Here is a 144,179-nt window from a genome sequence, read left to right as displayed (position 1 = left end):
TGTGGATGAAATTGGTTGGCTGGCTGCTAGATGATGAAATTGGCTGCTAGACTGTAAGCTCCATCATGTTCACTGCTATATTTCAAGTTTGAGGCACAAAGCTGATGCTGAATGAATTTTGATAGAATGAAAGAAAAAAATACAGACAACTCTTCTTGTTTGAGTCAATTGTATGTTTACACATGCATGCATGAATGCATGGGTATGTAACTCCGTGGTTTTATTACGAAAACATCCTCTCATAAAAAATGGTGTATGCTTTGTAGCAGTTTCAGTTGTATCTTAAGTGTATTTCATGGTGTTAAGTTTTTTCTGCATCATGACATGAATGATGTAAATTGTAGTAAGATTATTGACATTGTGAGGGTTGCGATGGGAGAGGGTGTGACCCTGTATCGTGACCATTTATGCTGTTCTATTGTGTTTCAGCTTCCTTGAACTTGTTTCAGGTATTTTCAGGAAACTCTCTGCTTCTCTGTTAGTTAACTGGTTGATTCTTTAGGTTCAGTTGTCACTCCTAACCACCTGAGCTCAGGTGCTGTTGGCTAATATCTTAACGTTGGGATCTGAGCGATTTGTTAGAGTGACAGAATTTACTCCCCAGGGTGACTGCGGCCATAAAATTAAAAGATGCTTACTCCTTGGAAGAAAAGTTATGACCAACCTAGATAGTATGTTGAAAAGCAGAGACATTACTTTGCCAACAAAGGTCCGTCTAGTCAAGGCTATGGTTTTTCCAGTGGTCATGTATGGATGTGAGAGTTGAACTGTGAAGAAAGCTGAGCGCCGAAGAATTGATGCTTTTTGAGTTGTGGTGTTGGAGATGACTCTTGAGAGTCCCTTGGGACTGCAAGGAGATCCAACCGTCCATTCTGAAGGAGATCAGCCCTGGGATTTGTTTGGAAGGAATGATGCTAAAGCTGAAACTCCAGTACTTTGGCCACCTCATGTGAAGAGTTCACTTATTGGAAAAGATCTGATGCTGCGGGGGCTTGGGGGCAGGAGGAGAAGGGTACGACAGGATGAGATATTTGGATGTCATCACTGACTCGATGGACGTGAGTCTGAGTGAACTCTGGGAGTTGGTGATGGACAGGGAGGCCTGGCGTGCTGCGATTCGTGGGGTCGCAAACAGTCAGACACGACTGAACTGAACTGAACTCAAGGTGGACACAGATCTTTCTCTAACATGCTGTTCTATTGATGACAAGTACATCTTTGTAAAATCTTTAAGATAATGCTTAGTGTGTAGGAATTGTCATCATCACAATGTGTGTTTTTTAAAAGTCAGTGTGTTTTCATGTTCATTGCAGTACTATTTATAATAGCCAGGACATGGAAGCAACCTAGATGTCCATCAGCAGATGAATGGATGAGAAAGCTGTGGTACATTTACACAGTGGATTATTACTCATCCATTAAAAGAATACATTTGAATCAGTTCTAATGAGGTGGATCAAACTGGAGCCTATTATACAGAGTGAAGTAAGCCAGAAAGAAAAACACCAAAACAGTATACTAACATATATATATGGAATTTAGAAAGAAGGTAATGCTAACCCTGTATGTGAGACAGCAAAAGAGACACAGATGTATTGAACAGTCATCTGGACTCTGTGGGAGAGAGTGAGGACAGGATGATATGGGAGAATGGCATTGAAATGTAAAATATCATATGTGAGACAGATCACCAGTCCAGGTTTATGCATGATACAGGGTGCTCGGGGGTGGTGCACTGGGATGACCCAGAGGGATGGGATGGGGAGGAAGGGGGGAGGGGGGTTCAGGATGGGGAACACATGTACGCTCATGGCGGATTCAAGTCAATGTATCGCAAAATGAATGCAATATTGTAAAGTAAAATTAATTAATTAAAAAATAAAGTCACTGTTGACTTTGTCATCTCTGAGGACACCAATCTTGCTGTAAGTCATCTAGATAGTGAATGTCACTCAGTGTTGTCCAACTCTTTGCGACCTCACGGACGGTAGTCTAGCATGCTCCACCATCCATGGGATTTTCCAGGCAAGAATACTAGAGTGGGCTGCCATTCCTTCTCCAGTGGACTTTCCCAACTCAGGGATCAAACCGGTCCTGCATTGAAGACAGACGCTTTACCATCTGATCCACCAGGGAAGCCAAAGTAAAATTAATTAACTAATTAAAAAATAAAGTCACTGTTGACTTTGTCATGTCTGAAGACACCAGTCTTGCTGTAACTCATCTAGATAGTGAATGCCACTCAGTGTTTTGAATGTTAACACTTCTGCATAGACAGCCCATGATTGGTTTTAATTTCTGTATTTCTCATGTATTGTTCACATACATGACAAATTCATGTTGATTGCAGGATATCATAATCTTAGGAAAAAGAAGAGTTTATAAATTAGATTGCAGACCAACAGTTTGCTTCAAGCAGCTTTTAAAGTATCTGTCAGAGTATTACTTCATCTGAATTGAGCTTTACCCCTCTCACCTCTTCTCATTTTGTGTGAAACTAAGAATCTTCCTCAGGGCCCATTGGTGAAATGTGTTTTCATTTCAGGCACAGTTGAGCTTCAAGGATGTGTTCCTAGATTTCACTCCTGAGGAGTGGGAATGCCTGGACCCTGCCCAGAGGACCTTGTACCAGGATGTGATGGAGGAGACCCTCAGGAACCTGCTGTCTGTGGGTGAGGATCACTTCCCTCTGAAGTGGGGATCTGCCCTGGGGTACCTCTGCATGTTCCCTCTTTACCTTTTGAGATCTCCTTTTTTCTTGACTAAGCTCCAAACCTTTCTGACTCACACATTTAAAGCTTCCTGTTGCCTGTGCATTCAGAAGGAGGCAGAGAGTAAGTTCATTTGAGAAGTATTTTTCTGTCATTCCATAATGTACTCACTCCTTGGCTGACAAAAGAGTTGCATTTTACAACTGGCACTGCAGGAGACAAGGGTTCGATCCTTGGTCTGGGAAGATCCTACATGTCACAGAGCAGCTATACCTGTGTGCCTCAACTACGAGCTAGCACTCTAGAGCCTGGAAGCTGCAACTGCTGAGCCCACATGGGACAACTACGAAGCCCGTGCACCCAGGAGAAGCCGCAGCAGGTGAGGAGCACGAGCACTGTGATTGGAGCGTAGCCCCTACTTGCTGAACTTGGAGAAAAGACCAAGCAGCAATGAACACTCACCCGAGCCAAAAGAAATGAATAAACCAATGTATGAAAAATAACTGGTACATTTATAAAAAAAGAGAGAGAGGTTGGATTCTGGAAGAAGCCACAGTATATGGCATTACTTCTGAGTAGGAAGTTCTGTTTCTGATCTGAACGTTATCTCCATTCTTGTGGCACAAGGAAGAAGACCCTTGGATTGTGGGAATGAGGTACTAATAGCAAACATCCAGATGAGTGGGAAAGTATCCACAGTGTGATCACAGGGCAACTGTCAGAAGGACAGAGAGGAAGCCACACCGTTCATGGGGTTTGGGAAACTCTAAGTGGGAGAGTTCTGTGAGAAAACAGATGTTTAATGTTTGTGAACTCTCACAGGATATTTTTCTTTTCCCTAACTTACAGCTCTGTTCTTTGACTTGTGAAATGTACAGGACCCTTGAGTGATGCTGTAGCACCCGCAGAGATGAAGGCAAGATATATATATTTTTTTGACCTGTACTGGGTCGTTTTTGCTGTGTGGACTTTTGTCTATTTGAGATGTGTGAGGGCTACTCTCTAGTTGCGCGGAGCATGGTTACTCATTGTGGTGGCTTCTTTTGTTGTGAAGCACAGGCCCTAGGCACAAGGGCTTGAGTCGTTTTACCACACAAGCTCAGTATCTGTGGCTCATCAACTTAGTCTCCGTGACATCTGAGATCTTCCCAGAACAAGAATCAAACCCATGTCTCCTCCATTACTAAGCAAATTCTTACCATGGAGCCACCAGGGTGTTAGGGAAATTAAATAAATAGTCTTGTTTAGGCTTCAAGACAAAGCAGTGCATTCCTCTGACCTTGCTTCTAACCTGCATGGAAATTGCCCTGAGTGTGAACGTCCTGACTGTCTCCTGTGAGTGCAAGTCTTGCAGCACCACAGATAAGATAGAGGACAAATCTTGAGATTGTTCAGCCTTTGCAGGGGCCCTTGCCAACCAACCCCAGGCTTAGCACCATCCAAGTTGGCTCCTAGATCCTTCTCTCTGCCTGCTGCTGCTAAGTCACTTCAGTTGTGTCCGACTCTGTGTGAACCCACAGACGGCAGCCCACCAGGCTTCCCCGTCCCTGGGACTCTCCAGGCAAGAACAATGTAGTGGGTTGCCATTGCCTTCTCCAATTCTCTCTGCCTACCATGAGGTAAGTAAAGGTAACTTAAAAGTGCAAAAAGAACTGTGTGATTTGTGAGGATGATTATCCATATTACAATGTCACTTTATATTTGGCTGATCAAGTCTTCAGTTTTTAAGTCGACTCTTTAGCCAACCCACAGCTCCAATAGTGTCCCCATACTGCCCTTTCTCTCTCCATTCTTTGTCCTGTTGTGGCTTTACACCCCTCCCAACCCAACCCCTCTGTCTCCCTCTCCATCAGCTGGTCCCCTTCTAACTGCCCCTGTCTCTGAGGGGCAGGGCAAGCCCAGGTTCCAAGATTTTTATCAGTCCTTCTGTCCCTGTTATCACAGTCAATTTGAGCACTGTTCAATCTGTATTGTAGCTATAAAGCTGTGACTATAGAAAGGAAAGATAAGTTGTTTGATACAGGATAGCCATGATGTTGTTTAGACTCTGGAGAAAACTGGTTAAGATGTTTTTTTTTTTTCCTTTGAAAGTGCAAAACCGGTTGTTTTTACATGTGGAATTAAACAGAGCAAGTTTGTTAAAAAAGCGTGCCAAAAAAAAGCTAAAAGTTAATCTTTGCCAGAGCTTCCCAGATGACTCTAGTGGTAAAGAACCTGCCAGCCCCTGGGGGAGACACAGGAGATGTTTATTTGATCCCTGGGTAGGGAAGATCCCCTGGAGGAGTGAATGGAACCCACTCCAGTATTCTTGCCTGGAGAGTCCCATCATGGACAGAGGAGGTTGGTGGGCTAGAGTCCACGGGGTTGCAGGGGGTTGGACAGGACTGAAGCAACCCTGCATAGCATGCAACCTATGCCATGTCCTTGAAGTACGTAACCCATTTTTTCAGGGATTTCAGTCTTGGGCTAATTAGAATTTTAAACCACGGAGCGGGGGGTGGGAAGAAGAAGGTGAAAGAGACATTTTAAATCTCAGGCTGGAAAGTATGAGAGCTCTCATGTCTGTCGATCTGCATTTATGTTTGTCTCAGTGTGTGTCTTTGTGTTTGGATAATATTGCTGAGGTTAATTTGTAAATGAGCTCTAATTGAATTTCAGGTTCACGTGAATTGGGAAATATTCAATATTAAATATCTTGTATTAATGTTTGTTTGCTAATCTGATTAAGACACGTCTTGAGTCTTCAACATTGTCCAATACTTTTATTGTACCTAGGTTTAATGTTAAGCAAGTTTGTCAACAGTTAAAGTAACTTGAGTGAAGAAAGTTTTAAGGAAAGAATGCAAATGGAATTGGAGCTTTTAGATAAACTCTGTTAAGAATGATTATAGTTTAGAAATGTCTATCTAAAATAGCCTCTCCAGGTTTGAATAACCTGAACTCCTGCTGCTGCTGCTAAGTCACTTCAGTTGTGTCTGAATCTGTGCGACCCCACAGATGGCAGCCCACCAGGCTCCCCCGTCCCTGGGATTCTCCAGGCAAGAATACTGGAGCGGGTGCCATTTCCTTCTCTAATGCCTGAAAGTGAAAAGTCAAAGTGAAGTCGCTCAGTTGTGTCCGAATCGTAGCCACCTCATGGACTGCAGCCTACCAGACTCCTCCATCCATGGGATTTTCCAGGCAAGAGTACTGGAGTCAGGTGCCATTGCCTTCTCCAACCTGCACTCCTAGGGTTGTGCTAAACTAAGTAATGAAAGTTCATTGAATATCTAGGTCATTTCCAAATGAAATAAGATTCTGAAACACAGATTACTGAAAACTCATTTCCTCTTACAGACAAACTAAAGAGATTTTGGACTATTAATGAATACGTTTGGTGCCACCCTGAGACATTCTCTATAAGAAAGCAAATATTCTTAGACATTATCACTGGTATTTATGTTCACCAGTCTACAAAATGCTAATATATCTGATAGCTCATAGTTGCTTAAGGAAAGTAAGACGTGTGTTTTTAGTAAGAAAGGTATGAGAAATGTGGGCCGATCATTTTGCTTTGTCCCCCCTGGTTAATTTGTCTCAGGACCCTCCCCTTGGGTACACAGGCACACCCTGGATCTTGAAGTAAAGGCTTTTCAGAAAAGCAATACTCATTATGGCCTGGACTGACCTCTGACTTTTAACTCCAAGGCGCCTTTCTGCACTTCTGTATTGTCTCCTGTATCAGACAGGGTGTTTTCCTTTCTATGTCCTTGCTATGATTATTCCCTTGAATTAAGAGACAAACTGGCTGTTTACCCTGTTTTTGTTGACTGTAAATTCCTCAACCAGAGAGGAACTATCTCTTATCTCAGGGCATGCAAAGAGGAGGGTAGCTGATTGTAGATGTCCAACCTGCAGTCCATCCAACTGCTACCTGAAAATTACATTTTATTAAGGAAAATGAAAAGTACTTCAGACTTACAGATAGATGGCTGTTTCTAAATGAACAAAGTGATTTAAAAAAAAAAAAAAGAAGTTTCATGGAAAGTGGACTCCAAGAAAAGAGATCCCAAAAGGCAAGGTCTTTATATGTTCTGCAACAATCTGTCATTTGACTCCTGTCAATTTTGTTGCTTGAATTTGGGTAGCACGTGATGAGGTATTTCAAAGGTATCTACTTCTCCTTGTCCCCCTCTTGTGGTAATTTGTCCTGTAAGGTGGCACTAAAAAAAAAAAAAAAAACAACAGCAAGAAAAAATAAAATTCATTTGTTTTTGTCTTTGTTGCTTCAGGTCTTTGTTGCTTCACGGGATTTTGTCAACTTGCAGTGAGCAAGGGCTACCTTGTAGTTACAGTGCATGAACTTGTCATGTTACAGTTGCATGAACACTTTTTGGAAAAGTGCTTTTTTTTTTATTTTTTAGATTACTTTAGGGAATTCCCTGAGAGTCCAGTGGATAGGATTCAGTAGTTTCACTGCAGCTAGCCTGGATTTAATCCATGGTCAGGGAACCAAGTTCTCAGAAGCCACGTGGTCCAGCAAAAAACAAAACAAAAGAAAACAAAAAAACCAACTATATATATATAGAGAGAGAGAGAGAGAGAGAGTTTACAGAATTTTTTATTTTTCAAGGCAGTGTTTTTTGAACAGTTACTAACTGCCATTTAGTATTTACATTATTCATTAGAATGCTTCTTTTGCATTGTTTACCCTTCCAATGTATTGCCTATTTGACGCTTGTTTACTCAGTTGCTCAGTCCTGTCTGACTCTTTGTGATCTCATGGACTGTAGGCTACCAAGCTTTCCTATCCATGGAATTTTTATCAAGGCAAGAATAGTGCACTTGATTGGGATTTCCTGTTCCAGGGGATCTTTCCGACCCAGGGATTGTATCCTCCTGTGCCATGTCTTCTGCATTGGCAGGCAACTTGTTTACCACTGAGTCACCTCTCTAGTCCTGTATGTTCTTTACCATTTAAATATGTATAAATATGCATAAAGTGTCTACAATATACCATTAGTTTCTCCTCAATTATGAGACAGCAGTGTGTCTAGTACAAAGTATGATGAGTTTTGAGGTCATGGTGGGAAAATATGTTTTCTTTGAGAACTGACATGAGTTTGCATAAAATGAATGTTTTCTAATTGTGTTTGAAACTACACTACCCTAAAATTAATTTGAATTACATGTGATCATGCTCTTTTACAGAGTTCTATTCCTTTAGTGTTCCATAGTTTTAAGATAATCTTTGCGAAGATTCGTAATTCTGTTCGGATGGATATGACTTTGGTATAAAAGTCATGTGTTTGACAAGAAATAATTTATTTATGAATTGAAGCTAATAGAATATCTGTGGTTCTTTATGTCTTGTAGATATGTCTCATATAGAGATGATCAAGAAATTGCAGGCAAAAGCAGACAGTAGTAAAGGGGAAATTTTTGAAAGAGTGATGTTTGGAAGAGCTGAAAGCCTTGAAAGCAAAGATTTTCACCTCAGGAAGATCCAGGAAAATATAGATGTCTTTGATTGTCTGTGGACAGATGATGAAAGAAATGACAAAGGATTGTCTACATCCCATAACAAAACCTTACTGATGGAAGAGATCATCATAGTAGAAGTGATGCAGAAAATGGAACTTTTGAAAGGCACGGATCAAGCTTTCAGGATGAATTGCAGATGATGCAATCTGAAGGGATAATTTTTGAATGTAGTCAAGTTGTGACAAATGTCAGCGCCTCAGGTTTATCATCTCAGAGAACTTGTAATGTCTGCAAAGGCTTTTCTCATAAAGATGAGAATGCTGTTATGCATCCTTCAGAACTGTTACCAGACCGTGAAACACAGAATAAAAGACCTTACAGATGTAATGAGTGTGACATAACCTTTCTTCAGGACTCAGAACTCATTAGACATCGAAGAATCCATACAGGAGGAAAACCATATAAATGTGATGTGTGTGGCAAGGCTTTTAATCAAACTAGAAAACTTGCAGTTCATTGGAGAATTCATACTGGAGAGAAACCACATAAATGTGATGTGTGTGGCAAGGCCTTTAAGCAAGCTGCAAAATTTGTAATTCATTGGAGATATCATATGAGAGAGAAACGATATAAATGTGATGTGTGTGGCAAGGCCTTTACTCAAGCTACAGGCCTTGCAGTTCATCAGAGACTTCATACTGGAAAGAAACCGTATAAATGTGATATATGTAGCAAGGCTTTCAGAGTAAGCTCAAACCGTGCTGTTCATCGGAGAGTTCATACTGGAGAGAAACTGTATAAATGTGATGTGTGTGGCCAGGCCTTTAGTCAAGCTACAGGCCTTACAGTTCATCAGAGGATTCATACTGGAGAGAAACCATATAAATGTGATGTATGTGGCAAAGCCTTTAATCACACTACAAGACTTGAACTTCATCAGAGAATTCATACTGGAGAGAAGCCATACAAATGCAAGGTATGTGGCAAGGTGTTTAGTCATACTGCAAACCTCAGTGTTCATCGGAGACTTCATACTGGAGAGAAACCATATATATGTGATGTATGTGGCCGATGCTTTACTCAGAACGCACAACTTGAAGTTCATCAGAGAACTCATACGGGAGAGAAGCCATACAAATGCAACATATGTTACAGGGCGTTTAGTCATACTGCAAGCCTCAGTGTTCATCGGAGACTTCATACTGGAGAGAAACCATATAAATGTGAAATATGTGGCATGGCCTTAAATGAAGCTGCAAAGCTAGCAGTTCATCAGAGATTCCATTCGGGAGAGAAACCATATAAATGCAATATATGTGGCAGAGCCTTTAGTCAAACTGCAAACCTTGCAGTTCATCGGAGAATTCATACTGGAAGGAAACAATATAAATGTGATGTATGTGGCAAGGCCTTTAATCAGACTGCGAAACTTGGACTTCATCGGAGAATTCATACTGGAGAGAAACCGTATAAATGTGATGTGTGTGGCAAGGCATTTAGTTGTACTGGAAACCTTGCTCTTCATTGGAGAGTTCATACTGGAGAGAAAGCATATAAATGTGATGAGTGTGGCAAGGCCTTTAGTCAAGCTACAGGCCTTGCAGTTCATCAGAGACTTCATACTGGAGAGAAACCATATAAATGTGATATATGTGGCAAGGCTTTCAGAGTAAGCTCAAACCTTGCTGTTCATCGGAGAGTTCATACTGGAGAGAAACCATATAAATGTGATGTGTGTGGCAATGCCTTTAGTCAAGCTACAGGCCTTGCAGTTCATCAGAGAATTCATACTGGAGAGAAACCATATAAATGTGATGTATGTGGCAGCGCCTTTAATCACACTACAAGACTTCAACTTCATCAGAGAATTCATACTGGAGAGAAGCCATACAAATGCAATGTATGTGGCAAGGCATTTAGTCGTACTGCCAACCTTACTGTTCATCAGAGACTTCATACTGGAGAGAAACCATATAAGTGTGATATATGTGGCAAGGCTTTCAGAGTAAGTTCAAACCTTGCTGTTCATCAGAGTGTTCATACTGGAGAGAAACTATAAATGTGATGTGTGTGGCAAGGCGTTTAGTCATACTGGAAACCTTGCTGTTCATCGGAGAGTTCATACTGGAGAGAAACCATACAAATGTGATGTGTGTGGCAAGGCGTTTAGTCATACTGGAAACGTTGCTGTTCATCAGAGAGTTCATACTGGAGAATAACCATGTAATTATGGTATATGTGCCAAGGCTTTCACTGTAAGTTCAAGCCTTGCTGTTCATCAGAGAGTTCTTACTGGAGAGAAACGATATAAATGAGATATATGTGACAGGGCTTTCAGTGTGAATACAAACCTTGCAGTTCATCAGAGAATTCATACTGGAGAGAACCTTACAAATATAAAAATTGTGACAAACCATTTAGGCACAGTTATCCATAACTCATCAGGCAGTTCAGACAAGAGAGAAACCATATAAATTTGATGTACATGGCTGGTGCGTTACTTGAAATGATGAACTTAGAAACCATCGGAGAATTCATAAGAGAGAGAAACATTAGATATGTGACAGTTGTGAGAAACATTAGTGTAAAGGTCGTGAGTGTGACAAGGCCTTTAGTCATGTGTCCAGGCCTTATAATTCATCAGAGAATTCATAGTGTATTAAAAACATAGAACAACAACAACAACCACAACAAAAAAAAAATACAAATGAAATGAATGTGTCAGAGTTTCTAGTGCATGTACAGGATTAACTGCCCATTAGGCAGTTCATACATAAGAGAATCCACATAAATGTTATTTATGTGGCAAACCCTTCAGTCACAAGAAATGACATTGCAGATCATCTGTGAATCCGTTCTGCAGGGAAAGCTTACACATGTAGAGAAAGCAGTAAAATATATCAAGTTTTTGACCCTCAGAAAATTCAAACTGTAGGAAAACTACACACATGTGTTAGGTGTGGGAAAGCTTTGATTATCTGTTCATCCTAACTCACCATCCGTTAATTTTTTTTCTTTTTTTACAAGATTGTGATGGTTTTTGGTGTACATCAACATGAATATGCCATAGGCGTACATATGTGCCCACCCACCTGAACCCACCTCTCTCCCCACCATATCCCTCCAGACTGTCGGAGAGCACTCGCTGGTACATCAAACTTTCACGGGCTCTTTTTCATATGGTAATATATATGTTTCAGTGCTAATCTCTTAAATCCTGCCATCCTATTTCTTTTTATTTTTTTTTCCAATAGGTTTTCCTTAGCGTTTGTTTTTCTATCCACATGTTATGACCCAGTTTTAATGTTTAGTTTACATTTCTTTCCTGCTTTACACTAATAAATACATAAGTCAGTGGGTTATTTTGAGACTTTTGTAACATTAAAATGCACATAGACGATGACAGGGTACATAGTAGGGGCCCTGTAAATGTAAAGAAAGACAGTTCCTTTAGGACTTGAGTTCAGTCAGATAATACACATAGAAACGTTTACAAATAGTGCCTAGTTGATAATTTTGGTGAAAAAAATTCTAGTGTCTTCTTAAGACTTTATGTTTTACAATGAGCTTTGTTGTCCACAACTGACAGATCTTTCAGAAACAGACAAAAAAGAAATGAGAGAAAATATATTACAATTTTTCAACAAGAAGTAAATTGCCTAATTACTGTCAAGTGATCATATAGTAATTTGACATTCCATTACATTAAAGTATTCGCTTAAGTATTATATATTTTGATGTAAACAACTTTTTCTCATATAAGTATTTGAAGCTTTGTCATCCTAAGCATTGAACAGAAAGTTTTATATAGAAGTATGTATTTCTCATTAAAAGTTTTTTTCTCTCTTTAATAATCTTTAAAATTCATTTTTGGCTATGCTAAGTCTTCATTTGCTGGCTTCTTTCTCTTTTTACAGCAATCAGGCTATGAATTCTCCACATAAACGTGGCTGGGTTATGGTTGGAGACTGGCATTTTGAGGCTTCTTTTGGTCAGTCCAGAGGACTCAATGTCTCTTTGTTCTTTGGGCTGTACTGAGCCTTTTTTTTTTTTTTTTACTGTACATGGGATTTCTCTAGTTGCAGCAAGCAGAAGTGACTTTCTAGTTACTTGTGTACACGCTTCTCATTACTGGGGTTACTGTTGTTGCAGAGCACAGGCTTTAGAGCACAGGCTCAGTACTTTTGTTGCAAGGGGCTTAGTTGCTCCGAGGCATGTGGTAACCTCTCAGGCCAGGGATCAAACCCAGGTCCTATGCATTGGCAGGTAGATTATTTACCACTGAACCACGAGGAAAGTTCTTCTCATTGTCTTTTAACTGTGCACTATATAAAGGACAGAAATGGTATGGACCTAACAGAAGCAGAAGATATTAAGAAGAGGTGGCAAGAATACATGGAAGAACTGTACAAAAAATATCCTCAAGACCAAGATAATCACCATGGTGTGATTACTAAACTAGAGCCAGACATCTTGGAATGTGAAGTCACGTGGGCCTTAGAAAGCATCACTATGAACAAAGCTAGTGGAGGTGATGGAATTCCAATTGAGCTGTTTCAAATCCTGAAAGATGATGCTGTGAAAGTGTTGCACTCAATATGCCAGCAAATTTGGAAAATTCAGCAGTGGCCACAGGACTGGAAAAGGTCAGTTTTCATTCCAATCCCTAAGAAAGGCAATGCCAAAGAATGCTCAAATTACCACACAATTGAACTCATCTCACACACTAGGAAAGTAATGCTCAAAATTCTCCAAGCCAGGCTTCAGCAATATGTGAACCATGAACACCCTGATGTTCAAGTTGGTTTTAGAAAAGGCAGAGGAACCAGAGATCAAATTGCCAACATCTGCTGGATCATGAAAAAACCAAGAGAGTTCCAGGAAAACATCTATTTCTGCTTTATTGACTGTGCCAAAGCCTTAGACTGTGTGGATAACAGTAAAGTGTGGAAAATTCTGAAAGAGATGGGAATACCAGACCACCTGACCTGCCTCTTGAAAAATCTGTATGCAGGTCAGGAAGCAACAGTTAGAACTGGACATGGAACAACAGACTGGTTCCAAATAGGAAAAGGAGTACGTCAAGGCTGTATATTGTCACCCTGCTTATTTATCTTCTATGCAGAATACATCATGAGAAACGCTGGACTGGAAGAAACACAAAGTGGAATCAAGATTGCCGGGAGAAATATAAATAACCTCAGATATGCAGATGACACCACTCTTATGGCAGAAAGTGAAGAGGAGCTAAAAAGCTTCTTGATGAAAGTGAAAGAGGAGAGCGAAAAAGTTGGCCTAATGCTCAGCATTCAGAAAATGAAGATCATGGCATCCGGTCCCATCACTGCATGGAAAATAAATGGGGAAACAGTGGAAACGGTGTCAGACTTTATTTTTCTGGGATCCAAAATCACTGCAGATGGTGACTGCAGCCATGAAATTAAAAGACCCTTACTCCTTGGAAGAAAAGTTATGACCAACGTAGATAGCATATTCAAAAGCAGAGACGTTACTTTGCCGATTAAGATCCGTCTAATCAAGGCTATGTTTTTTCCTGTGGTCATGTATGGATGTGAGAGTTGGACTGTGAAGAAGGCTGAGTGCCGAAGAATTGATGGTTTTGAACTGTGGTGTTGGAGAAGACTCTTGAGAGTCCCTTGGACTGCAAGGAGATCCAACCAGTTCATTCTGAAGGAGATCAACCCTGGGATTTCTTTGGAAGGAATGATGCTAAAGCTGAAACTCCAGTACTTTGGCCACCTCATGCGAAGAGTGGAGTCATTAGAAAAGACTCTGATGCTGGGAGGGATTGGGGGCAGGAGGAGAAGGGGATGACAGAGGATGAGATGGCTGGATGGCGGCGTTGACCGGATGGACGTGAGTCTGAGTGAACTCCGGGAGTTGGTGATGGACATGGAGGCTTGGCATGCTGCGATTCATGGGGTTGCACAGAGTCGGACACCGCTGAGCAACTGAACTGAACTGATCTGATGCACCTGGTTTACATGAAGTGAAAATAGAAAAATAAACATGTAAACTATTAGGAAATAAGCTTCAGGAGCTAAGGTTAAAAGTGGTATCTCTTTTTGACCTTGGAGAATTTGTAAGCAATTTGTTTTTGATTATTTATTTATTATTGGCTGAAGAGTTGTGGCTCAGGGTCTTAGTGGCTCCACAGCATGTGGGAATTTCCTTGACCAGGCATTGACCCCTCATCTCCTGCATTGGCAGGCCGATTCCTTATCCCTGAGTCACCAGGGAAGTCCCGAAATCATTGAGAATGCACACTACATGGTGGCATTTTTTTTTTTTGTCTGTTTGATAAACTCGAAATTTCATAGATTCAATCCCAACTTTTTGTTCTTGTTACTTTGAAGTCACTGAAAGCACAAGAATGAACGAAACCCAAAGTTTGGTTTGGATACTGGGACAGATGATATGTTATGAGCATGTTTGTTAACTGATGCAGCTTTCTAGTTGGAGCACTATAGACTTCCAATCTGATGGGACTTTCTCAGCCTGCCCAGACAGGCAGCATAGGAAGTGGTTGGTTTTAAAGTCTAGAGGTATCAGTAGTCAAACATCGGAGAAACCACAGTGAGACTGTTTAACAAAACACTGAATGTTAACTTATGCTATGAATTTGTTATATTCCTTTTCCTGCTATACAGATATGTTCCATTATTCTATCTGGTTGTTGAAGATGGTAGTACATTACTATCAATCTGTTTTATTAAACAGAAAAATTACTATTTACTGTTGCCTAAGACATTTTTACACTAGCCTAATGAACAGTAATGTTTAGAAATATTTAATATTAATAAATACTAAATAGAAGTCTAGTTTTCAAAATCATATTAAAATGTTGATGTAACATTATAGAATTAAATATGCTCCATAGTTCATTGTCAGCTCTAGTAGAATTTCCTTTTTCTTGAGTTTTTTTTTTTTTTTTAATACTTTGATGGTTTTTGCCATTCCTCAACATGAATCGGCCATAGGCATTCATGTGTCCCCTCCCTCCTTCCCCACCCTATCCCTCCAAGTTGCCAGTGAGCAGTGGCTCTGGATGCCCAGTCATATATCAAACTCCCACTGGCTATCTACTTTATATGGTAGGCCTGGTGCGATTCATGGGGTTGCAAGGAGGCGGACACGACTGAGCAACTGAACTGAACTGAACTGAACTGAATATATATGTTTCAATGCAATTCTCTCAAATCCTGCTGCCCTATTTTGTTTTTTCAAGTTTTTCCTTAGCATTATTTTCTCTGTCCACATGTTGTGACCGAGATTTAAAGTTTAATTTATATTTTTTTTCTGCCTTACACTAACAAATACATAAATCGGCGGGTTATTTTGACACTTTTGTAATGTGAAAATGCACATAAGACAATGACAGGGAACATAGTAGCTTCCCTATAAACATGAAGAAAGTTCCTTTAGGACTTGAATTCAGTCAATTAATACACACAGAAATATTTATAAATAGTGCAAAGTTGGTGATAATTTTGGTGAAAATAAATTGATATGTCTTCTCAAGATGTTTTGTAGTCTGCTTTGTTGTCCTTATCTGACAGAGCTTTTGGAAACAGCACAGCAAAGAGAGAACAAAAATTAAAACTGCCTGATTACTGTCAAATGATCATCTAGTAATTGTTGACATTCCCTTACATTGAGGAAGTATTCACTTATGTATTATATATTATGATGTAAACAAGTTTTTCTCAAAAGTGTTTGAAGCTATGTCATCATAAGCATGGAACACAAACAGTTTCTATAAAGAAGAATGCAGTTCTCATTACAGGAAATTTTTTCTCTCCTGTTTAATAACTAAATTTTATTTTTGGCTGTTCTGGGTCTTCACTGTGCTCCTGGGTTTTGTCTCCTTGTGGCGAGCAGGGGCTATACATTCTGTACATAAAATACATAAACGTGGCTGGTTGGTTGGAGACTGGCATTCTGAATCTCCTATTTTGGTCAGTCCAGATCACTCAGTGTCATTTTTCTTTTGGCTGTGCTGAGCCTTTTTTTGCCGCACGTGGGCTTTCTCTGGGTGCAGCAAGCAGGAACTACTCTAATTGCTGTGCTGGCTTCTCACTGCTGTAGCTCCTCTTGTTGCAGAGCACACGCTTTGGAGCACAGGCTCAGTACTTGTGTTGCTCGGGCTTAGTTGCTCCAAGGCACGTGGTATCCTCCCAGACCAGGGATCAAACCTGTGTCCCATGCATTGGCAGGTGGATTCTTTATCACTGGACCACCAGGGAAGTGGCAGTGAGTGGCTTTCAACTGAGCAAATCCCAGTAACTTTCAACCAGGATCCTCCTGTGTCTTTTAACTGTTAATACCCTGCCAAATAAAATTTGGGGTCATCACCCCATAACTGGTAGATCTGAAAACCAGGAGAGACTCCTCTAAACTTACCTGGACTTCCTGAGGCGCAGTATGGGCCCAAGAGGCTGTTCCTGATTTACCAAGGCTACTATGTCAGAAGCTCAGAATGGTACCTGTTTTGCTCCAGCCTGCATTCCCCTCAGGGTGCATTGTCCTTGGGCTGCTGCAGTGACAAATAAGCTTGATCTCTGAAGAAGTGGGATGTCAAGATATTTTCCTACTTAGAGGTGTTAACTGAGCTGTTACTAAGAGTGTGTTTCACATTCCAGCTTGTCATCCCTACACAAAGCCAGTTCTTGTTTACTTAAACTGTTTAAATTAATTCTAATTGCAGGAGTATTTCTGGGTCCAGCCACCACCGCACATCAACCCCCACTCACCCCTACCCACTCCCAGCCCGGCCACCACACCGTGTTTCAGTTCCCATACTGAACTGCTTCAGCCTCATCAGCAGGAATCCTGTTAAGAGGAAACCTTTCTTTCCAACGGAATTATCCCATAGAATTTTAAGTTTTTACTTTAAAACTGTTACAGTTATGAGCAATCAATGATGCAACACAAGACGGGAAAGACCCTCATGTACTTCTAAACCCTGAGAAGACCTGGGAACCAAAAGTAAGAACACAGCAGGTGTACTCTCGTCCCGCTTAGCCCCCGTCGGCCCCGCTCGGCCTCGCTCGGCCCTACTCGGCCCCCCTCGGTCCCGCTCGGCCCAGCTCGACCCCGCTCGGCCCCACTCGTCCCCTCTCGACCCCGCTCGGCCTCCCTCGGCCCCTTTCGGCTCCGCCCTTCACACGCCCAGGCGCGGGAGAGTGCCCTACGCCCCGCCCCTCGCTGTGGCGTTCTTCTGATACCAATGGCTGAGGAGTCTCCAGTCTCTGCCTTGACGCAAGCGATTCTACAGCCAATTCCCGAAGCGGAGACTTGGTAGGTGCGGCCGACCATTGGAAACGGGAGGTACTTGTTTTGTTTGTTTTTGTTGTTGTTGTTAAGCTGCGCCTGTGGGGTCCCCTCTCCTCCCTATCGGTGATCTCCAGTCACTTCGCACCTCGCTATTCCCCGACGCCTTCCTCCAGCCCAAATAAATTCAGTCGTTGTGAGAGGCGCAGGTTCTGATTTCCTTTCGAAGTAAAATCCTGAGGTAACACATACAGTGCACGAAATACGTAGTATTTTATAAGGAAAAAGTTATTTTAATTATGATGTGGCACTTGATAATTTTATAAGGATCAAATCCCGTGTTCGGGAACTAGTTTAGAATTTCAGCTTTGGGACTGTGCTGGAGCTGAAGTTCTTTCTCGAGTGGTAGGGAAGAGTATTACTGTGCTCTTTTGATTTATATGAGCATGGTAGTAAATTGACTAAAAGACTTCATTTTAGGAGATTAGTTTCAGTGATGCTGGCTACTTGTATGAGCATTAGAATCAAAGAGAAATATAAAATGGTCGCAGTGCTCAGTCAGATCTCTTTGAGATCCCCAGGGACTGTAGCCCGCCAAGCTCCTGCGTCCCTGGGATTTCCCAGGCAAGAATAGTGAAGTGGGTCTTTGTTACGTCGCTCAGTCCTGTTGGACTCTTGGCAACGCTATGCCAGCAGGCAGGGTTCGCTGCCCTTCACCGTCTCCGAAACTTGCTCAAACTCCTGTCTATCCAGTCGGTGATGACATCCAACCATCTCATCCTCTTTTCTGCCTGCCTTCCATCTTTCCCAGCATCAGGGTCTTTTCCAGTGAGTTGGCTCTTCGCATCAGTTAACCAAAGAATTCGAGCTTCAGCTCAGTCCTTCCCGTGAATATTCAGGGTTGATTTCCTTTAGGATTTGTTATGGAAAAATGAGAATCCAATGTCTCAAAGCACACCTCGGAGGACACTCAAGACAGCGGAGTACAGTTTATTACCCTAGCAGGTCCAAGGGGAATCGGTTCTGAACAAGGACCCTGACATTTTCGAGAGACTCGGTTTTATACCCTCACTAAGTGACTGTTTACATGTTCGGAACTTTTTTTGATGTATGTGATTCAGTTTTACGACATGTAGGTGTAGGGAGAACTAACAATTAAGGTTAAAGGGGAACAGTAATTATACTTCATGGGGGATATCTTCATTGTTAATCTAACCTGGGCAGCCTGACCTTAACTCCAGTCTTTGCTATCTGTGGGGAGGGAGGTCTCCAAGGAGACCTGGTTTTACTTTAAAGATAGTTTCCTCATTCTTGGGCAAAGTCGAGGCCCAGTTCACCTGCTGTCTTAAGATGGCTGACAGGCCTCAAGATGGAGTTCCTCCTGCCCTCCTCAAAGCAGCCCCAACAGACTGATGGTCTTAAGGGACTCGTCTTGCTGTACAAGAATCATCTCCAGCACCACAATCCAAAAGAATGAATTCGTCTATGTTCAGCCTTCTTTATGGACCAGCATTCAAAAAGCAAAACTTTGATTCTAATTTTTATATCATAGGCTCTTCAGATAAAACATTCAGTTGCTTAAGCACTGCATAAGAACATGATAAAATTTTTATTTTCCACTGTTCCCCTTATATAATTGTTGAAATGGAGACGATCTGCAATGTATATATAATATTTAAATTGTGAATAATGTTCATAACGCCATTTATCATGTTTTAAAAATAGTCCAGAAAAATGTCTCCTTTCCTATTTACACCTCTCATACAGAGGGTTACCATATGCAGCTGTTCTTGGCTAGATACCACATCCAAAGACTCAGTGGCAGTATGTTCGGGGCTTCCCTGGTGCCTCAGACGGTAAAGCGTCTGCCCGCAAGGCGGAGGACCCGGCTTCGATTCCTGGGTCGGGAAGATCCTCTGGAGAAGGAAATGGCAATCCACTCCAGCACTCTTGCCTGGAAAATCCCATGGATGGAGGAGCCTGATAGGCTACAGTCCATGGGGTCGAAAAGAGTGGGACACGACTGAGCGACTTCATTTTCACTTTAGGTGACAGGTTAAAGCAAAATCAAACAAAAAAACCCATGAATTTAATTCGAAACTGTATATGATATTAAATATTTGCTGCTGCTGCTGCTAAGTCGCTTCAGTCTTGTCCAACTCTGTGTAACCCCATAGACGGCAGCCCACCAGGCTCCACCATCCCTGGGATTCTCACTGGAGTGGGTTGCCATTGCTAGGAACTTGATATTTGGAGAGAAGAAAATACAGTCGACCCTTTGGAAAATATTTGGGAAAAAAATTCCATGATATTCCAGAAAGCACAGCTTGAATTTGCCACTCATCTCAACTATTTCCATCGCACTTAACGTTATATATGGGCTTCCCTGGTGGCTCAGATAGTAAAGAATGTGCCTGCATTGCAGGGGACATTGTTTGATCTGTAGGTGAGGAAGATCCCCTGGAGAAGGAAATAGCCACCCACTCCGGTATTCTTGCTTCCCTTGTGGCTCAGACGCTAAAGCGTCTGCCTGCAATGCGGGAGACCCGGGTTCCATCCCTGGGTCGGGAAATTCCCCTGGAGAAGGAAATGGCAACCCATTCCAGTATTCTTGCCTGTAATTCCCCATGGACGGAGGAGCCCGGTAGGCTACAGTCCGTGGGGTCGCAAAGAGTCGGACATGACTACTTCCAGGATTCTTACCTGGAGAATTCCCGGGACAGAGGAGCCTGGCAGACAGAGTCGTCCGACTCAATGGAGTCGCAAAGAGCCGGTCACGACTGAACAACTAACATTACATTATTTTGAGTATAGGGACCTTTGTTGTCAATGTGATGCTGTTGCTTTTTAACTTCCCTTCCAGGAAGCAGAAGTCTTTTAATTTCCTGCAGTCAGCTTCCTCCGAGATTACACTGTTGAATTGTTCCGCCCTGCCCCCCGCGCCCCGTGCCCCCGCCCCTCTCACTTTCCCAAGGTGCAGGGCCGACCGGCTTCCTTCCGTGACTCGCACCCTGAGAGCTTGTCTCCCTTTAGGCCGCTTCCTCAGGCCGTAGCGCAGTTTCACTGCCGGCTCGCGCAGCTTTCCACATCCGGAAGCGGAGAGCCGGCGGTGCAGCTGTCTCAGCAGCGCGGCGTGAGTTTCTCCCTTTCTTAGTCACACATGCCACTCTCATTCGGCTTCCTTCGGTACCCCGGGTCTGAGTGTCTCTGCTGACTCTAAATCCCCGCGCCCGAGCTACCAACCCCAGCAAATTCAGACGTCCCCGTGAGCGGCGAAGGTGTGTCTCCCTTTTGGTTTAAACCGCACTGCAGCAGGTTCCTGCTTTTGGAACTCGGAAACGCTGCTTTTCGCACCTGCTTCCGTCTTAAAACCATTTACTGTCCCCTCTGCACTTCCTGCACCGCATAAAATTCTCTTCCATGAGGTGGGCATTTACGCTCCGCGGTCCTCAGCCTCTCCGTCTCGGCCCCTGGAGGCCACGTCCTCGCCCAGGTCCTGGGATTCTGCGGAGCGCACCCGATTGTTAGACCCACTCCCTCCCAGCGCCCATATCTCCTCGGCCTTGTCTTCATAATGACCTTTCCCCTGACCCTGTGTTGGGGTGGGTGACCTGGGCCAGCCACTTGACCTTCGTGGTTCTTCCATCCCAAGTTTGGCCCTTGAAGGAGGAGGGCTTCTTATTCAGCCTCCATTCCCGTAAATAGTGGGGGTGGGGTGGGGTGGGGTGGGGTGTGGTGTGGTGTCATGAGAAGCAAAGACATCGACTTCGAGAGAAATAGAAAACTGAAAAGCCCGAGGAAGAATCGATGACAAGAGAATTGGTGAGGAACTTGCGAAGAGACGGCAACATGAAAGAGAGGAAGGCTTGAAGGTTGCGGGTAGGCAAGGAGAGAAGTTTAGAGAAAGGCAGGCTCTCCGGAGAGTTAAAGGCGAGCAAAATAGGAAGGTGGTGTTCAGTCCGAGTCTTGGCGACCCCTGTATCTCTCAGAGTTTCCTGAAATTCATGTTCATTGAGTCCAGGGATGCTATCTAACTATCTGATCCTCTGCCGACCTCTTCCATAGCCTTCAAGTAGAGGGGCTGTAAATCAGGGGTCCCAAAGAGGGCCACAGTGGAGAGGCGGTTCACAGAGAGAGCCCGCAAAGGAGATACAAGAGTTGGAACCTTGGCTTACAGAACAATATCCTGCTGGGAGAGAAAGGGGACTCCTAGTGATTGGGCTTCCGTCCTGGCTCAACTAGTAAAGAATTCGCTGGCAATGCGGGAGACCTGGGTTCGATCCCTGGGTTGGGAAGATCCCCTGGAGAAGGGAACAGCTACCCACTCCAGTATTCTGACCTGGAGAATTCCATGGACTACAGCAATGGGGTCGCAAAGAGTCAGACAGGACTGAGGGACTTTCACTCACATCCAGTAATTGGAGGAGCTGAGAAAGCAAGCAAGGTGAAAGGAAGCATAGCCACTTGGGGGTGCCAGAGAGTTGGGAGGAAGGGAGGGCGGAGATGGAGGAAGAAAGGCAGAAATTCATGGAGATTTAGGATCATCAAGGAGGTTGGATTAGAAGCATTTTGCAGGGAACAGATGGCAGAGAGAGGCTGGATGGAAGTCAGGGAAGAAGTAAAGAGTAGACAGGCACAGCTGGAGAGCAGAGGGGAAGAGAAAGGGAGAGGGAGAAAGAAGTTAGGGAAGCAGATGAACTAAATGAATTGGAAACAAGTAGTGTGCAGATGGGGGAGAGGACTAGATCCAGGAGAGTGCTGAATTGGTTGGATAAGGATTATGAAGTCGTGATGCATTGATTTTTTACTTACCTCATAGCTCAGTCGGTCAAGAATCTGCCTGCAATGCAAGAGACCAGAATTAATTTCAGGGTGGGGAAGATCCTCTGGAGAAGGAAATGGCAACCCACTCCAGTATTGTTGCCTGGAGAATCCCATGGACAGAAGAGCCTGGCTGGCTACAGTCCATGGGATCGCAAGAGTCTGACACGACTTAGTGACAAAACCACCACATTGATTTTTGGCTTTAGGATCTAATAAATTTAAAACTTGTTTCTTTACATTATACAGATGAGAATTGCAAAACTTCTGTCTGTAAGGCTTGTGCATTTTATAATTATTTGTATTAAAAGATAACATCCATGTGCAGAACTGACTGACTCTCTTACTACATGGTGCCTTTTCCAGTAACATTAAATATGTTCTTTGTGATCATTTTCCTTTTTTGCTTTCTCCTTTCTTTACATTTCATCTTTTTGTAGCTTGGGATAGATCATTCAATACCGAAGTAAAGAATTATTCGCTTCTGAAATAAGATTTGTTGCCCTCCTGTAGTTAATTCAAGTCATTGTTTTCTAAGTATGCTGTGTTCTCAAAAGTTTTTTTTTTTTCACCTGACACCATAATTCTTCACTGGAAAAATTTTTAACAAGCTGATTCACATTAGGCTTGTTTCATGTTTATTTGAGTCCCATTTGCTGTTTCTTCTTGATGTTATATTTTTGAAGCATTTTTCTGGTAACTAGTAAACAGATGTAGACTGTTTTCATGAGTACTTAGGAAGAATGTCAGTGATCTTTCATATTAAGAGTCACGACCTAATTTAAGCAGTTCATCTGATACTCCATTTTCCTCTCTTTTATGTGATCGGGTAACTAGTGAGCAATGAGGTGATCTGATGATGTTTCCCTCGGGTCCAGAATCTGAGCACCAGTGACCGCTGAAATAATTGGCCAAATTGGGTGTGTGACTGTGTGTGGCAATTCTTCTTGGAAGGAGAGCCCAGTTGTTACTAGAATTTGAAATGGGTCCCAGTTTTGCAAAATGAAAAAGGACAACAGTAGGATGGAGGCGGGAACATATGCTTAGAGTGAGATAGATAATCAGCAGATGTCTTCTATGAATAAGGGTCAATCTGCAGGGAGGCCTTCCACCTCCACTGGCTTCCCCGTGTCCTCAGGGCAGCATCCTGACTCCTCAGGTGGCTCCACAGCCCTTGGTCACCCTCAGGTCGCTGCCAGTGTCTCCAGCCTCATCCTGGGAGCTGACCCCGTTCTCATGGTCAGTCTGTCCTGGTCACATTCACATGGTCCTTGTTCATAGGCACCAAAACCTTCTCTGTCTGGGATCTTAGTTTCTATGCCTGCCTTTTGTCGTTAATCACCGTGGCCCTTGCTCTTTCTGTTCCTTCAGGTCTAGGCCAGCGAGGTCTCCCCTTCTCCTTCTCATATTTTCTGTCACATTAACCAGGTTTCCTGCCTCTATATTAATCACCTTCATCAGAAATGCCCTTGTCCTTTGACTGTTTGGAGTCTTTGCTTTTTTTCCTCCATTGAAGGATGCACCGTGTTCCTCTTCCTCCCTGGGTGCTCACAGCATCTCACTCTGGGGGTGAGGACTGGGAATGTGGGTTGGGCTGAAGAATTCTCAGGGGAGACAGAAGGGGCAAGGTAGGTGATGATGGTTCCTGTATCTGTTCTGGACATTTCAACTCTAATTGATCCTTACCCCATGTGGACACTTAATCACTGAAAAGCAAAAAGATACAGGGAGTCCTAATGAGCCCGATAGATCTAGTGTCTTGAGGTGTCCCCATGTTTTAGTCTGCTGTGTCACTGCTCACTGCAGCCCCCAGGTCGTCTAAGCTCTGTCCACCGAGGGACTGGTTGCCATCTTAGACAGCAGCTCTGCCTTCCAGCAGTTTATTAGCTCAGATCAGGGGTTGCTGAGTTTACTGTGGTTAGAGTGGCCAGAAGATTTGGAATCCAAGGGGTTATGAGAGAGTCCCCACCTCCTTAAAGATCAGGGACATCTTCCAGTTAGCTGTCACTGGGGAGAACAGGGGTCAGTGAGACTAGGGTCTCTCTATCTTTGTTAATTGTTTACTGAGCTCAATCCAACCAAATCTCAAGGGCCTGTAAAATTTTCTGATGTCCCAAGTTGCTGGCAGGTTTTCCCAGGAGGGCCGGCTCCTTGGTCTCTGTACTGAGTGCCGAGTGTCCTTGGATTTGCAGCTTGTGCGCACCACTGTTGCGATGCTCATGCCCTTGGTCTCTGCTGTTTATCCCTCTTGTTCAACCATGATGAAGGGGTAGAAAACTGGGGGAAAGTGAAGGGGAGCTTGTCAGAGTCTCCAGGAGGGCTGTGACAGCAAGAGTAGGGCTCTGGATGAACCCAGTGAATGGGGATGTGTGTGAATATGTGTGTGAGAGAGAGAAAGAGAGAGACATTCATACTTGTGGGATCACGGGGTGTGTGGAACTGTTGACAAAGGTGGGCTCAGTTCTACCTGGAGGACCTGGATATGGGCTCATGGCCAATTATGGGCTGCGTGGAATGGTGGGTGTGCCATAGTGTCTTAGCTCAGTTTCCCTGGGACACAGATGCTGTGACTGAGGGTTGCATGACTGGGTTTCGTTGGGAAACACATGATCACACCTGTGGACGAAGGAAGGAAGTGGGTTGAGGACTGTTACCCTGCAGTGTGTTAGAATCAAGGCCTAAGCTTAGTCCACAGGGAGGTCTGGGTGCAGGAGGATGGGCACAGTGGTCCCAGAGACAGGGGACGGGATCCAGGAGTGCCCCACAGCACCCGCTCCACACAGTGGATTTTCTGGTGTCTTTAGGGAGGGCAAGAATCAGACCCATAGAATAACGGTCGTTAAAATTCGGGAGATCACTTTGAGGATTACCGATAATTTTTCTGTTAGTTTGAGTTACTAATGAAGAAGATTTCAGATGGAAGGTGAAAAAAGAGAAGCTGGCTTGTTCCTTGAAAGATGTTGAAGTGGCACTGGGGCGTGTGCATCAGCCTACACATCTGTCTTGTATTATTAGATTTTGGTGATGACAGTTTGGGGCTGCTGGGGTCACTGTGACTGATACGATGTCTTGAGTCTGGTTGGTGTTTGGGTGTCTTCATGTGTATTATTCCATCATTAAAACAGGAGTTGTTAAAGCTTGGAACCTTCTGGGGATTGCATAGCAGGATGGGTAGATTATTAGTAGGTCTCTGGGGAGTGTGTTGGCCCAGATGCAGGTTTGGATGTTTCTTTCAGCCTCAAAGGTAATGGTTGGGCCTCAGCTTTGATGGCAGAAGTTTCACATGATGCAGTGAAGGCTTGTTCTTAGAATCTGAGGATTATCAGCTCCACAGCAACCTGTAGTACAGGGGCTTATTCTGGAGATGATGCAGCTGCTACTTGTTGCTGCCAGCGCAGTGGATTCCTCTACTGTTCTCTCATCGTCTTTATAGAAATCGGGCGTCTGCCATGTCCATGCACAGTATAGTTAATGGTTGTAAACGGTTGAAGGCAATGCAAATGGTACATGGAAAACAGTACAGAGTTACCGAAAGATTTAAAATAGAACATGCATAGGATCGCACAGTCTCACTTCTAATTATGTAGCTAAGAAAAGGAAAATTTTAAAAACTGTTGATGTATTTGGCTTCACCTGCGTCCTGCAGGATCTTTGGTTTCGGTGCACTGACTTTCTAGTGTGGTGCTCGGGCTTAGTCGCTCCGCCGCCTGTGGGATCTTAGTTCCCCCACCAGTGATTGAACCCACATTGCCCACAGAGCTAGGCAGGTTCTTCACCACTGGGCCACCAGGGAAGTCCTGTGCAAAAATCAGTATTTTGAAGGAGTAACCTGCACTCCCGTAACCCATACTGTATGATTCACAACAGCCATGTGTTGTAGAAAGAACCTGAATGTCTGTTCTCGGCCGAGTGGATGATGAAACTGATGTGTGTATGAGACAGGCTGGGTCCTGGGACCTTTCACTGCAGTTCTTGCACCTAGACGAACCTCTTCTCGGGTATCAGGCCCCAAAGAAAGTATAATTGAATAAAGAAACTATACCCACATTCATGAGTGGACAGCAATTCTGAACAATAAGTAACAGGACCAAAAACCAAGCTTGATTTCTGAGGCTCCAGAAGCAAAAGCAGGTCACTTCCTGTGATTGCTGCTCACAGCACCTCCGGGGAGCCTGAGGCGGGGCAGATCACCTCAGCTTCCTTCCAGCCGTAACCAAAGGGATCAGCTCAGCCCCCTTTTTGGGAGGAGCAGGGGCACACACTTTTTTTTCTGTCTCTCCTTACTGCAGCAAGAGTTCCAATAAAGCCTTTCTTAAAATTCCCCTCTGGTCTCATAACTCTTTCTGTTGATTACAGAGCCCCAGGATCCAGGTTGAAAACATGTAAGTGTAAGTGTTAGTCACTCAGTCATGTCACACTCTTTGTGACCCCAGGGACTGTACCCTGCCAGGCTCCTCTGTCCATGGAATTCTCTAGGCAAGAATACTGGAGTGGGTTGCCACTCCCTTCTCCAGGGGATCCTTCCAGCCAAGGGATCAAATCTGTCTCTTACGCCTTGCTGGCAGATTCTTTACCTTCTGAGCTCCCAGGGAAGTCCTCACTGGTTACCCAGGCACATATACACACATATTTGTAACGAAATACTCAGTTCAGTTCAGTTGCTCAGCCATGTCTTGCCTCTTGGCCAGCTCATGGACTGTAGCACTCCAGGCTTCCCTATCAATCACCATCTCTCAGAACTTACTCAAATTTATGTCCACTGCATCAGTGATGCCATCCAACCATCTCATCCTCTGTCATCCCCTTCTCCCACTTCAGTCTTTCCCAGCATCAGGGTTTTTGTCAGTGACTCGGTTCTTTGCATCAGATGGCCAAAGTATTGGAGTTTCAGCTTCGGCATCAATAATTCTAATGAATAGTCAGGAATGATTTCCTTTAGGATTGACTGGTTGGATTTCCTTGCTGTCCAAGGGACTCTCAAGAGTCTTCTCCAACAGCAGAGTGCAAAACCATCAGTTCTTTGGCACTCAGCTTTCTTTATACTCCAACTCTCACATCCATAGATGACTACTGGAAAAACCGTAGCTTTGAGTAGATGGACCTTTGTTAGTAAAGTAATGTCTCTGGTTTTTAATATGCTGTCTAGGTTGGTCATACACATAGCTTTTCTTCCAAGGAGCAAGTGTCTTTTAATTTCATTGATGCAGTCATCATATGCAGTGATCTTGGAGCCCCCCAAAATAAAGTCTGACGCTTTTCCCACTGTTTCCCCAGCTATTTGCCATGAAGTGATGGGATTGGATGCCATGATGTTAGTTTTCTGAATGTTGAGTTTTAAACCAACTTTTTCACTCTCTCACTTTCATCAAGATGCTCTTTAGTTCTTCTTCTCTTTCTGCCATAAGGGTGGTGTCATCTGCATATCTTAGGTTATTGATATTTCTCCCTGCAATCTTGATTCCATCTTGTGCTTCATCCACCCCAGCATTGCGCATGATGGGCTCTGCATGTACGTTAAGTAAGCAGGGTAATAGTATACAGCCTTGATGAACTCCTTTCCCAGTTTGGAACCAGTCTGTTATTCCATGTCAAATTCTAACTGTTGCCTCTTGACCTGCAGACAGATTTCTCAGGAGGCAGGTCAGGTGGTCTGGTATTCCCATCTCTTTTAAGATTTTTCCACAGTTTGTTGTGATCCACATAGTCAAAGGGTTTGGCATATTCAGTGAAGCAGAAGTAGATGTTTTGTGGAACTCTCTTACTTTTTCGATGATGCAGTGGATGTTGGCAATTTGATCTCTGGTTCCTCTGCCTTTTCTAAATCCAGCTTGAGCATCTGGAAGTTCACAGTTCACATACTGTTGAAGCCTGGCTTGGAGAACTTTTAGCATTACTTTGCTAACATTTGAACTGAGTGCAATTGTGCAGTAATTTGAACATTCTTTGGCATTGCCTTCTTTTGAGATTGGAATGAAAACTGACCTTTCCCAGTCCTGTGGCCACTGCTAAGTTTTGCAGGTTTGCTGTCGAATTGATTGCAGCACTTCCACAGCATCATCTTTTAGGATTTGAAATAGCTCATGTGGAATTCCATCACCTCTACTAGCTTTGTTCATAGTAATGCTCCTTAGCCTGACTTAATGTTGCATTCCAGGATGTCTTGCTCTGGGTAAGTGATCACACCATCTTGGTTATCTGGGTCATAAAGATCTTTTTTGTAGAGTTCTCCTGTGTATTCTTGCCACGTCTTCTTAATATCTTCTGCTTCTGTTAGGTCCGTACCGTTTCTGTCCTTTATTGTGCCCATCTTTGCATAAAATGTTCCCTTGGTATCTCTGATTTTCTTGAAGAGAGGTCTTGCTTTGCCATTCTATTGTTTTCCTCTATTTCTTTGCATTGATCGCTGAGGAAGGGTTTCTTATCCTTTCCCGTGTAGATGGAGATTTTTGTCACTTAGGACAGCTTGGGTGAGTGTAGAGAATATTATGCTAACTGAATTAGGACAGACAGGGTAAGACTGATATTCTCTGTGCTCGCTTATCTGTAGAATGTAAAAATGTGAAACTCACTAGTACCCAACACTGGGATGGTGGTAATCTGGGGCTGGGAGGTGGGGAGGTTGGGGAGATGTTGGTTGAAAGGTACAGACTTTGAGTTGTAAAATGAGTGCGTCCTGGGGATGTGTGTGCAGCACGCTTACTGTTGTTATCCTGTTCTGTTACTGCATGCTGGGAATTTGTCAGGAGAGTACGTTGTCAGTGTTTTCACCACACACAGAACATGGGCATTTGGAGCTGATGGATGTGTTGGTTCGTGGATTGTGATAAATATTCCACAGTGTACGCATGTCACATGATCACATGGTGTATGATATATGTACACAGAACCCTTCTCGTTAGACTCAGTAAAGCTGGAAGGTAGCCTGGGCTTAATCCTTCACTAGTGCTCAACCCAGGCTTCACATGAGATCATGAGGCATTTTGCCTGGGCGTGTCTTGTACCCCTCCCCCACAGACACGCTCCTCAGGATCTCGTGTGGGGCCCCAAGAATGTGTACAGGCCACGGATGATTCAGATCTGGATCCTGCATTGAGCACCAGGGCTCTTAGCCTCCACTTCGGAGACTGAGACAGGGCCCTGGGGGAGGGGAGGGCACTCTGCTGTGAGTGGGGCTGGACCAGGGCCTGCTGTGTGACCGGCAGGGCATTGTGGGGTGAGCGGAGGTGTCCCCTGCTGCTGTGTGCATGAGGCCTCACCAGGAGGGGGTGTGATCCGAGGGAAAGTGTGGGAAAGTCCCGTGTTGGTCTCTCTGCGGGAGTTGACCGTCCTGAGTCCCTCCTAAGACAGTGGCCGCAGGGGACTGTCTGTTCCTCATGGTGAGGGCTTCCCTGTGTGTGTGGTTGGGGCTCAGGAAGGGGGTGTGTTGACCCTAAGCATTAGACAGCATCTTTTCTACTTTCATGATAGAACTGTGAAGACTCATGGATGAAGGAGCCCAGAAGAGGAAAGAACAGGAGTCAGGCATGGCTCTTTCTCCGGTAAGGTCATATTCTCAGTGGATTCTCACACTGCCTTCCTGAAGTGCCCTTCTCTGGACTTGCTAATTGTTTCTGACTCTGAAGTATCCTGTCTGACTCCAGTACATGCACACTCACCCCGGGGCCTTCCCTCAGGGCCTGGCATCTCCACTTAGATCCTGTCTCCCCATGAACCGGTGACCTGGCCCCTGTGAGGAGGTTCCCTTGGGCACCGTCCAGGGTAGGGCTTCTCACCCATGGGTTGGAGATGGGGTCTCATGCTGTTGGGCAGCATGGGTTGCTTCAGGCCCATGTGGATGTGGTGTCTGCTCTCTGTCAATCAGGGTAAAGAAGCTGTAGGTGGACCTCACGTATTAACATGTACAGTACATAGTAAAATCTGCCAAAGAGGCCACTGAGGGGAAATAAGTTCTGACTTTTTATAGTATATTTAAAACCAAATGAGCACCTCCTTGAAAACTTAAGTGTTTGGGAATGGAATGGAACATTCAGAAATAGATATTAGGGCTAGGGAGTGTTTTGTTACACCATCTAATTTAAACTGTGAAATCAGGCTTACTAATTTTTTTTTCTTCATTTTTTGACCACATGATGCAGCTTCCAAGGTCTTAGTTTGCTGAGTAGGGATCGAACGTGAAACCCTACAGTGGAAGTGAGAGGTCTTAACTACTGGACCATGAGGGAATCCTCCAACTTCACTAATCTTGATTGAGTATTTTCTTAGTGGAATAAAATAATAAAGTTTGGAGTTTGTTAATCAGTACATACCTAAAATTAATGATAAAAATCACATTATTATTTTAGAAATTTATTTATTTCCTGTACTGTATCTTCATTGCTTCAGTGTCTTTTCCCTAGTTCTGGCGAGTGGTGGCCACTCTCTGGTTGCAGTGCACATGCTTCTCATTGCAGTCGCTTCTCTTGTCTTGCAGCCCAGGCTCTAGAGTGCGCCAGCTTTAGTAGTTTCACCTCCTGGGCTGTACAGCTCTGGCTCTGGAATTGAGACTCATCATCTTAGTTGTCTCTCAGCATGTGGGATCTCAGACCAGGCAAAAACCCACATCCCTTGCATTGTCCAGTGGATTCTTTACCACATACCGTAGGGAGGGCCACATATTTTAAAATACAGGTATTTTATAAAGATTGGAAGAAATCTTCTGTATGTTATTTTCTGCTTGTATTACTTTTTATTGTTTTTGAACTAGAATAAGATAATGTTGCTGAATTCCCTGGTGGTACAGTGGCTAACAATATGCCTGCCAATGTAGGGTGCGTGGGTTCCATCCCACGTCCGGGAAGATGCCTCAGAGCAGCTAAGCCCATGGGCCACAATGACTGAACCTGTACCCTAGAGCCCGGAAGCCATTACTACGGAAGCGTGCACTCTCTAGAGCCTGTGCTCCAAAACAAGAGAAGCCACTGCAATCTGAAGCCTGTGTACTGCAGCTGTAACTCGAGAAAGCCAACTCACAGCAATGACCACCCAACATAAGCAAAATAAGCTTTGAAAAAGAAATAGAATGTTGACAGAGTTACTAAATGAAGAAGTAAAATAAAGAAAAGAATGGGAACCCACTCCAGTATTCTTGCCTGGAGAATTCCATGGATAGAGGAGCTGGTGGGCTGCTGTCAGCGGGGTTGCAGAGTCTGGCATGAGTAAGCAGGTAAACAACCACTTCCACACACAGCAGATTGAGCTCTGAAAAACAAATCTTAAGTGTCTAGCTTTCCTCCTGCAGATTCTTCAGTGACTTCAGTAGCTTTTGAAATAAATTCCAAAATCCATAGATCTTACATAGATTAGCCTCTGCCTGGCATCACCCCAAGTACATTCCCCGTGTTCCAGTCACACTGGCTGACTTTCTGTTCAGTAAATATCTTCCTGCCTCAGAGCTGACACTCAGGCTGTTCTTTCTACTTGCAACACTCTTCTGTTTCCCACCTTGCCAATCCTAAGTGTTTCTTCCTCACAGAGACCTTGTCTGATTTTTCAGTGTAGCTTAGACTTTCTGTTTAATCTTGTTTTAGCACCAGGCCTGTATCAGAAGACTTGTTTCAGTAGTAACGTTAAAATTGTGGATGAAATCGGCTGGCTGGCTGCTAGATGATGAAATTGGCTGCTAGACTGTAAGCTCCATCATGTTCACTGCTATATTTCAAGTTTGAGGCACAAAGCTGATGCTGAATGAATTTTGATAGAATGAAAGAAAAAAATGAAGACAACTCTTCTTATTTCAACCAATTGTGTGTTTACACATGCATGCATGAATGCATGGATATGTAACTCTGTGGTTTTATTACAGAAACATCCTCTCATAAATAATGGTGTATGCTTTGTAGCAGTTTCAGTTGTATCTTAAGTGTATTTCATGGTGTTAAGTTTTTTCTGCATCATGACATGAATGATGTAAATTGTAGTAAGATTATTGACATTGTGAGGGTTGCGATGGGAGAGGGTGTGACCCTGTATCGTGACCATTTATGCTATTCTATTGTATTTCAGCTTCCTTAAACTTGTTTCAGGTATTTTCAGGAAACTCTCTGCTTCTCTGTTAGTTAACTGGTTGATTCTTTAGGTTCAGTTGTCACTCCTAACCACCTGAGCTCAGGTGCTTTTGGCTCATTTCTTAACGGTTGGATCTGAGTGATTTGTTAGAGTGACAGAATTTACTCCCCAGGGTGACTGCAGCCATGAAATTAAAAGACGCTTACTCCTTGGAAGAAAAGTTATGACCAACCTAGATAGCATGTTGAAAAGCAGAGACATTACTTTGCCAACAAAGGTCCGTCTAGTCAAGGCTGTGGTTTTTCCAGTGGTCATGTATGGATGTGAGAGTTGAACTGTGAAGAAAGCTGAGTGCCGAAGAATTGATGCTTTTTGAGTTGTGGTGTTGGAGATGACTCTTGAGAGTCCCTTGGGACTGCAAGGAGATCCAACCAGTCCATTCTAAAGGAGATCAGCTCTGGGATTTGTTTGGAAGGAATGATTCTAAAGCTGAAAGTCCAGTATTTTGTCCACCTCATGTGAAGAGTTGACTCATTAGAAAAGACTCTGAAGCTGGGAAGGATTGGGGGCAGGAGGAGAAGGGGACAACAGAGGATGAGATGGCTGGATGGCATCACTGACTCGATGGATGTGAGTCTGAGTGAACTCTGGGAGTTGGTGATGGACAGGGAGGCCTGGCATGCTACGATTCATGGGGTCGCAAAGAGTCGGACACGACTGAACTGAACTGAACTGAAGGTGGACACAGATCTTTCTCTAACATGCTGTTCTATTGATGACAAGTTCATCTGTGTAAAGTCTTTAAGATAATGCTTAGTGCGTAGGAATTGCTGAAACACCTGTCATCAGTGTGATGATGTCATCATCATTACAATGTGTGTTCTTTAAAAGTCAGTGTGTTTTCATGTTCATTGCAGCACTATTTATAATAGCCAGGACATGGAAGCAACCTAGATATCCATCAGCAGATGAATGGATGAGAAAGCTGTGGTACATTAACACAATGGATTATTACTCATCCATTAAAAAGAATACTTTTGAATCAGTTCTAATGAGGTGGATCAAACTGGAGCCTATTATACAGAGTGAAGGAAGCCAGAAAGAAAAACACCAAAACAGTATACTAACATATATAAATGGAATTTAGAAAGAAGGTGACGCTAACCATGTATGTGAGACAGCAAAAGAGACACAGATGTATTGAACAGTCTTCTGGACTCTGTGGGAGAGAGTGAGGACAGGATGATATGGGAGAATGGCATTGAAATGTAAAATATCATATGTTGAGACAGATCACCAGTCCAGGTTTGATCCATGATACAGGGTGCTTGGGGGTGGTGCACTGGGATGACCCAGAGGGATGGGATTGGGAGGGAGGGGGGTTCAGAATGCCCTCATGGCGGATTCAAGTCAGTGTATGGCAAAACCAATACAATATTGTAAATTAAAATTAATTAAAAAATAAATAAAATCACTGTGGACTTTGTCATCTCTGAAGACACCAGCCTTGCTGTAAGTCATGTAGATAGTGAATGCCACTCAGTCGTGTCCGACTCTTTGCGACCCCACGGACTGTAGCCTAGCATGCTCTACCGTCCATGGGATTTTCCAGGCAAGAATACTGGAGTGGGCTGCCATTTCCTTCTCCAATGGACTTTCCCAACCCAGGGATCAAACCTGGGTCTCCTGCATTGAAGACAGACGCTTTACTATCTGATCCACCAGGGAAGCCAAAGTAAAATTAATTAATTAATTAAAAAATAAACAAAGTCACTGTGGACTTTGTCATGTCTGAAGACACCAGTCTTGCTGTAACTCATCTAGATAGTGAAAGCCACTCAGTGTGTTGAATGTAACACTTCTGCATAGACAACCCAGTATTGGTTTTAATTTCTGTATTTCTCATGTATTGTCCACATACATGACAAATTCATGTTGATTGCAGGATATCGTAATCTTAGGAAAAAGAGGAGATTATAAATTAGATTGCAGACCAACAGTTTGCTTCAAGCAGCTTTTAAAGTATCTGTCAGAGTATTACTTCATCTGAATTGAGCTTTACCCCTCTCACCTCTTCTCATTTTGTGTGAAACTAAGAATCTTCCTCAGGGCCCATTGGTGAAATGTGTTTTCATTTCAGGCACAGTTGAGCTTCAAGGATGTGTTCCTAGATTTCACTCCTGAGGAGTGGGACTGCCTGGACCCTGCCCAGAGGACCTTGTACCAGGATGTGATGGTGGAGACCCTCAGCAACCTGCTGTCTGTGGGTGAGGATCACTTCCCTCTGAAGTGGGGATCTGCCCTGGGGTACCTCTGCATGTTCCCTCTTTACCTTTTGAGAGCTCCTGTTTTTCTTGACCTTTCTGACTCACACATGTAAAGCTTGCTGATTAGCATCAGGAGTTTAAACTTGACTTTCCTTCAGGTGACCTGCCCACTGTGTGTGATGCACAAGGAGTTTCTCCGCAGCTTGAGTGTTTATAAAGCTGATTTCAAACTTTGAAATATCTAGTTGCCTGTTTTCTAGCCCTGTGTTCTTGGTTCAGTAGTTCTTAGGTAGGAACTAGATACCTGCTGTTCCCTGTGCATTCAGAAGGCGGCAGAGAGTAAATTCATTTGAGAAGTACTTTTCTGTCCGTTTGTAATGTCCTCACTCCTTGGCTGACAAAAGAGCTGCATTCTACACCTGCCAATGCAGGAGAGACGGGTTGGATCCTTGGTCTGGGAAGATCCCACATGTCACAGAGCAGCTATGCCTGTGTGCCTCAACTACGAGCCAGCACTCTAGAGCCTGGAAGCTGCAACTGCTGAGCCCACATGGGACAACTACGGAAGCCCGTGCCCCCAGGAGAAGCCACAGCAAGTGGATCACGAGCACTGTAACTGGAGCGTAGCCCCTACTTGCTGAACTTGGAGAAAAGACCAAGCAGCAAGGAACACTCACCCGAGCCAAAAGAAATGAATAAACCAATGTATGAAAAATCACAGATACATTTATTTAAAAAAGAGAGAGAGAAGAAGCCACAGTATATGGCATTACTTCCGAATAGGAAGTTCTGTTTCTGATCTGAACATTATCTCCATTCTTGTGGCACAAGGAAGAAGACCCCTGGATTGTGGAGAATGAGGTGCTAATAGCAAACATCCAGATGAGTGGGAAAGTATCCACAGTGTGATCCCAGGGCAGCTGTTACAAGCACAGGGAGGAAACCACACCATTCATGGTGTTTGGGAAACTCTCTAAGTGGGAGAGTTCTGTGAGAAAAGAGATGTTTAATGTTTGTGAACTCTCACAGGAGATTTTTCTTCTCCCTAACTTACAGCTCTGTTCTTTGACCTCTGAAATGTACAGCACCCTCGAGTGGTGCTATAGCACCGACAGAAATGAAGGCAAGATATATATATTTTTTTGACCTGTACTGGGTCTTTTTTGCTATGTGGTCTTTTGTCTGTTTGAGGCGAGACAGGGCTACTCTCTAGAGCGGAAAGCTGGTTTCTCACTGTGGTGGGTTCTTTTGTTGTGAAGCCCAGGCCCTAGGCACACAGGCTTGAGTAGTTTTACCACACAAGCTCAGTATCTGTGGCTCATCAACTTAGTCTCCGTGACATCTGAAATCTTCCCAGAACAAGAATCAAACCCATGTCTCCTCCATTACTAAGCAAATTCTTACCATGGAGCCACCAGGGTGTTCGGGAAATTAAATAAATAGTCTTATTTAGGCTTCAGGACAAAGCAATGCATTCCTCTGACCTTGCTTCTAACCTGCGTGGAAACTGCCTTGAGTGTGAATGTCCTGACTGTCTCCTGTGAGTACAAGTCTTGCAGCACCATAGATAAGATAGAGGACAAATCTTGAGATTGTTCAGTCTTTGCAGGGGCCCTTGCCAAACAAGCCCCAGGCTTAGCACCATCCAAGTTGGCTCCTGGATCCTTCTCTCTGCCTGCTGCTGCTAAGTCACTTCAGTCGTGTCCGACTCTGTGCGAACCCATAGACGGCAGCCCACCAGGCTCCCCCATCCCTGGGATTCTCCAGGCAGGAACTGTGGAGTGGGTTGCCATTGCCTTCTCCAATTCTCTCTGCCTACCGTGAGGTAAATAAAGGTAACTTAGAACTGCAAAAAGAACTGTGTGATTTGTAAGGATGATTATCCATATTACAATGTCATATTATATTTCGCTGATCAAATCTTCACTTTTTAAGTTGACTCTCTTTAGCCAGCTCCAATAGTGTCCCCATACTGCCCTTTCTCCATTCTTTGTCCTGTTGTGGCCTTACACCCCTCCCAACCCCTCTGTCTCCCTCTCCATCAGCTGGTCCCCTTCTAACGGCCCCAGTCTCTGAGCAGGGAGGGGGAGCTCAGGTTCTCCCACTCTAGCAAGTTTGTTAACCCCTTTAGATACTTCTGATCAAAGACCCCCATCATCCTGGAGAGACGTTCCAAGATTTTTATCAGTCCTTCTGTCCCTGTTATCACAGTCAATTTGAGTACTGTTCAATCTGTATTGTAGCCATAAAGCTGTGACTATAGAAAGGAAAGATAAGTTGTTTGATACAGGATAGCCATGATGTTGTTTAGACTCTGGAGAAAACTGGTTAAGATGATTTTTTTTTTCTTTTGAAAGTGCAAAACCAGTTCTTTTTACATGTGGAATTAAAAACAGCAAGCTTGTTAAAAACACCTTCCGAAAAAAAAGCTGAAAGTTAACCTTTGCCAGAGCTTCCCAGATGACTCTAGTGGTAAAGAACCTGCCAGCCCCTGGGGGAGACACAGGAGACGTGGATTTCATCCCTGGGTAGCGAAGATCCCCTGAGTAGTGAATGGCAGCCCACTCCAGTATTCTTGCCTGGAGAGTCCCATCATGGACAGAGGAGCCTGGTGGGCTAGAGTCCATGGGGTTGCAGGGGTTTGGACAGGACTGATGCGAACTTGCATAGCATGCAACCTATGCCATGTCCTTGAAGTACGTAACCCATTTTTCCAGAGATTTCAGTCTTGGGCAAATTAGAATTTTAAACCACGGGGCAGGGGGTGGGAAGAAAAAGGTGAAAGAGATTTTAAATCTCAAGTAGGAAAGTATGAGAGCTCTCATGTCTGTCGATCTGCATTTATGTTTGTCTCAACGTGTGTCTTTGTGTTTGAATAATATTGCTGAGGTTAATTTGTAAATGAGCTCTAATTCAATTGTTTTTTTTTTTTTAAAGTAAGCACTTTCAAATCAAACAATTACAACAGAAATTAACCTAAATGAATTTCAGGTTCACATGAATTGGGAAATATTCAATATTAAATATCTAGTATTAACGTTTGTTTGCTAATCTAATAAAGATATGTCTTGTGTCTTCAACATTGTCTAATACTTTCATTGTACCTAGGTTTAATGTTAAGCAAGTTTGTCAACAGTTAAAGTAACTTGAGTGAGGAAATTTTTAAGGAAAGAATGCAAATGCAATTGGAGCTTTTAAATAAACTCTGTTAAGAATGATTATACTAAAAAAAAAAAAGAACGATTATACAAAAAAAAAAAAGAATGATTATACTTTAGAAATGTCTGTCTAAAATAGTCTCTCCAGGTTTGAATAACCTGAACTCCTGCTGCTGCTGCTAAGTCACTTCAGTCGTGTCCAACTCTGTGTGATCCCACAGACGGCAGCCCACCAGGCTCCCCCGTCCCTGGGATTCTCCTGGCAAGAATACTGGAGTGGGTACCATTTCCTTCTCCAGTGCATGAAAGTGAAAAGTCAAAGTGAAGTCACTCAGTTGTGTCCAAGTCCTAGCGACCTCATGGACTGCAGCCTACCAGACTCCTCCGTCCATGGGATTTTCCAGGCAAGAGTACTGGAGTGGGGTGCCATTGCCTTCTTCAACCTGAACTCCTAGGGTTGTGCTAAACTAAGTAATGAAAGTTCATTGAATAGGTCATTTCCAAATAAAATAAGATTCTGAAACACAGATTATTGAAAACTCATTTCCTCTTACAGACAAACTAAAGAGATTTTGGACTATTAATGAATATGTTTGGTGCCACCCTGAGACATTCTCTATAAGAAAGCAAATATTCTTAGACATTATCACTGGTATTTATGTTCACCAGTCTACAAAATGCTAAAATATCTGATAGCTCATGGTTGCTTAAGGAAAGTAAGACGTGTGTTTTTAGTAAGAAAGGTATGAGAAATGTGGGCCAATCATTTTGCTTTGTCCCCCCTGGTTAATTTGTCTCAGGACCCTCCCCTTGGGTACACAGGCATACCCTGGATCTTGACGTAAAGGCTTCTCAGAGGAGCAGAACCCATTATGGCTTGGACTGACCTCTGACTTTTAACTCCAAGGCGCCTTTCTGCACTTCTGTATTGTCTCCTGTATCAGACAGGGTGTTTTCCTTTCTATGTCCTTGCTATGATTATTCCCTTGAATTAAGAGACAAACCAGCTGTTTACCTGTTTTTGTTGGCTGTAAGTTCCTCAACCTGAGCCCACCTGTCTCTTATCTCAGGGCATGCAAAGAGGAGGGTAGCTGATTGTAGATGTCCAACCTGCAGTCCATCCAACTGCTACCTCAAAATTACATTTTATTAAGGAAAATGGAAAGTAGTTCTGACTTACAGATGGCTGTTTCTAAATGAACAAAGTGATTTTGCTTTTTTTTTAAAAAGAGAAGTTTCATGGAAAGTGGACTCCAAGAAAAGAGATCCCAAAAGGCAAGGTCTTTATATGTTCTGCAACAATCTGTCATTTGACTCCTGTCAATTTTGTTGCTTGACTTTGAGTAGCATGTGATGATGTATTTCAAAGGTATTTACTTCCCCTTGTCCCCCTCCTGTGGTAATTAGTGCTGTTAGGTGGCACTAAAAAAAAATAAATAAATAAATAAAATAAAATTTATTTGTTTTTGGCTTTGTTGCTTCAGGTCTTTGTTGTTGCTTCACGGGATTTTCTTAACTTGCAGTGAGCAAGGGCTACCCTGTAGTTACAGTGCATGAACTTGTCATTCTAGTGGGTTCTCTTGTTGCAATGCGTGGTCTCTGTGTTTGCTCAGTAGTTGTGACTCCCCAGCTCTACAGTGCAGAATCATCATGTGTGGCCTACAGGCTTAGTTGTTGTCAGGCATGTGGGAGTTTCCCGGATCAGGGATCAAACCTGTGTGCCCTGCACTAGCAGGCGGATTCATTACCTCTGAGCCACAAGGGAAACCCCAAAGCTTGTTCCTTCTCATATATCTTGGAGCCAATGAACTGGGTGAGTTTAGGTTACTGTGTAGATAGGGAGTTGATGTACTGAATGATTATTGTGTAAGTAGAGAATTTTTCACTTACAATATAATTGACATGAACCACTTGTTAATGTCATAAGATGCCTATATGTCTATCTACTGATAGATTTCTAAGAGGTCTTTGGAAAAGTGTTCATTTTTTTATTTTTAAAATTATTTTAGGGAATTCCCTGAGAGTCCAGTGGATAGGATTCAGTAGTTTCACTGCAGCTAGCCTGGATTTAATCCATGGTCAGGGAACCAACTTCTCAGAAGCAAAAAAAAAAAAAAAAATATATATATATATATATATATATTTATATATTGTTTACAGAATTCTTTATTTTCTCAATGCATTATTTGTTGAACAGTTACTAACTGCCATTTAGTTTTTACATTATTCATTAGAATGCTTCTTTTGCATTGTTTACCCTTCCAACGTATTGCCTATTTGATGCTTGTTTGCGCAGTTGCTCAGTCCTGACTCTTTGTGATCTCATGGACTGTAGGTTACCAAGCTTTCCTATCCATGGAATTTTTTTAAGGCAAGAATAGTGCACTTGGTTGGGATTTCCTGTTCCGGGGATCTTTCTGACCCAGGGATTGTATCCCCCTGTGCCGTGTCTTCTGCATTGGCAGGCAACTTGTTTACCACTGAGTCACCTCTCTAGTCCTGTATGTTCTTTACCATTTAAATATATATAAATATGCATAAAGTGTGTACAATATACCATTAGTTTCTCCTCAATTATGAGACAGCAGTGTGTTTAGTACAAAGTATGATGAGTTTTGAGGTCATGATGGGAAAATATGTTTTCTTTGAGAACTGACATGAGTTTGCATAAAATGAATGTTTTTTGATTGTGTTTGAAACTACACTACCCTAAAATTAATTGAATTACATATGATCATTCTCTTTTAAAGAGTTCTATTCCTTTAGTGTTCTATAGTTTGAAGATCATCTTTGCGAAGGTTCATAATTCTGTTCAGGATGAATATGACTTTTGGTATAAAAGTCATGTGTTTGACAAGAAATTATTTATGAATTGTAACTAATAGAATGTCTGTGGTTCTCTGTGTCTTGTAGATATGTCTCATATAGATATGATGAAGAAATTACAGGCAAAAGCAGACAGTGGGAAAGGGGAAATTTTTGAAAGAGTGATGTTTGGAAGAGCTGAAAGCCTTGAAAGCAAAGATTTTCACCTCAGGAAGATCCAGGAAAATATGGATGACTTTGATTGTCTGTGGACAGATGATGAAAGAAATGACAAAGGATTGTCTACATCCCATAACAAAAACCTCGCAGATGGAACAGATCATCATAGTAGAAGTGATGCAGAAAATGGAACTTTTGAAAGGCACGGGTCAAGCTTTCAGGATGAATTGCAGATGATGCAATCTGAAGGGATAATTTTTGAATGTAGTCAAGTTGTGACAAATGTCAGCGACTCAGGTTTATCATCTCAGAGAACTCGTAATGTCTGCAAAGGCTTTTCTCATAAAGATGAGAATGCTGTTATGCATCCTTCAGAACTGTTACCAGACCATGAAACACAAAATAAAAGACCTTACAGATGTAATGAGTGTGACATAACCTTTCTTCAGGACTCAGAACTCATTAGACATCAAAGAATCCATACAGGAGGAAAACCATATAAATGTGATGTGTGTGGCAAGGCTTTTAATCAAACTAGAAAACTTGCAGTTCATTGGAGAATTCATTCTGGAGAGAAACCACATAAATGTGATGTGTGTGGCAAGGCCTTTAAGCAAGCTGCAAAATTTGTAATTCATTGGAGATATCATATGAGAGAGAAACCATATAAATGTGATGTATGTGGCAAGGCCTTTAGTCAAACCGCAAACCTTGCAGTTCATCAGAGAATTCATACTGGAGAGAAGCCATACAAATGCAATGTATGTGGCAAGACATTTAGTCATACTGCAAACCTTACTGTTCATCGGAGACTTCATGCTGGAGAGAAACCATATAAATGTGATGTATGTGGCCGATGCTTTACTCAAAACTCACAACTTGCAGTTCATCAGAGAACTCATACGGGAGAGAAGCCATACAAATGCAACGTATGTGACAGGGCGTTCAGTCATACTGCAAACCTCAGTGTTCATCGGAGAATTCATACTGGAGTGAAACCATATAAATGTGAAATATGTGGCATGGCCTTTAATGAAGCTGCAAAGCTTACAGTTCATCAGAGATTCCATTCAGGAGAGAAACCATATAAATGCGATATATGTGGCAGAGCCTTTAGTCAAACTGCAAATCTTTCAGTTCATCGGCTAATTCATTCTGGAGAGAAACCATATAAATGTGATGTATGTGGCAAGGCCTTTAATCAGACTGCAAAACTTGGACGTCATCAGAGAATTCATACTGGAGAGAAACCATATAAATGTGATGTGTGTGGCAAGGCATTTAGTCATGCTGGAACCCTTGCTGTTCATCGGAGAGTTCATACTGGAGAGAAACCATATAAATGTGATGTATGTGGCAAGGCTTTTAATCAGAATGCAAAACTTGGCCTTCATTGGAAAATTCATACTGGAGAGAAATCTTATAAATGTGATGTGTGTGGCAAGGCGTTTAGTCGTACTGGAAACCTTGCTGTTCATCGGAGAGTTCATACTGGAGAGAAACCATATAAATGCGATACATGTGGCAAGGCTTTCAGAGTAAGCTCAAACCTTGCTGTTCATCGGAGAGTTCATACTGGAGAGAAACCATATAAATGTGATGTGTGTGGCAAGGCCTTTAGTCAAGCTGCAGGCCTTGCAGTTCATCAGAGAATTCATACTGGAGACAAACCATATAAATGTGATGTATGTGGCAAGGCCTTTAATCACACTACAAGACTTGAACTTCATCAGAGAATTCATACTGGAGAGAAGCCATACAAATGCAATGTATGTGACAAGGTATTTAGTCATACTGCCAACCTTACTGTTCATCGGAGAGTTCATACTGGAGAGAAACCATATAAATGCGATACATGTGGCAAGGCTTTCAGAGTAAGTTCAAACCTTACTGTTCATCGGATTGTTCATACTGGAGAGAAACCATATAAATGTGATGTGTGTGGCAAGGCGTTTAGTCATACTGGAAACCTTGCTGTTCATCGGAGAGTTCATACTGGAGAGAAACCATACAAATGTGATGTGTGTGGCAAGGCATTTAGTCGTAATGGAAACCTTGCTGTTCATCGGAGAGTTCATACTAGAGAGTAACCATGTAATTATGGTATATGTGCCAAGGCTTTCACTGTAAGTTCAAGCCTTGCTGTTCATCAGATAGTTCATACTGGAGAGAAACCATATAAATGTGATGTATGTGGCAAGGCTTTCAGAGTAAGCTCAAACTTTGCTGTTCATCAGAGAGTTCATACTGGAGAGAAACCATATAAACGTGATGTGTGTGGCAACGCCTTTAATCACACTACAAGACTTGAACTTCATCAGAGAATTCATACTGGAGAGAAGCCATACAAATGCAATGTATGTGACAAGGTATTTTGTCATACTGCCAACCTTACTGTTCATCGGAGACTTCATACTGGAGAGAAACCATATAAATGTGATACATGTGGCAAGGTTTTCAGAGTAAATTCAAACCTTGTTGTTCATCGGATTGTTCATACTGGAGAGAAACCATATAAATGTGATGTGTGTGGCAAGGCGTTTAGTCATACTGGAAACCTTGCTGTTCATCGGAGAGTTCATACTGGAGAGAAACCATACAAATGTGATGTGTGTGGCAAGGCATTTAGTCGTAATGGAACCCTTGCTGTTCATCGGAGAGTTCATACTAGAGAGTAACCATGTAATTATGGTATACGTGCCAAGGCTTTCACTGTAAGTTCAAGCCTTGCTGTTCATCAGAGAGTTCATACTGGAGAGAAACCATATAAATGAGGTATATGTGGCAGGGCTTTCAGTGTGAATGCAAACCTTGCAGTTCACCAGAGAATTCATACTGGAGAGAACCTTACAAATATAAAAATTGTGACAAACCATTTAGGCAGAGTCATCCATAACTCATCATCAGGCAGTTCAGACAGGAGAGAAACCATATAAATATGAAGTATATGACTGGTGCGTTACTTGAAATGATGAACTTAGAAACCGTTGGAGAATTCATACTAGAGAGAAGCATTAGAAATCTGACAGTTGTGAGAAACATTTTAGTATAAATGTCGTGAGTGTGACAAAGCCTTTAGGTCAAGTGGCCAGGCCTTATAATTCATCAGAGAATTCATAGTGTATAGAAAACATACAAGTGAAATGAATGTGTCAGAGTTTCTAGTGCATGTTCAGCGTTAACTGCCCATTAGGCATTCATACATAAGAGAAACCACGTAAATGTTATTTATGTGGCAAACACTTCAGTCACAAGAAATGACATTGCAGATCATCTGAGAATCCATTCTGCAGGGAAAGCTTACACATGTAGAGAAAGCAGTAAAATATATCAAGTTTTTGACCCTCAGAAAATTCAAACTGTAGGAAAACTACACACATGTGTTAGGTGTGGGAAAGCTTTGATTATCTGTTCATCCTAACTCACCATCCGTTAATTTTTTTTCTTTTTTTACAAGATTGTGATGGTTTTTGGTGTACATCAACATGAATAGGCCATAGGCATACATATGTGCCCACCCGCCTGAACCCACCTCTCTCCTGACCGTATCCCTCCAGATTGTCCGAGAGCGCTCGGACATCAAACTCCCACTGGCTCTTTTGCATATGGTAATATATATGTTTCAGTGCTAATCTCTTAAGTTCTGCCATCCTATTTCTTGTTTTTTTTTTTTAATAGGTTTTCCTTAGCGTTGCTTTTCTATCCACATGTTATGACCCAGTTTTAATGTTTAGTTTACATTTCTTTCCTGCTTTACACTAATAAATACATAAGTCAGTGGGTTATTTTGAGACTTTTGTAACATTAAAATGCACGTAGACGATGATAGGGTACATAGTAGGTGCCCTGTAAATGTAAAGAAAGACAGTTCCTTTAGGACTTGAGTTCAGTCAGATAATACACATAGAAACATTTACAAATAGTGCCAAGTTGATAATTTTGGTGAAAAAAATTCTAGTCTCTTCTTAAGACTGTATATTTTACAGTGTGCTTTGTTGTCCAAAACTGACATATCTTTCAGAAACAGAAAACAAAGAAATGAGAGAAAATATATTACAATTTTTCAACAAGAAGTAAGTTGCCTAATTACCATCAAGTGATCATATAGTAATTTGACATTCCATTACATTAAAGTATTCGCTTAAGTATTATATATTCTGATGTAAACAACTTTTTCTCATAGAAGTATTTGAAGCTTTGTCATCCTAAGCATGGAACAGAAAGTTTTATAAAGAAGTATGTATTTCTCATTAAAAGTTTTTTTCTCTCTTTAATAATCTTTAAAATTCATTTTTGGCTATGCTAAGTCTTCATTTGCTGGCTTCATTCTCTTTTTACAGCAATCAGACGATGAATTCTCCACATAAACTTGGCTGGGGTATGGTTGGAGACTGGCATTTTGAGGCTTCTTTTGGTCAGTCCAGAAGACTCAATGTCTCTTTGGTTTTTTGGCTGTACTGAGCCTTTTTTTTTTTTTACTGTACATGGGATTTCTCTAGTTGCAGCAAGCAGAAGTGACTTTCTAGTTACTTGTGTACAGGCTTCTTATTACTGGAGTTACTGTTGTTGCAGAGAACAGGCTTTAGAGCACAGGCTCAGTACTTGTGTCGCACGGGCTTAGTTGCTCCGAGGCATGTGGCATCCTCTCAGACCAGGGATCATACCTGGGTCCTATGCATTGGCAGGTAGATTATTTACCACTGGACCACCAGGAAAGTGCTACTCATTGTCTTTTAACTGGGCACTATGTATGTTAATACACTCCCAAGCAAAATTGGGGTCATCAACCAATAACTGGGAAATCTGAAACCAGGAGAGACTCCACCAAACTTCTCTAGACTTGCTGAAGACGTGGATGTATCCAAAAGACCCGTCCTGAAATGCCAAGGCCAGAATGTCCAAAGCATAGTATGGTGCCTGCTTTTCTCAATCCTGCATTCCCTCAGGGTGCACTTCCGCTGGGCCACTGCAGTGACTAATAAGTTTGATCTTCGAATAACTGGAATGTCAAGACATTTTTCTCCTTGGAAGTGTTATATGAAGTAGCCCTTTTTAAGAGTTGTGTGTTTCACATTCTATCTTGTCAGTTCAGTTAGTTCTGTTGCTCAGTCGCGTACGCCTCCTTACGACCCAGTGAATCCCAGCACCCCAGGCCTCCCTGTCCATCACCAACTCCCGGAGTTCACTTAAACACATGTCCATTGACTCAGTGATGCCATCTATCCATCTCATCCTCTGTTGTCCCCTCGTCCTCCTGCCCCCAGTGTCTCCCAGCATCAGGGTTTATTCCAATAAGTCAACTCTTTGCATGAGGTGGCCAAAGTACTGGAGTTTCAGTTTTAGCATTAGTCTTTCCAATGAACACCCAGGACTGATCTCCTTTAGAATGGACTGGTTGGATATCCTTGCAGTCCAAGGGACTCAAGAGTCTTCTCTAACACCACAGTTCAAAAGCATCAATTCTTCAGTGCTTAGCTTTCTTCACAGCCCAACTCTCACACCCATACGTGACCAGTGGAAAAATCATAGCCTTGACTAGACGGACCTTTGTTGGCAAAGTAATGTCTGTGCTTTTGAATACGGTACCTAGATCGGTCATAATTTTCCCTCAATGGAGTAAGCATCTTTTAATTTCATGGCTGCAGTCACCATCTGCAGTGATTTTGGATCCCAGAAAAGTAAAGTCAGCCACTGTTTCCACTGTTTCCCCATCTATTTCCCATGAAGTGATGGGACCAGATGCCATGATCTTTGTTTTCTGAATGTTGAGCTTTAAGCCAACTTTTTCAATCTCCTTTTTCACTTTGATCAAGAGGCTGTTTAGTTCCTCTTCACTTTCTGCCATAAGGGTGGTGTCATCTGCATATCTGAGGTTATTGATATTTCTCTTGCCAATATTTATTCCAGCTTGTGCTTTTTCCAGCCCAGCATTTCTCATAATGTACTCTGCATATAAGTTAAATAAGCAAGATGAGAATATACAGCCTTGATGTACTCCTTTTCGTATTTGGAACCAGTCTGTTGTTCCATGTCCAGTTCTAACTGTTACTTCCTGACCTGCATACAGATTTCTCAAGAGGCAGGTCAGGTGGTCTGGTATTCCCATCACTTTCAGAATTTTCCACAGTTTCTTGTGATCCACACAGTCAAAGGCTTTGGCATAGTCAATAAAGTAGAAATAGATGTTTTCCTGGAACTCTCTTGCTTTTTGGATGATCCAGCAGATGTTGGAAGTTTGATCTCTGGTTCCTCTGGCTTTTCTAAAACCAGCTTGAACATCTGGAAGTTCACGTATGCTGAAGCCTGGCTTGGAGAATTTTGAGCATTACTTTACTAGCATGTGAGTTGAATGCAGTTGTGCAGTAGTTTGAGCATTCTTTGGCATTGCCTTTCTTTGGATTTGGAATGAAAACTGACGTTTTCCAGTCCTGTGGCCACTGCTGAGTTTTCCAAACTTGCTGACATATTGAGTGCAGCACGTTCACGGCATCATCTTTCAGGATTTGAAACAGCTCAACTGGAATTCCATCACCTCCACTAGCTTTCTTCGTAGTGATGCTTTCTAAGGCCCGCTTGACTTACATTCCAGGATGTCTGGCTCTAGGTGAGTGATCACACCACGGTGATTATATTGGTCGTGAAGATCTTTTTTGTACAGTTCTTGTGTGTATTCTTGCCACCTCTTCTTAATATCTTCTGCTTCTGTTAGGTCCAGCCCATTTCTGTCCTTTATGGAGCCCATCTTTGCATGAAATGATCCCTTGGTATCTCTAATTTTCTTGAAGGGATCTCTAGTCTTTCCCGTTCTGTTGTTTTCCTCTGTTTGTTTGCATTGATCGCTGAGGAAGGCTTTCTTATCTCTCCTTGCTATTCTTTGGAACTCTGCATTCAGATGCTTATATCTTTCCTTTTCTCCTTTGCTTTTCGCCTCTCTTCTTTTCACAGCTATTTGTAAGGCCTCCTCAGACAGCCATTTTGGGTTTTTGCATTTCTTTTCTGTGAGGATGGTCTTGATCCCTGTCTCCTGTACAATGTCGTGAACCTCCGTCCATAGTTCATCAGGCTCTCTATCTATGAGATCTAGTCCCTTAAATCTATTTCTCACTTCTACTGTATAATCATAAGGGATTTGATTTAGGTCATACCTGAATGGTCTAGTGGTTTTCCCTACTTTCTTCAATTTCAGTCTGAATTTGGCAATAAGAGGTTCATGATCTGAGCCATAGTCAGCTCCCGGTCTTATTTTTGTTGACTGTATAGAGCTTCTCCATCTTTGGCTGCAAAGAATATAATCAATCTGATTTTGATGTTGACCATCTTGTGATGTCTATGTATAGACTTCTCTTGTGTTGTTGGAAGAGGGTGTTTGCTATGACCAGTGCATTGTCTTGGCAAAACTCTATTAGCCTTTGCCCTGCTTCATTTCATTTTCCAAGGCCAAATTTGCCTGTTACTCCAGGTTTTTCTTGACTTCCTACTTTTGCATTCCAGTCCCCTATAATGAAAAGTACATCTTTTTGGGGTGTTGATTCTAAAAGGTCTTGTAGGTCTTCATAAAACCATTCAGCTTCTTCAGCATTACTGGTTGGAGTATAGGCTGGATTACTGTCATATGCTCAAAATTCTCCAAGCCAGGCTTCAGCAATATGTGAACCGTGAACTTCCAGATGTTCAAGCTGGTTTTAGAAAAGGCAGAGGAACCAGAGATCAAACTGCCAATATCCGCTGGATCATCCAAAAAAGCAAGAGAGTTCCAGAAAAACATCTATTTCTGCTTTATTGACTATGCCAAAGCCTTTGACTGTGTGGATCACAATAAACTCTGGAAAATTCCAAGAGAGATGGGAATACCAGACCACTTGACCTACCTCTTGAGAAACCTATATACAGGTCAGGAAGCAACAGTTAGAACGACATGGAACAACAGACTGGTTCCAAATAGGAAAAGGAGTACGTCAAGGCTGTATATTGTCACCCTGCTTATTTAACTTCTATGCAGAGTACATCATGAGAAACGCTGGACTGGAAGAAACACAAGCTGGAATCAAATTGCCAGGAGAAATATCAAAAACCTCAGATATGCAGATGACACCACCCTTATGGCAGAAAGTGAAGAGAAACTAAAAAGCCTCTTGATGAAAGTGAAAGAGGAAAGTGAAAAAGTTGGCTTAAAGCTCAACATTCAGAAAATGAAGATCATGGCATGCGGTCCCATCACTTCATGGAAAATAGATGCGGAAATAGTGGAAACAGTATCAGACTTTATTTTTCTGGGATCCAAAATCACTGCAGGTGGTGACTGCAGCCATGAAATTAAAAGACGCTTACTCTTTGGAAGGAAAGTTAACGACCAACCTAGTTAGCATATTGAAAAGCAGAGATACTACTTTGCCAACTAAGGTCCATCTCGTCAAGGGTATGGTTTTTCCAGTAGTCATGGATCTATTTGAGATTAGGACTGTGAAGAAGACTGAGCGCCTAAGAATTGATGCTTTTGAAATGTGGTGTTGGAGAAGAGTCTTGAGAGTCACTTGGATTGCAAGGAGATCCAACCAGTCCATTCTGAAGGAGATCTGCCCTGGGGTTTCTTTGGAAGGAATGATGCTAAAGCTGAAACTCCAGTACTTTGGCCGCCTCATGTGAAGAGTTGAGTCATTGGAAAAGACTGTGATGCTGGGAGGGATTGGGGGCAGGAGGGGAAGGGGACGACAGAGGATGAGATGGTTGGATGGCATCACGGACTTGATGGACCTGAGTCTGAGTGAACTCCGGGAGTCAGTGATGGACAGGGAGGCCTGGCATGCTGCGATTCGTGGGGTCGCAAAGAGTCGGACACGACTGAGCGACTGAACTGAACTGAACTGATGCACCTGATTTACATGAAGTGAAAATAGAAAAATAAACATGTAAACTATTAGGAAATAAACTTCAGGAACTAAGGTTAAAAGTGGTATCTCTTTTTGACCTTGGAGAATTCGTAAGCAATTTGTTTTTGATTATTTATATATTATTGGCTGAAGAGTTGTGGCTCAGGGGCTAATGGCTCCACAGCAATTGGGGATTTCCTGGACCAGGCATTGACCCCTGGTCTCCTGCATTGGCAGGCCGATTCCTTATCCCTGAGTCGCCAGGGAAGTCCGGAAATCATTGAGAATGCACACTACATGGTGGCATTTTTTTTTTGTCTGTTTGATAAACTCGAAATTTCATAGATTCCATCCCAACTTTTTTGTTCTTGTTACTTTGAAGTCACTGAACGCACAAGATGGAACCAAACCCAAAGTTTGGTTTGGATACTGGGACAGATGATATGTTATGAGCATGTTTGTTAACTGATGCAGCTTTCTAGTAGGAGCACTATAGACTTCCCATCTGATGGGACTTTCTCAGCCTGCCCAGACAGGCAGCATAGGAAGCGGTTGTTTTTAAAGTCTAGAGGTATCAGTAGTCAAACATCGGAGAAACCACAGTGAGACTGTTTAACAAAACACTGAATGTTTACTCCTGCTATGAATTTGTTATATTCCTTTTCCTGCTGTACAGATATGTTCCATTATTCTATCTGGCTGTTGAAGATGGTAGTAAGTTACTATTTATCTGTTTTACTAAACAGAAAAGTTACTATTTACTATCTATTACCTAAGATATTTTTATACTAGCCTAACAGTAATGTTTAGAAATATTTGATATTAATAAATACTAAATAGAAGTCTAGTTTTCCAAAGCATATTAAAATGTTGATGTAACATTATAGAATTAATAAATATGCTCCATAGTTCATTGTCAGCTCTAGTAGAATTTCCTTTTTCTTGAGTTTTTTTTTTTTTTTTAATACTGTGATGGGTTTTGCCATTCCTCAGCATGAATAGGCCATAGGCATTCATGTGTCTCCTCCCTCCTTCCCCACCCTATCCCTCCAAGTTGTCACTGTGCAGTGGCTCTGGATGCTCAGTCATACATCAAACTCCCACTGGCTATCTATTTTACATATGGTAGGCCTGGTGTGCTGCGATTCATGGGGTTGCAAGGAGGCGGACACGACTGAGCAACTGAACTGAACTGAATATATATGTTTCAATGCGATTCTCTCAGATCATGCTGCCCTATTTCTTTTTTCAAGTTTTTCCTTAGCATTATTTTCTCTGTCCACATGTTGTGACCGAGATTTAAAGTTTAATTTACATTTTTTTTCTGCCTTACACTAACTGATACATAAGTCGGTGGGTTATTTTGACACTCTTGCAATGTGGAAATGCACATAAGACAATGACAGGGAACATAGTTGCTGCCCTATAAACATGAAGAAAGTTCTTTTAGGACTTGAGTTCAGTCAATTAATACACACAGAAATATTTATAAATAGTGCACAGTTGGTGATAATTTTGGTGAAAATAAATTGGAATGTCTTCTCAAGATGTTTTGTAGTCTGCTTTGTTGTCCATATCTGACAGAGCTTTTGGAAACAGCAAAGCAAAGAGAGAAGAAAAATTAAAACTGCCTGATTACCGTCAAATGATCATCTAGTAATTGTTGACATTCCCTTACATTGAGGAAGTATTCACTTATGTATTATATATTGTGATGTAAACAAGTTTTTCTCAAAAGTATTTGAAGCTATGTCATCATAAGCATGGAACACAAACAGTTTCTATAAAGAAGGATGCAGTTCTCATTATAGGAAATTTTTTCTTTCTTGTTTAATAACTTTAAATTTTATTTTTGGCTGTTCTGGGTCTTCACTGTGCTCCTGGCTTTTCTCTCCTTGCGGCAAGCAGGGGCTATACATTCTGTACATAAAATACATAAACGTGGCTGGTTGGTTGGAGACTGGCATTCTGAATCTCCTATTTTGGTCAGTCCAGATCCCTCAGTGTCTTTTTTCTTTTGGCTGTGCTGAGCCTTTTTTGCCGCACGTGGGCTTTCTCTGGGTGCAGCAAGCAGGAACTACTCTAATTGCTGTGCTGGCTTCTCACTGCTGTAGCTCCTCTTGTTGCAGAGCACACGCTTTGGAGCACAGGCTCAGTACTTGTGTTGCTCGGGCTCTGTTGCTCCAAGGCATGTGGTATCCTCCCAGACCAGGGATCAAACCTGTGTCCCATGCATTGGCAGGTGGATTCTGTATCACTGGACCACCAGGGAAGTGTCAGTGAGTGGCTTTCAACTGAGCAAATCCCAGTAACTTTCAACCAGGATCCTCCTGTGTCTTTTAACTGTTAATACCCTGCCAAATAAAATTTGGGGTCATCACCCCATAACTGGGAGATCTGAAAACCAGGAGAGACTCCCCTAAACTTACCTGGACTTCCTGAGGAGGACGATGGGCCCAAGAGGCTGTTCCTGATTTACCAAGGCTACTATGTCGGAAGCTCAGAATGGTACCTGTTTTGCTCCAGCCTGCATTCCCCTCGGTGCATTGTCGTTGGGCTGCTGCAGTGAGTAATAAGCTTGATCTCTGAAGAAGTGGAATGTCAAGGTATTTTTCTCCTTCTAGGTGTTACTATGAGGTGTTACTAAGAGCTGTGTGTTTCACATTCCAGCTTGTCATCCCTGCACAAAGCCAGTTCTTATTTACTTAAACTACTTAAATTAATTCTAATTGCAGGAATATTTCTGGGTCCAGCCACCACCGCACATCAACCCCCACCCACCCCTACCCACCCCCAGCCCGGCCACCACACCAGGTTTCAGTTCCCATACTGAACTGCTTCAGCCTCATCAGCAGGAATCCTGTTAAGAGGAAACCTTTCTTTCCAACGCAATTATCCCACAGAATTTTAAGTTTTTACTTAAAACTGTTAAAGTTATGAGCAATCAATGATGCAACACAAGACGGGAAAAACCTTCATATACTTGTAAACCCTGACAAGTTTGTTCCTGATCGGCCCCCCTCTGCTCCCCTCGGCCCTGCCTGGCCCTGCTCGCCTCCGCCCCTCACATGCCCAGGCGCAGGCATGTGTCCCATCCTGCGCCCCTCACTCACCCAGGGGCAGGAGTGTGCCTTACGCCCCGCCCCTCGCTGTGGCATTCTTCTGATACCAATGGCTGAGGAGTCTCCAGTCTCTGCTTCGTCGCAAGCGATTCTACAGCCAATTCCGCAAATGGAGACTTGGTGGGTGCGGCCGACCACTGGAAACCTGAGGTCCTTTTTTGTTTGTTCATTTTTGTTGTTAAGCTGCGCCTGTGGCATCCCCTCTCCTCCCTATCCGTGGTCTCCTGTCACTTTGCACCTCGCTATTCCTTGACCCCTTCTTCCAGCCCAAGTAAATTAAGTCGTTGCTGTGAGAGGCCCAGGTTCTGATTTCCTTTGGATGTAAAATATTGAGGTAACACATACAGTGCACGAAATACATAGTATTTTATAAGGAAAAAGTCATTTTAATTATGATGTGGCACTTGATAATTTTATGAGGATCAAATCCCGTGTTCGGGAACTAGTTTAGAATTTCAGCTTAGGGACTGGTGCTGGAGCTGAAGTTCTTTCTCGAGTGGTAGGGAAGAGTATTACTGTGCTCTTTTGATTTATATGAGCATGGTAGTAAATTGACTGCAAAGACTCTTCATTTTAGGAGATTAGTTTCAGTGATGCTGGCTACTTGTATGAGCATTAGAATCAAAGAGAAATATAAAATGGTCGCAGTGCTCAGTCAGATCTCTTTGAGATCCCCAGGGACTGTAGCCTGCCAGGCTCCTGCGTCCATGGGATTTCCCAGGCAAGAATTCTGGAGTGGGTTGTCGTTAAGTCGCTCAGTCCTGTTGGACTCTTGGCAACGCTATGCCTGCAGGCAGGGTTCCCTGCCCTTCACCATCTCCAGAACTTGCTCAAACTCCTGTCCATCTAGTCCGTGCTGACATCCAACCATCTCATCCTCTTTTCTGCCTGCCTTCCATCTTTCCCAGCATCAGGGTCTTTTCCAGTGAGTTGGCTCTTCACAACAGGTAGTCAAAGTATTCAAGCTTCAGCATCAGTCCTTCCAGTGAATATTCAAGGTTGATTTCCTGTAGGATTTGTTATGGAAAAATGAGAATCCAATGTCTCAAAGCACACCTCGGAGGACACTCAAGACAGCGGAGTACAGCAGGTCCAAGGGGAATCGGTTCCGAACAAGGACCCTGACATTTTCGAGAGACTCGGTTTCATACCCTCACTAAGTGACTGTTTACATGTTCGGAACTTTTTTTGATGTATATGATTTAGTTTTACGACATGTAGCTGTAGGGAGAACTAACAATTAAGGTTAAAGGGGAACAGTAATTATAATTCATGGGGGATATCTTCATTGTTAATCTAACCTGAGCAGCCTGACCTTAACTCCAATCTTTGCTATCTGTGGGGAGGGAGGTCTCCAAGGAGACCTGGTTTTACTTTAAAGATAGTTTCCTCATTCTTGGGCAAAGTCGAGGCCCAGTTCACCTGCTGTCTTAAGATGGCTGACAGGCCTCAAGATGGAGTTCCTCCTGCCCTCCTCAAAGCAGCCCCAACAGACTGATGGTCTAAAGGGACTCGTCTTGCTGTACAGGAATCTGCTCCAGCACCACAATCCAAAGGAATGAATTCGTCTATGTTCAGCCTTCTTTATGGACCAGCATTCAAAAAGCAAAACTTTGATTCTAATTTTTATATCATAGGCTCTTCAGATAAAACATTCAGTTGCTTAAGCACTGCATAAGAACATGATAAAATTTTTATTTTCTACTGTTCCCCTTACATAATTGTTGAGATGATCTGCAATGTATACATAATATTTAAATCATGAGTAGTGTGATAATGCCATTTATCATGTTTTAAAGATAATCCACAAAAATGTCTCCTTACCTATTTACACCTCTCATACAGAGGGTTACCATATGCAGGTGTTTTTGGTTAGATGCCACATCCAGAGTCAATGGCAGTATGTTACGTGACAGGTTAAAGCAAAATCAGAAAACCCGTGAATTTAATTTGAAAATGTATATGATATTACATATTTTAGGAATTTGATATTTGGAGAGAAGAAAATACAGTCGACCCTTTGTATCTGCATATCCGTGAATTCAATTGAAGCATAGAAAATATTTGGGAAAAAAAATTCCATGATATTCCAAAAAACACAACTTGAATTTGCCACTCATCTCAACTATTTCCATAGCACTTACATTATATCTGGACTTCCCTGGTGGCTCAGATAGTAAAGAATGTGCCCACGTTAGAGGAGACATGGTTTGATCTGTGGGTGAGGAAGATCCCCTGGAGAAGGAAATAGCCACCCACTCCAGTATTCTTTCTTCCCTTGTGGCTCAGACGGTAAAGCGTCTGCCTACAATGTGGGAGACGCGGGTTCAATTCCTGGGTCGGGAAGTTCCCCTGGAGAAGGAAATGGCAACCCACTCCAGTAATCTTGCCTGGAAATTCCCATGGACGGAGGAGCTACAGTCCGTGGGGTCGCAAAGAGTCAGACACGACTGAGCGATTTCACTTCCAGTATTCTTGCCTGGAGAATTCCCGGGACAGAGGAGCCTGGCGGACAGAGGAGTCCAACTCCATGGGGTCCCAAAGAGCCGGTCACGACTGAGCAACTAACATTACATTATTTTGAGTATAAAGACCTTTGTTGTCTGCCGGGAGCCACCATGGGAGATCCCACCCATGACAAGGTCATGTGCAAGAGAACTGTTAAGCAAGGCTTTAGAACTCAACAGGCTCCCTAGGCTTTCTTGAGCATCTACACCAAAATTAGAATCTGTCTGTTTTACTATTTCATGACTTTCACCAACTCCTCTGACATTAACAGGAGGCTATTCCTGACCACCTTTCTCTGGAGAAAATTAACTTAGGGCTATAGCTAATAAGTCTCTTGGACATGAGAGGAATATTTCAAATCAAAACCCCTCTGTTAGCATTCTAGCTTGCTTGGCAGGTATATCCAGACTCTTGCAGCTACACATGTGGTTATTTACAGCCTCCCAACTGTGAGAGGCATGGGAAGCCTAAAACATAGAGCCTTTTAAAGAATTATTATAGTAGTGCTGGTATAGGATTTCATTATTGGGTCAATGCTTGTTGCTAAGTTCCCATATCTCTTATCCACTGTGCACCTGGGAGTGCATTAGTTAACATAGTTGGAAAGTAAGAAAAACAAGTGTAGCCTTGAAATTAACCACATCAGACTTTTGAGCTAATTGGTTTTCTTGTAACTCACTGCACCTTTGCTCCGTGAGAAATGTAACTTGTTTAATACTTTCTGAGGCTGACATAGATTAGAAATATAAGAAAAAACACTTTGAGGGAAAATAAGTTTTCCGGTTGAACAGCCTTTATCCAGAGGGTCATAAAATGTTCACAGGCCTCCAAGGCCAGAAGATAATGTACACAACATTGTCTATGGGAAAGATTTGCAGGAAAAAATCCTGGTTTTGATAAAGACAAAACAGATGTAATGTTTGGGCTGACTCTGTATGACTTTGCATCTTTCATTTCCCTCTATGTACAAGTAAAGGTATAAAAGACCCTTTTGAAAATAAAAACAGTGGGCCTCGTTTACTGAAGCAGCTTGGTCTCCTCGTGTCAATCATTTTCCCTCCCTTCCTCCCTCCCTCCCTCTTTTTCAGGCTGATCGCTTGGAGCATAGAGGCTCCCTGCCTTCACTTATCTGCCGGGGTTTCTAAGACCTGAAGGGGAAGATGTTCTGCGTCTTCACTCCCTCGGGAGACTGGAAGGCACCTGTGGCCTCCGTGAACAGGGCAAGCTTCTTGTCTCGAAGTTTTATTGGCTTTCTATGTAAACCAAGGAATATCAGCCTCTTTCTTTCCTCTATTTTCTTATCCACAATATTCTTTCCTTATCTCTTTCTAAATCATCCGTCAACGCCGTTTTTCCTTCAGGTTCCCCTGGATCCTGCGGGGGCTGGACCCCGGCAGTTGTCAATGTGATGCCTTGCTTTTTAACTTCCCTTCCAGGAAGCAGAGGCCTTTTAATCTCCTGCAGTCAGCTTCCTCAGAGATTACACTATTGCATTGTTCTGCCCTGCCCGCCGCGTCCCGAGGCCCCGCCGGCCTCACCTTCCCATGGCGCATTGCAGACTGAGCTTCCTTCCTTGATCCGCACCCTGACAGCTTGTCTCCCAGGCCGCCCCTGCCGTTTCCCTGCCGGCCCGCGCAGCTTCCTACATCCGCAAGCGGAGAGCCGGCGGTGCAGCTGTCTCAGCAGCGCCGCGTGAGTTTCTCTCTTTCTTAGTCACACATGCCACTCTCATTCGGCTTCCTTCGGTACCCCGGGTCTGAGGGTCTCTGCTGACTCTGAATACCCGCGCCCGCCCCACCAACCCCAGCAAATTCAGACGCCTCCGTGAGCGGCGAAGGGGCACCTCCCTTTTGGTTTAAAGTCTGCATTGAAGCTGGCTCCTGCTTTTGGAGCTCGGAAACGCTGCGTTTTGCACCTCCTTCGGTCTTAAAACCATTTACTGTCCCCTCTGCACTTCCTGCAGCGCATAAAATTCTCTTCTACGAGGTGGGCATTTATGCTCCGCGGTCCTCAGCCTCTCCGTCTCGGCCCCTGGAGACCACGTCCTCTCCCAAGTCCTAGGCTTCTGGGGAGTGCGCCCTGCTCCTGAGACCCACTCCCTCCCAGCGCCCATATCTTCTGGCGCCTTGTCTTCATAATGACCCTGTGTCGAGGTGGGTGACCTGGGCCAGCCACTTGACCCCCTGGTTCTTCCATCCCAATTTCCACCAGCTGGAATTTGGCTCTTGCAGGAGGAGGCCTTCTTATTCAGCTGCCATTCCCATAAATGGAGGGGGGTGTGGGGGGGTGGGGAGGGGGCTGTCATGAGAGGCAAAGACGTCGATTTCGAGAGAAACAGAAAACTGAAAAAAGCCTGAGGAAGAACCGATGACAATGAAGAGGACTGGTGAGGAACTTGCGAAGAGAGAGCAACATGAAAGAGGAAGTTTTGAAGATTGCGGATGGGCAAGGACAGAAGTTTAGAGAAAAGCAGGATCTCCGGGGAGTTAAAGGTGAGCAAAATAGGAAGGTGTTGTTCAGTCCAAGTCTTTGTGACCCCTGTATCTCTCAGAGTTTGCTCAAATTCACGTTCATTGAGTCCAGGGATGCTATCTAACCATCTGATCCTCTGCCGACCCCTTCTATAGCCTTCAAGTTCAGTTCAGTCGCTCAGTCGTGTCTGACTCTGCGACCTCATGAATCGCGGCACGCCAGGCCTCCCTGTCTATCACCATAGCCTTCAAGTAGAGGGGTGTGTATCAGGGGCCCAAAGAGGACAACAGTGGAGAGGTGTTCACACAGAGAGCTCGCAAAGGGGATACAAGAGTTGGAACCTTGGCTTACAGAACAATATCCTTGCTAGGAGAGAAAGGGGACTCCTAGTGATCGGGCTTCCCTCGTGGCTCAGCTAGTAAAGAATCCGCTGGCAATGCGGGAGACCTGGGTTCGATCCCTGGGTTGGGAAGATCCCCTGGAGAAGGGAACAGCTACCCACTCCAGTATTCTGACCTGGAGAATTCCACGGACTTACAGCCATGGGTTCGCAAGAGTCATCAGGACTGAGGGACTCACTCATATCCAGTAATTGGAAGAGCTGAGAAAGCAAGCATGGTGAAAGGAAGCATAGCCACTTGGGGGTGCCAGAGAGTTGGGGGAAAGGGAGGGCAGAGAGGAGGAAAAAGGCAGAAATTCATGAAGATTTAGGATCATCAAGGAGGTTGGGTTAGAAGCATTTTGCCGGGAACAGATGGCAGCAAGAGGCCAAACGGGAGTCAGGGAAGAGGTAGAGAGGAGGACAAGCAGAGCAGGAGAGCAGAGGGGAAGAGAAAGGGAGACGGAGAAAGAAGTAGGGAATCTCTGGAGGAAATAGAGGAGTTAAGACAGGTATATAATTTACAATTTATGCAAGTTAGAGAAGTTAAGTTCTTATTGAATTGTAAATTTGTATAGCTACAACAAAAGGAAGGGGAACACAGGCTTGTAGAAACTATGATTGATTATAGCAAAAGAAATAATTGCTATGGCTACGACTGGTCCCTGTGAAATGTCTGGTCCAAGTCCCAAGTTCCTTGGTGCTTGCAGCAAGTTTCTAGATGTCACATTGTTCAGGCCCAATCTGTTTATCAAGGACTATTGGAGGAAGAGAGTGAGTCATTCCAAGCCCGCCAAGAGAGTCAAGCCATCCAAGAAGTCCTCTGTCATGGTAATGCTCCATTGTAGTATTAGTAACTGTCCTGGCTATACTTGTGCAGCATAATTAGACACAGTGCTGTTAACATCATCTGAGCAGTTAGATAACCACATACCATGGGGTACCCAACCGTCAATTGTATGATAAGCCGCAAATATTAATTTTCCTTATTTGGCCTGACATTTGTCCCAATGAACAGGAATATATTTTAAGTTCTTATTAGTTAACCCTTTGCATAGTGTTTGTTTTTTCCCTAATTCTTTCCGTAAGTTTCAGTAGTATAAACATGGTTCACAGGCAAAGAAAGGGCAGTAAATATCATCGAAGCAGTGTCCGAAAGCCTTCTTTTGGAGGCAGGACGAAAGCCGAAGTTTGTCCATTAACGTTTATGCATAATTCTGCTGGGCCCATACACAAAGGAAGGACTTCATAACCTAGAGAGATATTAGTTTCCCTTCTTCTTCAGGGTGTGATGCTGCTGCTACTGCTAAGTCGCTTCAGTCGTGTCCGACTCTGTGTGACCCCATAGATGGCAGCCCACCAGGCTCCCCCGTCCCTGGGATTCTCCAGGCAAGAACACTGGAGTGGGTTGCCATTTCCTTCTCCAATGCATGAAAGTGAAAAGTGAAAGTGAAGTCGCTCAGTCGTGTCCCACTCTTAGCGACCCCATGGACTGCAGCCTACCAGGCTCCTCCGTCCATGGGATTTTCCAGGCCAGAGTACTGGAGTGGGGTGCCATTGCCTTCTCCCTTTAATTCTCCGTCGAGAAGGCATATGTATGGAGTCATTAGTTAATACGATTGGTCCTCTCTCCGTCCATTCTATGACCTGAAGTAAAGGCGGGTTGGGTATGAAAGCCCATTAAGTGTGAGTAATTGGTTCAGCTTGAGCTGGGGAGGGGCAAGCAAGCAGAGCAAGCATAGCAATAAGAAGGTTTTCAGGACTCCAAGGTATTCTCTGTTGAGAAATCAGATTTTCAGCTTTATTAATAAGGGTTTTTATTTGTCCCCAAGAGGGGAGATAAAAAGGTTGATGCCACCGAGGGTGGTGTTTTCTGGAGATCTTTAGAGCCGCCATGGCCTGTATTGGAATTTCTTCCTCCCAGCACTTTTGTTCTTTAGTCTCTGTTTCAATGGCTGGGGGACCCCTTGGGTCGGATCTTCCGAAGAGGAAGCTGTGTGTGAGTTTGTTGGATCCATCTGGTGAAATACAAGCATACCCCTTTCCCTGTAAGATTAATTCCCCAGATTTCCATTGTTTATTCAACCCGTCCTGGTACCAACTGGGCAGAGAAAGAAAAGAGTCCTTCAATTCCTTGAAATGTTTTTCTGCTCTTGTCAAGATATCTCCTTGAGGTAAGTTTAAAAAATGTAAAACAAATAAAGTTATATTGACAGTAGCTATAGAAAGAAAGGAAAGCGATAATGATGAAAACATTCCTAGGAAATATTTCAGTCTAAAAAAAATGATCTAGAGATCTGTTTGGGGACTGATATTTGACTGTGGTTTTGAATTAATGTGTTGATTTCTTCCTCATTCCGTACATACATTTTTTCTGATATAAAAAGAAATGGGATCTGACTGTTTTAAGTGGTTTGTGTTATTTGCGGCAAAGGATTAGGAGCAAACAGTCAAACATTTTTTCCTAAGTGAAATTATTGAAAAGCTGATGGAGAACAACTTGATAAATGAAACGCTGCTCACATCCAAATACCTGACCTTTTCCCGGAAAAGAAACGTAGCCTGGCAGCTGTTGAATCTCTCTGTTCAGTGTGTTAAGGAAGATGATTATAGTTTCAAGACAGACCTGAAAAGAAGGTGAATAGTTTGCATTTTTGATACTCTTAAGAACAAATAACTTATTTCCCAAATGGTGTCTTTTTTATTTTGTTTTTGTTTTGTATTGTGAAACAGGCATTGAAGTTGATCTTATTTTGTTTTAAGAATCTTACAGACTGGAAATAGAAATAAAGCTATATTAACAATAGTTATAGGCTTAAAGAATATATTGCATTAGAATCTAGTAAAGTCTGCTCTGGATAAGGAAGATAAAAGTGTTCCCGTGTAGATCCCCTTATTTAATTTTGTATTTGTAGTTTTAGTGTATAATGTTTTAGTTTAATTATGTCTTGTGTTTGTGGATTATAAGGAATGTTTGTAATCTGTTTAATAGAGAATGAATTTAAAAATTGTTTGAATTGTTTAGAAATATAGGCAGGGCCATTGTCTGTCTTTATCGAATTAGGTGTTATTGCAAAGTAAGGTATTAGGTGGGCTATAACATGTCATGTAGTTTCATTCCAGAGAGGTGTGGCCCCTATAAAAGAATTTGTATCGCTTCAGACATATAAGAAGGAGGAGGAAGAAAGTTCAGGGCAATGAGTTATATCTGTCATAAAATTTTTTTTATTTATCATAAACCCTTTTTATATTTTTATATTTATCATTTTATTTGCCATCTCTCATATCTTTTTATTAAAAGCATATATTTTATTTTTCTTTAGCAATATGAAGTGTATTGTATGTTAGCATTTTATAGATTGGTGAATATATTTATTATATTATATTATATCATTATATATTTATTTATATATATATAAAGTTATATTTTTGCTGACAAATTTAGTTTACCTCAAACCTAGGCATAATAAAAGTATTATACAATGTTGATGACTTAAGACGTGTCTTAATTAGATTAGCGAGCAATTATATTTAAATTTTATTTATATTTAAATAAACATTATTTTTAATATTGTATATTTTTCAGTTCACTTGAAGTTGAATTAAATAGAGGTCATTAACTTCATATTATCCAAAAACAAAGACATGTATTGAGACATAGATAATTTTAGATAGATAGGCATAGTTTTCTGCTTGAAATTTAAAATATCTTTGTGTCGTATTATTATTATTTTTGAGTTTCACCAGTTTGTTTACGGCTGGAGTCCTAGATAGAGTGGTCTGTGTATCCCAAGGACATGATAAGAATTAAGTTTAGGGTGTTTTTCAGGCCTGTTTTGGTTTCCCAGGCAGAACTGGAGCTCCAAAAAAGTATTTTAACAAGTTAACCTTTTCCTAACTGCATGTGTAAGAAGAACCGGTTTTGCAATTTCAAAAGAGTTTATTTTAATCAGTATTCTCTAGAATCTAAAGAATATCCTGGCCATTCAGTGTCAAAAATATAATTTCTCCTTTTTGTAGTTACAATATATTCACGATATATGCATGAAAGAAATGCTGTCACATTGGATGTAAAGCCTTGACTACAAAATTTTGACAAATAGTAGGACTGCTAAGCATACCTTGAGGTAACATACTCTACTGAAATCTTTTATGAGGCCCAGTGTGATTAGGAATAGGGCGAGACAAAGTGAATCTCTCTTGGTCTAAAGGGTGTAAAGGTATATTTAAAAAGCAATTTGTAAATCAATAATAATAATAATATGCCAATTTTGAGGAATAGTAGTAGGTGATGGGAGAAGGCAATGGCAACCCACTCCAGTACTCTTGCCTCGAAAATCCCACGGACGGAGGAGCCTGGTAGGCTGCAGTCCATGGGGTCGCTAAGAGTGGGACACAACTGAGTGACTTCACTTTCACGCATTGGAGAAGGAAATGGCAACCCACTCCAGTGTTCTTGCCTGGAGAATCCCAGGGATGGTGGGCTGCCGTCTATGGGGTCACACAGAGTCGGACACAACTGAAGCGACTTAGCAGCAGCAGCAGTAGGTGATGGAATTCCTGGTTGTAATGCACCCATAGGTTTCATAGATGCATTAACTTTTCTAAGGTCTGTTAAAAGGCACCATTTGTTAAATTTCTTTTTTATAACAAAAATAGGAAAGTTCCAAGGAGAGCAAGATGCCTCAATATGTTTCAATTCAAATTGTGTGTCTATAAGTTCTTTAGCAGCCTGTAATTTTTCTTTTGTAAGGGGCCATTGCTCTGTCCAACTAGGCTTGTCATTCTTCCAAGTTATTTTAATAATTGTTTTGTTTGTTAAATGAGCAGTGGCCCCTAGGAAAAATGTGGAATGTATATCTGAGTTTGCCATTGCATAAGTAAGTCCCTTCCTATTAGATTAAGGGGTGCATCTATCATATAAGCTCTTAATGTTGCAGGCTGGCCTTCTGGTCCCTCGCATGGGTGTATCTGAACACTTTGATAGACTTCTTGTGCCTTAGTTTGAGAAATTCCCACAATTTGGCAAGAGACTTTTTGTATAGGCCAGGATTTTATTTGGGCCATAAGTGTTTGGAAATAATAGTAATATCAGATCCAGTGTCGAGGAGACCAGAAAATCTTGTACCATTAATTTTGATATTTATATTTGGTTGGGCACATACAGATACCAATGATGTCCATAAGGATTGGTTTTGTTCTGTACTGCCGAATCTGCTTGTCCATACATTATTAGAGGAGTTAATAGAAATGTAAGGCAAAAGAAGTAATTGAGCAATTTTGTTTTCCTTTTTGAATTGCCATAGAATCTGAGATGACATCATCATTTGAATCTCTCCTTTATAATCTGAATCAATTACTCCAGGGTGAACAGTAATTCCTTTAGAAGTCAAACTAGATTGGCCAAGCAAGAGACCGAAGGTTTGTGGGGGCAGGGGTCCAAAAAGTCCAGTAGGTACTCTAGAAGAGGCTGCTTGAGGGTAAAGGAAAAAATCATTTAGGGCTGGTATGTTGATGGCAGCACTGCCGGATGTTGAGGGTTTGAGGGAAAAGATAGAATTTGCACCTGGTTTTTGTTGTAGGGGACCTGGGTGGGGGGGTCCCCTGTTTGGAGTTTCCTGGAATAGATTTTTCATCAATATCAAATTTAGATTTACAGTCTTTGGCCCAGTGCATTCTTCTACAGCAGAGAGGGCAAATTCTTGGAGGTTTCTTATTAGCCTTCTTAGGGCAGTCCCTTTCTAAATGGTTTTTATCTCCACATGTAAAGGATCCTTCATTTCCCTTTCTAAAGGCAGCAGCCATTGTCTCAACTAGCATTTGCATCTTTTGAGTTTCTGATCCTAGATTGCCACAAGCCTTCAAATAGTCAATAATAGTCCCAACTCACGGATTGGAGTGATAGCTCTTTGACATTCCTGATTTGCATTCTCATAAGCAAGTAATTTTTCTAGCTGTTTTTTGGTTTCTTCTCCGATTACAGTACGGGAAATAGCAGTTTCTAATCTAGCTAAAAAACCAGCATAACTTTCATTAGGCCCTTGTAATATTTTAGTGTAACTACCTATAGGCTCTCCTTGAGGAGTAATTCAATCCCAAGCTTCAAGGGCCACTTTTTTTTAATTCTTCATGCAACAAAAGAGGGGATTGTATTTGAACTTCTATGGTATCAAATTGTCTGGAGCCAGTTAACATTTTGTAAGTAATTTGGTTTGGGGGAGTGCCAGCTCGAGCATTCTTGTTAGCATGATCTCTGGCTATATCATGAAACCACATGTCCATTGAAGATATTCTCCTGGTTTAAGGAGAGCTCTTATTAAAGTTCGCCAATCATAGGGGAAAAAGTTTCCATTAGAAGATGCCACAACATTTAGAAGCTCTCTCAGTTCAGTCGCTCAGTCATGTCCGACTCTTTGTGACCCCATGAATCATAGCATGCCAGGCCTCCCTGTCCATCACCAACTCCTGGAGTTCACTCAGACTCACGTCTATCGAGTCGGTGATGCCATCCAGCCATCTCATCCTCTGTCGTCCCCTTTCTCCTCCTGCCCCCAATCCCTCCCAGCATCAGAGTCTTTTCCAATGAGTCAACTCTTCGCATGAGGTGGCCAAAGTACTAAAGTTTCAGCTTTAGCATCATTCCTTCCAAAGAAATCCCAGGGCTGATCTCCTTCAGAATGGGCTGGTTGGATCTCCTTGCAGGCCAAGTGACTCTCAAGAGTCTTCTTCAACACCACAGTTCAAAAGCATCAATTCTTTGGCGTTCAGCTTTCTTCACAGTCCAACTCTCACATCCATACATGACCACAGGAAAAACCATACCCTTGACTAGATGGACCTTTGTTGGCAAAGTAATGTCTCTGCTTTTCAATGTACTATCTAAGTTGGTCATAACTTTCCTTACAAGGAGTAAGCGTCTTTTAATTTCATGGCTGCAGTCACCATCTGCAGTGATTTTGGAGCCCAGAAAAATAAAGTGTGACAATGTTTTCAATGTTTTCACTGTTTCCCCATCTATTTCCCGGAAGCCATGATCTTCGTTTTCGGAATGTTGAGCTTTGAGCCAACTTTTTCACTCTCCTCTTTCACTTTCATCAAGAGGCTTTTTAGCTCCTCTTCACTTTCTGCCATATGGGTGGTGTCATCTGCATATCTGAGGTTATTGATAGTTCTCCCGGCAATCTTGATTCCACCTTGTGTTTCTTCCAGTCCAGCGTTTCTCATGATGTACTCTGCATAGAAGTTAAATAAGCAGGGTGACAATATACAGCCTTGACGTACTCCTTTTCCTATTTGGAACCAGTCTGTTGTTCCATGTCCAATTCTAACTGTGGCTTCCTGACCTGCATACAGATTTCTCAAGAGGCAGGTTAGGTGGTCTGGTATTCCCATCTCTTTCAGAATTTTCCACAGTTTATTGTGATCCACACAGTCAAAGGCATAGTCAATAAAGCAGAAATAGATGTTTTTCTGGAACTCTCTTGCTTTTTCCATGATCCAGAGGATGTTGGCAATTTGATCTCTGGTTCCTCTGCCTTTTCTAAAACCAGCTTGAAAGTCAGGGAGTTCACGGTTCACGTATTGCTGAAGCCTGGCTTGGAGAATTTTGAGCATGACTTTACTAGCATGTGAGATGAGTGCAATTGTGCAGTACTTTGAGCATTCTTTGGTATTGCCTTTCTTTGGAACTGGAATGAAAACTGACCTTTTCCAGTCCTGTGGCCACTGCTGAGTTTTCCAAATTTGCTGACATATTGAGTGCAGCACTTTCAGAGCATCATCTTTCAGGATTTGAAACAGCTCAACTGGAATTCCATCACCTCCACTAGCTTTGTTCATAGCGATGCTTTCTAAGGCGCACTTGACTCTATATTCCAAGATGTCTGGTTCTAGGTTAGTGATCACATCATCATGAGTATCTGGGTTGTGAAGTTCTTTTTTGTACAGTTCTTCTGTGTATTCTTGCCACCTCTTCTTAATATCTTCAGCTTCTGTTAGGTCCAAACCATTTCTGTCCTTTATCAAGCCCATCTTTGCATGAAATATTCCCTTGGTATCTCTAATTTTCTTGAAGAGATCTCTAGTCTTTCCCAATCTGTTGTTTTCCTCTATTTCTTTGCATTGATCGCTGAAGAAGGCTTTCTTATCTCTTCTTGCTATTCTTTGGAACTCTGCATTTAGATGCCTATATCTTTCCTTAGTCTTTCCCATTCTGTTGTTTTCCTCTATTTCTTTGCATTGATCGCTGAGGAAAGCTTTCTTATCTGTTTGCCGGGGGCCAGTGTGAGGAATCCCACCTGTGACAAGGTCATGAGGAAGGAAGTCTGACAAAACGCAAGGATGTGATCAGGCTTCAGGGGTTCCTCCTGGAATTTCCTGAGCATCCACCCCGCAAGACCAGAGTCTGCCTGCTTTACTGTGTTATGCTTTCCACCTACTCTTCTGTCATTTTCAGGGGACTGTCGCCCCACCACCCTTTTCTGGAAAAAAATAGAGCTTTTAGATAATAAATCTCCTGGGCATAATACGAGTGTTTAGATCCAAAAACCCCTCTGATAGCTTTCTAGCCTGCCCGCAGGACTCGTAGAGCTGCGCATGTGATTGTTTGAGGCCTCCTGACCACAGAAGGCACAGGAAGCTTAAAACATCTTAGGAATGTAGGGGCTTCCGAGGAGTCAAAATCATTAGAATAGGACTGATTAAAGGTTTCATTTGTTGAGCCAATACTTGCTGCCAAATTTTCATATCTTTTACTTGTTGATATAGTTGGTATATAGAAAAAACAAGTAGCAACATTAGATCTTTGAGTTAAGTACCTTCTTTGTTATAACCCACTGCACCTTTGTTCTATAGAGATGTAACTTCAGTGCTTTAAGGAGATGCAGATTAAAGAAAAACACTTCAGGGGAAACGAGATTAACATTCATAAGGAAGAGAGCCAAAAAGTGTTAGCAAGCCTTTTGGCCAGAAGATAATGTAAATCACCTGAGACCTTTTGTGTACAAAAAGATATACAGAAAGGGTCAGGACTGCTGCCCCTGCATGACTCTGTATCTTCCATTATGTAAAATTTAGGGTATATAGTAGTTTTGATGTTAGCAACACTAGACTTTGAGTTAATATATCACTGCACTCCTCTTGTGTCCTTGCTATGTAAGAATGTAACTTTATTTAGTGTTTTCTGAGGGTGGCACCAGACTTTGGGAAGAACAACACAAATAAATCTTCTGGTTGACAAATGCTTATCAGAAAAAAGGTTGTAAAATGTTAATTGGCCCTTTTGGCCGGAAGATGATGTGAATCACCTAAGACTTGTATGAAGAGAGAAAAGCCTGGTTTTGATAAGAGGCTGGGCTGCTAACGCTGCATAACTTTGTATTACCCATTGATCTCTATGTATAATCAAAAGTATAAAAGGCCTTTCTAGACAATAGAGGCCGGGCAAGTCATTGGAAGGACTGGTTTCCCCCGTATCTCCTCTTTACTCTAATTTCAGGCTGAATTCCCATCTGGGGCGTGGAGGCTCGCCATGTATACTTACTTGTCCCAGCTTCTAAGATCCATAAGAGAGAGAGCCCAAGGCGAGGCACTCTCCGATATTCATACGGACGCTGGTGGCCTAACGTAGATGGTGCAAGCTCCTGTCTGGAACTTTATTGGCTTTCCACGTAAACCAAGTTATTCAGCCTCTTTTCTCCACTAAAATTTCCTACTACACTATTTCTTCCTAATCTAATCTTATATTAATAAATAAATAAGTTTTGTCTTCGCCAGCGCTGTCCCCACTTCGAATTCCCTGGATCCACCAGGGCTGGACCCTGGCATCTGTTCTTGGCTATTCTTTGGAACTCTGCATTCAGATGCTTATAACTTTCCTTTTCTCCTTTGCTTTTCGCTTCTCTTCTTTTCACAGCTATTTGTAAGGCCTCCTCAGACAGCCATTTTGCTTTTTTGCATTTCTTTTCCATGGGGATGACCTTGATCCCTGACTCCTGTACAATGTCACAAACCTCATTCCATAGTTCATCAGGCACTCTATCTGTGAGATCTAGTCCCTTAAATCTATTTCTCACTTCCACTGTATAATCATAAGGGATTTGATTTAGGTCATGCCTGTAAGGACAGTGCACATTGAGGTCCTCTCTTGGACAGGACCTGAATCGATATCTTGTTGGTGCCTTGGAAACAATTTCCAAGAGGGATGGCTGAGTAACACAATTACACAGGTCAGTTCTTGTGTCTGATCTGAACTTTCCTTTTCACACTCCTGGAGTTCGTTGTAGCTTTTTGTCCTCTGTTCTGCCCAAGTGGGCCCTGGCGGTTCAGAGCATGTATGAATCTGTAAGTCTCGGTTTCAGTCCTGCTTTTGCTCATTTACTTTCATGTTCCATGGAGTTGTGTACAGGAACCCTGTGAATCCACTACCTTTATTTGGTTGCATAGAATGTTGCCTGTTTTACAGAAAAAGTCAGAAGTTACTGGTTTTTTATTTTTATTTTTTGCTGTCCCATGTGGCAGGTGGTATGTTAGTTCCCCATTCCTGGATGGAATCCATGCCCCCTGCAGGGTATGTGTGTAGTCCTAACGACTGCACCACCAGGGAATTTGCCTCAAAGATTACTTTTGCTTAAAGAATATATTTACTTCCTGTCTTGCTTATTGTGACATCTCTTTGTCTCCTTTACATCTTGTATGTTTTTATTTTACTTTTCATTTTTATGAGAGTTGTCTCTGACTCTGGTTAATAGGTTTTCAAATAATATTGGTTTTCTTCATACCAATACATTACATTTTTTAAATGTTTCTTATTTTTGGTTGCACTGGATCTTTGTTGCTTCAGGGGCTTTTCGTTACTTGTGGCAGGCAAGGGCTACTCTCTACGTGCAGTGCACGGACTTCTCATTCTAATGCCTTCTCTTGTTACCGTGTGTGGGCTCTATGCCTGTGCACAGTAGTTGTGACTCCCGAACATGGAACACAGAGTTGTGGCCTACAGGCTTAGTTGCTCCAAGGTATGTGGGAACTTCCCGGATGAGGGATGGAACCCTTGTGCCTTGTGTTAATTACCAGGTGGATTCTTTACCTCTGAGCCAGAAGGGAGGCCCCAAAGCTTGTTCCTTGACATGTATCTTGGAACCAATGAACTGAATAAGTTAAAGTTACTGTATACATAGGGAATTGCAGTACTGAATGACTGTTCTTTAAGGAGACAATGTTTCATTTATTAATATTTTTAATTTAAAGATGGTCTTTATGTATTACACAGTGTAACTGACGTGAACCACTTGTCAGTGTCATAAAATGCCTATACGTCCAACTACTGATCGATTTATAAGAGGTATTTAGATATGTTTTCTTTCTTTTTTTTTCCCATTATTTTAGGGAATTTCCTGAACAGTTGTCAACTGCTATTTATGTTTTCCATTATTCGTTATAGTGCTTCTTTGGGATTATTTACCATTGCAGTGTATTGCCTATTAATGAATGCTTGTTCAGTTGATCGTCCAATCTGATTCTTTGTGACCTCATGGACAGTAGCCTGCTAAGCTCCTTATACATGGAATTCTTTTCAGGCAAGAATAGTTCAGCGGGTGCCATTTCTTCCTCCAGGGGATCTCCCCCACCTAGGGACTGAAGCTCCCTATCCTATGTCTCCTGCATTTGCAGGCTAATTCTTTACTACCAAATCACCTACGTAGCCCTGTCTGTTCTTTACCGTTTACTTATGTATAAGTATGCATAAAGTGTGTACAGTATGCCGTATTTTCTCCTCAATTATGAGACAGCAGTGTGTTTACTACCAAGTAGAATGAGTTTAGAAGTCATGGTGCAAAAATACCCTTTTCTTTGAGAACTGACATGAGTTTGGAAAAAATTAATATGTTCTGACTGTATCTTTGAAGCTAGGCTACCCTAAAATTAATTTGGATTACATGTGATTGCTCTTTGATTTTTAAAGCGTTCTATTTGTTTAGCGTTTCAAATATTTTTAAGATCATCATTGGGAAGATGTGTAATTCTGTTCAGCATGGATATGCCTTTTGGTATAATACCATGTATTCAGCATGAAACAATTTATTTATGAATTGTGATTGATAGAATGCATTTGGTTTTTATATTTTGTAGATGTGCCTCAAATATGTATGATCAAGAAATTACAGGCAAAAAGAAACAGTGGTAAAGAGGAAATTTTTCAAAGAGTGGTGTTTGGAAGAGGTGAAAGCCATGAAATCGAAGATTTTTTCCTCAGAAAGATACAGGAAAATATGTATGATTTTGAGTATCTGTGGACAGATGATGAAAGAAATGACAGAGGAACCTCTATATCCATAACAACAATCTCACTGGTAGAAGAGCTCATGATAGTAGAAGTGATGCAGGAAATAAGCCTGTTGAAAGGCATGGATCAAGCTTTCAGGATCAGTTGCAGATACTTGAATCTGAAGGGACAGTTTCTGAATGTAGTCAGGTTGTGGCAAATATCAACAGTAGTGCCTCAGCTTTACCACCTCAGAGAACTTGTAGTGTCTGTAAAGACAATTCTCATAAACAAGAGAGTGCTGTTATACATCTCTCAGAACTGGTACCAGATTAGGAAGCACACAAGAAAAAAACTTACAGTTGTAATGAGTGTAACATAAGTTTTCTTCAGGACTCAGAACTCACTAGACATCAAAGAATCCATACAGGAAGAAAAGCATATAAATGTAACATATGTTGTAAGGCGTTTAATGATAAATTGACCCTTATAGTTCATCAGAGAAATCATACTGGAGAAAAGCCATATAAATGTGATGTGTGTGGAAAGGCCTTTAGTCGAAAAGCAAGGCATACAGTTCATCAGACCCTTCATAGTGGAGAGAAACCATATACATCTGAAGAATGTGGCCGTAGCTATACTCAAAAGTCAATATTTTTAATTCACAGGAGAATTCATACCATATAAATGTGATGTATGTGGCTATACTCGAAAGTCAATATTTGTAATTCATTGGAGATTTCATACTGGAGAAAATCCATATAAATGTGATCTATGTGACAAGGCATTTAGTCTAAATTCACAGCTTATAGTTCATCAGAGAGTTCATACTGGAGAGAAACCATGTAAATGTGATGTATATGGACAGGCCGTTAGCCGAAATTCAATCCTAGTAATTCATCACAGAATTCATACTGGAGAGAAACCTTACAAGTATAATAATTAGGACAAACATTTTAGTGCACAGTCATTGTTAAATTGCCATCAGGCAGTTCATACAGGAGGAAAAGTGTAGAAAGGTAATTTATGTGGCAAAGTCTTCAGTTGCAGGTCTTTGCAGTTCATTGGAAGCATATTGGAGAGAAACCATATAAATAATGATCTATCTGGCAAGGCCTTCAGTCAAACGGGAAACCTTGCATTTCATCAGAGGATTCATACTGGAGAGAAACTGAAAATGTGCTGTGTGTGGCTGATGCTTTACTGGAAACCCACAGCTTGGAATTCATCAGAGAATTCATACTGGAGAGAAACCATATAAATGTGATCTCAGTGGCAAGGCCTTTAAATGCAAACCTTGCAGTTCATTGGAGAATTCATACTGGAGGGAAATCTTACAAATGTAACCATTCTGACAAAAGTTTTACTGCACAGCTAGCCTCACCATCATGCACTTCATACAGGAGAGGCAGCATAGAGATGTGATGTATGTGGGCAGTGCTTGAAATGACCATCTAAGAAATCAGATAATTCATAGTAGAGAAAAATGTTACAAATCCAATAATTATGAGAAACATTTTAGTGCAGATGTAATGAGTGTAGCAAAGCTTTTAGTCAGAGTTCAGGCCTTATAATTAATCAAAGAATTCATACTGTATAGAAACCATACACTGGAGAAGGAAATGGCAACCTACTCCAGTGTTCTTGCCTGGAGAATCCCAGGGATGGGGGAGCCTGTTGGGCTGCTGTCGATGGGGTCACACAGAGTCGGACATGACTGAAGCGACTTAGCAGCAGCAGCAGCAGAAACCATACAAATGAAAGAAATAGGGTAAAGCTTCTAGTGCATGTTCAGCCTCAGCTGACTGTTGGGCAGGTCATGCATGAGGGAAACCACATAAATGGAATTTTCAAGGCAAGAGTACTGGAGTGGGTTGCCATTTCCTTCTCCAGGGCATTTCCCAACCCAGCGATCGAAGCGAGGTCTCTCGCATTGTAGACAGACAATTTACCGTCTGAGCCACCAGGGAAGTCCTCTAAAATAAGTATAAAACTGCCAAAGTATAAATTATTTAGTGACTCCTCAGTTTAAGACACCACCTAAAGGTCGTGCCATATTCTGTACACTGGTAAGGTTCTCTCTAGTATGGATCATCTGATGACTAGTGCAAAGTGAGCCCCAAGTAAAGGTTTTACACACTCATGTCACTTGTAAGCTTTCTCTCCAGAGTGACTTTACTGAATCCTGACTTAGGATTGTTGTCTAAAAGCCCTGATAGACTCATTACATTGATATAGTTTCTATCCAGTGTGAATATTCTCAAAAAGCCTAAGGTGTAAACACACCTGACAAAAGCCTGGACACACTGACTGCATTCAGATGGTCTCTCCAGTCCGTCACCTGATGTCTCTTGAGGCCTCAATGCCACCTGAAGGATTTGCCACACTCTTACATTTGTGTCTCTGCATTACGAATTCTCTGCTAATGGGAAAGGTGAGATCTGTTATTGAAGCCCTGGCCACACACATTATATTTACATGATTTCCTCCAATCTTAAGATTGGAGGGATGGACTGTGCTCCAAATGTATGGATTCTCAGTATGAATTCTCAGTATGAATTTTCTCATGTTTTGTAAATACTGAATGCCTTCCAAAAGACACCACATGCCTATGTGGGTAAGATTTCCATTCGGAATTAATTACGTGATGGTTAGTCACGTCTGAACACAGAACCAAAGCTTTGCCCCACCTACCACATTCGTGAGGTTTCCTCTAGTTTGACTTTTCTGAGGGTCAAAAGGCTTCTTGAGAATATTCACAATGGATAGAAACTATATCAGTGTAATGAGTGTGTCAGGGCTTTTAGACAACAATCCTAAGTCAGAATTCAGTAAAGAAGTCATTCTGGAGAGAAAGCTTACAAGTGACATGAGTGTGTAAAACCTTTACTTGGGGCTCACATTGCACTAGTCATCAGATGATCCATACTAGAGAGAACCTTACCAGTGTACAGAATATGGCAGGACCTTTAGGTAGTGGCTTAAACTCAGGATTCAGTAAATAATTTATACTTTGGCAGTTTTATACCTTATTTTATGCTTTATGGAAGTTTTATAGTTATTGCTCACTCTTTAGGTGTGTAAGAATATATATCCTGGAGTTAAACCACACAAATGTAATATTTGTGGGAAGTATTTTACCAAACATCCAAATTCAGGAACATTCTGGAGCAATGCTCAAATGCAATGGGAGTGGGAAAAATTTCACCTTGAGTTGAAGTGTTAGACAAGATTCCATAGTGAAGAGGAGTCTTGGAAATGGATGGGCAAGGGCTTTCTGGAGGGTTCAGAGTACACTGCTGCTGCTGCTGCTGCTAAGTCGCTTCATTCGTGTCTGACTCTGTGCAACCCCGTAGATGACAACCCACCAGGCCTCCCTGTCCCTGGGATTCTCCAGGCAAGAACACTGGAGTGGGTTGCCATTTCCTTCTCTAATGCATGAAAGTGAAAAGTGAAAGTGAAGTCGCTCAGTCGTGTCCGACTCTTAGCAACCCCATGGACTGCAGCCCCCCAGGCTCCTCCGTCCATGGATTTTCCAGGCAAGAGTACTGGAGTGGGGTGTAGACTTCAGAATATGTGTCTTTCCGAGAAACCACACAAAAGTAGTGTGCACACTGGAGCTTTAACTCAAAGATCTAAACTGTGGAACGTGAGAGGATATGTATGGAAAGCAAACTTGGACAGGTAATGAATATTGTGTAGTTTGTTCCATGAAATATTCACACCATGGGCATAATGAAGTGATTCATGTGTGTCAGAAACGGTACACTATACTGAATTTGGAAACATGTTTAAGAAAACAATATTTCCTCAAGATTCCTCCCCCCAAAAAACTCATATTGGAGGGAATCCTTACAATTGTAATGAATTTGGCCGTCTTTTATGACAGTTCTTACAGCAGATCACAGAACAGAGAATTCATTGAGGAATAAATAAATCTTCAGAAAGACAAATGTTGACACTTGCAGCCTATATCCTCCATGTGGGGACCTCTGACCTTCCTGCGTGTTACCCTCTCAGTATGATAATTTCCAGGCCCATTCACTTTGCTGTTTAATTTTGTTTTCCCAACAATGTTGTGCTTTTCTTGGATAATTCCGTTTAGTTTGTGTTTACTACTTCATATGTGCTAAATCCTCAGTACATCTACTCTTGGAATTCCGTTAAGACCTTCCCCCAGGTGTCTGGGCGAAACCATTTTAAGGTAAGACCACATCTATCCACATCCGAGTTTTTTGTCTGCATGTGGAACGTGGACAATTCACATGCAGCTTTTTTCTCAGAGCACAGAAAACAACTGACTGCTTTTTCACTTTATTAATGAAGAAAGGCTTATTCTCACCGGCTATTTCTTCACCAGAGTACAGTTGGTCAAAGAGGAGATGAGGGGATAATTTAGTTACATCAGTATGAGAGTTCATTACTGTCTAATCATACACATAATATCCAGGATGCTGTGCAAAGACTTTTTTTCTGTGATCACTAGAGAAATGGCAAAATGGAAAATATTTTTCCTAGTATTGAGGCTGCAGGGCAGAGCTCTGTGGGGCTCCCAGGCACAGAGGCATTTTGAGTTCCCATTTCTTAAAGACAGACCTGCAGCCTCCATAAATTTGTATGAGTTCCAAAGGGCAGAACAGTTACTAATCAAAGAAGGATGCTCACGACGGGACAATTATGTCCAACTCTTTTGTAACCCAATGGACACAAAATAGGTTGCCATTTCTTCTTCCAGGGGATCTTCCCGAGCCAGGAATCGAACATGCAACCGCTGCACTGATTAGGAGACCAGAACACCTAAGACCCTGCACACAACTTAATCTTGTCACCAACCCCATCCTTTTACAACTTTGCAGAGGAAACAAGAATACAAGACTGTTACTGCCTTGATCCTTAGCATATATCCCTGCTGCTGCTGCTGCTAAGTCTCTTCAGTCATGCCTGACTCTATGCGACCCCATAGACAGCAGCCCACCAGGCTCCCCTGTCCCTGGGATTCTCCAGGCAAGAACACTGGAGTGGGTTGCCATTTCCTTCCCCAAGGCATGAAAGTGAAAAGTGAAAGTGAAGCTGCTCAGTCGTGCCAACTCTTTGCGACCCCATGGACTACAGCCTACCAGGCTCCTCCGTCCATGGGATTTTCCAGGCAAGAGTACTGGAGTGGGGTGCCATTACCTTCTCCAGCTATATCCCTAGCGGATGATAGAACAGCTCCTTACTCACCAGGGAGGGGGCCTAAAGTGTTCCCTTTTAGCCTCGCACATATATAAAGCCACTGTTTATCCTCCATAACTGTCTCTGTGTTTGTATTTCAAATATTTTGGTTTGGCATTTCTTCACAGAGAGCCAAGATTTTGGCATCAATATAACCTCTGGGTTCTGGTTCAACTCAGACCTCTGACTTGTTCATTCAGAGGAACATCTTTCAACACGTACTGATGTCTCTAAGATGTGAAAGGACCAGACACATTACAGCCCAAAGGAATACGCAAGGCCCCTCACCGACGTTCAAATGTACATACACTAAGGTTTTCAGGCCTTGTTGTTTTTATTATTGGGTTAATATTCCTAAGGTTCCATTTTTAACTATTACATATGTATTTATCTTCTTTGACTTTTCTTGGTATTATAGCTTACGAACGATGACAGAGTTGAAGCTTACTTCAGATCCTGTAATTATGGAAAAGACCAAAGATTAAAGAATTCTCCCACATCACTTCCAGGAAAAGGATTACTGCCAAGAGCTACCCTTCCCCATTATCACTGATTTAAGACCCCACTAGGCCCCCTGTTTCCCTGGGAAAAAACCAGACACACACTCCACAAATTCCCGGTCTATGCCCTATCAGTGATGTGTTGTTGTTTAGCTGCTCGGTCATTGCAACGTCATGGGCTGCAGCATGCCGGGCTTCCCTGTCTTTCACAATCTCCTGGAGTTTGCTCAAACTCATGTACATTGAGTTGGTGGTGCCATCTAATGGTCTCATCCTCTATCATTCCATTCTCCTCCTGCCTTCAATCTTTCCCAGCCTCGAGGTCTTTTCCAACGAGTCCGAAATTTGCATCATGTGGCCAAACTATTGGAGCCTCAGCTTCAGCATCAGTCCTTCCAATGAATATTCACGGTTGGTCTCCTTTCGGATTCACTGGTTTGATCTCCTTGCTCTCCAAGGGACTCTCAAGGCTGAGCTCCAGCACCACAATCCAAAAGCATCGATTTCTCTATGCTCACCCTTCTTTATGGACCAACACTCACATCCCTTTTTTAATCACATCCTTAGCTGACTACTGGAAAAACCATAGTTTGTCTATAGGGACCTTTGTTGGCAACGTGATTCCTTTGCTTTTTAATACACCATCTAGTTCTATCATAACGTTGCTTCTGTCACGCGAGTGTATGTTCCTCGATTCTTTGTCTCGTCACAACAAAGATTTGGAGTGATGGACATTAAAGCCCCCTCGGCGTGTCACAGCTCTCAGGTCTTGGATAGACCGTGTTATAGCTCTCAGGTCTCGAATGAACCATGTTATAGTTCTTAGACAAATCAGTGTTACAGCTCAGTGTTACAGCTCTATTTTATTTAGAAAATAGCAGGAAAATCCATCTTCGAGGCATGAGGGCACGTCTATCTAAAGACACGAGGAGAAGAGCGCCCCAGTGCGCGGGACAGAGAGAGAGAGAGCTAGCTTTGGCTCTTCTATTTATATGTTTATCTCTCCCTGGGCCTGTCCTATGTAAATAGGGCCAGTCAGGAGTGTTGTTTGTTTTACCTGAGGTCCTCACTCCGGTCCTCAGACCTTCTTTTGTTTCCTTTTCGCGGGCTTTTCCCTTCCTTGTCTGTAGCCACCGCCATTTTGGACTCCTTTTCCCTGTTCTACCTACCTAACACTTCACGCACTAAGCACGGCTGAGGGGAGCTACCCCACGTCCGAGGTCAGGGGTGGCCGGGAGAAACCACCTCCCGCCCTAGGCCAGGGGCGATGACACTGAGGAGCCACCCCGAGCCCGAGGCCAGGGCCAGTGGCCAGGAGGAGCAACCTGAGGAGCGATGGCTGCACAGGAGCAGGAGGGCCTAGAGGAGCTATCCCATGTTGAAGGTCAGGAACAGCAGCGATAAGGAGATACCCCTCGTCCAAGGTAGGGAGCAGCGGCTGTGCTTTGCTGGAGCAGCCGGGAAGAGATATCCCATGCCCAAGGTAAGAGCAACCCAAGGATGAAGGTAGGTGTTGCAAGAGGGCATCAGAGGGCAGACACACTGAAACTGTACTCACAGAAAACTAGTCAATCTAATCACACTAGGACCACAGCCTTGTCTAACTCAGTGAAACCAAGCCATGCCTTCGGGGCAGCCCAAGAAGGGAGGGTCATGGTGGAGAGGTCTGACAGAATGTGGTCCACTGGAGAAGGGAATGGCAAGCCACTTCAGTATTCTTGCCTTGAGAACCCCATGAACAATATGAAAAGGCAAAATGATAGGATACCAAAAGAGGAACTCCCCAGGTCGGTAGGTGCCCAATATGCTACTGGAGATCAGTGGAGAAATAACTTCAGAAAGAATGAAGGGATGGAGCCAAAGCAAAAACAATACCCAGTTGTGGATGTGACTGGTGATGGAAGCAAGATCCGATGCTGTAAAGAGCAATATTGCATAGGAACCTGGAATGTCAGGTCCATGAATCAAGGCAAATTGGATGTGGTCAAACAAGAGATGGCAAGGGTGAACGTTGACATTCTAGGAATCAGCAAACTAAAATGGACTGGAATGGGTGAATTTAACTCAGATGACCATTATATCTACTACTGTGGGCAGAAATCCCTCAGAAGAAATGGAGTAGCCATCATGGTCAACAAAAGAGTCCGAAATGCAGTACTTGGATGCAATCTCAAAAACGACAGAATGATGTCTGTTCGTCTCCAAGGCAAACCATTCAATATCACAGTTATCCAAGTCTATGCCCCAACCAGTAACGCTGAAGAAGCTGAAGTTGAACGGTTTTATGAAGACCTACAAGACCTTTTAGAACTAACACCCAAAAAAGATGTCCTTTTCATTATAGGGGACTGGAATGCAAAAGGAGGAAGTCAAGAAACACCTAGAGTAACAGGCAAGTTTGGCCTTGGAATGCGGAATGAAGCAAGGCAAAGACTAATAGAGTTTTGCCAAGAAAATGCACTGGTCATAGCAAACACCCTCTTCCAACAACACAAGAGAAGACTCTACATATGGACATGACCAGATGGTCAACACCGAAATCAGACTGATTATATTCTTTGCAGCCAAAGATGGAGAAGCTGTATACAGTCAACAAAAACAAGACCAGGAGCTGACTGTGGCTGAGATCATGAACTCCTTATTACCAAATTCAGACTGAAATTGAAGAAAGTAGGGAAAACTGCTAGACCATTCAGATATGACTTAAATCAAATCCCTTATGATTATACAGTGGAAGTGAGAAATAGATTTAAGGGCCTAGATCTGATAGACAGAGTGCCTGATGAACTATGGACTGAGGTTTGTGACATTGTACAGGAGACAGGGATCAAGACCATCCCCATGGAAAAGAAATGCAGAAAGCAAAATGGCTGTCTGGAGAGGCCTTACAAATAGCTGTGAAAAGAAGAGAGGTGAAAAGCAAAGGAGAAAAGGAAAGATATAAGCATCTGAGTGCAGAGTTCCAAAGAATAGCAAGAAGAGATAAGAAAGCCTTCCTCAGCGATCAATGCAAAGAAATAGAGGAAAAGAACAGAATGGGAAAGACTAGAGATCTCTTCAAGAAAATTAGAGATACCAAGGGAACATTTCATGCAAAAATGGGGTCGATATAAGACAGAAATGGGCTGGACCTAACAGAAGCAGAAGATATTAAGAAGAGGTGGCAAGAATACACAGAAGAACTGTACAAAAAAGATCTTCACGACCCAGATAATCATGATGATGTGATCACTTATCTAGAGCCAGACATCTTGGGATGTAAAGTCAAGTGGGCCTTAGAAAGCATCACTATTAACAAAGCTAGTGGAGGTGATGGAATTCCAGCTGAGCTGTTTCAAATCCTGAAAGATGATGCCGTGAAAGTGCTGCACTCAATATACCAGCAAATTTGGAAAACTCAGCAGTGGCCACAGGACTGGAAAAGGTCAGTTTTCATTCCAAATCCAAAGAAAGGCAATGGCAAAGAATGCTCAAACTACTGCACAATTGCACTCATCTCACATGCTAGTAAAGTCATGCTCAAAATTCTCCAAGGCAGGCTTCAGCAATACGTGAACCGTGAAATTCCTGATGTTCAAGCTGGTTTTAGAAAAGGCAGAGGAACCAGAGATCAAATTGCTAACATCCTCTGGATCATGGAAAAAGCAAGAGAGTTCCAGAAACACATCTATTTCTGCTTTATTGACTATGCCAAAGCCTTTGACTGTGTGGATCACAATAAACTGTGGAAAATTCTGAAAGAGATGGGAATACCAGACCACCTAACCTGCCTCTTGAGAAATCTGTATTCAGGTCAGGAAGCAACAGTTAGAACGAGATGGAACAACCGACTGGTTCCAAATAGGAAAAGGAGTACGTCAAGGCTGTATATTGTCACCCTGCTTATTTAACTTCTATGCAGAGTACATCATGAGAAACGCTGGACTGGAAGAAACACAAGGTGGAATCAAGATTGCCGGGAGAAATATCAATAACCTCAGATATGCAGATGACACCACCCTTATGGCAGAAAGTGAAGAGGAACTAAAAAGCCTCTTGATGAAAGTGAAAGAGGAAAGTGAAAAAGTTGGCTTAAAGCTCAACATTCAGAAAAGGAAGATGATGGCATCCGGTCCCATCACTTCATGGGAAATAGATGGGGAAACAGTGGAAACACTGTCAGACTTTATTTTTGGGGGGCTCCAAAATCACTGCAGATGGTGACTGCAGCCATGAAATTAAAAGACGCTTACTCCTTGGAAGAAAAGTTATGACCAACCGAGATAGTATATTCAAAAGCAGAGACATTACTTTGAGTTGAGACCAGAGAAACAATATCCTGCTGGGAGAGAAAACGGACCCCTAGAGATTGGAGGAGCTGAGAAAAAAAGGGAGCTGAAAGGAAGCATAGCCACTTGGGAGTGCCAGAGAGTTGGGAGGAAGAGAGGGCAGAGGTGGAGGAAGAAAGGCAGAAATACAAGGAGTTTGAGGATCACCAGGGAGGATGGAGTGAAGGCAACTTGAAGGCAAACAGATGGCAGAGAGAGGTGGGATAGGAGGCAGGGAAGAAGTAGGGAGGAGGACAGGCACAGCAGGAGAGCAGAGATGAGACCAGAGAAAGAAGTAGGGAAACAGATCAACCAAATGGAGTGGAAACAGCTAGTGTGCAGGTGATGGTGGGGACTAGATCTCGAACAATGCTTAATCAGTTGGGTAAGAATTATTAAGTCGTTATATATTGATTTTTGGCTCTAAAATCTAATGCAAATCTTGCTCAGAGAAGGCGATGGCACCCTACTTCAGTACTCTTGCCTGGAAAAATCCCATGGACGGAGGAGCCTGGTAGGCTGTAGTCCATGGGGTCGCTAAGAGTCCAACAGGACTGAGCGACTTCACTTTCACGCATTGGAGAAGGAAATGGCAACCCACTCCAGTGTTCTTGCCTGGAGAATCCCAGGGACGGGGGAGCCTGTTGGGCTGCCATCTATGGGGTCACACAGAGTTGGACACTACTGAAGTGATTTAGCAGCAGCAGCAGCAGCAGCAGCAAATCTTGCTTCTTTAAATTATACAGATAAGAATGAGAATTGCAAAATTTCTGTCTGTGAGGCATGTATATTTTGTAATTATTTGTATTAAAAGAGAATGCATGTGTAGAGCCTGTTGAGCTGGGGCCTGTGGCAGTGACTTGATTCTCTGAGGTGTGAGTCACCCCCTTCCCTATTCCTGGTGGGAAGTAGAGGTTATGTGAGAGAAGAAATGGGGCAAGAACTGACTGACTCTTACTGCTGCTGCTGCTAAGTCGCTTCAGTTGTGTCCGACTCTGTGCAACCCCAGAGACGGCAGCCCACCAGGCTCCCCTGTCCCTGGGTTTCTGCAGGCAAGAACACTGGAGTGGGTTGCCATTTCCTTCTCCAATGCATGAAAGTGAAAAGCGAAAGTGAAGTCACTCAGTCGTGTCCGACTCTTAGCGACCCCATGGACTGCAGCCCACCATGCTCCCCCGTCCATGGGATTTGCCAGGCAAGAGTACTGGAGTGGGGTGCTATTGCCCTCTCCGGACTGACTCTTACTACATGATGCCTTTTCAAGGAACTTTAAACATGTATCTCAGTGATGGTTTTACTTTTGGCTTTCTGCTTTACATTTAATTATTTTTGTAGCTTGGGATAAAGATTTGTTCGTTCAATAGCGATTTTCTTGTAAACAATTATGGAGATGTGTCTCACTTGGGACAACTTGGATGAATGTAGAGAATATTATGGTAAGTGAATTAAGACAGACAGGGAAAGACTGGTATTATATGTGCTTCCATTATATGCAATGTAAAAAAAATGAAACTCACTAGTACCAGAGGGTAGGATGGTGGTCATCTCGGGCTGGGAGGTGGGGAAGATGGGGAGATGTTGGTCAAATGGTATAGACTTTGAGTTGTGAAATGAATGCGTCCTGGGGAGGTATGTGCAGCATGCTGACCGTAGTTAATCCTGTTCTGTTACTGCATGCTGGGAATTTGTCAGGAGAGTACGTCATCAGTGATTTCACCCCACACAGAAGATGGGGATTTGGAGGTGATGGATGTGTTTATTAGTGTATTGTGATAAATATTTCACAGTGTACACACGTGTCACATGGTCACAGGGTGTATGGTATGTATACACATACTCCTTTGGTTAGTCGGTTCTCCCCGATCAGACAGGCTCCTCAGGTTCTCATGTGGGGCCTCGCCCCAGGAATGTGCACAGAGCTGCAGACGATTCTGATCTGGATCCTGCATTGTGCACCAGGGCTCTTAGCCTCCACTTCTGAGACTGAGATCAGGCCCTGGGGGAGGAGAGGGCGCTCTGCTCTGAGCGGGGCTGGACCAGGGCCTGCTGTGTGACCTGGATCACACGTGGGGTCAGTGGAGGTACCCCCTGCTGTGGTGTGCATGAGGTCTCACCAGGAGGAAGTGTGATCCAAGGAAAGTGTGGGAAAGTCCCGTGTTGGACACTTTGCGGGAGTTGACTGTCCTGAGTTCCTCCTGAGACAGTGGCCACAGAGGACTGTCTGTTCCACTCGGTGAAGGTTTCCCTGTGTGTGTGGTTGGGGCTCAGGAAGGGGATGTGTTGACTCTAAGTATTAAACAGCATGTTTTCAATTTTCGTGATAGAACTGTGATGAAGAGGCCCAGAAGAGGAAAGAACAGGAGTCACGCATGGCTCTTTCTCAGGTAGGGTCATATTCTCAGTGGATTCTCACTGCCTTCCTGAAATGCCCTTCTCAGGACTCGCTAATCATGTTTGACTCTGGAGTGTCCTGTCTGACTCCTGTACATGCACACTCATCCGGGGCCTTCCCTCAGGGCCTGGCGTCTCCACTTAAATCCCATCTCCCCATGACCCGGTGAACTGGACCTTGTGAGGAGGCTCCCCTGGGCACCGTCCTGGGCAGGGCTTCTCACCCATGGGTCTGAGACGGGGTCTTAGTGTTGTTGGGCAGCAGGGATTGATTAGGGCCCATCTGGATGCGGTCAACCAGGCCCATCTGCTCTCTGTCAACCAGGGTAAAAAAGCTGTACGTGGACCTCAGGTATTAACATGTACAGTACATGGTAAAATCTGTAGAAGAGCCCAATGAGTGGAAATCAGTTCTAACTTTTGCCCAGTGGATTCTTTACCACTTACCTGTAGGGAGGGCTACATATTTTTAAAAACAAGTATTTTATAAAGATTGGAGGAAATCTGTAAGTTATTTTCTGCTTGTATTACTTTTTATTTTTTTTGAACTAGAATAAGATAATGTTGAGGACTTCCCTGGTGGTATAGTGGCTAAGAATATGCCTCTCCCAATGTAGGGTATGTGGGTTCCATTCCAGGTCCGGGAAGATGTCTCAGAGCCCATGGGCCACAACTACTGAGCCTGTGCTCTACAGTCCGGGATCCATTCTATGGAAGCCCGCACACTCTAGAGCCTGTGCTCCAAAACAAGAGAAGCCACAGCAATGAGAAGCCTGTGCACTGCAGCTGTAACTAGAGAAAGCCCACTCACAGCAAGGACCCAACATAAGCAAAATAAATAAGCTTTGAAAAAGAAATAGAATGTTGACAAAGTTACTGAATGAAGAAGTAAAATGAAAGAAGAGAATGGGAACCCACTCAGTATTCTTGCCTGGAGAATTCCATGGATAGAGGAGCTGGTGGCTGCTGTCAGTGGGGTTGCAAAGAGTCTAGCATGAGTAAGCAGGTAAACAACCACTTCCACACACAGCAGATTGAGCTCTGAAGAACAAATCTAAGTGTCTAACTTTCCTTCTGCAGATTCTTCAGTGACTTTCAATAGCTTTTAGAATCAAGTCCTAAATCCATAGATCTTCCATAAATGAGCCTCTATGTGGCATCACCCCATCTACATTCCGTGTGTCCCAGTCACACTGGCTGACTTTCTGTTCAGTAAATATCTTCCTTCCCCAGAGCCAGCATGCAGTCTGTTCTCTCTGCTTGCAATACTCTTCCATTTCCCACCTTGCCAATCCTAAGTGTTTCTTCCTCACAGAGACCTTATCTGATTTCTCAGTGTAGGTTAAGACTTTCTGTTTAATCATGTCTTAGCACCGGGCCTGTGTCAGAGCACTTATTTCAGTAGTAACATTAAAATTGTGGATGAAATTGGCTGGCTGGCTGCTAGACTGTAAGCTCCATCATGTTCACTGCTGTATTTCAAGTTTGAGGCACAAAGCTGACGGTGAATGCATTTTGATAGAATTAAAGAAAAAAAAATAAAGACAACTCTTATTTCAATCAATTATGTGTTTACACATGCATGCATGAATGCATGGATATGTAACTATGGTTTTATTACAAAAACATCGTCTCATAAATAATGGTATATGCTTTGTAGCAGTTTCAGTTGTCTCTTAAGTGTATTTCATGGCGTTGATTTTTCTACATCATCACATGAATGATGTAAACTGTAGTAAGATTATTGACATTGTGTGGGTTGCGATGGGAGAGGGGTGTGACCCTGTATTGTGACCATTTATGCTGTTCTATTGTATTTCAGCTTCCTTGAACTTGTCTCAGGTATTCTCAGGGAACTCTCTGTGGATGCTGTTTCCTTCTCTGCTAGTTAACTGGTTGATTCTTTAGGTTCAGTTGTCTCTCCCAACCACCTGAGCTCAGATGCTGTTGCCTCATTTCTTAACTGTTTGATCTGAGCGATTTCTTAGAGTGACAGAGTTTTCTCCCCAGTAAGGTGGACACAGATCTTTCTCTAACGTGCTGTTTTGTTGATGACAAGTTCATCCGTATGAAGTCTTTAGAGTAATGCTTAGTGTGTAGGACGTGCTGAAACACCTGTCGTCAGTGTGATGATGTCATCATCATCACAGTGTGTGTTCTTTTAAAGTCACTGTGGACTTTGTCGTCTGAAGACACCAGTCTTGCTGTAACTCATCTAGATAGTGACACTGTGTCACTCACTGTGTTGAATGTAACACTTCTGCATAGACAACCCAGTGCTGGTTTTAATTTGTGTATTTTTCATGTATTGTCCACATACATGACAAATACATGTTGATTGCAGGATGTCATAATCTTAGGGAAAAAGAGGAAATTACAAATTAGATTAGAGACCAACAGTTTGCTTCAAGCAGCTTTTAATGGATTTATCGGAATATTACTTCAACTGAGTTGAGTTTTACCCCTCTCACCTCTTCTCATTTTGTGTGAAACTAAGAATCCTCTTCAGGGCCCGTTGATGAAATGTGTTTTCATTTCAGGCACAGTTGAGCTTCAAGGATGTGTTTATAGATTTCACTCCTGAGGAGTGGGAATGCCTGGACCCTGCCCAGAGGACCTTGTACCAGGATGTGATGGAGGAGACCTTCAGGGACCTGCTGTCTGTGGGTGAGGATCACTTCCCTCTGAAGTAGGGCTCTGCCCTGGGGTACCTCTGCACGTTCCCTCTGTACCTTTTGAGATCCCCTCTTTTTCTTGACTAAGCTTAAAACCTTGTTGACTCACACATGTAAAGCTTCCTGATTGGCATGAGGAGTTTAAACTTGACTTTCCTTCAGGTGACCTGCCCACTGTGTGATGCACAAGGAGTTTCTCCGCAGCTTGAGTGTTTATAAAGCTGATTTCAAATGCTGAAATATCCAGTTGCCTGTTTTCTAGCCCTGTGTTCTTAGTTTAGTAGTTCTTAGACAGGAACTAGATACCTGCCGCATATTATACTGTATATTATACTGTTCCCTGTGCATTCAGAAGGCGGCAGAGAGTAAATTCATTTGAGAATTATTTTTCTGTCCGTTTGTAATGTCCTCACTCCTTGGCTGACAAAAGAGCTGCATTCTACACCTGCCAATGCAGGAGAGACAGGTTGGATCCTTGGTCTGGGAAGATCCCACATGTCAGAGAGCAGCTACGCCTGTGTGCCTCAACTACGAGCCAGCACTCTAGAGCCTGGAAGCTGCAACTGCTGAGCCCACATGGGACAACTACGGAAGCCCGTGCCCCCAGGAGAAGCCGCAGCAAGTGAGGAGCACGAGCACTGTAACTGGAGCGTGGCCCCTACTTGCTGAACTTGGAGAAAGACCAAGCAGCAACGAACACTCACCCGAGCCAGAAGAAATGAATACACCAATGTATGAAAAATCACAGATACATTAAAAAAAGAGAGAGGTGGATTCTGGAAGAAGCCACAGTATATAGCATTACTTCCGAGTAGGAAGTTCTGTTTCTGATCTGAACGTTATCTCCATTCTTGTGGCACAAGGAAGAAGACCCCTGGATTGTGGAGAATGAGGTGCTAATAGCAAACATCCAGATGAGTGGGAAAGTATCCACAGTGTGATCCCAAGGCAACTGTCACAAGGACAGAGAGGAAGCCACACCATTCATGGTGTTTGGAAACTCTCCAAGTGGGAGAGTTCTGTGAGAATACAGATGTTTAATGTTTGTGAACTCTCACAGGAGACTTTTCTTCTCCCTAACTTACAGCTCTGTTCTTTGACCTCTGAAATGTACAGCACCCTCGAGTGGTGCTGTAGCACCCACAGAGATGAAGGCAAGGTCATTTTTTCAGGCCTATACCGGGTCTTTTTTGCTGTTTGGACTTTTGTCTGTTTGAGACGAGTAAGGGCTACTCTCTAGTTGCGGGAAGCACAGTTACTCATTGTGGTGGCTTCTTTTGTTGTGAAGCCCAGGCCCTAGGCACACGGGCTTGAGCAGTTCTACCATACAAGCTCAGTATCTGTGGTTCATCAACTTAGTCTCCATGACATGTGAAATCTTCCCAGAACAAGAATCAAGCCCATGTCTCCCGCATTACTAAGCAGATTCTTACCAGGGAGCCACCAGGGTGTTAGGGAAATTAAATAAATAGTCTTGTTTAGGCTTCAAGACAAAGCAGTGCATTCCTCTGACCTTGCTTCTAATGTGCATGGAAACTGGCCTGAGTGTGAATGTCCTGACTGTCTCCTGTGAATGCAAGGCTTGCAGCACCATAGATAAGATAGGGGACAAATCTTGAGATTGTTCAGCCTTTGAAGGGGCCCTTGCCAACCAAGCCCCAGGCTTAGCACCATCGAAGTTGGTCCTGGATCCTCCTCTCAGCTTACGGTGAGGTAAATAAAGGTAACTTTAAACTGTCTAAAGAAAAGTTACAACTGGAAAAAGAATTGTGTGATTTGTGAGGACGAATACCCATATTACAAAGTCACATTATATTTTGGCTGATCAAATCTTTACTTTTTAAGTCGATTCTCTTTAGCCAGCCCACAGCTCCAATAGTGTCCCCAACTGCCCTTTCTCTCTCCATTCTTTGTCCTGTTGTAGCCTTACAGCCCTCCCAACCCCTCTGTCTCCCTCTCCATCAGCTGGTCCCCTTCTAACTGCCCCAGTCTCTAAGCGGGGAGGGGGAGGTCAGGTTCCCCCACACTAGCAAGTTTGTTTACCGCTTTAGATTCTTCTGATGAAAGATCCCCATCTTCGTGGAGAGACATTCCAAGGTTTTTTATCAGTCCTTCTGTCCCTGTTATCACAGTCAATTTGAGCACTGTTCAATCCATATTGTAGCCATAAGCTGTGACTATAGAAAGGAAAGAGAACTTGTGTGATACAGGATGGCCATGATGTTGTTTAGACTCTGAAGAAAACTGGTTAAGATGATTTTTTTTTTCTTTGAAAGTGCACAACCGGTTCTTTTTACATGTGGAATTAAAAACAGCAAGCGTGTTAAAAAGACCTGCCGAAAAAAAAGCTGAAAGTTAACCTTTGCCAGGGCTTCCCGGATGACTCTAGTAGTAAAGAACCTGCCACCCCGGGGGAGACACAGGAGACGTGGATTTGATCCCTGGGTAGGGAAGATCCCCTGGAGGAGTGAATGGAACCCACTCCAGTATTCTTGCCTGGAGAGTCCCATCATGGACAGAGGAGCCTGGTGGGCTAGAGTCCACGGGGTTGCAGGGGGTTGGACAGGACTGAAGCGACCCTGCATAGCATGCCACCTTTGCCATGTCCTTGATGTACATAACCCATTTTTCCAGGGATGTCAGTCTTGGGCAAATTAGAATTTTAAACCACGGGGCGGGGGGGTGGGAAGAAAAAGGTGAAAGAGACATTTTAAATCTCAAGCAGGAAAGTATGAGAGCTCTCATGTCTGTCGATCTGCATTTATGTTTGTCTCAGCGTGTGTCTTTTTTTTTTTTTTTTGGATAATATTGCCGAAGTTACTTTGCAAATGAGCTCTAATTCAATTGTTTGTTAAAAAAAAAAAAAGGTAAGCACTTACAAATCAAACAATTACAAGAGAAATTAACCTAAATGACTTTCAGGTTCACGTGAACTGGGAAATATTCAATATTAAATATCTAATATTAATGTTTGTTTGCTAATCTAATTAAGACATGTCTTGAGTCTCCAACATTGTCTCATACATTTATTGTACCTACTTATAAGTTTGTCAACAGTTAAAGTTCTCAAGTGAAGAAACTTTTAAGGGAAGACAGAAAATGCAATTGAGGCTTTTAGATAAACTCTGTTAGGAATGATTATACTTTAGAAATGTCTGTCTAAAATCGTCTCTCCAGATTTGAATAACCTGAATTTCTAGGGTTGTGCTAAACTAAGTGATGAAAGCTCGTTGAATATCTAGGTTATTTCCAAATAAAATAAGATTCTGAAACACAGATTACTGAAAACTCATTTCCTCTTACAGACAAACTAAAGACACTTTGGACTATTAATGAATATGTTTGGTGCCACCCTGAGACGTTCTCTATAAGAAAGCAAATATTCTTAGACATTATCACTAGTCTACAAAATGCTCACCAGTCTACAAAATGCTCACCAGCCTACAAAATGCTAATATAATGGACAGCTCATGGTTGCTTAAGGAAAGTAAGACGTGTGTTTTTAGTAAGAAAGGTATGAGAAATGTGGGCCAATCACCTTGCTTTGTCCCCCCTGGTTAATTTGTCTCAGGACCCTCCCCTTGGGTACACAGCACACGGGGATCTTGAAGTAAAGGCTTCTCAGAGGAGCAAAACTCATTATGGCCTGGACTGATCCTCTGACTTTTAACTCCAAGGCGCCTTTCTGCACTTCTGTGTTGTCTCCTTCATCAGACAGGGCTTTTTCCTTTCTTTGTCCTTGCCATGATTGTTCCCTTGAATTAAGAGACAAACTGGCTGTTTACCCTGTTTTTGTTGACTGTAAATTCCTCAACCAGAGAGGAACTATCTCTTATCTCAGGGCATGCAAAGAGGAGGGTAGCTGATTGTAGATGTCCAACCTGCAGCCCATTCAACTGCTACCTCAAAATTACATTTTATTAAGGAAAATGGAAAGTACTTCTGATTTATACATGGCTGTTTCTAAATGAACAAAGTGATGTTTTTTAAAAAAGAGAGAGGTCTCATGGAAAGTGGACTCCAAGAAAAGAGGTTCCAGAAGGCAAGGTCTTTATATGTTCTGCAACAATCTGTCATTTGACTCCTGTCAATTTTGTTGCTTGACTTTGGGTAGCATGTGATGAGGTATTTCGAAGGTATTTACTTCCCTTTGTCCCCCTCCTGTGGTAATTAGTGCTGTTAGGTGCATTGACTGTTGTGTGTTTTATAGAAAGAATCAGAAGTTACTTTTTTTTTTTTTGCTGTGCCACATGGCAGTCTGGTTCTTAGTCCCCATTCATGGATGGAATCTGTGCCCTCTACAGTGGAAGCACATGGTCCTAACTACTGGACCACAGGGAATTTGCCTCAAAGGTTACTTTTGCTTAAAAGATGTATTTACTTCCTGTCATGCTTATTGTCATATGTCTCTTTGTCTACATTACATCTTGTATGTTGTTATTTTACATTTCATTCCCAAGAGAGTTGTCTCTGACTCTAGTTAACTAAGTTTTCCAATCACATTATTTTATCTGCATAACAGCAAGTTAAAAATTTATTCTAAATTTGTTTGTTTTTGGCTGCACTGGGTCTTTGTTGCTTCAGGGGCTTTTCTCTACTTGCAGCGAGCAAGGGCTACCGTCTAGGTACAGTGCATGGACTTCTCATTCTAGTGGATTCTCCTGTTGCACTGTGTGGTCTCTGTGTGTTTGCACAGTAGTTGTGATTCCCCAGCTCTAGAGCACATAATCATCACTTGTGGCCTACAGGCTTAGTTGTTGTCAGGCATGTGGGAATTTCCTGGACCAGGGGTCAAACGTGTGCCCTGCACTAGCGGGTGGATTCTTCACCTCTGAGCCACAAGGGAAGCCCCAAAGCTTGTTCCTGTATATATATCTTGGAGCCAATGAACTGGGTAAGTTTAGGTTACTATGTACATAGAGTTGATATATTGAAAGATTATTGTGTAAGTAGAGAATGTTTCACTTACTTTTTGTTTTTTAAAAATGACGGTCTTTTTGTATTACACAATACAACTGACATGAACTACTTGTTAATGTCATAAAATGCCTATATGTCTATCTACTGATAGATTTCTAAGAGTTATTTGGAAAAGTGTTTATTTTTTTTATTTTTAAAATTATTTAGGGAATTCCCTGACAGTCCAGTGGATAGGATTCAGTAGTTTCACTGCAGTGAGCCTGGATTTAATCCATGGTCACGGAACTAAGATCTCATAAACCATATGCTCCAGGAAAAAAAATATATATATAGTTTATGCAATTCTTTATTTTCTCAATGCAGTATTTGTTGAACAGTTACTACCTACCATTTATTTTTTACATTATTCGTTAGAATGCTTCTTTTGCATTGTTTACCATTCCAATGTATTGCCTGTTTGATGCTTGTTTGCTCAGTTCTGTCTGACTCTTTGTGATCTCATCTCATGGACTGTAGGCCACCAAGCTTTCCTATCCACGGAATTTTTCTCAGGCAAGAATAGTGCACTGGGTTGAGATTTCTTCTTCCAGGGGATCTTTCCTACCCAGGGATTGTATCCCCCTGTGCCGTGTCTTCTGCATTGGCTGGCAGCTTGTTTACCACTGAGTCACCTCTCTAGTCCTGTATGTTCTTTGCCATTTAAATATGTATAAATATGCACAAAGTGTGTACAATATACCATTAGTTTCTCCTCAATTATGAGACAGCAGTGTGTTTAGTACAAAGTAGGATGATCTTTGAGGTCATGGTGGGAAAATATGTTTTCTTTGAGAACTGACATGAGTTTGCATAAAATGAATGTTTTCTGATTGTGTTTGAAACTATACTACGCTAAAATTAATTTGAATTACTTCACTGTTTTTTAACAAGTTCTATTCATTTATTTTTCTATAGTTTTACCATCATCATTGTGAAGATTCATAATTCTGTTCAGGATGGATACAACTTTTGGTATAATATCATGTGTTCAACAGGAAATTTATTTATGAGTTGTAACTAATAGAATACCTGTGGTTCTTTATGTCTTGTAGATATGTCTCATATACATATGATGAAGAAATTACAGGCAAAAGCAAACAGTAGTAAAGGGGAAATTTTTCAACGAGTGATGTTTGGAAGAGCTGAAAGCCTTGAAAGCAAAGATTTTGCCTCAGGAAGATCCAGGAAAATATACATGACTTTGATTGTCTGTGGACAGATGATGAAAGAAATGACAAAGGAATGTCTACATCCCATAACAAAACCTCACTGATGGAAGAGATCATCATAGTAGAAGTGATGCAGGAACTAGACCTTTTGAAAGGCCCGGATCCACCTTTCAGGATGAATTGCAGATGGTACAATCTGAAGGGATAGTTTTTGAATGTAGTCAAGTTGTGACAAACGTCAGCGCCTCAGGTTTATCATCTCAGAAAACTCATAATGTCTGCAAAGGCTTTTCTCATAAAGATGAGAATGCTGTTATGCATCCTTCAGAACTGTTTCCAGACCATGAAACAAAAAACAAAAGATCTTACAAATGTAATGAATGTGACATAACCTTTCTTCAGGACTCAGAACTCACTGGACATCAAAGAATCCATACAGGAGGAAAACCATATAAATGTGATGTGTGTGGCAAGGCTTTTAATCAAACTAGAAAACTTGCAGTTCATTGGAGAATTCATACTGGAGAGAAACCACATAAATATGATGTAGGTGACAAGGCTTTTATTCAAATTGGAAACCTTGCAGTTCATCAGAATATTCACACCGGAGAGAAACGATATAAATGTGATGCGTGTGGTCACTGCTTTAAACAAAGCACACACCTTGAAAATCATCAGAGAACTCATACCGGATTGAAACCATATAAATGTGATGTTTCTGGAAAGGCCTTTAGTCAAAATGCAAGCCATGCAGTTCATCAGAGACTTCATACTGGAAAGAAACCATATAAATGTGATGTATGTGGCAAGACTTTCATTCAAACTGCAAACCTTGCAATTCATGAGAAAATTCATACTGGAGAGAAACCATATAAATGTGATGTATGTTGCAAGGCCTTTAATCAAGCTGCAAAATTTGTAATTCATTGGAGAGTTCATACTGGAGAGAAACCATATAAATGTGATGTATGTGGCAAAGGCTTTGGTGAAACTTCAAGCCTTGCAGTTCATCGGAAAATTCATACTGGAGAGAAACGATATAAATGTGATGTGTGTGGCAAGGCGTTTAGACCACATAAATGTGATGTATGTGGCAAGGCCTTTAGTATAACTAGAAGCCTTGCAGTTCATCAGAGAGTTCATACTGGAGAGAAACCATATAATTGTGGTATATGTGGCAAGGCTTTCAGTGTAAGTTCAAGCCTTGCTGTTCATCAGAGAGTTCATACTGGAGAGAAACCATATAATTGTGGTATATGTGGCAAGGCTTTCAGTGTAAGTTCAAGCCTTGCTGTTCATCAGAGAGTTCATGCTGGAGAGAAACCATAGAAGTGTGATGTATGTGGCATGGCCTTTAATTAAACTACAAGACTTGCACTTCATCGGAGAATTCATACTGGAGAGAAGCCATACAAATGCAATGTATGTGACAAGATGTTTAGTCATACTGGAAACCTTATGTTCATCAGAGTCTTCATACTGGAGTGAAACCATATAAATGTGACCTGTGTGGCAAGACTTTCAGAGTAACTTTATACCTTGCGGTTCATTTGAGAGTACATACCGGAGAGAAGCAATATAAATGTGATTTGTGTGGCAAGGGCTTTAATGAAGCTGCAAAGTTTGCAGTTCATCGGAGATTCCATATGGGAGAGAAAACATATAAATGTGATATATGTTGCAGAGCCTTTAGTCAAACTGCAAACCTTGCATTTCATTGGAGAATTCATACTGGAGAGAAATCATATAAATGTTATGTATGTGGCAAAGGCTTTAGTGAAACTTCAAGCCTTGAAGTTCATCGGAGAATTCATACTGGAGAGAAACTATATAAATGTGATGTATGTGGCAAGGCCTTTAATCAGACTGCAAAACTTGGACTTCATCAGAGAATTCATACTGGAGAGAAACCTCATAAATGTGATGTGTGTGGCAAGGCGTTTAGTCGTACTGGATACCTTGTTGTTCATCGGAGAGTTCATTACTGGAGAGAAACCATATAATTGTGGTATATGTGGCAGGGCTTTCAGTGTAAGGTCAAGCCTTGCTGTTCATCAGAGAGTTCATAGTGGAGAGAAAGCATATAAATGAGGTATATGTGGCAGGGCTTTCAGTGTGAATGCAAACTTTGCAGTTCATCAGAGAGTTCATACTGGAGAGAACCTTACAAATATAAAAATTGTGACAAACCATTTAGGCACAGTCATCCATAACTCATCATCAGGCAGTTCAGACAGGAGAGAAACCATATAAATATGATGTATATGGCCGGTGCTTTACATGAAATGACGAACTTAGAAACCATAGGAGAATTCATACTAGAGAGAAACATTAGAGATGTGACAGTTGTGAGAAACACTTTAGTGCAAATGTCGTGAGTGTGACAGAGCCTTTAGTCAGTGTTCAGGCCTTATAATTCAGAAAATTCATACTGCACAGAAAAGATACAAGTGAAATGAATGTGGCAGAGTTTCTAGTGCATGTTCAGCATTAACTGCCCATTAGGCAGATCATACAGAAGAGAAATTAATGTGGAAAACCCTTCGGTCACAAGGAATGATGTTGCCGATCATCTGAGAATCCATATTGCAGTGAAAACTTGTGTAGAGAATGCAGTAAAATATATGAAATTTTTGACCTTTTTTTTTTTTTTACAATACTGTGATGGTTATTGCTATACATCAACATGAATATGCCATAGGCGTACATATGTCCCCTCCCTCCTGAACCCACCTCTCTCACCACCGTATTCCTCCAGATCGGCCCAAGGCACTCGCTCATACATCAAACTCCCACTGGCTCTTTTACCTATGGTAATATATATGTTTCAGTGCTAATCTCTTAAATCCTGCCATCCTATTTCTTTTTTTTTTTTTCAATACTTTTTCCCTACTGTTAGTTTTTCTATCCACATGTTATGACCCAGATTTAATGTTTAATTTACATTTCTTTCCTGCCTTACACTAACAAATACAGAAGTCAGTGGGTTATTTTGAGACTTTTGTAACATTAAAATGCACGTAGACAATGACAGACAACATAATAGGTGCCCTGTGAATGTAAAGAAAGACAGTTCCTTTAGGACTTGAGTTCAGTCAGATAATACACATAGAAATATTTAGAAACAGTGCCAAGTTGATAATTTTGGTGAAAATAAATTCTAGTGTCAAGACTTTACATTTTACAATATGCTTTGTTGTCCACAACTGACATGTCTTTCAGAAACAGACAACAAAGAAATGAGAGAAAATATATTACAATTTTTCAACAAGAAGTAAATTGCCTAATTACCGTCAAGTGATCATATAGTAATTTGACATTCCATTACACTGAAGTATAGGCTGAAGTATTATATATTATGATGTAAACAAGTTTTTTTCTCATATACGTATTTGAAGTTTTGTCATCATAAGCATGGAACAGAAACTTTCATAAAGAAGAATGAATTTCTCATTAAAAGTTTTTTTCTCTCTTTAATCTTTCATTTTTGGCTATGCGAAGTCTTCATTGTGCTGGCTTCTTTCTCTTTTTGCAGCAATCGGGCCATGAATTCTCCACATAAACTTGGCTGGGGTGTGGCTGGAGACTGGCATTTTGATGCTTTTTGGGGTCAGTACAGAGGACTCAATGCTTTTTTGTTTTTTGGGCTGTGCTGAGCGTTTTTTTTTTTTTTTTTTTTTTTTGCTGTACGTGGGCTTTCTCTAGTTGCAGCAAGCAGAAGCGACTTTCTAGTTACTTGCATGCAGGCTTCTCCCTGCTGTAGCTACTCTTGTTGCAGAGCACATGCTTTAGAGCACAAGCTCAGTACTTGTGTAGCACGGGCTTAGTTGCTCTGATGCACATGGTATCCTCTCAGACCAGGGATCAAACCCGGGTCCTGTGCATTGGCAGGTAGATTATTTACCACTGCACCACCAGGGAATTTCAACTCCTGGTGGTGCAGGAGTAAGAGACGCGGGTTTGATCCCTGAGTTGGGAGGAGGACATGGCAACCTACTCCATGGGCAGAGGAGTCTGGTGGACTACAGTCCATAGGGTCCCAAACAGTCAGACATGACTGAAGCGACTTAGCTCACGGGCACAGGGAAGGATTATTCATAGACTCCGAGGACCATCAGCTCCATAGCAATCTGGAGTACAGAGGCTTATTCTGGAGATGATGCACCTGCTATTTCTTGCTGCCAGGGCAGTGGGGTTCTCTCCATGTCTTTCCAAATCACGTGCACGTGCCACATACCTGCACAATACAGGTAAACAGGGACTCTTGTGAATGGTTGGTGGGAATGTCAATAGTACATGGGAAGCAGTATGGAGGTTCCTCAAATGTTACAAATAGAACATGCATAGGACCTCACAGTCTCACAACTTCTGATTATGTATCCAAAGGAAGCAGAATCAGTATACTTTAAAGAATATTTATTTATTTGACTGCAGTGGGTCTTAGTTGTGGATCATGGGATCTTCATTGCATCACACAGGACATTTCATCGTGGCATGGGGGCCCTGGAGTATGCAGCCTCTGTCTTTGCAGTGCCTGGGTTTAGTTGCTCCGTCTCCTGTGGGATCTTAAGTCCTCATGCTATTTCTGAGGCTCCAGAAGCAAAAGCAGAGGTGTGCCCTGCTTTTATGAAGGACTGAACACGAGTTCTCTTTGTTGCAAGGCAGATTCTTAACCTGGAATTCCTGTGACCACCAGAATGTCCTGTGAAAAGTCAGTGATTCGAATGAGTTACCTGCATTTGTATAACCAATATTTCTTTATCCACAACAATCATTTGTTGTAGAAATAACCTAAATGTTTGTTGACAAATAAGTCAATTATAAAAACGTGTGTGTGACAGGCTTCCCAGGTAGTATTATTGGTAAAGAACCACCTGCCCCTACAGGATACATAAGAGACAAAGGTTTGACTCCTGGGTTGGGAAGATGCCCTGAAGGAGGGCATGCCAATCCACTGCAGCATTCTTGCCTGGAGAATCCCATGGACAGAGGGCCCTAGTGGGCTAAGGTCCATAGCATCACAAAAAGTAGGACACGACTGAAGTGTCTGAGCACACAGCACATGAGACAGACTGGGACCTGAGGCCCTTTACTGCAGGGCTTGCTCCTGGACAAATGTCTCCTTGGGCAAAAGAACACAAGGACACTGGAAGGGACCAAAGAAACTGTAGTCACCTACATGCGCAGTCAGGGCAATTCTGAACGATAAGAAATTAAAAGGCCACAGACCAGCTGCTATTTCTGAGGTTCCAGAAGCAAAAGCAGGGGTGTGTCCATGATCTCTGCCCACAACAGCCCCAAAGGGAGTGGAGGGGAGGGGCAGATCACCTCAGCTTCCGTCCTGCCCAACCCACCAATCTCCCCCTACCCTCACCCCATTTAGGGGACCGGACTACCTCCCACTCCCATCTGTTGGAAAACTGCGGCAGGAGCCCCAATAAAGCCTTGCCTAAATTTGTCCTCTGGTCTGTTTATAATTGCTATTAATTAAAGACCCCAAGTTTCCAGATAGGTTATGTACAAAGACACACACACACATACATATATATATATGGACATATTATTCAGCCATAAAAATGTAGAATTTTGTCACTTAAAGAGAACTTGGATGAATGTAGAGAACATTATTCTAAGTGAATTAAGACAGAGAAAAACACGTATGTGCTAGCCTACATGTGGAGTATGAAGAAATGACACAGTCATACCAGACAGTAGGATGATGGTTATCTGGAAATGAGACATGGTAAAGATATATGGGAGACCTTTGTCCAAAGATAGAGACTTTCAGACATAAAATGGGTATGTTCTGGGGAGTTCTGTGCAGCTTGCTGACTATAGTTAATCCTACTTTGTTACTACAGCTTGAAATTTGCCGAGAGAGGAAATCTTGTGTTCTCACCACACACACACACACACAGAAACATGGGAATTGGGAGTTGATGTGTGTTTTGAGTTGCTAAGTCATGTGCAACTCTTTTGCAACCCAATGGACTGTGGCCCGCCAGGCTCCTCTCTCCATGGGTTTTCCCAGGAAGAATACTGGTACGGTTGCCATTTCCTTCTCTAGGAGACCTTTTTGAGGCGGGGATTGAACCCGAAACTCCTGCACTGGCAGGCAAATTGCTACTTAGCCACCCCAGAAGCCCATCTTGATTACTGGATTGTGATAAATATTTCACAGTGAGCATATGTCATATCATCACATTGTGTGGGTTATATGTACACACACCCTTTTCATTAGTCAATTCAACCTCAATAAAACTGGAAAAGTGGGGAGTATGCAGGGCTTGATTTCTTGAGTGGTGCTCATCCATGCTGTAAATTATGGCAGTGAGGCATTTTGCAAATACCTTTGCACCCTGATTAGAGATTTCCTTTCAGAAAGTCTGGGTGGGGCTGATTCCCAGTGATTTTTTTTTTTTTAAGGGGCCCCAGTACATCTAGCCTCGAGATCAGGACTTTTGAGTCCTTCACTCCTGAAGGCTGAGGTGCTCCACTCTGCATGAGGATGTACTAAGGCCTGGTCTATGACCTCAAGGGAATTATTGGGTCAGCTGAGGTCCCCAGTGCTGCTGTGTGTGTGTGACCTCATCTGGAGGGAAGTATGGTTGAAGAAAGTATGTGAAAACTCATTTTTCTCACTGTGGGTGTTTACTGTCCTGAGTCCCTCCTATGAAAGTGGGCAGTAGAGGACTGTCTGTTCCACACGGTGAGGTCTTCTTGTGTGTGTGTCTGCGGCACAGGAAGGGAATGTGTTAATTGTAAGCATTAAGCAACATTTTTTCAACTTGCATGACAGACCTCTAAACACTCATGATACCTGAGGGAAAAGCTGAAAAGATGACCTGCACCTTGTGAGGAGGCTCCCCTGGGCACCGTCCTAGGCATGACTTCACACCCATGGGTTGGGGCTGTGGTCTCAGTGCTGTTGGGCAGCAGGGATTTCTGAGGGCCCATCGGGATGAACTGTCTGCACTCTGTCAACCAGGGTAAAGAAACTGCATCTGGAAGTCAGTTATTAACATGGCCAGTACCTGAAAAATCTGGAAAAGCAACTAAACGGGAAATCAGTTCTGACTTTTTATAGTACATTTAAAACTATATGAGGCCCTCCTTCAATTTCTTAGTGTTTGGGAATGGAATGGAAAGTTCAGAAAGAGATCTCAGGACTAGATGGTATTTCATATCATTGTCTCTTTTATCTTTTTTCTTCTTTTTCACTTTCTTTTTTTTTTTTCCTTCTTTTTGTAATTCTTTCCATTCTATTTAAACCATGAAATCAAGTTTACTAATATTTTTTGTCTTTTCTTCTTGGTTGCAAGTTGCATCTTGCAGGATATTGGTTCCTGAGGAGGAATTGAACCTAAAACCCCTGCAGTGGAAATGCAGGGTCTTAACCACTGGACCACCAGGGAAGTCCCAACTTTACTAATTTTGATTCATTATTTATTTCAGAAACAATATTTAATGTAGGAAATTAGAGACCAAGAATTTGCTCCAAATAGCTTTCCATGGATTTATCAGAATATTATTTCTACTAAAATGATCCTTCCCTCTTTTTCCTCTTCTCCTTTTATGTGAAAATAAAAACTGCTCAGGGCCTATTGGTGAAATGTATTTTCATTTCAGAGACTGTTGACCTTCAAGGATGTGGCCATCAAATTCTCTCCTGAGGAATGGGAATGCCTGAATCCAGTTCAGAGGGCCTTGTACATGGATGTGATGTTGGAGACCCTCAGAAATGTGCTCTGTGGGTAAGGATGACCTGCCTCTGAAGTTTTGGATCTGCCCTGGGGGTGTGTCTCTGCATTTTCTCTCTATGCCTCTTAGTAGCCCATTTTTCGCGACCTAGGTCAAAGCCCTGTTGACTCAGACATGAAAAGCTTCATGATTGGCATTAGGAATTTAAACTTGTCCTTTCTTCAGGTGATCTGCCCACTACATGGTACACAAGGAGTTTTTCCTGAGCTTAAGTATTTATAAAGCTGATTTCAACCTTTTGAAATATCTAATTTCCTATTTTCTACCCCTATGGTCTTGGATTAGTAGTTCTTTAAAAGTAATAGATATTTTCATATTGTACTATTCCTTATGTATCAGAAGGAGGCAGAGACTGAATGAATTTGTGAAGTATTTTTATTTCCATCTTTAATGCTTTAATCAATATTTACACCTTGGAATTCATCAGAGAGTTCATGCTGGAAAGAAACCCTATAAATGTGATGTATGTGGCAAGGCCTTTAGTCCAAATGCCAAGCTTGCAATTCATCAGAGAATTCATACTGGAGAGAAACCATGTAAATGTGACATATGTCGCAAGGCCTGTAGTCAGACTGCAAGCCTTCTAGTTCATCGGAAAATTCATGCTGGAGAGAAACGTATAAATGTGATGTGTGTGGCCAGTGCTTTACTCAAAATGCCAGCCTTGGAATTCTTCAGAGAATTCATACTAGAGAAAACTTACAAATGTAATGAGTGTGACCAAGATTTCAATGCACGTTCAGCTCCAAACAAGCATCAAGCAGTTCATACAGAAAAGAAATCGTATAAATGTAATTTATGTGGCAAAGACTTCTGTTACAGGTTTTATCTTATGGTTCATTGGAGAATTCATGCTGGAGAGAAACCATATAAATGTGATATATGTGGCAAAGCCTTTAGTCAAAATGCACACCTTACAGTTCATCAGAGAATTCATACTGGAGAGAAACCATATAAATGTGATATTTGTGGCTGGTGCTTTACTCAGAATGCAAACCTTGGAAGTCATCAGAGAAATAATACTGGAGAGAAACCTTTCAAATGTAACATGTGTGACAAAGCCTTTAGTCAGATTTCTGGCCTTCTAATTCATCAGAGAACTCATACTAGAGAGAAATCATACAAATATAATTAGTGTGGCAAAGCTTTCATTGCACATTAGGCAAAACCACATAAACGTAATTTAAATATCAAAGCCTTCAGTCACAGGAATCATTTTGCAGATAATCAGTGAATCCATACTGGAGTGAAACCTTACAGATGTAATAAATGCAGTAAAGTATATCATCCTTTTGACCTTCAGAAAAGTCAAACTGTAGGAAAACTGCACAAATAATGGTGGGTGTGGCAAAGCTTTGGATTCTGAGTTCAGACCTAACTAACCGTCATGTAAAGAATTCTGAGACCTTACCCATGTAGTGATTGTGACAAGTGTTTTAGAAGGCATTCAAACCTTACAAATCGTGAAAACAAATCATACTGGAAAGAAGCCATATATTTAGAGTGCAGTAAATTTTAAGGGGACCATAAGGTAACCTACACATGAGAGAAAGGACGTAAAAGTAATATATGTGACCAGTGCTTCAGTACAAGTCTCATTAGTCACATCATCAGGGAATTCATAATGCAGAGAAAGCAAATGTAATGAGTGGGGCAAATGCATCAGGTAGCATTCAGGCCTAAAAAGACATCAGGTGATCCATACAAAAGAGACCTAACAAATGTAATCATTGTGTTTAGGTTTTTGTCAGGTGTTTCCATTTAGCTTCATGAGAAAATTGATACTATAATACATAGAAGCTATGTTGATGTAATGTATGTATCAAGACTTTTAGACAACAGTCTGAATTTAAGATTCAGTAATGGAGTAGCTATCATGGTCAACAAAAGAGTCCAAAACTCAGTACTTGGATGCAATCTCAAAAATGACAGAATGATCTCTGTTTGTTTCCAAGGTAAACCATTCAATATCACAGTAATCCAAGTCTATGCCCAACCAGTAATGCTGAAGAAGCTGAAGTTGAACAGTTCTATGAAGACCTACAAGACCTTTTAGAACTAATACCCAAAAAAAGATGTCCTTTTCATAATAGGGGACTGGAATGCAAAAGTAGGAAGTCAAGAAACACCTGGAGTAACAGGCAAATTTGGCCTTGGAATATGGAATGAAGTAAGACAAAGGCTAATATAGTTTTGCCAAGAGAACGCACTGGTCATAGCAAACACCCTCTTCTAACAACACAAGAGAAGACTCTACACATGGACATCACTAGACGGTCAACACCGAAATCAGATTGATTATATTCTTTGCACCCAAAGAAGGAGAAGCTCTCTACAGTCAGCAAAAACAAGACCAGGAGCTGACTGTGGCTCAAATTCAGACTTAAATTGTAGAAAGTAGGGAAAACCACTAGACCAGTCAGGTATGACCTAAATCAAATCTCTTATGATTATACAGTGGAAGTGAGAAATAGATTTAAGGGACTAGATCTGATAGATAGAGTGCCTGATGAACTATGGATGGAGGTTCGTGACATTGTACAGGAGACAAGGACCAAGACCATCCCCATGGAAAAGAAATGCAAAAAAGGCAAAATGGCTGTCTGGGGAGGCCTACAAATAGCTGTGAAAAGAAGAGAAGTGAAAAGCAAAGGAGAAAAGGAAAGATATAAGCCTCTGAATGCAGAGTTCCAGAGAATAGCAAAAAGAGATAAGAAAGCCTTCATCAGCGATCAATGCAAAGAAATAGAGGAAAAGAACAGAATGGGAAAGACTAGAGATCTCTTCAAGAAAATTAGAGATACCAAGGGAACATTTCATGCAAGGATGGGCTCGATAAAGGACAGAAATCATATGGACCTAACAGAAGCAGAAGATATTAAGAAGAGGTGGCAAGAATACACACAAGAACTGTACAAAAAAGATCTTCACGACCCAGATAATCATGATGGGGTGATCACTCACCTAGAGCCCAGACATCCTGGAATATGAAGTCAAGTGGGCCTTAGAAAGCATCACTATGAACAAAGCTAGTGGAGGTGATGGAATTCCATTTGAGTTATTTCAAATTCTGGAAGATGATGCTGTGAACGTGCTGCACTCAATATGCCAGCAAATTTGGAAAACTCAGCAGTGGCCACAGGACTGGTAAAGGTCAGTTTCATTCCAATCTCAAAGAAAGGCACTGCCAAAGAATGCTCAAACTACCACACAATTGCACGCATCTCACACGCTAGTAAAGTCATGCTCAAAATTCTCCAAGCCAGGCTTCAGCAATACGTGAACCTTGAAGTCCCTGATGTTCAAGCTTGTTTTAGAAAAGGCAGAGAAACCATAGATCAAATGGCCAACATCCACTGGTTCACGGAAAAAGCAAGAGAGTTCCAGAAACACATCTATTTCTGCTTTAATGACTATGCCAAAGCCTTTGAACGTGTGGATCACAAAAAACTGGAAAATTCTGAAAGAGATGGGAATACCAGACCACCCGACCTGCCTCTTGAGAAATCTGTATGCAGGTCAGGAAGCAACAGTTAGAACTGGACATGGAACAACAAACTAGTTCCAAATAGGAAAAGAAGTGCGTCAAGGCTGTATATTGTCACCCTGCTTATTTAACTTCTATGCAGAGAACATCATGAGAAACACTGGGCTGGAAGAATCACAAGCTGGAATCAAGACTACTGGGAGAAATATCAATAACCTCAGATATGAAGATGAACCCACCCTTATGGCAGAAAGTGAAGAGGAACTAAAAAGCCTCTTGATGAAAGTGAAAGTGGAGAGTGAAAAAGTTGCCTTAAAGCTCAACATTCAGAAAACGAAGATCATGGCATCCGGTCCCATCACTTAATGGAAAATAGATGGGGAAACAGTGGAAACAGTGTCAGACTTTATTTATTTCGGCTCCAAAATCACTGCAGATGGTGACTGCAGCTATGAAATTAAAAGACACTTACTCCTTGGAAGGAAATTTATGACACACCAAGATAGCATACTAAAAGCCAGAGAGATTACTTTGCCAACAAAGGTCCGTCTAGCCAAGGCTATGGTTTTTCCAGCGGTCACTCTACACATGGACATCACCAGATGGTCAACACTGAAATCAGATTCATTATATTCTTTGCAGCCAAAGATGGAGAAGCTCTATACTGTCAACAAAAACAAGACCAGGAGCTGACTGTGGCACAGATCATGAACTCCTAATTACCAAATTCAGACTCAAATTGAAGAAAGTAGGGAAAACCACTAGACCATTCAGGTATGACTTCAATCATATCTCTTATGATTATACAGTGGAAGTGAGAAATAGATTTAAGGGTCTAGATCTGATAGATAGAGTGCCTGATGAACTATGGAATGGGGTTCGTGACATTGTACAGGAGACAGGGATCAAGACCATCCCCATGGAAAAGAAATGCAAAAAAGCAAAATGGCTGTTTGGGGAGGCCTTACAAATGGCTGTGAAAAGAAGAGAGGTGAAAAGCAAAGGAGAAAAGGAAAGATATAAGCATCTGAATGCACAGTTCCAAAGAATAGCAAGAAGAGATAAGAAAGCCTTCCTCAGCAATCAATGCAAAGAAATAGAGGAAAACAACAAAATGGGAAAGACTAGAGATCTCTTCAAGAAAATTAGAGATACCAAGGGAACATTTCATGCAAAGATGGGCTCCATAAAGGACAGAAATGGGCTGGACCTAACAGAAGCAGGAGATATTAAGAAGAGGTGGCAAGAATACACAGAAGAACTGTACAAAAAAGATCTTCACGACCCAGATAATCATGATGATGTGATCACTAATCTAGAGCCAGACATCTTGGAATGTGAGTCAAGTGGGCCTTAGAAAGCATCACTGCGAACAAAGCTAGTGGAGGTGATGGAATTCCAGTTGAGCTGTTTCAAATCCTGAAAGATGATGCTGTGAAAGTGCTTCACTCAATATGCCAAAGAATGCTCAAACTACAGCACAATTGCACTCATTTCACTTGCTAGTAAAGTCATGCTCAAAATTCTCCAAGCCAGGCTTCAGCAATACGTGAACCGTTACCTCCCTGACGTTCAAGCTGGTTTTGGAAAAGGCAGAGGAACCAGAGATCATATTGCCAACATCCTCTGGATCATGGAAAAAGCAAGAGAGTTCCAGAAACACATCTATTTCTGCTTTATTGACTATGCCAAAGCCTTTGACTGTGTGGATCACAAGAAACTGTGGAAAATTCTGAAAGAGATGGGAATACCAGACCACCTAACCTGCCTCTTGAGAAATCTGTATGCAGGTCAGGAAGCAACAGTTAGAACTGGACATGGAACAACAGACTGGTTCCAAATAGGAAAAGGAGTACGTCAAGGCTGTATATTGTCACCCTGCTCATTTAACTTACATGCAGAGTATATCATGAGAAACGCTGGACTGGAGGAAACACAAGGTGGAATCAAGATTGCCGGGAGAACTATCAATAACCTCAGATATGCAGATGATACCACCCTTATGGCAGAAAGTGAAGAGGAGCTAAAAAGCCTCTTGATGAAAGTGAAAGAGGAGAGCGCAAAAGTTGGCTTAAAGCTCAACATTCAGAAAACGAAGATCATGGCATCTGGTCTCATCACTTCATGGGAAACAGATGGACAACCAGTGGAAACAGTGTCAGACTTTATTTTTCTGGGGCTCCAAAATCACTGCAGATGGTGACTGCAGCCACGAAATTAAAAGACGCTTACTCCTTGGAAGAAAAGTTATGACCAACCTAGATAGTATATTCCAAAGCAGAGACATTACTTTGCTGACTAAGGTCCGTCTGGTCAAGGCTATGGTTTTTCCTGTGGTCACGTATGGATGTGAGAGTTGGACTGTGAAGAAGGCTGAGCGCCAAAGAATTGATGCTTTTGAACTGTGGTGTTGGAGAAAACTCTTGAGGGTCCCTTGGACTGCAAGGAGATCCAACCAGTCCATTCTGAAGGAGATCAGCCCTTAGTGTTCTTTGCAAGCACTGATGCTAAAGATGAAACTCCAATCCTTTGGCCACCTAAGGCTCAGAGTTGACTCGTTGGAAAAGACTCTGATGCTGGGAGGGATTGGGGGCAGGAAGAGAAGGGGACAACAGAGGATGAGATGGCTGGATGGCATCACCTACTCGATGGACAAGAGTTTAGGTGAATTCCTGGTGTTGGTGATGGACAGGGAGGCCTGATGTGCTGCAATCATGGGGTCGCAAAGAGTAGGATATGACTGAGTGACTGAACTGAACTGAACTGACACACTAATATTAACTAAGGATAAAATCATTATTTTTTTAGAAAAATTATTTATTTGTGTGTTCTGGGTCTTTGTTGCTGCTTGGTCTTTTCTCTAGTTGCCAGCAGTGGGGGCTTTCTCTAGTCGTGGTGCCTGGGATTCTCATTGTGTCTTGTTGCAGAGCATGGGCTGTGTGATGCTTGGGCTTCAGCAGTTTCAGCACGTGGGCCTAGTAGTTTGGGCTCTTGGGCATAACAGTACAGGCTCAGCAGTTGTGTCACTTGGTCTTAGTTGCCCCGAGGCATGTGGCCTTATCCTGGAGCAGAACCCATGTCTTCCGCATTTGCGGGTGGATTCTTTACCATTGCGTCAGGAGAGATGCCCTCATATTATTTTTGAATATAGGTATTTTATAGAGATTGGACTCGAAGTATTCTATACATGTCTTTTATATGTATACTACTTTTTGTTTTTTTAAATTAATATTGTATTAGAGTTGAGACTTCCTTGTTACAGTGGATAACAGTGTGCCTGCCAATGCAGGGGATATGGGTTTGATCTCCCTGGTCCGAGAAGATTCTGCATGCCCGGGAGTAACTAAGCCCATCCAGCACAACTACTGAGCCCATGCTCGAGAGCCTGCGAGCCAAAACTGCAGACCCCATGTGTTGCAACTACAGAAGCCTTGTGCCTGCAGTCCACCTACAACCTGTTCTCTGTAACAAAAGATGCCACTGCAGTGAGAAGCCCACTCACCACAACTACAGAGTATCTCCCACTCAGTGCAGCTAGAAAAAGCCACACAAAGTAACAAAGACCAGCACAACCTAAATAAATAAACAAGCTTTAAAAAAATGTAATATTGACAAACTTAAGTACAGTTGATTCATTTTCATGGCCCCAGAGATGCTGAAATACATATGACTAAAAGTGATAATGAGAAAATGATTTAAAAATGTGTCAAAAGGCAGCTCTTCATTTCAGTCAGTTGTGTATTTAAATGTGCATGCATGTGTGCATGGATATGCAGCTCCATGGTTTTATTACAAAACACCATCTCGTAAATAAGCTTTGTACTTTTTAACAGTTGAAATTATATCTTAAATATATTATGTTGCCTTAAATTTGTTCTACCTCAGCATATGAATGATTTAAACAGTAATAAGATTACTGATATTGAGTGTGGGAGGGGAGGGGTTGAGGAGTGACCCTATACAATGACCTTTTATGGCCTTCCATTCCTCTGCAAATCCTGAAAGATGATGCTGTGAAAATGCTGTACTCAATATGCCAGCAAATTTGGAAAACTAAGCAGTGGCCACAGGACTGGAAAAGGTCAGTTTTCATTCCAATCCCAAAGAAAAGCAGTGTCAAAGAATGCTCCAACTACTGCACAATTGCCCTCATCTCACATGCTAGTAAAGTAATGCTCAAAATTCTCCAAGTCAGGCTTCAGCAATACGTGAACCGCGAACTTCCAGATGTTCCAGCTGGTTTTAGAAAAGGCAGAGGAACCAGAGACCAAATTGCCAACATCCACTGGATCATCAAAAAAGCAAGAGAGTTCCAGAAAAACATCTATATCTGCTTTATTAACTATGCCAAAGCCTTTGACTATGTGGGTCACAATAAACTGTGGAAAGTTCTGAAAGAGATGGGAATACCAGACTACGTGACCTGCCTTTTGAGAAACCTGCATGCATGTCAGGAAGTATAAAAAAGGGGACTGAGTTATAACTCGGATAAGATGGTTTTGGGGGTACAAGTCCACCATATTTTCGGTTTTCTGACTTTCTGAATAAAGTCGTTATTCCTGCCCCAATAACTTGTCTCTCAATTATTGGCCTGTTGTGTGGAGAGCAGTAGAAGCTTAGAATGTGTACTAAAGGAAAAGGCGGTTTTCATCAATTATTAAAGATGTATTGCTCTTTTTGGCCACATGATAGAAAGAGCGGACTCAATGGAAAAGACCCTGATGCTGGGAAAGACTGCGGGCAGGAGAAGAGGACGACAGAGGATGACATTGTTGGATGGCATTACCCACTCAATGAACACAAGTTTGAGAAAACCCTGGGAGATAGTGAAGACAGGGAAGCCTGGTGTGCTGCAGTTCATGGAGTTGCAAAGAGTCAGATTCAACTTAGCAACTGATCAACGAAAATTGCTGTTTTTAAAGCAATGGTTAGTAAAATTTTTCAGTTTCAAAATGAAAAAAAAAAAAGGTACTGACGGAAGTTATCACATACCTTAGTCCTCCAGTCTCAGACTGTAGGTTTTGACCTTGTGTCTCTGGAACTGAGCCATGTGGAGTTTGGCCTTCCAGCTGAATGAGGAACAAAGAGGAAAAGTTGTGATACAGGATGTCACTGTAAAATGGCACGTTTTCCCCAGGGATAGTTTTGTATTTCTTATTTTAGTTTATAGTACAGAGAGAAATCCAGAAAAATCTCTTGTTTTCTTAAGATGCTTAAATTATTCTAATGGGAGGAAAGTTTCTGCATCCAATTACGGCCCTTCAGGAACTCTTTGGAGACCCAGGTTCCCAATCCCTGAATTGCCAGGAGCAGGACAGGCAAGAACCTGCTGACAAAAACATTTATTTATTTATTGTACTTGAAATTATGTGGGTTATTTTCAAATACCTTATGGTATTGATTTCTCACACAGTTTCACAGTAATAAGACAGCAGGCCCTGTATGATTTCAATACTTTTTATTTAGGCCATGAAACTTTTGCACTTTGTTTTACGTCATATTCCAGTGTCTCCTGGTTAATAGTCTATGGGAACTTGAATAAAATTTGTATGCTGCTGTTGTGTGAAAATTGTATAAGTCTTAATTATGTTGAATTGGTTCACAATTTTTTTCAGGTCTACTATAACCTACTTTCCTGTCCATTCTATTAATTTTTGAGAGTTTAATATTGAGATTCCTAGTAAAAATCTTAATTTGTCTACTGAAAAAATTGTAATATACAGTGGAATTGTCTGTAACTATTTTCAAAGCCTGATGTAAATGTGTTGTCATACTTTCGTCATTTCAAAAAGTTTTAAAAAGGAAAATAAAATCTTTGTTGAAACTTTTCTACTTGTCAGGAGGAAATATCCTAGTTTCCAACATAACTGGTCTACAAAGTTATTAGCTTTTGCCTGAAAAGTGTAACGGAGTGACACAGCGACCTGGGAAGGCCACCACCTCTGCCGGCATGGAGGCGTGGAGCCCCGCCACTGCAGTCCCTCTGGTCCGCGGAACCCCCCAGCTTCCTCCTCTCCACTGTGCCCAGTGTATGTTTTCCTCGCATCCCGAGGGGGAGCGCAAAATGACCCCAAATCCTCAAAATTCCCAGGAGGCTGTGGGGGAATGTATAAAATTCAAATTAAATCGGAAGAATTTAAGGAGAAGAGAACTGTCTAGCAGCTAACAGGCACTAAAAGAAGAAATCAAAGGTATGCACAGATTGCAGATGTTTAAATCTGTCCCTAAACACTGACCATACCCTGGCTGCTTAGATGTTGTTGCTAAAACACTGGATGAATCTCGCTAACAGAGGCTTCCCTTGTGGCTCAGCTCTTAAAGAATCCGCCTGCAATGCGGGAGACCTGGGTTAGATCCCTGGCTTGGGAAGACCCCACTCAGAAGGGAAAGACTACCCACTCCAGTGTTCTGGCCTGGAGAATTCCATGGACTGTATAGACCATGGGGTCGCAGAGTCGGACACGACTGAGCCACTTTCACCACTACCACCGTTCTTTACTCAACACATGACAAAAAGTTTCTTTTGTTCATAGACATTTCCATATTGTAATTATAAAAGAATATGCTATCTATTTAGATGTTAAAGGCAACAGATTAAAAAAAACAGGCTGTAATTTATGGGACATCACAGGATTGTTACGGGGCTTCCCTGGTGGCTCAGAGGTTAAAGCGTCTGCCTGCAATGCGTGAGACCAGGGTTCGATCCCTGGGTCGGGAAAAGCCCTAGGAGAAGGAAGTGGCAACCCACTCCAGTATTCTTGCCTGGAGAATCCCATGGAGGGAGGAGGCTGGTAGGCTACCGTCCGTGCGATCGCAAAGAGTCGGACTCCACTGAGCTACTTCACTTTCATAGGGCTGTTAAGCATCTCCCTGCCCCTTGCCCCGCCTTGCTCTCTGCAGACTTGGACGCTCCTCGCCCCGCCCCTTGCCTGCAGCTTTCTGCCTAGCCCCCGACCCGGAAGCTCCGCTTCGTGATCCGCGCGTGCGCAGTTTCCTGCGGAAGCGGAAGGCCGAGAGAGAAGGTCGCCCGGCGGCCCTTGAGTTTTTTTCTCTTAGTGTAAATTTGTGCTGCGCGCTTAGCCGTCCAACCGGCCCTCGCCACTCCCATCTTCAGGGTTCCGCTGGTTCTGCCTCACCCTGTCGGCCCCTGGAGGTCGCGTCGACAGCCCGGCTTCCGGAGAAGCCGCGTTCTCTCCCCGGTCCTGCGATTCTGGAGAGCCCAGCCGGCCCCCGAGACCGCCTCGCTCCCACCCTCTTTGCCCTCACGTCTCCTCAGGCCGATCGTTCTGCCCCGCAGGCCTCCCTTCCCGGTCAGTCCCTTTTTCTCACCCCTGGGCTGGACGTGTGACACCCAGTGTTTTTCCGTCACGAGTCCGTCTCGTTGGAAAATGTGCTGTTTGATAGGTGAGCGTTTCATTTACTCATCATTTCTGTAGATACGTGGGCGAGGGGGATCAGAAGAAGCAGTGACTGAGAGTGAAAGGCAAAGTCAGAAGTGGAAAACAATGAGAGGACCGACGGAGTGGACCAGGATGGCTGAGGCACTTGCAAAGAGATGGTAAAATGAAATAGATTTAGCCCTCCCTTAAAGTAGCGGGTGGGTGAAAGAGAAATGGACAAAGGCGTGGGATCTCCAGGAGCTGGAGACAAGGAGACAGGGGCCGTGCTTCTGCGGTAGGAGGGCTGACAGGGGTGATCCTAGGAGAGAAACAGGGATAGGTGTTGACTAGAAGAGAAGAGGAGGGGCTAAGCATAGACACCTGGAGTGCCCCAGAGTGGGAGTGTAACGGGGAGAGAAGAGGTGTGACTAGAAGGCAGAGAGGGAGCAGAGTTGGAGAAAGAAAGAGACAGATGTACAGATATTTAGGACACTTAGAAGGGTGGGGGTGGGGAGAAGAGCAGCAAGAGGAGAAACAACTTGCAGAGGTGGGCAGGACAGGTGTGAGGGAAGAAATAGGAGGGCAGAAACAGCATCCCACCTGAGGCAGTGGACAGCAAAGGACTGTTCCACATAGTGAGGTCTTCCTGTTTTTCTGGTTGTGGCAGACGAAGGGGGAATGTTGATTCTAAGCCTTAAGCAGCCTGTTTTCCACTTGCAAGATCAACTTCTAAAAACTTACATTGTCTGAGGAAGAAGCTGGGAAGAGTAGGAAAAAAGGAAAGAAAAGAGGAATGGCTCTTTCTCAGGTAAAATCATATTCTCAGTTGATTCTCAGTCTGTCCTTCCTGAAATCCCTTCTTTGGACTTACTAATCATCTCTGACTCTGAAGTATCCTTCCTGACACCTGTACGTGCACACTCACCAGGGAACTTCCCTCAGGGCCTGTCGTCTCCACTTAGATCCCGTCTTCCCATGACCCAGTGGCCTGGACCTTGTGTGGAGGGCACCATCCTGGGCAGGGCTTCATACCCACAGGTTTGAGAAGAGGTCTCAGTGCTTTTGGGCAGCAGGGATTGCCTCCGGTCCTTCTGGATGTGCAGTCTGCTCCCTGTCAATCAGGATTAAGAAGCTGTGCGTGGAAGGCAGGTATAACACGCACTGCTGCTGCTGCTAAGTCGCTTCAGTTGTGTCCGACTCTCTGCGACCCCATAGACAGCAGCCCACCAAGCTCTGCTGTCCCTGGGATTCTCCAGGCAAGAACACTGGAGTGGGTTGCCATTTCCTTCTCCAATGCATGAAAGTGAAAAGTGAAAGTGAAGTCACTCAGTCCTGTCCGACTCTTAGCGACCCCATGGACTGCAGCCTATGAGGCAAAAGAACTGGAGTAGGGTGCCATTGCCTTCTCTGATTAACATGTATAGTACCTGGTAAAATCTGGAAGTAGACCTAAAACAGGAAATTTGTTCTAAGGTAGTTGAAGCTAAGTGAGTGAGGCACTGACTTCAAAATCTTGATTGGAAATAGGATGGAAAGTTCAGAATCAGGTATCAGTGATGAAGGGTGTGCTATTCCATCATCTGTTTGAAACTGTGACATGAATCTAAATCTGAGAATTGGAAATTCACTTTCATTGCCTTCATTGTTCAGATTTTGTCTTTTCACTGTGTTCATTTTGTGGTTTGGCAGAGATGTTTTTACTTTTGATGCAGGTGAGGTTTCCTCTTCATTGTTTAACCCATAGATTCACCATTTGTTGTGGCAACTGTCTTTTTTCCACTGGGTTTTCTTAGCATCCTTGTCATTAGATTTTAAATATATGCAAATGGTTATTTCTGAGCATTCTCTTCTGTTCCCTTGGTGTATAAATCTGTGTTTATGCCAGCACTATACCATCTGGATTATATTGTGATATGGCTTGAAATTTTAAAAAGGGTGGCCTTCATTTTTCTTCTTCCTGTTAACAGGAGGCTTCCTGCGTGCTGTTTTGGATCTGTCAGGAATTCTGTGTTCCAATAAGAGAGGCGTGCTATGCCTTCAGCCCATCGAGAGGGCGCCTGAGGCCTCCGTGAACAGAGCAAGCCCCGTGTCAGGGACTTTGTTGGCTTTCTGCGTAAACCAAGGAATATCAGCCTCTTTCTCTCTCCTTTACTTTCTTAGCGGTAGTCTCCAGACCACCAGGTTCCCGTCCATTAAAGGACCTCAACATCTTTCTACTTACTGAAGAGTATTTTTGCAGTGTGTGGTCCCTTGAGATTCTCTATGACTTCTGGCAAGTTTTTTTATATTTCTGCAAACACTTCTATTGTAATTTTCATAATGAATTCATTAAATCTGTGGAACACTTTGGGTAACTTAGTACTGAGATTTCCAGTCCATGACTACTAGATCTATTTATTTTAGATTTCTTTTAGAAGTGGTTAAGTAGTTTTCAGTGTATATGTTTCACCTCCTTGGTGAATTATTGCTAAATATTTCAGCCATTTTTAATATAATAGTAAATAAAATTGTTATGTGATTTTCTTTTGACATTGTTCAATGTGTATAGAAATGCAGCTGATTTGCATGTTGACTTTTGTATCCTGCCAGTTTGCTAAAATTGTTATTTGATGTGGCAGGGTTTTTTTTGTGTTTGTGTGGAGTCTTTACAGTTTATACATAAAAGACCTTGTCCTCTGGGAAAGAAGGTAACTTTCTAAGTTTTCACTTTGGGAAGCTTTGATTTCTTTTTCTTGTCTAATTGCTCTGGTTAGGGGTTTCAGTCCTTTGTTGAACAGTGGTGCAGAGTGCACGTCCTTGCCTTCTTCCTGATCTCAGAGGAAAAGTTTTCAGTCTTTCAGCATTGAGAACAATGTTAGGTGTGCTCTTTTCATACAGGGTATATTTTACTTTGAGATACCTTATTTTTTCTAGTTTGTGTATATATATTTAAAGGTTGTTGAGTTTTGTAAGATGCTTTTTTTCTGTGTCAATTGAGGTGGTCATTTGTTGTTTTTTCCCTTTATTCTGTTAATGTGATGTATAAATTGATTTTTGTTTGTTGAGTCCTCTTTGCTTTATATGAATAAAATTCATTTGGTCATGAATTCAGATCTTTTTAATGTGGTGTTGAAGTTGGTTTGCTGGTGTTTTGTTAAGGATTTTGCATCAATATTCATCAGGGAGTATTGGATTTTACTTTTTTGTTCTTTTATCTTTTTTGGGTCGATTTCAGAATCATGTTGGCTCCATTCAGTGAGTTTGTCAGTGTTGCATCTTCAACTCTTTGTAATATTTTTGGCAGGATTAGAGGTGCTTCTTTTGTAAAGGTTTAGTATAATTTCACAGATGGCATCTGACCCTAGGTTTTTCTTAGTCTGAGGATTTTAATTACTGCTTGAATCTTTCTAGTTATAATTTGGTTCACATTTTTATTGGCTTTATGATTAAGGATTAGATAGTATGTTTCTACAAATTTACCTGTTTATTTTAGGATATGTAATTTGTAGGTATTATTACTTAGAAATTTTTTATTGAAGTTGTTGATTTACAATGTTCAGTTAATTTTGGGTATGGAGCAAAGTGATTCAGTTTTATTTATATATATTCTTTGACACATCCTTTTCCCTTATAGGCTATTACAAACTATGAAGTATAGTTCCCTGTACTGTGTAGTAGCTCCTTGTTGGGTATCTGTTTTGTACCTAGGAGTGTGTCTATTAATCCCAAATCCTGATTTATCCCTCCTACCTTCTGCTTTGGTCACTTCTGTGTTTGTTTTCTGCGTTTCTGGGTCTGTTTCTGTTTCGTATGTAAGTTCAATTAGATCTTTTTTAAAATTTCACATATAAGTGATAATTTGTCTTTGTCTGGCTTATTCACTTAGTATGATAATCTCTAATTCCATTCATGTAGCTGCAAATGGCATTCTTTCATTTTTTTTTTTTAATGCAGAAATTAATATTTCATTTGGGCTTCCCTGATAGCTCAGTTTGGACGACAGAGGATGAGATGGTTGGATGGCATCACCGACTCGATGGACATGAGTTTGAGTGAATTCCGGGAGTTGGTGATGGACAGGGAGGACTGGCGTGCTGTGATTCATGGGGTCGCAAAGAGTCAGACACGTCTGAGTGAGTGAACTGAACTGAATAAGGAAGAGAATGCCTATGAGATTTCAAATCAAACAGCCTGCTCTGAAACAAACCTAAGTGTGGGAGTTGGCTACTAGAAGGGCATCTAAGAAGATATTGCTAAGACTGATATATTTTGACATGTGTTTTGGAAAATAACATGTAATCTGCCATTTTTGAAGGTTCTGAAAATGTTGATTATATTCCATGATTTGATGGGGGTATGGTGCTCATCCATAAATCCCAAATCTTCGGAAGACTATTTTTCAGACTTTTTTACACACATTTGAGAGAACGTTGTTGTTGTTCATTTGGACAGTCATGTCTGACTCTTTGCAACCCTATGGACAGCAGCATGCCAGCCTTCCCTGTCCTTCACCATCTCCCAGAGCTTGCTGAAACTCATGTCCATTGAGTGGATGATGCCATTCAGCCATCTCATTCTCTGTCTTTCCCTTCTTCTCCTGCTTTCAATCTTTCCCAGCATCAGGGGCTCTTCTAATGAGTTGGCTCTTCATATCACGTGACCAGAGTATTGGCGCTTCAGCTTCAACATCAACCCTTCCAGTGAATATTCAGGATTGATCTCCCCTAGGATTGACTGGTTTGATCTTGCGGTCCAAGGGACTCTCAAGAGTCTTCTCCAGCACCACAGCTCAAAAGCATCAGTTCTTTACCACTCAGCCTTCTTTATGGTCCAGCTCTAATATCCATACATGACTACTGGAAAAACCATAGCTTTACTATACAGACCTTTGTGGGCAAAATAATGTCTCTCCTTTTTAATATGCTGTCGAGGTTTGTCATAGCTTTAGAAAATAAAGTCCTAAAATATATTACAACTTGAAAATAGTGAAAAATTCTAATTATGTTCATACTGAACATATAATCAACTTGAAGTTACATTATTGATATTATTTAGTTTAGTGTAATTTCCTAAACAAGTTTTTGGGAAAGATACTTAATAGTCAGGCTTCCCTGGTGGCTCAGACAGTAAAGAATTCGCCTGCAATGCACAAAACTTGGGTTCGATCCCTGGGTTGGGAAGATCCCCTGGAGGAGGGCATGGCAATCCACTCAAGTATTCTTGCCTGGAGAGTCCTATGGACAGAGGAGCCTGGCAGGCTATGGTCCATGGGGTTGCAAAGAATCTGACACAGCTGAGTGACTAAGCACTTCCTCCGAAGTATAGAATAGAGTATTTTAAAGAATAATGCAGTTCTCATCAAAAGAAAAAAAATGTTTTTTTCTTCTATTTTGCTTTCTCTTTTTAGGTTATCTATAGGAAATTATAGATAGATAACCTAAAAAGAGAAAGCAAAATAGAAGAAAAGAAAAATTACGCCTACTTCCCTGGTGGCTCAGACAGTAAAGCGTCTGTCTACAATGTGGGAGACCACGTTCGATCCCTGGGTTGGGAAGATCCGCTGGAGAAGGAAATGGCAATCCACTCCAGTACCATTGCCTGGAAAATCCCATGGACAGAGGAGCCTGGTAGGCTACAGTCCATGGGGTCGCAAAGAGTCGGACACGACTGAGTGACTTCATTCATTCATTCATTCTTTCATAGGAAATTATGGATGCTAGGTAAACTTTTTGTGATAATCCTTTCACAGTATCAGTTCAGTTCAGTTCAGTTCAGTTCAGTCGCTCAGTCGTGTCCGACTATCTGCGACCCCATGAATCGCAGCACGCCAGGCCTCCCTGTCCATCACCAACTCCCGGAGTTCACTCAGACTTAGGCCCATTGAGTTAGTAATGCCATCCAGCCATCTCATCCTCTGTTGTCCCCTTCTCCTCCTGCCCCCAATCCCTCCAAGCATCAGAGTCTTTTCCAATGAGTCAACTCTTTGCATGAGGTGGGCAAAGTACTGGAGTTTCAGCTTTAGCATCATTCCTTCCAAGGAACTCCCAGGGCTGATCTCCTTCAGAATGGACTGGATGGATCTCCTTGCAGTCCAAGGGACTCTCAAGAGTCTTCTCCAACACCACAGTTCAAAAGCATCAATTCTTCGGTGATCTGCCTTCTTCACAGTCCGACTCTCACATCCATACATGACCACAGGAAAAACCATAGCCTTGACTAGACGGACCTTTGTTGGCAAAGTAATGTCTCTGCTTTTGAATATACTATCTAGGTTGGTCATAACTTTTCTTCCAAGGAGTAAGCGTCTTTTAATTTCATGGCTGCAATCACCATCTGCAGTGATCTTGGAGCCCCAAAAATAAAGTCTGATAGTGTTTCCACTGTTTCCCCATCTATTTCCCATGAAGTGATGGGACCGGATGCCATGATCTTCGTTTTCTGAATGTTGAACTTTAAACCAACTTTTTTTGTTTCCTCTTTGACTTTCATCAAGAGGCTTTTTGGTTCCTCTTCAGTTTTGCCATAAGGGTGGTGTCATCTGCATATCTGAGGTTATTAATATTTCTCCAGGCAATCTTGATTCCAGCTTGTGTTTCTTCCAGCCCAGCGTTTCTCATGATGTACTCTGCATATAAGGTTTAGAAAGGGAAATAATGAAAACACGTTGGATAGGAGAAACAATAACACAGTTTATAATCATTTAAAGCGTCTTGCTCGTTTTAAGGCTGTGGTTATTGACCCAAATGATCACATCCCTTAAGTCCTCCATCTCAGACACCCAGGTACTGACCCTGAGTTTGTTGAACTGAGCACTATTTTGAGTTTGCTGTTTTGCAGGGTGTCAGTAGGAATAGCGCATTTCTACCCAGGTAGAGTTTTGTGTTTGTAATATAGAGACTCGTCCCTTTCTTGTTTAGTTCCCAGATCCCTGAATTGCTTCAGCCTCACTGGCAGATCTAAGCACACCATGCTGTGAAAAACAGCTTTTTATTGAGAATAAACCCTGTTAGTCTTAAGAGGAAGTATCTTGGCTTCCAACATAACGAAGCTTTTACCAGAGCAGTGTTACAGACGGTAACTTAATGCTGTCAAGGTAACAGTCCCCGCCCCCTCCGCGCCCCGCCCCTCCCACGAACTCTGCGCGTAGCGAGTGCTCGCCCCGCCCCTGGTCGGAAGCCGCGGCTCTAAAAGCAAGAGCCCTTTCACACGGAGCCGGAAGTTGGAGAGCGCGGAGCTGAGGTCCCCGAGCGGCGTCTAAGCGTCCTTCTAGAGTAAGTTTGCAGACCTCGCCACCCCTCTAGTCCCCACCTCCGCCCCCGCTCACTCGTCCTCATGGTGTGGGAATTGCCAGCGACCTGAAAACCCTGGCACCCGGTGCTCGGCCCCGAATAAACGCTGCCGCTGCCGTTGCGGCCCAGTTATCTTTTCGTTTGGGTTTTAAGTGTTGCTGAGGCGGTTTCGGTCCTCGGTGCGCGTAGACACCGCCTCTGGCGACATTGTCCTGCTTAAAACCCTTTTTTACCTCTGCCTCGCCAAGTAAAGCCCTCTCTCGCGAGTTGGAGTCGCGCCCGCCGCGTCGCCTTCTCGACCGCTGGAGGCAGAGCCGGTCGCCCCCGCTCTCCTGAGAGGCCGCGCCCTCTCCCTGGTCCCGGGATTCCGCAGAGCCCGCCCCGCTCCTGAGCCCCCTCCCTCCCAGCCCCTCCGTCCTCGCGTCTCCTGAGGCCGGTCTTTTTGCCCCGCAGCAGCCCCCTTTCCTGTCAGCCCGTCCCCTCACCCCTCATAGGGCAGGTGACCTGGGCCAGCCATGTGACCGCCAGTGCTGTTGCATGCCCAGTTCAACTCGGTCGGAAAAGGTGCTCTTCCGGTCCGGGGGCGTCTCGTTCTGTCGGCCACTCAGTGAATTCAGGAGGCAGGAGGATCAGGAGAAGCAAGAGTCAGAAGGACTGAGAGAAATAACTGAAACTGAGGAGAAAAGCATCAGGGAGAACCAGTGGGAAAACAGAATGGCTGAGGGACTTGCAAAGGGGTAGTCAAGTCAAAGAGTTTAAGCCTTGAAAATAGCCAAGTGAGTAAAATAGAGAAGTATTAATAAATTAGAAAGCCAGATCTCCAGGGACTGGGAAACAGCATAGGGAGAACTGCCCTGTCTCAGTGATGGGAGCGGGGAGGCGAAGGACGATGAGGGACATCAGAGGTGGAGAGTCCCTAACTGGGTTTAGGCCGGGTTTGAGTCTTGGCCTCTTCGGTTAGAGTCCCGCCACATGGGGTCAAGTCTCAATTTGAGGTGGCTGGTTTTATGGTGTTGACAGAGAAAGAGGTAAGGAGCAGAGGAAGAAAGAGCTGGAAGGAAGCATAGCCACATGGCCTGCCAGAGAGTGGGGAGGCAGGGAGAGTCACAGCGAGAGGAGGGAAGTAATCTGGAGCTCAGAGAGGGAGCCGAAATGGGGGAAGAAAGAGGCAGACATAGGTATGGATTTTTGAAAGACTCAGGAAGGTTGGAGAGAGAGAGCATTTCGAGGGGGAACGAATGCAGCCGCCTGGGACAGGACACGTGTGAGGGAGGAAATAGGACAGGAGCAGCAGGAGAGCAGAGGGGGAGAAAAAGAGACACCAAGACCCAGATGAAATAGGGAGCTAGGTGAACAGAGGGGTAAGCTCGATCCAGGTGTGGCCAGTTGTCTGGATACAGATAACTTTTTTAGTTATACAGAGGAGGATGAGAATTTCAAAACTCCTGTCTATAAGGCTTGTGTCTTTATTTATTACTTGTGGCAGAAGATGACTTTCATTTGCAAACCCTGTTGAGCCTGGGGCAGTGGCTTGATTCACTGAGTTGTGAGAGACCCCCTTCCCTTGTCCTATCATGAGATAGAGGTCACGGAAGAAGAGACCTGGGACAAGAAATGACTGACTGTAGGGTGTCACTGTGTGGTAGCTTTTTTTTTTGTTAATGAATTTTTTTGGCTGGGCTATGCTGTGCGCTCAGGGGTTGTGGCTCCCAGGTTCTAAAGCACAGGCTCAGTAGTTGTGCACAGGCTCAGTTGCTTGTACTTGTGGGATCTTCCTGAAGGAGGGATAGAACCCATGTCCCCTGCATTATCAGGCAGATTCTCATGCACTGTATCACTATTGAGTAGCATTTTTAAAGGAACACTTTTTTTATACTGGATTCACACTTTCTCCTTTCTTTATGTATGGTGCTTTTTGTGGCTTGGAGTAGGTCTTAATTCATTCCGTTTCTGTAATCATTTTTAACTCCAGAAATAAGCTTTTTAAGTTTCCAGTATTCTACTCTTACCATCCTTTTCTAAATATGATTATTCTCAGTGTTTTTTTAAACTTTGACACCAGATTTTTAGATGAAAAATAATTCACAATTTTTTTTTCATAATTTTTTCAGATTCATTCCTTGCCTGAGTGCTTTCTTCCCTTCATCTCGTACATTTGAAATTTTCTTTGGTGAGTAGTAAATCATCTTGGACTATTTTGTGCCATACTTAGCAAAAATGTCACTTCGTTTACCAGTTCTAATGAGGTAGATGAACCTAGAGCGTATTATACAGAGTGAAATAAGTCAGAAAGAGAAAGACAAATACTGTATATTAATGCGTATATATGGGATTTACAAAGATGGTACCAGTGATCCTACATGCAGGGCAACAAAGGGAGACACAGATGTAAAGAACAGACTTCTGGACTCAGTGGGAGAAAGCGAGGGTGGGATGGTTTGAGAGAATAACATTGAAACATGCATATTACCATATGTAAAATAGAATGATCAGTGCAAGTTTGATGCACGAAGCAGGGCACCCAAAGCCAGAGCTCTGGAACTACCCAGAGAGATCTGGTGAGGAGGAAGGTGGAAGGGGGTTCAGGATGGGGGAGACACATGTCCAATTCATGTTGATGTATGGCAAAAGCCATCACAATATTATAAAGTATTATCCTCCAATTAAAATAATTAAAAATTAAAAATGAGGAAACTGAAAAAATAAAAGTTAATAAGCAAAGATCACCTCCCCTCTGTTTCTCTGAATTCAAAGAGAAATACATCTTGGAGGGTTTTATGTATGGGACATCGTATAATAAAACAGACATATTTTCAGCTGTGGTTTTACCAAAGACATGAATTGTGTTTATGTGTGCACGCACAAATGGATATTTCTGGTCTCAGCTCTTTACCAGAGAATAACGGAGGTATGACATTAGATCTTGTGCAATTAAAGGCATTTCTTTGAGAAATGGGAAAATAAAAGAACATTTAACACGATAAAAGCAACAAAATAAAATGCTTCATTCTTTCCTTTCAAAAAAAGAAAAAAAAACTAGTTTAACTGGTTAGTCTAATGGTCTGTTTTCTCCATTTTCTATGATTAGTGAAAAAAAGTGAACTGTGAGGTGATAGGAAGATGTTTCCCTCAGGTCCCTTTTTGACTTTTCTGTGCAAATGAGGAAGGATGGGCTGGACTGACCTGAAACCTTCCAACAGAGTCTCTCTATTCATGATGAAAAAGATTGGTCAGATCCTATTTCTAAGCTGACCCCTTACAATGTTTTTTGTACCAGTGGATATATATTTGCAATTCTGTATTTTTAAAATATTTTACTGCAGTCTTATAATAAAGAATTACCTGCTTGGTATCAGTTTGACCCAGTCTTGAAAGAAAAGTTTCTTTTGCTCAGATACATGACAGATGTTCCTGGTCTTAAATGGGATGGGCAATAAGGACAAACTTTGCCCCCTTGCCCTTTAGCCTTCCATTTCATTATTCAGTTATACCCGGTTCTCTTCACTCAGCTCAGACCTTCTCATAAATGGCTTCTCTGTGGGCCTGAGGGAGCCCGATTGTAACATGGAGATGAGAGGCTAGACCGGAAACTCTGAGCATGAGCAACACTGACCCCTGAAATGATTAGCCAAATTGGCTGTGTGTCTGTGTGTGGCAGTTCTGGTTTGGAGGGAGTGTCTGGTGGTAATGAGAATTTTAAATAGATCCCAGTCCTCCCTCAATGAAAAATGAAAAGGAAAACTGTAGGATGGAGGCAGGATCACAGGCTCAGAATTAGATGACTTCTATGAATAAGGCTAAATCTGAAGGGAGATTTCTTTTATGTCCTGACGTTCAGACCTCCACTGGCTTTCATCTTTTCCTGGGGCAAAAGCTTGACTCCTCGCTGTGGCTCCACAGCCCTCTGTCAAGCTCAGGGCCCTGTCAGTGTCTCCAGCCTCATCCTAGGAGTTGACTCTTTGCTCATGGTTCAGCCTGTCCTGGTCTCATTTACCTTTTCTCTGTTTCCAAATACCAAAACCATTTCTGTCTGACATCTTAGTTTCTTTTCTCACCTTCAAGTCACCCTGGCTGAGGCCCTTTGTCACCCTTCAAGTCTAGGCTCAGAGAGGTCTCCCTATGCCCTCCTAACATTCTCTCTCCTGTTACCCAGGTTTATTGTCTGTGTATCAGTTGCCATCAGCAGAAATTAATGCCCTTCTTCATGGGTTATGAGTCCTTCCTGGTTCCCCTCTTTTTAGGGCTTATAGTGTTCCTCTTCCCAGCGTGGCTGCAGTACCTGTTACTGGAAATGTCTTTAGATGACAGGACTATGGGTTGGGCTGAATAATCCTCAGGGAAGACCAAGAGAACAGGGCAGGTGATGAAGATGTTTCCCATGTTCTGGACATTTCAGCTGTAATTGATCTTTACCCCATGTGACTACTTAATTACTCAAAAGAAGAGCCAAGAAATATAGGAAGTCCTGAAAAGCCCTACAGAACTGGTGTCCTCAAGCAGTGGGCTGAGATGTCCCCATGTTTAGTCTGCTGTGTTTAGTCCACTGTAGCCCCTAGATCTACGCTCCGTCCATCCAGGGACCAGTCACCATCGTGGACAGCAGCTTTGCCGTCTACGAGTTCATGTGCTCAGTGTCAGTGATTGTGATTTCAGTGCACTGAGGATGAGCAGAAATCCCAAACCTAATGGGGCAGGAAGACGTTGCCCCCACCCCCCGCACCCCCACCCCAAGAGCTAGAATATCTTCCAAGTAGGTGTGGGTGGGCAAAACAGGAGATAGTGAGACCTGGAGACCCTTGCTTTGAGACTTCCTCATCTCAAATGCCTTTGTTCGTGGACTCCATAATGTCCCCAGGTGGTGGCAGACTTTCCCAGGAGGGCCAGTCTCTTGATTTTCATGCTGAATGTGCAGTGTCCTTTTGGTGGTAGCTCGTGGGCACTCCTCTTGTGATCCCCTTTGCCAAGAAACCCTGTGCGCTTTAGTCTTGCTTAGTCTAGTCATGCAGGGAGGAGAGGTAGACAAATGGGGAAAGTGGAGAGAGCCTGGTGGGGTCTGCAGGAGGCTTGTGGCAGTACTTGGGGCCATCAAAGTGGGCGTAGTGAATGGAGCGTGCGCCCATCGCAAGTGTAGTTGCAGGGACAAGGGGTGTGTGGATCTGTTGGAAGAGAATGTCTCAGTTCAGGCTGGAGAACCTGGTAGCAGGTTTGTTGGAGAGCCCGCATGGAATGGTTTGAGGTTCCAATGCCTTAGCTCATGTTCCCCGGGACAGCAGTGCTGAGGCTGACACTTGGCTGCACAGGTTTGATTTGACAACTCGTGACCACACGTGAACAGCAATGAAGGACATGGAATTCAGCCAAGAGAAGTCTTTTCCACTGTTAGAACTGTGGCCTGGGCTGAGCCCGCAGGCAGCTGTGGATGCAGGAGGATGGGAGCCTTGGGCTTGAGGGGCTGGTTCTAGCAGGTGCCCCCAGCATCCACTCCACTCCCTGGCTTTTCGTGGCTCTTTTAGCAGGCAGGCACCATAGAGTAACAGGGAAAATCTCAGGTCATTTTTTGCATCAACTTTGGTATCATTGTGTACTTGGAGTTGCCGGTGCAGAAAGGTTCATGTGCATTTGGGAAGATACCAAGAGAATCTGGAGTGTTTCCTTGGAAGATGGTGAGGTCTCACTGGGCCATGTGCATCATTGGAATTATCCCTCTTTTTCATAGTCTTTGGAGATTTCGATGTTTGACCTGGATCACTCACTGTAAATGAAACTATGGTGTCTTGTGTCTGTGGATCCTTGGGTGTCCTCTTTTGTATTTTGCCTCATGCATGAGCTATCAGGGCTTGGAATGCTTTGTGTTTGTATAAGAGGGTTAGAGGCTCATTATGGGCTCTGTGGACACTCTGTTGGACACCATGAACGTTTGTAAGTTTGAGGTGCGCTGGGAAATTACAAGCACTAAGGTTAAAATCACAGAATGCTTGTTATAAGGTGGTCCTGCTCGGTAGGGATCTCTAGGCCCAACCTGAGAAGAGTCATAAAGTCCTGTGACGTAGGGGAAGATGGCCCAGAGAATCAGAGGGCAGCGATGCACAGTGATCTGCTACCTGGAGGCTTGTCCTCTAGAAGATGCAGCTGCAACTCTCTTGCTGCCTGGCCAGTGCTAGGTTCTGTGTTATCCACTACTGTCCCTCCCAAAATAAGCATGCACATAGGCACAGTACAGAAAACACAGAATCTTAAGTGCACTGTTGGTGGTAATGTAAATGGTACTGCTGTGTTGGAAAACAAAATGGAAGTTCCTTAACAAATTAGCATAGAATAGGCCTACAGTCTGTCAAACTCATTTCTGACAGATATCCAAATAATAAGCGATTAGTTTTTCAGGGCAATGTCCACAGTCCCATGAGTGTGACTGGATTTGCAGTAGCCAAGGCATAGACACAGACCAGATGTCTCTTGACAAAAGAATAGGTTACAAAAGTGTGGTATAGAAATATTTATTATATACTGTATATTCATGAACTATTTTTTCTCTATCTGTAAATATAAAAATCAAGAATCCTGCACTTATGCCAAAATGAATGAACCTACAGAACATTATGCCAAGTTAAATAAGCCTCACAAAGGAGGACAGACACTATGTGGAAACTAGACTTGTCAAACTCATAGAACCATTGAGTAATAAGGCTGTTACCAGGACCTGAGTGGAGGGGAAATGAGGCACTGTTAGTCAAAGAGCAGAGATTTTAAATTGTAAAATAAGTAAGTTCTGGGGATCTGAGGTACTGCATGCTGCCTGTAGTGTTTCTATATACTTGAAATTCACCCAGAGAGAAATAATAAAGTGTACCCATAGGTGGAAGTGTAACTTACTCGACTATAACAATTGTTCAGTGTATGAATCTATCACATGATCACTTTGTACACAGTACGTTTATACCATTTTTGTTAGTTACACCTTAGTAAGGCTGGGAAAGAAAGAGAGTTGGGAGGAGCTTTTCTCCTCTGAATGGTGCTCAATCCAGGCTTCACATTTCATTGATGAGGCGTTTTGCATACCCATGTTTTATACCCTCTGACCAGAGATTCCCCTTCAGGTAGTTTGTGTTGGTCCACAGCTCGAGAATGTTTAAGGTGTCCCAGTTGATTCCAGTGTGGATCCCTCGCTGAGCATCAGGAGTCTGAGTCCTCCCAGTCCTGAGGGCAGAGATCTGGGCTGAGGAGGGGGCACTCTGCTCTGACTGGGGCTGGACAAGGGCCTGCTGTGTGACCTGAAGGGGATCGTGGGGTCAGTGGAGGTGGCCCCTGCTGCTGTGTGCATGAGGCCTCACCAGGAAGGGATTGTGATCTGAGGGAAAGTGTGGGAAAGTCCCATGTTGGTCTCTGTGCCAGAATTGACTGTCCTGAGTCCCTCCTGAGACTGGCCACAGGGAACTGTGTGTTCCACACGGTGAGGGCTTCCCATGTGGGTGGTTGGGGCTCAGGAAGGGGATGTGTTGACTCTAAGCATTAAACAGCATGTTTTCAACTTTCATGATAGACCTCTGAAGACTTGTGTTGCCTGAGGAAGCCCTGCAGTTGAGGAAGAGGAAAGAAAAGGAGTGGGACATGGCTCTTTGTCAGGTAAGGTCATATTTAGTCTGTCCTTCCTGAAATGCCCTTCTCTGGACTTGCTAATCGTGTCTGACTCTGGAGTATCCTGTCTGGCTCTTGTCCACGCACACTCACCTGGGGCCTTCCCTCAGGGCCTGTCGTCTCCACTTGGATCCTGTCTCGCCATGACCCGGTGACCTGGCCCTTGTGAGGAGGCTCCCTTGGGCACTGTCCCGGGCAGGGCTTCTCACCCACAGGTTGGAGACAGGGTCTCAGTGTTGTTGGGCAGCAGGGATTGCTTAGGGCTCATCTGGATGCGCTGTCTGCTCTCTGTCAACCAGGGTAAGGAAACTGCACGTGGAAGTCAGGTATTAATATGTACAATACCTGGTAAAATCTGGGAATCAGATCAATTAGGGGCAGTTTGTTCTGACTTTTTTAAGGTAGTTCAAACTAAAGATGTGGGTCAACCTCTTTAAATCCTTATTGTTAATAGAATGGAAAGTTCAGAAATAAACATCAGTGATACAGGGTTTTTTAGTTTATCATCAGATTTAAACTGTGAAATGAATCTAAGTCTCTGGCAGGTGGTAAGTTTCATCACCTCCATTCTTCAGAGGTTGTCCTTTCACTCTGTGGATTGAATGCTTTGACACAGAGATGTTTTAGCCTTGAATGCAAGCGAGAGTCCAGCTTCACTCTTTTGCTGTCAGATATCTATGTTCTCAGCATCATGGTTATTGAGACTCTACTTGCCCTTTTGTGTATCTTGACATCCTTGTGAATATACCTTACATAGACACAAAGAATTATTTCTGAGTACTGTGTTCTGTTCAGTTGGTTTATTTGTCTTTTTTTATACCAGTACCACATCACCTTGATTACCTTGTAATAGGTTTTGAAATAAAAAGATCTCCATCTTCTTTCTTCAAGAGTTTTGCTGTTTGCTCTTTGAATAGTTATGTGACTTTCACCATGTTTTATCCTACTTCCACAAAGATTGCCATGGCAGTTTTGATAATGAGTTAATTGGTTTAGTGATCCTTTGTGTGGTTATTAAAGAATCACTTTTGATATAGCATGTTTCTTTTGTAATGTTTATGATTTTTTACCTATGACACTTTGTCATGTGGGAAGGAAGATAACTGATTTTTTTCTGCATCTAGATGATCCTGGTTTTTTTCCCTTTAATCTGTTAATGTAGTGTGTCATATTAATTGATTTTTATATGTTGACTTCTCCTTGCCTTATGTGAATAAAATCCACTTGGTCATGATGTCAGATCTTTTTATTTATTTATTTAAATTATTTTAATTGAAGGGTTATTGCTTTACAAAAGTTGTTGTTTTCTGCCAAATACCAACATGAATCAGCCATAGGTATACATATGTCCCCTCCCTCCCATCTTCCTCCGTATCCCACCCCTGTAGGTTGTTAGAGAGCCCCTGTGAGTTCCCTGAGTCATTCAGCAAATTTGCATTGGCTCTCTACTTTGTATATGGTAATGTAAGTTTCCATGTTACTCTCTCCATACATCTCGCCCTCTCCTTCCTCCCCTCCCCCCTCCATCTGTTCTCTATGTCTGTTTCTCCAGATCTTTTTAATATGTGTTGAAGTTGGTTTGCAAGTATTTTCATTTTGCATCAGTATTCTTCAGTGGTATTGGTTTCCAGTTTTCCTGCCTTGTGTCTTTGGGAAATCATCAAACTATTAGAATCATGCTTGCTCCATAGAATTAGCAGGATTGGTGGTAATTTTTCTGTAAATGTTTGGTAGAATTTAATCCTGTATTTTTCTTAGAGGTTTCTGACTACTTTTTAAATCTCTCTAGCTATAATGGGCTTACCTAGTGACTCAAATCATAGAGAATCTGCCTGCAGTGAGGGAGACCCAGGTTCTGTCCCTGGGTCCGAAGATTCCCTGGGGAAAGCAATGGCTGTCTAGTCCAGTCTTCTTGTCTAGAGAAATTCCGTGGACAGAGGAGCCTTGTGGGCTACAGTCTATGAGGTCACAAAGATTCAGACACAACTAAGTGGCTAACACTTTCACTTTCAACACTTCTCAATTTTTTAATTTCTTAATAAGTAAAATAGTTTGCATGTTTCTGAGAATTTGACAGTATCTCCTATATTCTGTCATTTATAGGCATTATTGGTCATCAGTCAGTCAGTTCAGTTCAGTCTCTAAGTCGTGTCTGACTCTTTGCGACCCCATGAATCACAGCACGCCAAGCCTCCCTGTCCATCACCAACTCCTGGAGTTCAGTCAAACTCATATCCATCGAGTCGGTGATGCCATCCAGCCATCTCTTCCTCTGTTGTCCCCTTCTCCTCCTGACCTCTGTCCCTCCCAGCATCAGGGTCTTTTCCAATGAGTCAACTCTTCACACGAGGTGGCCAAAGTATTGGAGTTTCAGCTTTAGCATCAGTCCTTCCAATGAAAACCCAGGACTGATCTCCTTTAGGATGGACTGGTTGAATCTCCTTGCAGTCCAAGGGACTCTCAAGAGTCTTCTCCAACACCACAGTTCAAAAGCATCAATTCTTTGGCACTCAGCTTTCTTCACAGTCCAACTCTCACATCCATACATGACCACTGAAAAAACCATAGCCTTGACTAGACAGACCTTTGTTGGCAAAGTAATATCTCTGCTTTTTAATATGCTATCTAGGTTGGTCATAACTTTCTTCTAAGCAGTAAGCATCTTTTGATTTCATGGCTGCAGTCACCATCTGCAGTGATTTTGGAGCCCCCAAAAATAAAGTCTGACACTGTTTCCACTATATCCCCATCCATTTCCAATGCAGTGTTGGGATCGGTGCCATGATCTTCGTTTTCTGAATGCTAAGCTTTAAGCCAACTTTTTCACTCTGCTTTTTCACTTTCATCCTCTTTACTTTCTGCCATAAGGTTGGTGTCATCTGCATATCTGAGGTTTTTGGTATTTCTCCCGGCAATCTTGATTCCAGCTTGTGCTTCTTCCAGCCCAGCATTTCTCATGATGTACTCTGCATAGAAGTTAAATAAGCAGGGTGACAATATACAGCCTTGACGTACTCCTTTTCCTATTTGGAACCAGTCTGTTGTTCCATGTCCAGTTCTAACTGTTGCTTCCTGACCTCCATATAGGTTTCTCAAGAGGCAGGTCAGGTGGTCTGGTATTCCCATCTCAGAATTTTCCACAGTTTCTTGTGATCCACACAGTCAAAGGATTTGGCATAGTCAATAAAGCAGAAATAGATGTTTTTCTGGAACTCTCTTGCTTTTTCCATGATCCAGTGGATGTTGGCAATTTGTTCTCTGGTTCCTCTGCCTTTTCTAAAACCAGCTTGGATATCTGGAAGTTCATGGTACATGTATTGCTGAAGGCTGGCTTGGATAATTTTGAGCATTACTTTACTAGCGTGTGAGATGAGTGCAGTTGTGCAGTAGTTTGAGCATTCTTTGGCATTGCCTTTCTTTGGGATTGAAGTGAAAACTGACCTTTTCCAGTCCTGAGGGCACTGCTGAGTTTTCCAAATTTGCCGGCATATTGAGTGCAGCGCTTTCACAGTATCATCTTTCAGGATTTGAAATAGCTCAACTGGAATTCCATCACCTCCACACGCTTTGTTCGTAGTGATGCTTTCTAAGGCCCACTTCACATTCCAGGATGTCTGGCTCTAGATGAGTGATCACACTATCGTGGTTATCTTGGTCGTGAAGATCTTTTTATTGATCATAGTACTTCCTAGAAACTTTCTTTAAGCTCAGTTGTAACCAGTCCTGTTTCATATCTGGTTTTAGTTACTTGAATCTTTTTTTCTCTTTTCCTTAGTCTAGGTTGGGGTTTTCCTACACAGTTTTTTCAAAACATCAACTCTTGGTTTGTTGATTTTTATATTTTTCTGCTTTCTATTTTATCTCTGGTTTAATCTTTCTTATTTACCTGTTTCCTTCTGCTAAACTTGAGTTTAGTTTTCCTTTTTCTGTGTCCTAGAGGTCTAAAAATAGATTTCAGATTAAGATGTTTTCTCTTTTTTGCTGTAAGCATTTAACAGTTCAGAGTTTCCTTTTAGTACAGTCTTCTCTGTGTGTTATAAATTTTGTAATGTTGTCTTTTCGTTTTCATCCATGTATTTAAAATTTTCCATGTAATTTTTTTCTTAGACCCATTTGTGGTGTAAGAGTGAGTTGTTTAATGTCCACATTTGGGGAATTTTCTTTTTTTCTTCTGTTTATTTCATTGTTGTTAGGGGACATACTTTTATGGTATCAGTCTCTGAAAATGGTTAATTTTGGCCTAACGTGGTCTCTCATAGAGCATGCTTTATGTGTCCTTGAGATGCATGTGTTTTATGCTTTTGGGCCGTGTGATCTGTGTATGCCTGTTCAACTTGGGCGTTGAAATCTTGTACTACTCCTCTGCCACTATTTCTGTCTCCCTTTCCTTTAATGTTTGCTTCATTTTTCTGAGATATCTAATGTTAGATGTATAAATATATTTACTTGTTACAGCTTTTTGGTAAATTGACCGTTTTATCATTACACAATATTTATCTCATTGCACTTTTTTTTCTTCAGTTTATTTTATCTGATATAGCAGTCTCCCCTGCTCTCTTTAGGATGGACTGTCTTTTTCCATCCTTTCACTTTTCACCTTTCCATGTCCTTAGGTTTGTGAGTACTACCTGTTTCAACTCTCTAACAAACTCTGTGTCTCTTGCCCTGTAGTTTTCCTCCTCTTACTTCTTCTGGTGGCCCCTGCCCATGCGCATCATATGGTGGCGAAAGAGAGGCACCCTGGTCAGCTCCTTTCATGCCACTGTAATTTCAGAAGGAATGTATTGAATGTTTCCTTCCCATCATGATGTTTCTTGAGATAGTCTTGCTTAATACCTTTATTTTTTCCATATTATTTTTTGCCATGATTTTTTTAATTCTCCAAGAAGTTTTTTTACTTTACTATTGTGATAATTTATTTTGTCATAATCTAGGACTCTTCTAATTTCAAATCACTGTTTTATTAATGGGAAAAAAAGCAAAGAAAGTCTTTGCCTTCTGTTGATGCCTTGCTATGTAAATTTAAATGGATATAATTTTATTTGTACTTTTGTTTATGGTAATTTTATTATGAATTGAGTTCAAGTATTTTTTTTTTAAATGTTTTTAAAAGTTTTCTTTTGGTAGCCTAGTATAGAATCCTGTTGACAAACTCAGCTGAGTACAAAGGATACATTTTTATCATCTGAAGATGCTGAAATACATGTGAATAAAAGGATGATATAAAATTGTCCAAAAAAAAAATGTCAAGAGATGAATCCTCTCATGTCAGTTAATTTTTTATGGATAAGCATGCATGCATGTGCAAGTTTGTGGTTTAGATAGAAGATATCATGATTTAAAAACTACATATCACATTTTTTTTCAGTTGAAGTTATGTTATCAGTATAATCTGTGGCCTTGGAATTTTCTGAACAATCATGTTAGTGTTTTAAGTAGCAAATTACTAACACTTGTGTTTCTGTATCCACGTGTATAATGACCTTTCATGCCATTCCACATTGTTCACCTTGGACTTTTTTTTTTTTTCATATTAATACAATATTTATTTGTTTTCCTTCTGTCAACCCCTGAGCCCACCACTTTCCCCAGGCTGCCTGAGGAGTTACAGGAAAGAGAACATACTGGGTAGACACAGGAGAAAGAGCTATGGGAGGTGGAAACAGCTCCTTCACATCGTGAAGAAGATGAGCTAGACCACCATCAGGCAAAATACCCCATAGCCTTTGAGAGGGCCAAGCCCAGCGGGCCAGCCACCCCTTCTGTGGCAGGTCGAACTCCAGGGAACTTGGCTGCTGTGTCAAAGTCCCTTGAAATGGCACTGGTTTGGAAGCTGTGGCTAGGAATAAGTGAGATGGTCCGGGGACCTGGGGCTGCCAAGCTGCTGTGGCTCTCATCAGTCAGTGTCTCCAGTCCTTCACCACCACTGTGGACAGTGATCACTCAACAGAGGGAGGAGGTTGTCCCGATCAGGGAGCGGGTGGAGACGAATTTGGCACAGGCGTCCATTTTCAGGGGCTGAAGGCCTGAGGCCCTAGAGCTGCTCCCCCTGCAGAGAAGACAGAGGGGCAGGGAAGAGGCTCACCTTGGACTTTTTTCAAGTTTTCTTTAGGAGCCCTCTGTCAAAGGACTTTCAATGTTCTCTGTATTACTTAACTGTTAGATGCTTAAGCTTCAGTTGCTGAGCCCAAGCCTCTGAGTTCAGGTGCTTTGTGTAACATTTCTTACCTTCTTGATCTGAGTCAAGTTTCTCAGAGTGTCTGTGACACAGTTTTTCTTCTGTAAGGTGGGAACAGATAGTTCTTTAATGAGCTATTATATTGATGACAGGTTCTTGCCTGTAAAGTACTTATTTAATGTTTAGAGTAATACTACAGTAATTTAGAGCAACAGGAAGCCTTCAGACACTTTTAGTCCTTGCTGCTGTTATCAATGTCATACCTGAAAATTTTGACCTTTCCATTAAAAGAGCCGTGGACTTTGTCATCTCTGAAGACACCACTCATGCTGTACCTCATCGAGATAATGAGTTGCACTCACTGGGTAGAACATAATATCTGACACTTCTGTATAGCCAAAACAGTGTTGAGCTTTATTTTTATATATTTCATGGATTTTGAACAGTGATGAAAAATCCATATTAATCGGAGGATCTCATAAGGCCTTATGAAAAAGCATAAGAAATTAAAATTAGAGATCCATACTTTCTCCAGATACCCCTGCATGGATCTGTTAGAACACATACTTCAACCAAGTCAATCCGTACCCCTTACCACTCTTTCTCTTTTGCATGAAAATGAGAACTTTTCATGGCCCTTTTGGTGACGTGTGGTTTCATTTCAGGAACGACTGACCTCTGAGGATGTGGCCATCAAATTTACTCAGGAGGAGTGGGAATTCCTGGACCCTGCTCAGAGGGCCTTGTACAGGGACGTGATGCTGGAGACCTACAGGAACCTGCTGTCTGTGGGTGAGGATGACTTCCTTCCAGAGCTGCCCTTGGGTATCTGCATTTTCCCTGTGTGCCCCTTGGGAGGCCCTGATGTCTTTCATCTGAGAGTTCTGGTGACTGGGGCATGACACAGCTTCACAAGATTAAACTGACCCTCTTCAGATGCTGTGTCTGTTTCATGTCACATTTGAGGTTGTCGTAGAGCTTAATTATGTACAAAGCTCACTGGCAAATGTTAAAAAAAAACACCAAAAAACCGGATTTCCTATTTTCTGCCTTTTGACTTTTGGCTCAGTGTTTAAAAAAATCCACAGCTCTTTAGATTTGTTTCTTCTGATAACCCTGAATATCTATTTCTTTTTATTTGTTTTTGCTTGCTTTTTTTTTTGGCTCCACCATTCTTCAGGTGGGATCTTAGTTCCCTGACTAAGAATCAAACCTGCACCCCCTGCATTGGAAATGCAGAGTCTTAACCACTGGATCACCAGGGGAGTCCCAGAATTTCTGTTTCTGATCTGAATATTATCTTCACATTGGAGCATGAGAAAAAGCTCTGGACAGTGGGGAGTGATGTAAAAGTAGCCAAAAATAGAATGTATAAAGAACGAGTATCTCAAAGGGATGTTTTTTTCTGTTTAGGAGTGGGACAAACTGGTGGATTGGATCCTCTGTGGTTGTTACTTAGGAAGATGTAAGGAGAGTAGGTAGAGAGATTGTCTTTTTGATCCTAGATCCTATGAGGGGAGCATGTGTGAATCTCACGGGCTCTTAGCTTGCCATCTGTAGGTCGAGCGCATGGTCCCATCACAAGATCCTCTAATGTCTGACCTTCATGTTGTATTATTTTTACTCTTGTGCTGCTCTACCCAGTCTGGGAATGTCAGCTGTTCCCGATGTTACATTCTCCTTACTTTGTATCATTTTACCTCTTAAATTTATTTGAAATATATTCCTGAGGGTCTGAAAGTTTATCTGGTTTTTCCTTGCTGTGATAATCCACCTATGTTTAATTGGCAGCCTCTGTTTAGTCTCTGTGGAGTGGATTTACTAGCAGACACTAGTCCTAATGTTATTTTCTTGCTCTGTACAAACTCACCACTTGAAGCGATCCAGTAGAATGGTCAGTATGTTCTAAGATTATGAGAGAGAAAGTATCACAAGAGCCTGTTACATCTTTCCACATTTTTTCTGGATTTGGAGACTTTGTCAAGGGCACCATGACAGTGTTCTTCATGTATATCAAGGACCATATATTTTAGCCTCTGTAAATGGTATGGGATTTTATCCCAGGACAGCTTTGTCCAAGTTCACATTCTCATATCTATGGGGCTATTGGCTGCACCGTTGTTCTGTGCATTGTAAGTATTTTTTTTATTTTATCATTGAGTTCAAATTTCTGTGTTACTCTTAGTGTTTCTGTTTTGTATTTGCAATGCGTTGGATGGTTGATTGGGGAATGGTACCTATGGTGGAACTGGTGATCTCAGTCCCTCTTAAAATTCTTTATATATTCTTTGTACTCATTTACTATCAGATGTATGATTTCCACATATTTTCTCTTTTACTGTTGATTGTCTTTTCAAATTCACTGCACTTTAAAGCAGTTCAGTTCAGTTCCTCAATCGTGTCCGACTTTTTGCAACCCCATGAATCGCAGCACGCCAGGCTTCCCTGTCCATCACCAACCCCTAGAGTTTACTCAAACTCGTCCATTGAGTCGGTGATGCCATTCGGCCATTTCAGCTCTGTCGTCCCTTTCTCTTCCTGCCCCCAGTCCCTCCCAGCATCAGAGTCTTTTCCAATGAGTCAATTCTTCGCCTGAGGTGGCCAAAGTATTGGAGTTTCAGCTTCAGCATCAGTCCTTCCAAAGAAATCCCAGGGATGATCTCCTTCAGAACGGACTGGCTGGATCCCCTTGCAGTCCAAGTGACTCTCAAGAGTCTTCCCAAACACCACAATTCAAAACCATCAATTCTTTGGCACTCAGCTTTCTTCACAGTCCACTCTCACATCCATACTTGACCACTGGAAAAACCATAGCCTTGACTAGAAGGAACCTTTTTTGGCAAAGTAATGTTAATGTCTCTGCTTTTCAATATGCTGTCTAGGTTGGTCATGACTTTCCTTCCAAGGAGTAAGCGTCTTTTGATTTCATGGCTATAGTTTATAATTTTGATATAGTTCAAATTATTAATATCTGGTTTTATTTTGTGGCCTGTGCTTTTGTTGTTACATCTGGTAAATCATTTGTGGGTCCGATTTCCAGAAAGATTTCCTGCATGTTTACATCTAGGAGTTTTATACATTTGGGACTTAGGTTTAGGTCTTTAAACCATTTTGAGTTCATTTTTGTTAGATAATATTTCAAGTAAATTCTTTTGCTGGTGGGTATTCAGTTTTGTCAACATGTCTTGTTTCATAGGCTGCTTCCAACATTTAGTCATTTTTAAACCCTTGTGAAACATCGTTTGAACATCTCCGGAAGAGGTGTTTTTGTTTTTGTTTTAACCTTTCTTTTTAGGTATGCTGCTGCTAAGTTGCGTCAGTCGTGTCCGACTCTGTGCGACCCCACAGACGGCAGCCCACCAGGCTCCTCTGTCCCTGGGATTCTCCAGGCAAGAACTCTGGAGTGGGTTTCCATTTTCTTCTCCAATGCATGCATGCTAAGTCGCTTCAGCCATGTCCGACTCTGTGCGACGCCATAGACAGCAGCCTACCCGTCTCCTCTCTCCCTTGGATTCTCCAGGCAAGAATGCTGGAGTGGGTTGCCATTTCCTTCTCCACTTTTTAGGTATAGGTAATTTACAATGCTGTGTTTCAGGTATACAGCAGTTTACGAGATACTTAATATAGTTCCCTGAGCTATATTGTAGGTTTCTTGTTTATCTATTTTATATATATATTAGATGTGTATATTCAGACTCCTCATTTATCTCTCCCTTTCCTGCCCCAGCCACCATCCTGCACTATCCCCTTTGGTAACCATAAGTTTGTTTTTTATGCTGGGGAGTTTATTTTGTGAATAAGTGCATTTGTATCATTTGTTTCAGTTCAACATATAATATCCTATGATATTTGTCTTTCTCTGTCTGATTTCACTTAGAATAATCCCTAAGTCTGTCTGTATTGCTGCAAAAGGCATTACTGTATTGTGTTTTATGCTGTGGAAGTTGCAACCCACTCCAGTGTTCTTTCTTGGAGAATTTCATGGACAGAGCAGTCTGGCAGGCTGCAGGCCATGGAGTCTTAAAGAGTTGGACACGGCTGAGCTACTTTCTCTTCACAACATTCCCTTGTATATATGTACCACATATTCTGTATCCCTTTGTCTGTCAGTGAACATTTAGGTTGCTGTCATGTTTTGCCTCATGTAAATAGTGCTACTAAAACATTGGGGTGCATGTATCATTTTGAATTCGTTTTCATCCTTTCTGGATATATGCCCAGGATTAGAATTGCTGGTTCATGTGATGATAGCTCTAGTTTTAGTTCTTTATGGAACCTCCATGCTATTCTCCAAAGTGGCAGTACCAATTTATGTTCCTTCCAACAGTGTAGGAGGGTTCTCTTTTCTCCACACCCTCTCAAGCATTCATTGTTTGTAGGCTTTTTGATGGTGGTCATTCTGACCAGTGTGAGGTGATACATTTTTGTGGTTTTGATTTGCATTTCTCTCCTAGGTAGAGACATCAAAAATCTTTTCAGGTGACTATTGGTCATCTGTTTGTCTCCTTTGGAGAAATATCTGTTTTGATCTTCTGCCCAGTTTTTGATTGGGTTGTTTGTTTTATATTAAGCTGTATGAACTGTTTGTATGTTTTGGAGATAAAGCCCTTATAGGTAGCATTATTTGCATATATAGTCTCCTAGTCCAAAAGTTGTGTTTTTGTTCTTTGTTTGGTTTCCTTTGCTTTGCAAAAAGGTTTTATATTTAATTAGGTCTCATTTGTTTGATTTTCCTTTTATTACCATGACTCTAAGATCCAAAAAATTTTGCTGACATTTATGTCAGTGTTTTGCATTTGTTTTCCACTATGAATTTTATAGTATCTCGTCTTGCATTTAGATGTTTAACACATTTTGAGTTTATTTTTGTATGTAGTGTTAGAGAATGTTGTAATTTCATTCTTTTCCATGTAATTATCCATTTATCCCAGCGTCACTTATTAAAGAGACTTCTTCATTCTATCTTCTTTCCTCCTTTTTTAAAATAGAATAATTGACTATAAGTAAATTGATTTATTTCTGGGTTTTCTGTCCTGTTCTACTGATCTGTGTTTCTGTTTTGTGCCATCATCATACCACTTCCCTGGTGGCTCAGACGGTAAAGCGTCTGCCTACAATGCAGGAGACCCAGGTTCAATCCCTGTGTCAGGAAGATCTCTGGAGAAGGAAATGGCAACCCACTTCAGTATTCTTGCCTGGAAAATCCCATGGACAGAGGAACCTGGTAGGCTACAGTTCATGGGGTCCCAGAGTTGGACACGACTGATGGACTTCACTTTCACTTTGATGGCTGTAAGTTTGTAGTATGGTCTGAACTCAGGGAACATGATTCCTCCAGCTCTGTTCTTCCTTCTCAAGATCGATTTAGATATCAGAGTCTTCTGTATTTTGGTACAAATTAAGTTTTCCTTTGTTTTATGAAATATGTCATTGTTAATTTGATAAGGGTTGCATTGAATATGTAGATTGCCTTGGATAGTATGGTCATTTTGACAGTGTTACTTCTTTCAATCCAAGAACATAGTATATGTTTCATCTGTTCGTGTCATCTTTGCTATCAGTCATCAGCATCTTATAGTTTCATGAATACAGTTCTTATGACTTTTTAGGTAGGTTTATTCCTTAGAATTTTATTCTTTTCTCTGAGACGGTGAATGGGATTGTTTTATTAATTTTACTTTCTCATGTATCATTATTAGTGTGTAGACATGCAGCAGTTTTCTATATATTTTGTATCCAGCAAGTTTACTCTGTTCATTGATGAGGTCTAGTAGTCATCTGGTGGCATCTTCGGGATTTTCTGTGTGTAGCCTCATAGTGACAGTTTTACTTCTTTCTTATGTTTTTTCACTTGAATTCCTTTTATTTCTTTTTCTTTTCTGATGGTTGTGGCTAGGACTTCCAAAAATATGTTCAATCAAAGTGGCAATAGTGAACATTCTTATCTTATTCATGTTGTTAAGGGAAATGCTGTCAGTTTTTCCTTGTTGAGTATGATGTTAGCTATGTGTTTGACATATACAGTCTTAATTATGTTGAGGTAGGGTCCATCTGTGCTGACTTTCTGAAGGGCTTTTATCATAAATGGCACTTGAATTTTGTCAGAACCTTTTCTGCATCTATTGATGATCATATGGTTTTTAGTCTTCAACTGTTACTGTGGTGCATCATAGTGATTAACTTGTGGATATTGAGAAATCTTGCATCCCTGCAGTAAATCCCACTTGAACATGGTATGATCCTTTTATGTATTAGTAAGTGTTTGAATCTGCTCTTTTGGACTCAGGGGAGGTCTAGGAGAATAAAGCCTTTTTCTACAAAAAGGTGTTGGATGCCTCAGAAAGGCTTTTGTAACTGGGAACGTCCTCCAGAGTCAGTTTCAATCCCTCCTTTGATACTCCTCGATCTTGAGATGAACATGTGTGGAAGAAGAAATGAAATAAATGTCCAATAGAGAGGTTAATCATACTTGGCAGAGGAACCCAGGTTTAGATAGCCTTTTCCTGGATTTTCCTTCTGATTTCTGCTAATAAGATTCTTACACAATATCCTGGAATATTGTGTATGCCTTTCTTGAATATAAGCATTCCATTGTAACTTACAAAATTCATAGTTGGATACATTGTAAATAATATAACAAGTATTTCCTGCTTTCTCCATATATCATAGTCACTTTTAAAATCTCTCTTGTTTCTGTCCCATACCCATAGTATAATGCCCATGAACTTGCTGAACCAGTTCTTTTCTTTTAAGGTCAGTATATTAGTTTGCGCTCTCATTATTTTCACAAAGACATGGCAGTCACAGGCTGATATCTGACATAAACCTGTGTACCCTATGCTCCACACAGGCCCTTTCTTAGTCCTGACCAGTCCTCACATACTACCTTGATATGGACGGAAGCATCGTTCTTACCTACCACATCCCTCCACCTTCTACATACTCTCACTGTAAAGATAATCTCTGGTCATTTATTGAACAAGTTTCTCAGGACATGACCTAAATCACTCTGTGCGTCCATGATGACTCACAACCCATTTCGAGATGGGGTGGTTGAATAATAGTTAAACAGACTACTTCTGTCTTGTGTCTGCCTTGATATTTTCTTTCCAAGTTCCTTGTTTTTTTTTTTTTTAATATTTTCTAATCTATTCATTCAGTGGGTGGTCATGTTGACAAATAAGTTTTCTCAGTCTGTAGGTTCAGATTCATATCCTATTTCTGTTACCACTTTGTGCACCAAGTGGGTGTGTCTTCTGCTCTGATTAGAGAAAAACATGTTACTTTACCCCAAGCCTTTCAAAGCAAATTAGTGCTGTTGGTTGGCTTACAGTAGTGCATGTTTTATAGTAAATACTCAAAATTTACTTTTGTTTAAAAAATGTAATATCTATACTGTCATGTTCTTCATGATATGACGTTATCTACATTATATCTTTTTAAAATTTTATTAATTTTATAATTGTAGTATAATTGCTTTACAGAATTTTGTTGTCTGTCAAACCTCAACTACATTATATCTTGTATGCTTTTCACTTGCAACATTTTTCAGCAATATTGTGTCTGACCCTAGTCAATAAATACCCAAAGCACTCACTTTTTATTATATTTTGGTGCCATTAAACCAGGTAATTAAGAATAGTGCATGGCTAGAGAAAAGCCTTCCTTGGTGGCTCAGTGGTAAAGAATGCACCTGCTAATGCAGAAGATGCAGGTTTGATCCCTGAGTCAAGAAGATCCCATGGAGAAGGAAATGGCAACCCACTCCATTATTCTTGCCTGGGAAATCCCATGGACAGAGGAGTCCGGTGGGCTACAGTCCACAGGGTCGCAAAGAGTCAGGCACGACTGAGCGACTGAACAACAACATAGGTAGGGATTGCTTTGATTATTGGCTGTTAGAAAACTAGTGACTATTTTATGTCTTAATTTATGTGTCATTTACAGATGATGATCTTTTAGTGTGTATTCTGCAATACAGCTGACACATACTACTTGTTAACATTGTAAAATGCCTTTTCTTTTGGGTACGTAGTTCTATAGCAGATGTAGAAAATTATGTTGTTTCCAAAAAATTGTTTTAGTCATATTCTTCATTTTCTCATTTGTTTTCAATTGTAAACAACAATTATGTATAGTTAATCGGGTAAGCTTGCTTTTGGATTATTTACTATTACAATATGTAATATATTGTTTAGAATTTATTTATGTACAGTAAGTATGCAGAATACAATGATAGTGTAATATTTTTCTTTTCAATTTGAGACAACTGTTGATTGATATGTTCCTAAGGGTTCTGGTAGAAAAATACTCTGTTTTTGAGAGTTGGCATAAGATTGTCCAATGTGAGTGTATTTGGCATATGGTTTTTAAAACTAGGCTACCTTAATGTTGAATTTATGTTACCATGCTTTCTTAAGTTAAGAATTCTATTCCTTTAATATTTCTAAAAACTTAAGGTCATCATTGTGGTGTTTCATAACTTGGTGTATTACTTTTGGTGTAATATATACTCAACATGAAAGATTTATTTTTGAATTATTGTGAGCAGGATACCTGTGGTTCTTTTTATCTTGTAGATATCTCTCCTACATATGTGATCAAGCATTTGCAACCCAAAGCGAACAGTGATAAACAAGAAACATTCCAAACATTGATGCCGGGAAGACCTGAAAGCTGTGAAATCAAACATTTTCATCTTTGGGAAAGTCAGGAAAATATGTGTGACTTAGAGTGTCAGCGGGGAGATGACAAAAGAAATTACAAAGGGACACCTGTAAGCCTTAATGGAAATGTGCCTGATGGAAGAGATTCGCATGATGGAAAGAATGCAGGCATCAAGCCCTTTGGAAACAGGCTTGGATTTAAGTGTCAAGATAAACTGCAGATATTTCAAACTGGTGGTATAATTTCTGAGAATAATGAAGTTGAGAGGTCTGTCAACAACAGTTTCTCATTTTCACCACTTCAAAGAATTCCTCCTTGTTTCCAAACCAGTGTTTCTAATATATATGGGAATGATTTTATGAATCCTTCAGTAGTATCGCAAGACCTGAAAGCACACAGGGAAAAACCTTACAAATGTGATGAGTGTGGCAAGGCCTTTCATGTAAAGTCAATCCTTTTAAGTCATCAGAAAATTCATACTGGAGAGAAACCTTACAAATGTGATGAGTGTGGCAAGGCCTTTCGTGTAAAGTCAATCCTTTTAAGTCATCAAACAGTTCATACTGGACAGAAACCTTACAAATGTGATGAGTGTGGCAAGGCCTTTACTGACAGCTCAAACCTCAGGAGACATCAGAAAATTCATACAGGACAGAAATTATTTAAATGTGATATATGTGACAAAGTCTTCAGCCAAAATGCAAACCTTGCTGGTCATCAGAGGGTTCATACTGGAGAGAAACCTTACAGATGTGATGAGTGTGGCAAGCACTTTAGGCAACCTTCACAGTTCAGATGTCATAAGAGATTACATACTGGAGAGAAACCTTACAAATGTGATGAGTGTGGCAAGGCCTTTACTCACAGGTCAAACCTCAGGAGACATAAGAAAATTCATATAGGAAAGAAATTATTTAAATGTGATATATGTGACAAAGTCTTCAGCCGAAATGCACACCTTGCTGGTCATCAGAGGGTTCATACTGGAGAGAAACCTTACAAATGTGATGAGTGTGGCAAAGCCTTTCGTGTAAAGTCAACCCTTTTAATTCATCAGACAGTTCATACTGGAGAGAAACCTTACAAGTGTGATGAGTGTGGCAAGGCCTTTACTCACAGCTCAAACCTCAGGAGACATAAGAAAATTCATATAGGAAAGAAATTATTTAAATGTGATATATGTGACAAAGTCTTCAGCCGAAATGCAAACCTTGCTGTTCATCAAAGGGTTCATACTGGAGAGAAACCTTACAAATGTAATGAGTGTGGCAAGCACTATAGTCACTCTTCACAGTTAATAAGTCATAAGAGACTTCATACTGGAGAGAAACCTTACAAATGTGATGAGTGTGGCAAGGCCTTTCGTGTTAAAACCTTCCTTTTAAGTCATCAGACAGTTCATACCGGTGAGAAACCTTACAAATGTGATGAGTGTGGCAAGGCCTTTCGTCAAAAGTCAACGCTTTTAAGGCATCAGACAGTTCATACTGGAGAGAAACCTTACAAATGTGATGAGTGTGGCAAGACCTTTCGTGTTAAAGCCTTCCTTTTAAGTCATCAGACAGTTCATACTGGTGAGAAACCTTACAAATGTGATGAGTGTGGCAAGACCTTTCGTGTTAAGTCAATTCTTTTAAGTCATCAGACAGTTCATACTGGACAGAAACCTTACAAATGTGATGAGTGTGGCAAGCACTTTAGTCAGCCTTCACAGTTCATAAGTCATAAGAGATTTCATACTGGAGAGAAACCTTACAAATGTGATGAGTGTGGCAAGGCCTTTTGTGTAAAGTCAATCCTTGTAAGGCATAAAACAATTCATACTGGAGAGAAACCTTACAAATGTTATGAGTGTGGCAAGGCATTTCATGTAAAGTCGATCCTTTTAAGTCATCAGACAGTTCATACTGGTGACAAACCTTATAAATGTGATGAATGTGGCAAGGCCTTTACTGAGAGCTCACACCTCAGGAGACATCAGAAAATACATACAGGGAAGAAATTATTTAAATGTGATATATGTGATAAAGTCTTCAGCCGAAATGCACACCTTGCTGGTCATCAGAGGGTTCATACTGGACAGAAACCTTACAAATGTAATGAATGTGGCAAGCACTTTAGTCAACCTTCACATTTCATAAGTCATATGAGATTTCATACTGGAGAGAAACCTTACAAATGTGATGAGTGTGGAAGAGTCTCTGGTCAAAAACCACGTCTTCAACCTCATTGGAGAATTCATACTGGAGAGAGACCTTTCAGATGTGATGAGTGTGGCAAGTCCTTCAGTCAAAATTCACACCTTACAAGTCATCGCACAATACATATAGAGAAAGCTTTCAAATGTTTCGAGTGTGGAAAATCCTTTACTCAGGTCTCAGCACTCACTAAACATCAGAAAATCCATACATGAGAGAAACATATGTGAATGGTATGAATATGGTAAAAGTCTTCAAAATTCAAAGTTTACAAAACTCACACCCTAATGTTGGTCAGAGAGTTCATCCTACTGAGAAACCATACAAATATCATGAGTGTGGCAACATCTTAGGCTTCATGAGAAAATTCATACTGGATAGAAGCCAGATATATATGTATTTATTAGGTCTTTAGAACATGAATTCATTCTAGAAAGATTCCTCACCAATTTAACAAGTGTGTGGGGGGAGGGAAACAAACCCTATCCTCACAGCTCACATTTCGCCAGTAGTATCAGAGTATTTATCCTGGAGAAAACACACAGCAATGTAATGTGTGTGGCAAGGTCTTACCCAAAAGTCACAAGATTGGGACATAGTGGAGCCATACTTCCCAGACTGAGCGGTTGTGGCAAATCCTTTACCTTTTTCACTATATGTATTCTCTGATGACTTTAGTTCAGGTACTCAGCCTCTGCAGTAAGTCCATATTTGGAGAGAAGCTATAGAGATCTTTTCATGTAAAAGAAACCCGAATAATAACTCAACAAAGATGATTCTTTGGGACAGTAGTCCACCATCTTTTTGGTCTCCTGGCTTTCTGAATAAAGTCACTATTCCTTGCCTGACAAGTAGTCTCTCAGTTTATTGGGCTGTTGTGTGTGAGCTCTAAGAGCTTGGCTTTGGTAATACATTGATCAAATGCATTTGCTACATGCATTTCATGATGGTCTCTGGGAAGGAATCAGTGAGATGAAGGGGCCAACTTCATTAGATACGATTCATTCACATCTGTGTTTTCCTGGAAAAACACACAGCCTGAATTACGAAATTCAATAGTGTGTGTGAATCAACAACAGGGAGGGCGGAAAATAACGTAAAACTAGGACATGACTCATGGTCAGTAGGATCAGGAAGCCCTTCCGTACATAGTCCAGCCTGTTATAAAACATACTGTTCTACCAGCTGACCTTGAACAGAGTAGGCAAGATGTTAAAAGGACTGGGCTTTTCGTAGGAGGAGAGGGACAGTTACCAGGGACTGATGGTGTGCTAGGAATGATGCATAGGAAAAGAGTCATGTTCTCCATTGGATAGAAATAACTGTTGTATGTATGATTAAAGAAGAGTCACTCTTATTTGTGGAAATTGAAGACAGAGCTGTCACGGTCTTTGTAGACCAGGACCTGGGGACTGGAGTCGATGAGAAAAAGGAAGCAGGGGACCCAAGTCTCGAGTGAAACAGGGTTGCTTTATTTGCAGAAACACATGTTTAGTATATCTTCAAACAAGGCAGCTTTAGGCAGTTAAAAAAAAAAAAAAATTGAGCAAAAACAAAGCCAAGCAAATAGCAATCTTGAAAGGGCCAGAAAGCATTCCGTATCCTGAGAAAGAGGGGCATAACTGAATAGATTACCTTTAAGTAAAAAGTCACGGAAGGGAGTCACTGAAAGAAATCCAAGCAGGTGCCCTTTCTCATGACCTCAGTCCTGAGAATGGCCTGCAGCTCTGCTCATTCCTGTTTTCCAAGAACTGGTAAGGAATAGAGAGTCCTTGAGAAACGGCAAACAGAAGAAACTAACATTGGATCCCTTAAAGTTGAACGTCCCCTGACAGTTCCCCCTTTTTTATTTTTTCATGATTGGAGATGACTGTAGATACTTTTGTGAAAAAGGCCCTGACCAAGTGAGTTTGTTTAGTTTGAACAATTTTAGTTGAAAGGCATCAGTATATTACAAATACAATCACCAGGATAATTATCAGCATTATAGTTCCAGATCCAATACTATGTGTAATGCCTTGAAACCATCTTTGAGGGTCTAGCC

At 42.1% G+C, this 144,179-nt stretch overlaps 4 protein-coding genes across 6 annotated transcripts; all 4 read left to right on the top strand.

Annotated features, from left to right (window-relative positions):
• LOC102168252 (zinc finger protein 836-like) lies at nucleotides 8,374-10,393 on the top strand. Its single transcript, XM_018063213.1, is given in 2 exon segments — nucleotides 8,374-10,226; nucleotides 10,228-10,393. Coding segments are annotated over 2 exon segments (2,019 nt in total).
• LOC102191604 (zinc finger protein 616-like) lies at nucleotides 29,771-43,558 on the top strand. Its single transcript, XM_018063211.1, has 6 exons — nucleotides 29,771-29,827; nucleotides 34,474-34,600; nucleotides 40,672-41,672; nucleotides 41,907-42,776; nucleotides 42,861-43,364; nucleotides 43,449-43,558. Exons 1-6 carry the CDS (start codon nucleotides 29,771-29,773, stop codon nucleotides 43,515-43,517), a joined length of 2,628 nt encoding a protein of 875 aa, XP_017918700.1. The 3' UTR covers nucleotides 43,518-43,558.
• LOC108638086 (zinc finger protein OZF-like) lies at nucleotides 57,682-93,568 on the top strand. Its single transcript, XM_018063210.1, has 6 exons — nucleotides 57,682-57,732; nucleotides 82,696-82,755; nucleotides 85,303-85,425; nucleotides 91,740-92,520; nucleotides 92,641-92,874; nucleotides 93,126-93,568. The coding sequence occupies exons 1-6, from the start codon at nucleotides 57,682-57,684 to the stop codon at nucleotides 93,566-93,568; spliced, it is 1,692 nt and encodes a 563-aa protein (XP_017918699.1).
• On the top strand, nucleotides 109,824-143,661 carry LOC102188030 (zinc finger protein 665). 3 transcript variants are annotated; one of them, XM_018062984.1, is made up of 7 exons: nucleotides 109,824-110,123; nucleotides 110,250-110,371; nucleotides 110,860-111,000; nucleotides 119,572-119,630; nucleotides 124,998-125,080; nucleotides 131,936-132,062; nucleotides 139,850-143,661. In XM_018062984.1, the coding sequence occupies exons 5-7, from the start codon at nucleotides 125,066-125,068 to the stop codon at nucleotides 142,348-142,350; spliced, it is 2,643 nt and encodes an 880-aa protein (XP_017918473.1). In that variant the 5' UTR covers nucleotides 109,824-110,123; nucleotides 110,250-110,371; nucleotides 110,860-111,000; nucleotides 119,572-119,630; nucleotides 124,998-125,065; the 3' UTR covers nucleotides 142,351-143,661. The 3 variants fall into 3 exon arrangements, with proteins under 3 accessions (XP_017918473.1, XP_017918475.1, XP_017918472.1); XM_018062986.1 differs by lacking the exons at nucleotides 110,250-110,371; nucleotides 110,860-111,000 and having other exon boundaries at nucleotides 109,824-110,217; XM_018062983.1 differs by lacking the exons at nucleotides 109,824-110,123; nucleotides 110,250-110,371; nucleotides 110,860-111,000 and adding an exon at nucleotides 116,797-117,442.

Source organism: Capra hircus, chromosome 18, assembly GCF_001704415.2.
Source record: "Capra hircus breed San Clemente chromosome 18, ASM170441v1, whole genome shotgun sequence".
Classification (NCBI taxonomy): Eukaryota; Metazoa; Chordata; class Mammalia; order Artiodactyla; family Bovidae; genus Capra; species Capra hircus.
The sequence above is the reverse complement of the archived record's forward strand: the minus strand, read 5'-3'. Positions and strand labels throughout refer to the sequence as shown.

Coding starts and splice junctions, on each gene's coding strand:
- LOC102188030 (XM_018062984.1), top strand. Junction 132,063..139,849: donor CAGGAACCTGCTGTCTGTGG/GTGAGGATGACT, acceptor TTTATCTTGTAG/ATATCTCTCCTACATATGTG.
- LOC102191604 (XM_018063211.1), top strand. CDS start 29,771: ATGGATGAAGGAGCCCAGAAGAGGAAAGAACAGGAGTCAGGCATGGCT. Junction 34,601..40,671: donor CAGCAACCTGCTGTCTGTGG/GTGAGGATCACT, acceptor TGTGTCTTGTAG/ATATGTCTCATATAGATATG. Junction 43,365..43,448: donor AATGTGATGTGTGTGGCAAG/GCATTTAGTCGT, acceptor ATACGTGCCAAG/GCTTTCACTGTAAGTTCAAG.
- LOC108638086 (XM_018063210.1), top strand. CDS start 57,682: ATGGGCAAGGACAGAAGTTTAGAGAAAAGCAGGATCTCCGGGGAGTTA. Junction 57,733..82,695: donor GGATCTCCGGGGAGTTAAAG/GTGAGCAAAATA, acceptor TTTTCGTGATAG/AACTGTGATGAAGAGGCCCA. Junction 82,756..85,302: donor CACGCATGGCTCTTTCTCAG/GTAGGGTCATAT, acceptor TTTTCATTTCAG/GCACAGTTGAGCTTCAAGGA.